General features: G+C 45.1%; 4 protein-coding genes and 1 long non-coding RNA gene across 7 annotated transcripts; 3 read left to right on the top strand and 2 right to left on the bottom strand.

Moving 5' to 3' along the window:
- Nucleotides 1-14,844: 14,844 nt before the first annotated feature.
- On the top strand, nt 14,845-30,313 carry LOC308058134 (uncharacterized protein; the record flags this gene model as incomplete). The annotated part of the gene is made up of 2 exons (XM_080412121.1): nt 14,845-15,209; nt 29,522-30,313. 2 exons carry the CDS (start codon nt 14,845-14,847, stop codon nt 29,523-29,525), a joined length of 369 nt encoding a protein of 122 aa, XP_080268247.1. The 3' UTR covers nt 29,526-30,313.
- A 1,602-nt stretch (nt 30,314-31,915) lies between these two features.
- Nucleotides 31,916-40,764, top strand: LOC308058143 (uncharacterized protein). The gene is made up of 5 exons (XM_080412131.1): nt 31,916-33,375; nt 35,010-35,038; nt 35,145-35,211; nt 35,299-35,343; nt 39,426-40,764. The coding sequence occupies exons 1-5, from the start codon at nt 33,243-33,245 to the stop codon at nt 39,569-39,571; spliced, it is 420 nt and encodes a 139-aa protein (XP_080268257.1). The 5' UTR covers nt 31,916-33,242; the 3' UTR covers nt 39,572-40,764.
- A 16,938-nt stretch (nt 40,765-57,702) lies between these two features.
- On the top strand, nt 57,703-71,157 carry LOC308058133 (ribosome-binding protein 1-like; the record flags this gene model as incomplete). Its single annotated transcript, XM_080412120.1, has 7 exons — nt 57,703-57,786; nt 58,012-58,134; nt 59,147-59,299; nt 59,636-59,754; nt 60,550-60,703; nt 61,129-61,261; nt 70,592-71,157. 6 exons carry the CDS (start codon nt 57,703-57,705, stop codon nt 61,240-61,242), a joined length of 747 nt encoding a protein of 248 aa, XP_080268246.1. The 3' UTR covers nt 61,243-61,261; nt 70,592-71,157.
- Nucleotides 71,158-87,305: 16,148 nt separating this feature from the next.
- LOC308058150 lies at nt 87,306-88,176 on the bottom strand. Its single transcript, XR_013925685.1, has 2 exons — nt 88,123-88,176; nt 87,306-87,640 (listed from the first exon to the last, which is right to left on the bottom strand). It is a non-coding gene; the product is annotated as an uncharacterized lncRNA (long non-coding RNA).
- Nucleotides 88,177-89,252: 1,076 nt separating this feature from the next.
- On the bottom strand, nt 89,253-94,607 carry LOC308058136 (uncharacterized protein). Of its 3 annotated transcripts, none has more exons than XM_080412124.1 (3): nt 92,209-94,607; nt 92,039-92,112; nt 89,253-89,383 (listed from the first exon to the last, which is right to left on the bottom strand). In XM_080412124.1, the coding sequence occupies exon 1, from the start codon at nt 94,588-94,590 to the stop codon at nt 92,551-92,553; it is 2,040 nt and encodes a 679-aa protein (XP_080268250.1). In that variant the 5' UTR covers nt 94,591-94,607; the 3' UTR covers nt 89,253-89,383; nt 92,039-92,112; nt 92,209-92,550. The 3 variants fall into 3 exon arrangements, with proteins under 3 accessions (XP_080268250.1, XP_080268251.1, XP_080268249.1); XM_080412125.1 differs by having other exon boundaries at nt 92,260-94,607; XM_080412123.1 differs by having other exon boundaries at nt 92,039-94,607.
- Between the last annotated feature and the right edge of the window lie 49,051 nt (nt 94,608-143,658).

The raw sequence follows: 143,658 nt of genomic DNA, 5'->3' as shown, positions 1-143,658 counted from the left end.
AAGGCTTAACCCTAAGACTTAACCTTAAGGCTCAACCTTAAGACTTAACATTAAGACTTAACCCTGAGACTTAACCATAAGACTTATCCTCAAGATTGTACTCTAAGACTTAACCCTAAGACTTAAGATGAAGACTTAACCCTAAGACTCAATCTGTGAGATGTAAACTTAAGACTTAATTAACCCTAAGGCTCAATCTATGAGATGTAAACTTAAGACTTAACCTTTAGGAATTAACCCTGACACTTAACCTTAAGGCTTAACCCTAAGACTTAAGCTTAAGGTTTAAACTTAAGACTTATCCCTAAGACATAATCCTGAGACTTAACCCTAAGACTTAACCTCAAGTTTAACTTCAAAACTTAACCCTAAGACTGAATCCTAAGACACAACTTGACCACGTAACCCTGAGACTTAACCTTGAGACTTTACCTTGAAATTTAACCCTGGGATTTAACCCTAAGTCTTAATGCTAAGACTTAACTTTAAGATGTACCATTAAGACTTAACCTTAAAGCGTAACCTTAAGATTTACACTCAATACTTAACCCTAAGACTTAACCCTATGATTTAAACATAAGGTTAAACCTTAAGACAAAACTTGAAGACTTAATTCAAAGACTTATCCCTAAGACTCAACACTGAGACTTAAACCTAAGATTTAAGACTTAACCCTAAGACTTAGCCTCAAGACTTAAGTCTAAGACTTAAACTTATGAATTAAACTTTAGACTTAACCCTAAGACTCAAGCCATAAGACTTCACCTTAAGACTTAACCTGAAGACTTAACCTTAAAATTTAACCCTAAGACTGAACCCTAAAATATAACTTTTAAGACTTAACAATAAGACTGAACATTAAGACACAACCTTACGACTTCTACCCTGAGACCTAACCTTGAGACTTAACACTGAGATTTAACCCTAAGACTTAACTTTAAGATGTAACATTCGGACTTAACCTTAAAACTTAACCCTAAGCCTCAACCTTAAGAAGTAACTTGAAGACTTAACCCTGAGAATGAACTCTAAGACTTCAACTTAATAATTAACGCTCAGATATAACCCTCAGACTTAAACTTAAGAAATAGCCCTAAGACTTAACCTTAATATTTAACTTGAAGATGTAACCTTAAGGCTTAACCCTAAACTTAACCCTAAGAGTTAACCTTAAGTGTTGACCTTACAGATTTAACCCTAAGAGTTAACCTTAGGACTGAAACGTTAAGACTTAACCCTAAGACTTATCCCCAAGACTTAACTCTAAAGAGTTAACCCTAAGACTTCAACTTGTGATTTAAACTTTAGACTGAACGCTAAGACTTAAAATTACGATTTAACATTAAGATTTAACCATAAGACTTAACCCTAAGACTTCAGGTTAAGTTTTAACCTTAAGACTCAACCCTGAGACTTAGTCGTGAAATTTATCCATAAGACTTATCCCTAAAACTGAAAACTGAGACCTAAAGCTAAGATTTAACCTGAAGACTTAACCCTAAAACGTAGCCCTGAGACTTATCCTTGAGCTTGAACCTTGATACTTAATCCTGAGACTTAGCCCTAAGACTTATCCCCAAGACATAACTCTAAGGCTTAACCCTAAGACTTAACCTTAAGGCTCAACCTTAAGACTTAACATTAAGACTTAACCCTGAGACTTAACCATAAGACTTATCCTCAAGATTGTACTCTAAGACTTAACCCTAAGACTTAAGATGAAGACTTAACCCTAAGACTCAATCTATGAGATGTAAACTTAAGACTTAACCTTTAGGAATTAACCCTGACACTTAACCTTAAGGCTTAACCCTAAGACTTAAGCTTAAGGTTTAAACTTAAGACTTATCCCTAAGACATAATCCTGAGACTTAACCCTAAGACTTAACCTCAAGTTTAACTTCAAAACTTAACCCTAAGACTGAATCCTAAGACACAACTTGACCACGTAACCCTGAGACTTAACCTTGAGACTTTACCTTGAAATTTAACCCTGGGATTTAACCCTAAGTCTTAATGCTAAGACTTAACTTTAAGATGTACCATTAAGACTTAACCTTAAAGCGTAACCTTAAGATTTACACTCAATACTTAACCCTAAGACTTAACCCTATGACTTAAACTTAAGGTTAAACCTTAAGACAAAACTTGAAGACTTAATTCAAAGACTTATCCCTAAGACTCAACACTGAGACTTAAACCTAAGATTTAAGACTTAACCCTAAGACTTAGCCCCAAGACTTAAGTCTAAGACTTCAAGTTATGAATTAAACTTTAGACTTAACCCTAAGACTCAAGCCATAAGACTTCACCTTAAGACTTAACCTGAAGACTTAACCTTAAAATTTAACCCTAAGACTGAACCCTAAAATATAACTTTTAAGACTTAACAATAAGACTGAACATTAAGACACAACCTTACGACTTCTACCCTGAGACCTAACCTTGAGACTTAACACTGAGATTTAACCCTAAGACTTAACTTTAAGATGTAACATTCGGACTTAACCTTAAAACTTAACCCTAAGCCTCAACCTTAAGAAGTAACTTGAAGACTTAACCCTGAGAATGAACTCTAAGACTTCAACTTAATAATTAACGCTCAGATATAACCCTCAGACTTAAACTTAAGAAATAGCCCTAAGACTTAACCTTAATATTTAACTTGAAGATGTAACCTTAAGGCTTAACCCTAAACTTAACCCTAAGAGTTAACCTTAAGTGTTGACCTTACAGATTTAACCCTAAGAGTTAACCTTAGGACTGAAACGTTAAGACTTAACCCTAAGACTTATCCCCAAGACTTAACTCTAAAGAGTTAACCCTAAGACTTCAACTTGTGATTTAAACTTTAGACTGAACGCTAAGACTTAAAATTACGATTTAACATTAAGATTTAACCATAAGACTTAACCCTAAGACTTCAGGTTAAGTTTTAACCTTAAGACTCAACCCTGAGACTTAGTCGTGAAATTTATCCATAAGACTTATCCCTAAAACTGAAAACTGAGACTTAAACCTAAGATTTAACCTGAAGACTTAACCCTAAAACGTAGCCCTGAGACTTATCCTTGAGCTTTAACCTTGATACTTAATCCTGAGACTTAGCCCTAAGACTTATCCCCAAGACATAACTCTAAGGCTTAACCCTAAGACTTAACCTTAAGGCTCAACCTTAAGACTTAACATTAAGACTTAACCCTGAGACTTAACCATAAGACTTATCCTCAAGATTGTACTCTAAGACTTAACCCTAAGACTTAAGATGAAGACTTAACCCTAAGACTCAATCTGTGAGATGTAAACTTAAGACTTAATTAACCCTAAGGCTCAATCTATGAGATGTAAACTTAAGACTTAACCTTTAGGAATTAACCCTGACACTTAACCTTAAGGCTTAACCCTAAGACTTAAGCTTAAGGTTTAAACTTAAGACTTATCCCTAAGACATAAGCCTGAGACTTAACCCTAAGACTTAACCTCAAGTTTAACTTCAAAACTTAACCCTAAGACTGAATCCTAAGACACAACTTGACCACGTAACCCTGAGACTTAACCTTGAGACTTTACCTTGAAATTTAACCCTGGGATTTAACCCTAAGTCTTAATGCTAAGACTTAACTTTAAGATGTACCATTAAGACTTAACCTTAAAGCATAACCTTAAGATTTACACTCAATACTTAACCCTAAGACTTAACCCTATGATTTAAACATAAGGTTAAACCTTAAGACAAAACTTGAAGACTTAATTCAAAGACTTATCCCTAAGACTCAACACTGAGACTTAAACCTAAGATTTAAGACTTAACCCTAAGACTTAGCCCCAAGACTTAAGTCTAAGACTTCAAGTTATGAATTAAACTTTAGACTTAACCCTAAGACTCAAGCCATAAGACTTCGCCTTAAGACTTAACTGTTGGGGCTCTTGCTGTGTTGATATTGTTGTTTGTTATTCTTTTGTTACTTTTAGTGCATTGCCTTTTACAATGTTTTCAGAGCTGTGTGGAACGCAGTATTAATGCTGTATTTAAAAAGAAAGGGGGAGGTGTTGGGGCTCTTGCTGTATTGAATGATTATACTGAATTTTGAAGCAAGTGGAAAAATACTGAAGAAATAAGATGAGGCCACGATCAGAACAGTGGAATGAAGAGGGAGGAACAAATTGCAGATGTTTGCACAAAACCAGGGCCAGCAGGACGCGATAAGAGGAGCTGGGAAACGGCAGAAAAGAGCCTACGTGCCAGAATGAGCAGAAACAGAAATCTTGCCAATAAACAATTGTTAACCAATCATATTATTATACGCTTGTAAGATAGCCAATCATATTATCACACGCTTATAGAGTGCCTTATAAAAGTGTACCTGGTTTGTACAATAAACGGATCAGATCTTGAACTCCATGAGTATTTGAATCTGACTCCCGCTCGCCCAGAATGCCCGCAGCATCTGGTGACCCCGACGTGTGGATCGGTCGAAAAGTCAGGAGGATTCGTTAAGGATCGTGTTACAAGCTGCGGAGCCAGCGAGGATCCTGCTGCCAGCGGAGAGAGAGCTGGGCGCCCGAAGAAAGGCGGAACGTGCACGGCTGACCGGTGAGTCAGGAAATTTATGCAGGATGGGAATCACTGCATCAGTGGTGGAAAAAGCAATCGTAGACAGTTTGATGAAACTGGCAGAGAAAACTGAAACGCCAGTCTCACGGCAGGCAGTAATTGATCTGCTATGTTGGAGTCGCCGCCGTGGTTTCCTTGCTTCTACGCAAGATGTATATAATAATGAAACATGGAAGAAAGTGGGAGAGGACTTATGGGAATCTGTGCAAGTCGGGACTAAGGGGGTAAAGACTTTGGCTCGCACGACAGTTTTGAGGAGACGCCTGCCCTTCTTCCTCTAACAAAAGGGGCTATTTAAAAAAAAAAAAAAAAAAAAAAAAAAAAGAATGAGAAAAGGATGAGAGATATTCCAATGCTATCTAGAGGGAGGGAGTGCTAAGTTTCCTTGCTGGAGAAGATCGGATGGTCACAAGAACATGAATCACCTACAAACCTGCAAGACCACCACATTCCAGGAAACGGACTGATAAGCTAATTAACATACGAAGCGGGGTTTAGGTAACGAATATGTATAGCCGTTAATTGAATATTCATTTGTTTCATTGTATAAATGTGGGATGGTTCGTCACTTCGGGTATGCACGCTTGTGGAGGAGCGATCCCCCGTGCATCTGCGCGCAATAAACATACCTACTTTATAACTTTCGAGTTATAGAGTCTAATTCCGCACGTCAGTTTTGGCGAGCCAGGCAGGAGGTTTTCTGCTCGGCTGAGGGACCAGCTGCGGAGCGGACGCTCCTAGGCGCGCCCCGGGAGATTTCCTCGGAGGAGCCTCCTCTTCTCAGCTGTTCACCCGGGAGCAGAAGAGAACCCCTGGATCCGCGGATAAAACGGTATGTTTAGTAAGGGGCGGCTGGTGAGACGCACGGAGACGTCCGGCGCGCAGCGCAGTCCCCAGGAGGAAAGAAAAAAAAAAAAAAAAAAAAAAAAGGGGGGGGAAGCTAAAAACTTCCTTTAGGTTGTCTTAAGAATTGGGGAATTCCTAGAATGTAACAACTGAAATAGCGCTCTGTGTCTTGTTTGTTCTATGTGTTGTCTTGTTACATGTTCATAACTCGGAATTATGAAATGTATGTTGAAAAATAATAATATTCTGGTAATTCGTGGCAAATAGCGGAAAACTTAACACTCTGCTTAAGACCAGGAAAAATGTGGTTTTTGTTTGTTGTTTGTTTTTTGGCAATTGTTCATTGAAATGCATACTTTGTGAACTGTCAGTGTTCCTAAAAGTTGTACATAAGTGCACGGTACCATATAACATATTGCTTGTGTGACTGCGGGCTGCCCGGAGAGTGTGAATGGTGTGATTGAGATGCACATTTTGATTTTCCGTGTATAGCTTAATTATTTTGACTGAGTGTGAGTGCAAGAGTGCTTGAGACATGTGTTTGAGTGCAATATGAGCAAGGAGCTCTATCCGTGTTTCCGACCTTGGGTGGCTAAGGCGACCGGAGAAAAAGTAATTAAAATTGTAAAATGGGAAATGGTAGGAGTAAGCCCTGTGAAAAATCGCCCTTGGGTTGTATATTAAAACATTGGAGTGATATCGTAGGACATGGTGGTACCGAAAATAGAAGGAAATGGATTAAATATTGTAATCAGTGGTGGGCTTTGTATAAATTGGGGAGTGATGCGAAATGGCCTCAGGAGGGAGGAACGTTAGATCATAACACTCTCCTGCAATTAATGTTGTTTCTGAGGAGAGAGGGAAAATGGGACGAAGTATCCACCGACAGCTGCAGGAGTTAAGAGATCGTATACATCAAGTTAAAAAAGGTTCTTCAGGTATAGATGCGTGGTTTGCTTCTTTGGGCATTGGAGGGTGATTGAGGGATTTACTGAAACAAGGTCTGTCTATATTGTTGTTTGTTATTCTTTTGTTACTTTTAGTGCCTTGCCTTTTACAATGTTTTCAGAGCTGTGTGGAACGCAGTACTAATGCTGTATTTAAAAAGAAAGGGGGAGGTGTTGGGGCTCTTGCTGTATTGAATGATTATACTGAACTTTGAAGCAAGTGGAAAAATACTGAAGAAATAAGACGAGGCCACGACCAGAACAGTGGAATGAAGAGGGAGGAACAAATTGCAAATGCTTGCACAAAACCAGGGCCAGCAGGACGCGATAAGAGGAGCTGGGAAACGGCAGAAAAGAGCCTACGTGCCAGAAAAAGTAGAAACAGAAATCTTGCCAATAAACAATTGTTAACCAATCATATTATTATACGCTTGTAAGATAGCCAATCATATTATCACACGCTTATAGAGTGCCTTATAAAAGTGTACCTGGTTTGTACAATAAACGGATCAGATCTTGAACTCCATGAGTATTTGAATCTGACTCCCGCTCGCCCAGAATGCCCGTAGCACTTAACCTAAAGACTTAACCTTAAAATTTAACCCTAAGACTGAACCCTACAATATAACTTTTAAGACTTAACAAAAAGACTGAACATTAAGACACAACCTTACGACTTCTACCCTGAGACCTAACCTTGAGACTTAACACTGAGATTTAATCCTAAGACTTAACTTTAAGATGTAACATTTGGACTTAACCTTAAAACTTAACCCTAAGCCTCAACCTTAAGAAGTAACTTGAAGACTTAACCCTGAGAATGAACTCTAAGACTTCAACTTAATAATTAATGCTCAGATATAACCCTCAGACTTAAACTTAAGAAATAGCCCTAAGACTTAACCTTAATATTTAACTTCGAGATGTAACCTTAAGGCTTAACCCTAAACTTAACCCTAAGAGTTAACCTTAAGTGTTGACCTTACAGATTTAACCCTAAGAGTTAACCTTAGGACTGAAACGTTAAGACTTAACCCTAAGACTTATCCCCAAGACTTAACTCTAAAGAGTTAACACTAAGACTTAACCTTAAGACATATCGTACAACTTAACCTTAAGATTTAACCCTAAGACTTAAATTTAAGACTTAATCTTAGAGACTTAACCCTTAGACTTAACCTTAAGACTTAACGCTAACACTTATAATTAAGACTTGAGCTTAAGACTTAACCTTGTGACTCAACCTTAAAAACCGAACCTGAGACTTAACCCTATAGACTTAACATTAAGACATAACCTTAAGACTTAACCGTAAGAGTTAACTCTTAAGATTAACCTTAATTCTTAACCTTAAAACTTAACCCTAAGACTGAACTCTAAGACTTAAGCCTTACACTTAAACTTAAAACTTTATCTTAAGTCTTTACCCTAAGGCTTAACCCTAAGACTTCATCCTATCTTAATTTAAGACTTAACCTTAAGACTTACCCCTGAGACTTAAACTTAAGACTTAACCCTGAGACTTAAAGATTTTAACACTTAGAATTGACCCTAGGTCTTAAATTTAAGACTTCACATTAAGACTTAACCTTAAAACTTAACCCTGAGACCTAACCCTAAGACTTAACATTAAGACTTAACCTTAAGACTTAACCTAAAGATTTAACCTTAATAATCAACCCTTAGACTCAACCTTAAGACTCAACATTAAGAGTTAACCCTTAAGAAGTAACCCTAGGACTTAACCCTGAAACTTAACCTTAAAACTTTAACACTAAAATTTAAGACTTAACCTTAAGACTTAACCCTGAGATTTAACCTTGTAAGACTTAACCCCAGGACTTAAATTTTAGACTTCACCCGAAGACTTAACCCTAAAAGTTAACCTTAAGACTGAACCCAAAGACACAACCCTGATACTTAATGTTAAGACTTCACCTTAAAACTTACCCCTAAGACTTAACCCTGAGACTTAATCTTAAAGATTTTAACCCTAAGAATTAACACTAGGTCTTAAATTTAAGACTTAACCCTAAGACTTAAACATAAGACTTAACCCTAAGACATAACCCTGAGACTTAACCCTAAGACTGAACCCTAAGACTTAACCTTTAAAGATTTTAACCCTAAGAATTAACCCTGAGATTAACCTTGAGACTTAACCTTAAGACTTATCCCCAAGACTTAAAATTAAGACTTAAACTTATGACTTAACCATAAGACCTAACCCTGAGATTAAATCTTAAGACTTTAACCCTAAGACTTAATAATAATACTTAACCTTAAGACAAAACCCTAAGACTTAACCCTAAGACATAAACCTAAGACGTAAACTTAAAGACGTAACTATAAGTCTTATCCTTAAGACTTAACCCTAAGACATAACTCTAAGACTTAATCTTAAGTCTTAACCCTAAAACTTAACCCTAAGACTTAACCCTAAGATTTAACCATAAGACTTCACCTTAAGACTTAACCTTAAGACTTAACCCTAAGACATAACCCTGAGACTTAACATTGAAACTTAGCCTTGAAACTTAACCCTGAGACTTAACCCTAAGAATTATCCCCAAGACTTAACCCTAAGACTTAAACTACAGACTTAACCTTTAAGACCTAATCCTGACTCAAATTCAACCTTAAGTCTTAACCTTGAGATTAACCTTGAGACTTAAACCTGAGATTAAGCCGTAAGACTTTAACCCTAAGTCTTAAACTTAAGACTTTAACTTAAGACTTAACCCTGAGATTTAATCTTAAAACTTTAACCCTAGGACTTAACCCTAAAACTTAACCCTAAGACTTCACTGTAGGACAAGGCCTCAAGGACAGGAGTCCAAGTACTGATAGCCTGATGAATAGAGACTTGTTAGAACTTGCAGGGCACAAGCCCTGGGAGCCAAGGAACAAGCTAACTGCAGACCCCTGAGCCGTTACAGCTGAGGAGGCAGCCAGGCGGACAGAGAAACAAGTAGCCAGATAAGGGAACGGATGGCGCCGATATGTAACTTTGTTAATCAAGAAAGCCGCCTGGAAAGAAACCTCCTAATTTGGGAATAGAAATTGTTGCTATGTCAAGGTAAACTAATAAGTTCCTATTGTTCTAACGGTGTGCCTTAAATATCAACCAATCCGTGTTTTTTACGCTTAAGATTTAACCAATCGGTGTGTAATATGTAGAAGGTAGACATGTATACAAGTGTGAGAAAATCACTAATAAACCGACAACTTGCTTGCATCAAGCTGCGTCCTGTCTCTTCATTTGCCGCACTTCACCTTAAAATTTAAACCTAAGCCTGAACCCTAAGACTTAACCTTAAGACTTAACCTTAAAACTTTACCTTAAGACTTAACCCTAAGACATAACCTTGAGTCTTAACCCTAAGACTTAACTCTAAGACTGAACCTTAAGACTAAACCTTAAGACATATCCCTGAGGCTTAACATTGAGCCTTATACTTGAGACTTCACCCTAAGACTTAACCCTGAGATTTAATCTTAAGACTTTAACCTTAAGACATAACCCTAAGACTTAACCCTGTCTTAACCTTAAAACTTAACCCTAGGGCTTCACCCTAAAACTTAACCCTAAGACTTAAACCTTAAGATTTAACCTTAAGTCTTAACCCTAAGACATATGCCCTATAGAATAGTTTTTGTATTTGATGGGTTTTATATAAATATTGCACTGATGACATGAATGAGAGTGGTATAAAAACAGGAACGGTCCAATACACGAGGGCTGAGAAATGAAGATGCAGACAAGTGAAGTTGTTGGGGTTGGATTTATATGAAGCTTCTACAGAGAGGAAAAAATAGTTTCTTGTTGGAAGAAGGGTTCGCTGGGGTCAAGAAGACGCTCAATATGAGTTATGCATCTTGCTCAACTTTATTAGTTTCTAACACTACTTATATAGAACCGATACACATGCACATTCGTAAAGCAGAAATATAATTGGTTAGTAGTCTCTAAATGCGCGCGGTTCTCACACCCCTAATTATCATGACTAAAATAAGCATTCTATCCATGTAGCTAATTGTGTTGCTGTGCTTCAGCCTTGTAGTTTGTTACTCCCTATTTTCCCATACCGCTCCCTCTCTTTCTTGGCCCTGCACCTGCTTTCCCAGCAGCTGTAGCTTGTTACAGCCACGGCCTGTTGGCACAACATAATTACTTGGTCTCAGGATTCAAGAATAGCTCAAGGCTACCTTTCTTGTTAACTTCAGCACAGCAACTTCAGCACAGTTCTGATTACAGGCCAATTCTAATACCAGGCCTGGATTGTGCAGATCTTCAGAGATTCTAAGGCCATGCTTCTGCAGCCATTCTTCTACAGTTTCTCTTTTAGTTGCTATCTAGATTGAAGAGTATTAGTAATGTCCAGCTGTTGATTTCTGTATGTGTTTTGAGGGTTCTGAGGGGCCTGCCTGCTCCTCAAAGTTCATGTCAGACGGTGACCTTAAGCTTTCCCTTCTCTTTTATGATATGTAGCCACGCTCCAGCAGTACTGTCAATCATTTTAATCTGTGACTTGCTTTGTATTCTTACTACCAAAATAACAGGCTCCTTTTGAAGATCGTGTGTGTGTGTGTGTGTATATATATATATATATGAGCTATCCAGAATTTTGTAAACCTAATCTATCAGTATAAAGGCAGTTGTTATTCGAAAACGAGCTCAGTAAGAAGACTACAAGAGGATGTGATTCAACATACTCTTAAAGTGTATCTCAAAAGAGCTTTCATATATTTGTATTCATTTAATTGTATTTGTATAGTGAAGAAACAGAACAAAGAACAATCTAATACGAAGTCCTGCCTTCAGTCACCAGAGTAATATTTGCAGTCATACTATGGCTCTTAGATCACAACAGATTTCTTTGGGTTTTGTTAGAAAAAAATACCTGATTGCAGTGTGTGCTTGTGTATTGTTCAAGGAAGAACAATACCTGAGCCTTTTTTATGTGTTAGGAAACAGAAATCCTCATGAACAGCTGCTGATAGTTGAAGGTGCTCAGCTGAGAAAGATGACGAGAGGTTCATCATCTGCGCAGATGCCTGCTGGTGGCAGGCAAAATTTCATACCTTTGGGTTCAATCTAAAGACGGGCCTAATTGTATAATAAAATAAGTTAAAGGCGTATTTCATGTTCTTAGAACTTTCTTCATGCTAATTTAACTGTTTCTTTAGGGCATGGTTGGACAACTGCAGCAGGAGCTTGCTGATGCACCTAAAAAGCAATCTATGCCAGAAGCTTCACTTGAAGTTACTACACGCTACCACAGTGACCTGGAGAGAGACAAGCTGCACTTGCAAAAGGAGTTGGAAAAAAAGTTGAAAACTAATGTCCTTAATGTCTGTAACTATATGAAGAAATCTGACTGTAGCTGCTGAAAGTAGGAGCAAATGTTGTACTTTTGCACGACGTTTTGCAGTGTTCTTACGAAAACTGAAGTATAGAGGGAACCAGAGGAGCTTTGCAGGAAAGCTGTAGGGTGATTTTGTGTGTGTGTGTGCATGTCATCTTATCCCCCAAAGTTGTAACCTCATCCTGTCACTTCTAGAGTATTCCTTCTTCCCACCAGCTCCAGCTGCTGTTCTTGGTTATGGTTCCTAAGGTGTGTTTTACACTCCACATCAACCTTGGCCATAGGTCTTGGATGGGTGGAGGAGAGCTTAGGCCTGTTTCTGTGTGAGTTACTGCATTCTCCTGCGCTCTTGTCTTTTCCGGCCACCTTGCTTTTTCTTCTGCCACTGTTGCTTTCACAGATGCAGAAGCAGAACATGCTGGCTCTGACATCCAAGGACTTGCACAGCAGGTGGGAGGAGCACTTGAAGTCACGATCCCACCTTGGAAGAGCACATTGCTCATCTTGACAAGGAAAAGGCTGAACTGCTGGAACAGGTGAGCCCAGAAAATTCTCTGGGCACCGAGCCAATACCCAGGAGAACCACATGCACCTTCTGGTCAGGTTCTTACATACTCATTGTTTTCTGTTATCCCTGCCATTCAGGCTGCGAGTACCTTATCGTTTGGGGGTCACGGAGGAAGCAAATAAAAGCTAGATGGGTATCTTTGTGTAAGTTCTGGAGTGGCTCTGTTGGGAAGAGTTCCCAGTTACTCCCTCTCGGAAGAGAGGGGAGTAACGCAACCATCACTTGGAACAACTCTATGAAGTTGGCCTTGCCCAAGGTCACCCCCTGAAGCCTGTCTCAGGCTCAGGAGTTGAGCAGGAGGCAGTTGGGGGTTTGCTTTTCGGAATGGTGTCTTTGCTTCCCAGGGCACAATGCAGTGTGAGGTGATGCAGAAAAAATGAATGCAGTAACTAATTGCTTACTAGTAGCTGACTCAGTCCGTCTTTCCTGGTCTTGGAGACCCAGAAGCAGAGTTCCCAGAAGTGCTTTTGAGGTTGCTCTGGGTGATAGATTCTAGTTTTTAGTTTTGCATCCTTTCTGGCTAATAATAAACAAATAGTGCCCATTGTGCCCGTAATACTATATCCACAGGACCCATCAGCACCCTCTTATCTTCAAAGCCTGAAACTGAATTTCAGCCCAGCCAGCTACCAAGTCCCTGCCAACTAAAACTGGGTAATCACGGGGGGGAGGGTAATACCATTCTGAAACATTTAATATTTCACAGGAACTGTAGAGTCTCCTGGTCTTGGCTGTGGAGTGACCTGTAATAAACCCAAGTTTTTGTGGCTGAGCATGCATGCACTTGAAAAAACACTGGAGAAGAAATACTTCCTCCTGGAAAGAGCAGAGATGGATTGTGTTTACTGTGTATTGCCACCTTGTAAATAAAATCCTGCCTTTCTTCTAATGTCTGGAAGAAAACAAATACACTCAATTAAAAAATGCATTTTGCTCTCCATTCCCCCATTAAATGGTCAGACTGATTACAGAGGTACTCTTGAAATGGCTGCTGCTCATAGCCATTTCCCAAAACTCATAGAATTCAGGTTTTGCAACCTGAATTTACTTGGATGTGTTTTCAGCAAAAGTCTTTTTTCAGTCTTTAAAAAAAAAATATTATTATTATAATTATTATAGTTCTTCCTTCTAGAGATCACGTCTGCAATAACGGAATGCTGCTAATACACTGAGGATCAGCTAAAGAAAGTGACTGTACATCAGCCACTTTGGTCGGCGAGAACACTGCCAGAGCGAACAGACTTGATAAAGCTGTGAAGGCTCATTCCAGAAAGGAAAATGAAGGTTCTAGGAGCTGTACCATTATTAGCGATGAAGAAAAAGAAGGTGTTTCAAAGGGCTGAATCTCCTCCCTAAAAAGTGGTACTAGATTCCTGTCCTGTTGTAATCAATATTTTCAGCGCTAATCACAGTGAAGTGTGTCCCTTTCTCTGATTTAGGATTTCTTTCCCATCTCTCTGTTTTTCACAAACTCATTGGCAAGAGACAGTTTCTAAGAGGAAGTAGTGTGCTGGCAAGGTGTTCCATGAGTCAAACCATCTAGGGTATACTGGACTGTGACATCACCCCAAAACCTTATGGTACTTATAATAAGGTTTCACCACGCTGAACTACCTAGCGGCATCACCGCAGCAGTACAAAAGTTGGGAACCATCCTCCTAATCTATACCAAAGGCATGACCTGTCTTTTGATTTCTGGACCACGTTTCCATACCCTCAGTGCGCGTTTGTGTTCTTTTGTGGCAGTGCCAGCTCAGCCACATTTACTGGAAAGTAACTTTCTGACCCTGTCCTGGCAAGGCAGGTAACTAGATGATGCCTACAGCCCCCCCCCCAGCCCCCCTCCCGCTATATTAACCCTTGCTGTTCGTTCCTTTGGCATCCATTTGCCCAGGGCTAACGATGGCACACAAGCAGGACTGCTCAACAAACTAGGAGGCGAATTGCTCGCAGAGCTGTTTTGGCCATAACTCCCTGACGAGATGCCCTTGCCCTGAACGACAAGCGCTTTCCCAGTTTGAGCCATTTTCTTTTAAAACCAACTAGACCGAGCCCCCCAGCGTGCTCGCAGCGCGGGCCCCGCTGGGGCCAGCGGGGAGCTGCTGCTGCCCGGTACGCCGGCACCCCCCCGGGCTTCCCGACAGCTGCCCGAGTGCTCTGCGGGGGGCGCAGCGCCGCCGCCACCCGCCGGGCCTCTCGCTGCCCCCGGCCCCGCTCGGCAGCGCCGCGGCCGAGCACCGCGCGGGAGCCACCGGGCACCGCGGGGCAGGAAGTGACGTCACTCGCGCTGGACTCGCGCTGGACACGCGCCGGAGCAGACCCCGCCCCCGCCAGCAGAGCCCGCGCTGAGGGAGGCGCTGTCCGCCGCTGCCGCGCTGAGGAGCAGCCTGTGCGCTCGGCTTCCCGCCCTCTGGTGGTTCGCTCTGTAGAAAACCGTACCGGGCCGCTGCCCGGGGCCCCGATCCCCCGTCCCTGCCCCGGGGGCCCCCCGATCCCCCGATGCCCAGCCCCGGGACCCCCGATCCCCCTGCCCCGGGGTCCCCCGATCCCCCGATGCCCAGCCCCGGGACCCCCGATCCCCCGGTTCTGCCCGGGGCCTGCCGCAGCCCGCCGCGTGCCTCCCGCCGTCTCTTCCCTGAGGCGGGACCGTGCCGCGGGATGAAGAGGTTTTTCGGGTTCGGGAGGAAGAAGAAGGGGCGGCCGGCAGCGGCCGGCAGCTCCGCCAAGCCCTTCCCCACCGGTGCCTACGAGCTCCGGCTGAAGGACCTGGGCAAGCTGCACCGTGCGGCCGCCCGTGGCGACCTGGGTCAGGTGCGGCAGAGACTGAAGAAATACGGCATCGACGAGCGGGACACGGCGGAGCGGTAAGCGGCGGGGGGCAGCAGCGCCGGGCGGTGCTGGGGCGGGGTGTGGGGGGGTTGCGGGCAGCGCCGGCACCCGCAGGTGCAGCTGCAGCCACCGGCAGCTCAAGGGCGCTGGGAGCCAACGGCAGCGTCGCTGCGGGGAGCCTCAGCCTGGGCGGGGAGCCAGGGCTGTGCTGCCAGGAGCCCTTGGAGTCGGCCGAGCATCCCCCGTCTTGTCCCGGTCTTGCCCCGGCCCCCTCCGTGCCCTCGTTCCCGGGGGTGTTGCCTTGCCTGGGGGCGCAGGAGCGGCAGGGGGCCGGCAGCAGCCTGGCCAGGGCGGGTTGCAGAAGGAGCCTCAGGGCCATTCTCCAGGCACGCTTGGAAGGCAGAGTGCATGCACCTCGGAGGCCTCAGCGTGTGGGGTTAGTAGTTGAGCTGAGCAAGCTGCACTGCCTCAGCTGGGAGTAAAAGAGGGGTAAGCACTGCGTTTAGGAAAGGGTAAATGTGCTGTGTATTGGTGCTGTGTGGACGGTTGCCCGATGTGCCTTTTGTGACTCTGATGTTGCAGCCAAAGCAACATCAGTCTGATTTTAGGTGGCAGTTACTTTGCTGTTTGCTCTGTGGCCTTGGTACAGCTAATTAGTGCCTTGGATTGGAAAATCTGGGCAGTGCCATGCAGAGGAAGCTGCTGCTTCTGGCAGGTGTTAGGATGTGTGCTTTTGAGTCGAGCACAGCAAGTACTTGGCAGTTGTATCTTAAGGAGAAGCCCTGGGCTGCAGCATAGCTCCTCATGATCCACCGTAAGCCTAAGGGAATCAGCTGAAGGTTTTGGGTCTTGTATGTGTTGAGCTGTTAATGCCTTTTCTGAAAAGACTCTGAGTCAAAACATCCATGACATTCAGAGGAGATGCTGGTTTAATCAGAGTACTTCAGTATCCTGGGCTGTCTTTTCTGAAGACTGGACTTTTGCCAGCCAGCTAGCTTATTGCCCTGAAAACACCTGGAACTGTCTAGATTTGTAGGAAAAGCAATGAAGAATGCAGTCCGTCAGCACGTGGGCTGTGTGCCTGAGTGTTGCCAGCCAGTATTAGTTTATGCAGCTGGAGGGTGGGTGATGCTGGCTAAGGTGGCTCGAGTGCACTTTTGTGCATACTTAAGCTGCCAGAGTCAAGGTGCTCGATGGCATTTATGGAAATAGTTCTGAAAGTCTCTCTCTTTTTCTTCTTACTGCCTTCCCATTCACTGTGGCTGATTCAGTCATCAGTCAGTCACCAGCTCTTAGCAGACCCTGGTATGAAATTGAGCTAGTTTTTGTGTTTCAAGCTCATCTTGTCTAGAAAGCTTTGTTTCCTCTGGAAAGGTTTCCTTCTGTGTGCCAGGCTATTGTATTGTCAGTGTTATAACAGGACAAATAAAGTCACAAACTGTAAAAAAACCAAGCCGGGGGGGGGGGGGGGGGGGGGGGGGGGAGGGGAGAAAAGGCAGTGTACTATGATGAGCACTGTGGTGGTTTTGCCATGATAATGCCCAGTGCTGAAAAGCTGCTGAAAAGCGTGGCTGAGAGCAATTCAGTGGACAGAGCCTGCCTGCTTGCTGCAGCCACTGCCCTCTCTACCAGCCATGAGGGTTGCAAGGCCACCTGTGCCCTCTTAGTGCTTGTGGGTGTGATGTTTGTTGTGAGTGACCACTGGATACAGCTGCATTTCAGGGCTTCATAGTGTTGGAAGACTTGGTATCATTGGAAATAGAGGTGTAGAATAGGAAATAATGCAAAGTAACGGCAAAAATGTGTGCATTGGTTGTATGAATATCTCAGGTTTGCTCCTCAGGATTTCCAAAAGCAAAATCCTGCACCAGGAGCATGGCAAGTATCACACATACAAGTTCCTTCCATAAAGTGGGTCCTGTAGCCCATAAGACCTCCCGAAAGTGTGCTTGATGCAGCATCAGTTAGGAGCAGGCAGCTTTCAGAGGTGGTCTAGCAAAACCCTCAGCCTCACTGACAGAGACGGGCAAAAGTCAGCACAGAGTTGGAAGCACTGCAGGCACAATGCCAGCTAGTCATGGATCCTGGGTCAGAGCTCATCGCTAAGGGAGATTTACCCTGTCAGCTGCCTGTCAGACTGAACTCCAGCGCTTTTCATTGCTTGGCTTGTAGCTGCTGGGTTGTCGGCTCAAGGGCCATTCAAAGTGCGTACTGCCAACCTGCTGTTTCCCAGTGGGGTTGTTTCGTGGCTGCTCAGCATCAGCAGTTCTCTTCTACTCTGTAGGTGATCAGCGTAGCAGCAGGAGCAGGAACAGAATCTGGGCAGTGTCCCCAGGGCTGGGTGGCAGAAGAACTTTGGTGTTACTGGAGGCCTCTTGCAGGGACAGGCAACCCTGAACACTGGTGTTCTCTGCCAGCCTGTTCCCTGAGTGGATCTTCTGTGGAGCACAGCAGGCCTTGCTCCAAGCAGAGCCGTCTCCTGTTGACAGACTGAGAGGCTTGGTTGAGGAGGACAGCAACAAGTCCACAAGTTTTCTGAAGGCTTTTCTGTTTGCAGAGCTGATAGTGACTACTTCACGTCTGTCATGCTTCCTAGTGGTTGGTAGTAGCAGCTTTCAGATGATTGTGGACTCCTTCATAACCAGTCCTGGTTAGCTTTCAGATAATCTCAGTCAGTCATTTCTTCAGAGATGAAGAATCCTGCATGTTTACATGGAAATTTCTCAAAAAGTGGTGGTAGTTGCTCTTGAGCTACTCCTCTGTCAATGCTCCAGTCTGTTCCCTGTCTGTAGCAAGACATTACAAATTCTTTGAAGTTTTCTGTATTTCTCTCATCCTCATCTTTGTTGCAGTGGAGGAGGATGTCAGCTGCCCTGTAACAAGTATCTGTGTTACAGATTACTGTGTTTCTGCATCACCTGCCACTGCATTTGTGTACCTCTCCCTTTCCATTCCCACTTAGCCAGGGAGCTGTTGTGCTCCTGTCTCAGCAAGGTACCAAAACAATTGCAAGACTAGTTGAGCTTTCCTAAATACAGAGAAGGACCTACCTGCAGTGATGTGGTTCAGAACCAGTGCTGGTGTTCCCCTCAGTTCTTGAGGAACTGTGGGATTGTTACTGCATCACCTTCAAGGGAGGAAGGTCCCAGCTGTTTTCTAGCTTGTCTTCTGCTCTGTTGGGACAGGTGTCCTGCAGAGCAGCAGGTGCTTTGCTTTTGCACAGAGTGAAGCTTGTGCTGATTTGTGCCTCTGATTTAGGGGGAAACACATGCAAGGACTTTCTGGGCAATTTCTTTCAGTATAAGTAGGCTGGTTAGTTGACATCAGACCTAAGATGTTCCGTAGTTTGAAGGAGTGTTTTGGTTTTTGTTGTTGTTGTTGGTTGTTTTTTTTTTTCCCTCTGGCAAGGCTTTAACTTGAAGAAAAGAGTTTCATTTTCTTATGCTGGTCATGTATTATGGAAACACAGTATTCCCTCCCTGGAGAGGACTTCCTCTGTAGTAGGCTTATTATGACTATTGTAGTTATACATATCTGAAGGATCAGGTATTACTTTCCTGTACTCAGGATTACAGTGTTCTGTCTGGTTTGCTGCATGTTATGGGGGGCACTTTGGTGCAAGTGAGTACTTGGTTTTGTTGCAGTAGTAAGCAAGCTAGAGAAAAAGCAGAAATTCTTGAAGTGCAGGGAAACGCTAATACTCTTTGTATAAAGCCCATCTACATCTCTGATACTTCTGGCACATGAATAATTACAGAACTTAGAGGGTTGCTTGCCATAGTTCTCAGATTCCCAAACTCTGGTCTTTTTTGCTGCACCACAGGTGTAGTCCTGCTGGAGGCAGTGACTAACACCTGGGCACAGGAATCTGTGCAGATTAAGTTCTAGAGTGAAGGAAATGGCACCTTACTAAGCAGATGCTGCGGAGGGGTTTTGCTGGCCAGTCTCGGGTGTTTGGTGCACAACTGCTGTTACTGGTAACGGAATGAGAAATCATTTCTTAAGCTTGCTTTGTGCAAAGTGAAACTTGTGGTCATATCAATTTATCAGAGCCTGAAATTATTTCTCTAGTTGTCTGTTTGTGCTAATTTAATATGTTTAATTTTTAGGACACCTCTGCATCTTGCTTCTGCGAATGGCCATGTGAATGTTGTTACATATCTTGTAGAAAACAAGTGTAAACTAAATCTTTCTGACAGTGATAACAGATCGCCGCTGATGAAGGTATGTGGAATATGTTATGCTCTTTCAAGTGGGGCTTGTCAACTGTGCATTAAATGAGAGGTGGCTGGTAGGATTCTTTACACAGCTCTGCGTAGAAGCATGCATCTGGTAATCAGCGTGGAATAGGCATATGTTAGCTCAGCTTTGAAGGTGCTCTTATTTTCCAGCATTGGGAAGCTGCGGCAATTGTAACAGAGTCCTGGAAGTTCTTCCTTTTCTGTGTGTTGTTCCCAGGCAGTACAGTGCCAGCAAGAAGAATGTGTAGCTATTCTGCTGGAGCACGGTGCCAACCCACACCTGGCAGATGCTGACGGCAACACTGCCCTTCACCTTGCTGTCCGATCTCCTAATACAACTGTAGCGGGGCTGTTACTTGAGCATAATGCCAATATTGATGCTCGGAATAAGGTAAATTTTTGTGTTTGTTGAAGAAGCTCTTTCAAAAAGTTGTATTAGTCTTTCTCTTGTAGGGTTGGTTTTTTTTTTTTACTTTTATTTTTAAATGTATTTATCTGCCCTTTCAGGAGGGAAACACTCCGCTTATTCTTGCTATCTCTGAACATCATGAAGATATAGCAGAGTTTCTTCTGCAGAGAGGAGCTGATGTGCATGCTCGAGATCACTGTGAAAGGTGAGTGGTTTGTCAAAACTCTGCATGGGTCTCTTTAGTATTCTTTAGGTTGGATTAATCAGAGGCATGAGAGTGAGCTCTGAAAAAAACCCGGGGAGCCACATAGCAGCTATTTCTGTGTGACTTGTGAAAGAACATCTGCACTTGGCTGTTGTCATACCTCAGTGGGTGCTTTCCTCGTAGAGGATTACAAGAAGGCATTGTCTGTGGTGGCCCTTCTGGCAGGAAACATGCTGGTAGCTCAGCAGCACTGCCTCAATGTGAAAAAACATCTCCTGCATAGTGGCATAGTTTGTATGTGAGTGTTGTCTATGTGGAAGCTTTGTCTGAAGATTGAAGGTTTGGTTGTTTTGACTCCCTCTTGCATTTTATAGTTGCTCTTAATATTTAATGAAAACTGCTTTTTCTTTTGCTCATTCAGTAAAGAGTAAAGTAGTTTTTGAGAGCAAATAGGAATAAAAATAATTACAGTGTCTGTGTCAAATGATCTACTTCATAACATATTTTTGGTGTTTCAGAACCCCACTTATGACTGCAGCATCTGGTGGACAGCTTAATTTAATAAAAGTTCTTCTTCGATATGGTGCTGATCTTTTCCATAAAGACACTAACGGATGGACAGCTGAGGATTATGCTGTTACTCATGGATATTCTAGGTAAATTTTTGACTTTATTGTTAGAATAGGTTGTCAGCTGTCAGTGTGGCTTTTGAATGTTTTTGGTAATAGCAGCACGGTTTAATGGTGTGTTGAAAGCTGTCCTGAAGCTGTGCTCAGTGACGTCTTCTGATACGTATCGTTCCCTGTGTCTAGTATTAATCTGGATGTTGAAGAAAATTTCCACCCTGAATTGTCTGTAGATTTTAAGTTTTGATGCTAAACTTGCACCTGCCCAGTACAAGCTCTAAAACATGTCTGTATCCTACAGTTACCCAGAGGTAGAACGTGGCAAACTGAAATGCATGTCAGTCCTCTCCTCAGACCAGCACCATTGTCCTTACTGACTTCCACTACAATGAGCAGGAACTACCATCCTTTTGTTTCAGAGATCTAACATATCCCTTTGTTAAAGTCTTAAGCAGTTTCACCCCTCTTATGGATAGCTTTGTACCTGTGCGTATCCCTTCTCTGAGGTGGTTATGTGTGCTTAACAGCTAAGCTGAAAATACTGTGCCGAGCGGGAGCTAATAGCTTCGTAGGTGTGGATATGCACCTCTAGAGTGAACATGACTGTAGTGAATATTGAAGTAGGTAGTAGTCGTGCAGTAAGTTCTGTGTGTATTACTCTCAGTGAATGCATACAAGTATATGAATTCATACGGCTATGAATACGTGTAGGGTGGATAAGTGGCTGTTAACTGTTCTATTAAACTGTATAAGCAAGTATGTGGTTGTTTTTACCAAATATGTTTCTTCTCTTTCCCTATATAGTCTTTGTAAACAACTGGTGGCATACGCATTCCGGGGAGACAGAGACGAAGGTGGTGCACAAGGCGACACAGTACCTGGCATTCCTCACCGGGCCAGAGCTGCTGGCTTGACGTTGGGTGCACCTGCTGTGGACAGAGGAGGTAGGATCTTTAATCACGCAGGAGCTCACGAGGAAAATCACTGTGGCCTTTCCTTTAGGGGGTTTGTGTTGTCAGCGCTCACTGTGTTTGCCGTTGACTTTAGTGGAGGCATCAGGTGGGGTAGCGCAAGAAGCTTTGTGAATATGCTGACTTGTTGCTGGTTGGAGGTGCTTCTTGTCAGGGGTGAAGGCAGCTGCGGTTTGTGTGCTACGGGGCCACTTACCGGGTTGTTGCGTTCTGCCTGCCAGATTGCCCATCTGTACAGGTTTTCATACAGAGAGAGAAGGGGGACAGGGAAGGAACTAGGTGAGAGTGGTTTTGGTTTTGGGGTGTGTACTTGTACCTGTAGATGGCCATTCAGATTGTGAAAACGAATTGCAAAAGCAGTAGGTTCGTCCTGAGTAGTTGTTCATCTTCCTGTAGTTGGGAAGCAACAGATGAGTTAGCAGGACTGTACATGTCTTGTTGATATCCACTGAGTTTGTGCAGTGGTGTTTTAATATTAATAGTTTCACCTGCACTAAGCTGCTTTTAGTGAGTTATCTTATTTCTTAGCATCAGTTACGATTGTTTCTGTGTAGGTGCTGTAGAGACACACTTAGGAAAAATCGTCTTGGAAAAGTCACTTTGTTAGAAACAACAATGCAACTTCTGTGTGTACTGTATCTTCATGGACGTAGTTTGATTTCCAGTAAAAATAAATAACACTTTTACTTCCAGTAATTTTATGAAATAAATGTTAAAAAGTCCACATTAACCTGTGATCCAGAAAAACAATTGAATTGCCTTGTTATCAAAAAATCAGCTCCTTCAGTGAGTTTATTTTAAATTTAAAAGAAAACAACCGCTCCTTAATTTTTAAGATCCAGTCTATGCTTATGAGCTCATATAGCCCTAGAGGAATCTTAGAAAACTAATCTTTTAATATAGAACGAACTGTCTTGTACTTTACATCTCAGGCCCTACAGTGGGAAGTTCTATCCTTTCTGTTTTTTTTAAGGGTGTTACATCAGAACTTTGCGGCAAATGGGCAGCAGACAGTGTTCAAACACAGTTTATTACTCCTTTTATTTAAATATCCCGTGTTTTGCTCATATTTCATGACATATTTTTCCGAATTCACTTTTCCCAGATAGGGGAATTTAATTTAGAGCCAAACTTTGTTCCTTTGACTTAGGACTAGTTATTTTGATCTAGTCAGCGATGTGTAAAGTTTCTTGATAGACTGAAGGAAGATGCAGAGGTTTTTATATTTTATTTTATTTTTGGAAAGGGCTTGGTACAGGTAGTTTAATCAAGAAAATGTTGCTTTTACCCAAACAGCACTCTGTGGCTGCCTCCTGTGCACGTAGATAATTGCTGTGGTACCACATTGTGATGACTGACAGGCCTGGGTTATTTTAAAATATGTGGCTTGAAGAATAATACTGTTGTGTGATTCCAAAATTAATATGCCCTCAGGGAAATATGGGTTCTTGAACCAAGTAATTTTCTCAGTTCCTTGAAGACAGTAATACTACTAGCATAAGTCCACAATGTTATGGGAAATCCTCACTTGAAGAGGCCTAGTAAGTGTGAAGAGCATATTTATGTGGGTTAAGGACTTGGGAGGAGAAAGAGTGTGCTGTGGTCTCAAGCTGTTTATAGTAGGGCTTGTTTTTCTTGAGTAGTATGAATCTTTTTCTTCTTGTGCTCAGTCTCCTAGAAAATGACCCCAGCCTGTTGAGTGAGAGGGATTAGTAGCATGCAGGGAACACTTGGTGGCATTGATTCTGCAGTCTCTTGCTTGCACACACAAAGCACAGGTCCTGCATCCTGAGTCCCTTTGATAGGCTGCAGTAAAAGCTTTGAAGCCCCTGTTAGAGGAGAAGCTAGACTGATCTTGAGACAACGCAGGAATACCCACTTTGAATTCTTTGTTTTAATCTTGCTCTTCATTCCTGTTTTTCTGGGATCTTCAATGTAGTCCTTATTCCTTTTGCACTTGTTGAACATTCTTCAAAATACTCGCTTCTAGTGAGCAAGTCGGTATATTTAAGAGGTTGGCTCATGCTTATTTGAGTGTTTACTTTTTGTCAGAACATGAACCTTTTTGTTGATTGCAGACAGACTTGCAAAAACCTCTAAATGAATGGCTTCCACCTCTAGCATATCAAAAGACAGACTTTTCAGATTTGAAGTTGGAATTTCTTTGGCAAAAAGTAATTACGCATTTTTTCTAAAAGCGAGGGTTCAGATTTCTAGTATGTCTTCAGTGGCAGCTTTTTTTAGCTGCTGCACTGCATATTGGTGTATTGTTCCTACAGAAACCATTGGTTTTTCGTCTTAGAGCTCTTGGAAAAGAAACGAGTGCTTCAGTGTGCTTTATATCTGCTGTATCACCTTTTAAGAAAATTGAGAAATGGAGAAGGAATGAGAAACAATCTTGAGGTCCTTTTTTTAACTCTTACATGTGTGTTTTTGATAGGAGTCCTCTTGCCACATCCATTCCATGTATTTGTGGTAACATCAATATAAGCAGGACTCCCTGTTGCTCTGAGGCAAATGTTATGGCCTTGTCACAAAGACATTTGGTGTTGGGTAGCTGCAATAACAACCACACCATTCATTGATATAAAAAATCAAATTTTACTAAGTAGGATGGGTAGAGCAGGCGGATGGTGATTTATATTCTAAAGCTTCTGTTCCACAACACATAGACACGCGTACACACACAAGCACACATGCATGACACTCACACCAGTCAGTGCACCCGTTCTGGTCCAGTTGTGGCCTGCCCTGTAGCCCTGGGGGAACAGGGTATTCACTCTGACTGCTTGTCAAGCCTGCGTTCTGGCTGGTGGCATAGCTTCTCTATGTGAACAGTTCAGCATGGTCAAATCAATATATGCAGGGCTTTTACCTTCAGACTGAGGTAGGAGGGGGCTGTGTTTGCATCAGGCACCATCTGACACAGCTGGCTAGTGTATCTCCAAAGTTTGTTGGCACCTACAGATTTTTGGGATGCTTAGACGGAGGGATTTTAAGTGTGCCGTACGTATAAAACACTCTACAAATATGAAGGAATTGCATTGGCAGTCAGTGCTGGGCAAGGACTATTCAAGCTGAGAGAAATACAAAGTTGGCAGTACAGTAAACTGCCAAGAATCTGTTTCGGTGTTTCAAAATATTGGAATATAGGTATTCTACAATGGAGCAAGTAAATTAAGTTACATTGTTTGACACTGTCCCTTAAGAGTAGAGTTCTGTAGGTTGTGATAGGTTTGGCTTCTACTTCTTGTAACTGTAGAGTAGGCTGACGGTCACAGTACATTCTCCCATTGCTACAGCTTTGTTAATGTACTGGTTAGGTTTTCCAGATTTCTGGGAATTCACATTTATTCTGGTGTCCTTGTTTGGTCTGTCCTTGACACGCCTTTCCCTAAACGGATATAGGAATGCCACAATCTCCTAGCCAGACATCAAGAACAGGAAAACCAAAGAAAGGTATTCTATACAGTAGCATTTCAACTATGGAACATGTTGTGTGATGTACAAATACTAACACACCTGTGATGTTTATTATCTTGGAGGTCTCTATTCTGATGGTTTTGGTTTTATAAATTAGGTTTGAGAGCAGGCTTTGGGCGCTTTTGTTTGCGTGTTTTGCATGGGTCCTTTATTACTGAATTGAGTGATAGCTTTGTGTCATTAGTGATAGAAGAGCATTTTTTTTTAATATTATTTACTGTTACTCCAAAATGAAAATGGACTTCAATTAAAGTAGAAACAAGTGATCCCTAGATACTACTTTTCTAGATCCCATTTCTACAGTAGGGCATCAAGATCTGTCTGAAAACTATCTCATAAACTTTCTCTCTTGCTTTTTAAAGGAGAATGGGAACTGGTTTTGATCATTGCTTAAAGTTACTATCCATGGAAAGCAAAAGTTCAGATAACTTACTCAACATGATATGCCCTTTGTTTTCTTTTCCTTTTAATGATTTTGTCTAAGACCTCGGTTTGGCTGTCATCATACAACTTTATGGAAGGCCGCCAATCTCCTATTTATAAGCAACTTCATTTTGTGATGATAGTTAACGAGAACTAATTATCGAGGAATTGAGGAATGCTGAAATGGATACGATGTGGAGGTTCTATTTGTTGTTTTTTTTCCTTTCTGTCCTGGGAATTGAAGAGGCCTTTTATTTCATCTTAGTTGTTGGTAATTGAGAGGTTTTCGCACTCTTCAGGCTGGATTCCTAGAGTTCAGGTTTCTTTAGTACGTCAGTGGTGTGCTAGAGTGCGCTGTCGTTGAGTTTGCAACATGTGCATCTGGGCCACGCTGCCATTCAGAGGGATCTTGACAAGCTGGGTAAATGGACTGTCAGGCCTGTCTTAACAGAATTCAACAAGGGCAGATGCCAAGTCCTGCACATGGAAAGGAACAACCGTTTGCTACAGCACGTGCTGGAGCTGCCTGGCTGGAGAGCTGCTTTGCTGGGAATAGCCAGAGGGTCTTGGCAGAAAGTGAGCTGAGAATGAGCCAGCAGGGTGCCCTGCCGGCTGAGAAGGTTAACGGTGTCCTGGGCTGTATGAAGAGCAGCATAGCCAGGGGACTGAGGAAGGGGATTGTACGCTGCTACCTGGCAGTCCCTGGGTTGTGTCCAGCTCCCTGGGTATAATTTTGAGGCCCCAGTGCAAGAGAGAGTGGTCTTTCATCCGTGAGCGAGTTCAGTGGAGGGCCATCAAACTTTGCCAGGAGCAGGACTACTTGCCTTTTGGGGAGAGACTGGGGGAACTGGGCTTGTTCAGTGTAGAGAGGAGATGACTTTGAAGGGGACCCAGTAGCAGCTTCCAGTACGTGTATGGAGAAGACAGAGACAGGTGCCTCCCAGTGGTGCGTCACATGAAGCAAAGGTACAAGAGGCATAAATGGAAACAAGAATTTCTAATGGAATGTGGGCAGCTTCACCATGGTGAGAACAGTAAAACAGAGAGGTTGTGCAGTCTCCCTCCTTGAATGGTTCAAGATCAGAGTGGAAAAAGCCCTATGCAGCCTCATCTGACCTCAGAGCTGAGTCCGCTTTGAGGAGGCGGTTGGCTGAGAGACTTGCCGAGGTCCCTTGTGACCTGATTTATCCTGTGATCCTGTGTGCAAGTTGCTGTCTTAACATGGATGAAAGCTTGGAGCGTAGTATAGATTGCCCTGGTTACGCCTGTCTTGCCTGTTGAATACCCTTTTTGGTACAGCATAGAGAACTGCTGGGGATTTTTCTGCCTGAGGATAGGCATTAGATCTTGGTTATGCTTTTTGATGTTTTTTACCTTTTCAGGATAACCTGTAAGTGGGTAGAGCACCAGCTAGTATAGTATATAAACCAGTAAAATCTCTGTCAACAGTGTGTGCTTGTGTGTGCAGTATGAGTACTTCAGCAGTTCATTTATTTACTGTCTTGCTAAAGCACCAGTATTTTGTTAACTGTTTATTAACACAGCATATTCATGCTATGCTGGGGTTTTTTTTAGTTTAGAGGTAGTTCTTAAACTTTTAGGTATAAAAGTTCAAAGGAGATATAACTCTAGTCTTTTTTGTTTTGTCAATTCAGTGTGACTTGAAAAAGCAGTTGTTTGGAAATGCATGCATTCATTCATGCTGTCTTACGTTAAGTTGACTCCCCAAAGTTTCATTCTGCTATGACATGTAGAGTTGTCCAGGTTAAATGTTTGTATGTGCTGGTTGATTTTTAGCATGCCAAATCTAATTTCAACATGTCAATTCGTGTTTGCACAGCAATAGATGACTTGTCGCAAGGAGACTCAATCAGGTAAGACTTTAAACATACCCAGCACATACCTGAGGAATGATTGGAGAGACACAGTACTCATTTTGCTTTACTTTTTAAGAAGCTTGGAGAAAGAGGGGAGTGATGTCAGTTGGCATACTTCTGAGGAAGAACTCGATTTTTCTCCCAAGGTATGGTGTACTTACAGTAAATGTCCTATAAAAATAAGTGATCTGAAGGCAAGTTTTCTGGGGGATTGAAAGAAACTACAGTTCTAGCCAATATTGTTTTCTCCTTAGAAGCACTCTCTGACCTGCCAGCCTTTCTTCTGCTGTGAGTTTTTCCTAAAAGACCTGTAGCTGTGGCAGATCATGCAGTAGATTTGTGGTTTGAGGCAAAAGAGCCATAGGCGATGAGATAAACCACCACAGTTTTGTTTGTTCTTGGTCATTTGAGTCGGATTTTAAGTTTATAAGTTACTAATATAACCTTTTCTGTTCTTCCCCAAACACTGTTAATGTTTCCTGTAAATTTTGTGATAGAATCCTAACTGATAAAGGGCACTTTTTAATGAAGAGGTACTGAAATCCTTCATCACCTAGTTCTCCTTTCCTCCTCATCAGGTTACTCAAGAGTGCTCAGTGGATGAGTTACTCAAATGGGTCATCTTTTTTTCTTCTATTGAGATGGCATTCTGTGCTTGCATGTAATCTCACACTGCATGTTTTCCCTCTTTTTTTGAATGCTTAGGCAGTATTCTTTTTGTCAGCTACAAGCTCTCAGGCCTGCTTTTTTTGCTAGTGTTCTGAAGAATTATTAACTTCTGCAGTGATGTGTGGAGCATCTGTTCTGTTGCTCTGGGATTCTGCAGCGACGAGGAACCGGTGTTCTAGTTCAACCTACTCTGTAATACCAGAGGTGCAAGCATGTTTAGTTTTAACATGATTTCATTTTCTTGCACTGATTTAAATATAAATTATGCATTTTTTGGGCATGTTTTTGAAATTTCAGGATATTCTGGTAAGTGTACTTGCAGGGACTAATTAATGCATTAAACCTAGGGTTCTTAACAGTTACTTCCCTTGTGCACACTTGCAAGTAAGCATCCAGAAGCTGCGATCTTAAATATAACTGAATTTTACTGAAGTACTACAAATACTAAACCCAGATTTTTAGAACTGCTATGCATGTAACCATAGTTTTGGAAACAATTTTCAGAAGGGTGCCTGCATGGTATTTTGGGGGTGAAATACTCACTGAATTGCATATGTGAGGAGTGTTTTTGTAGTTAGAAGTATAGGATGGAGCCAACACCTGACCACTATCAAAAGGACAGCCTGATTACATTTAGTGTTCAAGATTTGATGTGACCAAAGGATTTGTTGTTGTCGTTAGTGTTCTAAAAAAAAAAAAAATAATTTATTTACAGAAGCTGCAGAAGCCAAATTTGACACTGTTAATGAATGTTTCCCAGCAGTTCAGGAAAAACAGTAAGCTATTTGGAAAAGATTGCATAGTATACTAATATATAAAAGTAGATTTGCTAAGTAGTTTCTTAAACAATTCTTTTCCTTTAGTAAATGAGAAAAGTAGCATTTTGAAAACACAGCACTTGGTCACTTCAGAAAAAATAAGTCATGTTGTTAAAATGAAGGTATTAATCCCCTCCTAAGCCTTTGTCCCTGGCCAAGTCCTTCCTCCATCCTGCCCATCCTTGACTTGGTTCCTTTTCCAGACATTCCCAGATTACTCCATTCATCTGGTAACATGCCTGTTGCCATTTACATAACTCCTTTTGTTGTTTTGACATAACTGCCATGTCTCCAAAGACGGTGAATAATGAAGTATCTTGCAAGTCGGTACCAAAGCAAACTGTCTTTCAAACTCTAAATAATTTGCAAGATAAACAAGAAAGTTGGAACAAGAAAAGCACGATTCAGGCGAAGTTTCACAGAAATGATGACTCCCTTTTTGCAGAATCTAAGATGACAAACTGGAAAAAAGAGACACCTCAGCTTCTCTCAGATAGTTGTGGTCTTAAGGAGAAAAAGTCAAGCTTCAGTAATGGCTTTGAAAGTGATAATAGTTCTTTGTCAGCAGGAAAAAAACCCAAGGCTTGAAAGTCAAAGACAAACTCTGTCTTTCTTGAACATGTAGATGATGAAGATACAGAAGAAGAGCAATGTGAAGTAGATAATAAAGTCTGTGAAGCACTGAAACAAGAAGGTGAACACTTGTGCTTGAATAGGCATGAAGAAAATGTAAGAGCAGCATTTCACTCAGGCACCAAAGTAAGTTATATAAGGATGATTCAATCACAAAGGTATTTTCTAAGGGTAATAAAGGTAAGAACCAAAAGGTAAACTGGATTTCTGTTGATATTTCACGTATATCCATCTTTTGATCATCCTTTTTTTTATATTAGAAAATGCCTTTACTCCTAACCAAAGCAGTTTCTTAGGTATAAGAATAATATTGGGCAGTATTTTCGATATTATTTTATTGGTTGCAGTGGTTTTGCAGGAAAACAAATAGGCAGTATAATTTTTCTGAAATAAATTCATTTTTTCTCAGTTGTATGTACAGTTTTTATCTGTCAAGATTTATTGCCATTTAGTAAAATACCTGGTGTGATGGCTGAAAGTGAGGAACCAAAAAGTTTGAGTAAGATTGAGAGCAGGAAGTTAGTGATTTTCCTGGAGCAAAGTAGAGGAAAAGGAGTGTGTTCCAAAACAATGTAACTGAAATGAAAGCTAGAGTTAGGCTGACATGAAGAATTGCTTCTCCAGAGCTTTGCAGAGCCAGGGCTAATGACTTAGGGCTAATGTCATTGCTGTCTCCTCAGAGATTCCCATGGAAAAACTGAAGGCCTTGTAAAACAAAGCTCAACAAAGTTTCCCTGTTGTCTTACACAGGAAAAGCATTTTTAAAGTTGTCAATGGGTGGCTAAGAAGGTGCTTGCTTCTGCTATTTCCAGCTGTTTGGTCAATCTCTTTTAGGAAAAATCACCTGAACAGGAAGAAGAGGAGAAGGAGCAGGAAAAGGAAGACACAGGTGAAGAGCTACAAAGTGCAGTTGTTGAGGGTGTGAAAAACTCTATTTGTAATGATAGCCATCAAGTCCACAGTGCTTCCAAAGACAACACTGGTGAGAGAAGTGAGTTAGTGAATACTGATCCCAGTTCTTCCTCTATAAATATTAATGCACAGTAAATGAACTGAAATGGTGATTGACTTCTGAAACAGTAAGCTTTTCCCTTGCCTGTGAACCCTAGTGGGCATTGGCAAGGAGGAAAGTAGCTTTTGTTCCTTTTCATTCGTTCCTGAAGAACAAATTGTGGCCTTGGATTCCAAACGATGCTACATGGAGCAGGTGTCATTCTTGGTTTTGTTGCTGTGTTCTCCCTGAAGCGATCAGACCAAAACGCACAGTTGAAAAAGAGGAGGATTAGAGAGTCTTGGGTGTGACAGTAGTATTCCCCTTTCTGGCAGACCGTACTGTCAGACTGAAAAGTTGTGGTTGCTCTTGGCTGAAGCCTGGGAAAGATTTGAGTCAATCTGAGAGAAAGCTGTTCTGTTCCAGTGCCTCACCTTGTCCAGTTTTAAAACGTAGAAAGTCTCTCCAGTGCCACGCTTGAGTGTGCTCGAAAGCATTGCCATGTCAGTCAGGGCTGAGCACTCTGGTACTCACCTCAGGTCTTGGAGCAGGAGGAGAAGGCACACTTTCCACTGTGTGTCTCCAGAGAATAGAGTGGTGTGGTAGATGTTACCAGAGCGTGTGTAGCTGCTGATCAAATGCTACAGAGCGGGCCTGGCAGAACCTGCTGTATTCCAGGTGTTGTGCCTATACATGCTCTTCTGTCTGTGCATTTTGCCATAAGCCTGCATTTGGCACAGTGTGAGTAGTCCTAGCTGAGGCTGGAACCAGCAGTTCCCCTCTGCTAGGACGGGTGCCCTCACTGGTCTCTAGCTCCTTTCCCGTTTTTTGTGTGCATGTCTCCACAAGAGTGAATCCTGAATCAGTTTTACCTAATGGACTAGCTTAAAACAGAGAAATGAAGATAGTTTAATCTGGCCAGGAACCTACTGAGACTGAGCCTTGCGTGTGTCTGGTAGAGAAGAGATTCGGATGTTAGCCCCCTGAGATAGAGACAAGTTGTGTGTTTGGGGTGAGTTTTTGGGCTGTGAGCCTCTCCTCTTTTTAAATGGCAATGCTTAGCTGTCTACCTTCTGGGAAGGTGCAGGGTAAAAACTGCTAGTCAAGGAAGGTCTTTTCTGGTAGTGCTACAAAAGGAGCATTGTTTCTTGGTGATTTTAGCGTGAAGATGTGTCGGGTGGTGTTTCTATGGTACTTCTTGTACAGTGGATGGTGGTAGTCAATGGCAATTTCTGGAGCTGTGGACTGGAGAGCAGGTGACCTAAACTCTGTATGCCACAGGGCTGCAGCGTGCTGGAGCCTTTTCCAGAGTGTGACCCAAACACGTCTTCAGTGCTGCTTGTAGCTGTGTCAGCTGTTGTGCATAGCCATCTTCTGCTGGAGAGGTGGCGATCCAAAGGAGGTACCATGATGTTGTGCGCTGGGTGTGAAGAAACCCTTGAATTCAACACTCACTCCTTAGTTTGTCCTCAGCAACAGAACCGCTGTGCATCTTTTGGGCGCAGGGGTGATGGGGAAAAGCAGAGTGAAATAGAAGGGCTCAGTGTCTCACCTCTTACTGCCTTTGTAGGTGCCCTGACTGCAGTGGGAGCAGAGGAAGAGGAAGATGCTGAATCTCCCTGGGATTCTGAGGTATTTCCCGTGAAGGACACCGGGGTTCCCAGTGGGGCGGGGGTGGGGAGCGAGATCCAGAAGCACTCGGAGCTTGGGCCCTGCCGCGGCTGAGGCTTATTTCCCCTTCTCCTGGTTCTGCTGTATGTTTGTAACTGGGGGCCCTTGAAATACTTGTGCTGTGTGCTAGCTGTTCAGCGAGGCTTGGGATGAAGGTAGGTCGAGCTAATGGTTTGGGTCTCATGGCAACTGGCCCTTGGAGTTGGGTTTCTGGTACAGTATTGCGGCAGTGAAGTTTCTTGCTGCTTAAAATAGTCTGAGCTCCTCACGGGGGCTGGCGGGATTGTTGCTTTTTCACCACACAACTCTATTCCGCTGACGTGTTCAGTGGTTGCCCTTAGGGTCTGCAGCCTAGATGATGAGCTGCTTCGGAAAAGAGCCTTTCTACCGTTTTGGCCCTTTTTGAGAGTAGCGTTCAACAGAAATACCACACGTGCTGGCTGTGTTTGCCCTTTTAGTTCTTCCTGTCTGTGGGAATGGGTTAGAAGAAAGCGGGCAGAGTCTGTAGCTTACCCCCTCTGACTTTTCTTGTGAGGAAGAAGGAACTCTTCCCCATCTCCTTCTTAAAAATACAAGGCTAAAATATTATTGGGGGGGTTTAGGTAGCCTTGGTTTCTGTAAGCTTTGTCTTGCTCGTCTTTGTTCAGCCCAAATAGTCTTTGTTCAACCCTTGCAACTGGGAGTAGCAATGTGTTCGCTCCCCACTGCAGGACGTGTGCCTGGGGAACATCAGCACAAATTTGAGTACCGGGTACCAGTTCAGTCTGAAAGTTGGGTCCCCCCCAGACCTGCAGTTACAACCCACAGCTCGAGTTACCGTGTTAATTCTCTCTTGCAGCTGTGCAGTTTGCCAACGTGACAGACTAGTTTAGATGAGTTGTGAGGTTTTTGCCTAAGATCTGAAAACACACAAGTCTGCTGTGATTTTCCAATATACTGTGTCTTGACGTGCCCTTTCCAAGGGGCTGATCAAAGGCTTTTGTGATTCCGTGCTGTGCAAGTTGGCTTAGCTGGAACATTTTGCATAGAAATGAGTTGAGAATTTGTACCGATGCTCACGCCCGTGTTTTATGCTCTACAGACAGATTCTGAAAGTCCGGAAGAAGGATCACCTGGTGTGTTGCTTCCAGCTGCAGACAGACACGGAGCACGCTCACGGATTGTTTCAGGGGAGCGCCACACTGGTAACTTCGTGGTGGACTAAATGTTTGTCTGTAAACACGTACAGGCTGAAGTGAGCTTTTACCGATGTCTGCCTTAGGAATGCACTTACGGTGTGGGTGCGCGCTATAGCAATGAAGTGCTTAGTATTTGTTAATTAACACCAGCTATCACGGCGCTTGCTGGCAAGTTGTAAAGGAAGTTACCTTGTTTGCGTTACGTGTGCCCTTTGGATGTGTTTGTATCTCTTTGGGTTCGGGTTCTTGTGGCATAGTGCTGAAAGTGTATGTGGTTTAGGGCTGACCTGTCTGAACACCTAAACATTCTTGGATGATAATGTAGCAGGAGAAAGGTATGATCTGGCTAAGCATTTTTCCCCCCCGCCTTAATTTTTTTATACCTTTCTGTTATGCTTTGCCTAGGAGCTAAAATGTGACTAAAAGTTCAGGGTTTCTGCCTGTACTTTGTGACGCTGTCTCTTGAGCATCTGCAGTGTAGAATGGCAGGGAAGTTTTGCTGTTGGGGTAGAACTCTCATCTGAAGGATTTCTTTTTATTAAATGGTCAGTCCTGCTTGTAGTGTAAGTACAATAGAATAGCTGAAGAAGCTAATCCAGTTTTAGTTTAGTAAGCTGGAAGCAAAACTTTAAAAGCTCTTGGGAGTTTGTAAATCTACTTGTCGAGTAGTTGTCATGAAAGTCTGCTTTGTATGAATCTACTAAGATGAGTTTAAAATCAGTGCAAAAATAAAGGGGGATAAAAGGTGACTATGATAATCTTGCTAAGGTATTTCCATACTGCTAGACCACCAAGTTTCCTGAAATCAAATGCTGTTTGTTTTTTAATTATTTTTTTAAATACAAAAGTTTTGCTATGGAGCCATTCTTAATAACATTCCATACGCTTCTTTCATGAAAGGACTCAAACTGTTAAGATGACTAAAGCAGAGGACTTGAGAAATATAGGTGGGCCAGTAGATTGTGTGGGTTTGTAAGTGATTTAATGTTGGAAAAAAATCTTAAAAAAAATGAAACTATTTGGAACTGTGCTATAAATGCAGATTACAACCAATTGTAATTTGGGTTTTTTCTTTCCTTGCAAGCTGAACCAGAACAACCTGATAAGAACTAGTTTGATTCTTCCTCATTGAATGATGTGTATGAGATTTCTATGTCTGCACCCATGTTTTCTCTGTCCTATCGATGGAAAGGAAAATATCCCTCAACATCACGGTCATAGAGCTGTTATTTTATATAATTTGTAGTGTTATTTTATGGTAATTCATTACAGCAGACCAGCTTTGGCTTTTGAAATAATCTTTGTAGAAAGCAGGATTCAGCTCCTCAAAATAAGTATTCTGATCTTGTTTTGTTAACAAGCAAATCCTTATTGCTGCCTATGGATTGTCCTAGTTCTGTGAGTATTATTTCTTAAATCCAAGGTGCATGATGGGAAGCGTGCATTGTCCATTTCTTGTATACTGATACAAATGCTGGATGATGAGGTAAATTGAATGTTAAGTATCGCAGTCTCGATGAAATAATGCTTGCAACTAATACTTAGTTGTAGAAACTACTGATGTTGAATGGAGTAAAAATTTTATGAATTAAATAAAAATTAAATAAAATAACACTTTCTAAAACATTTTTCACTTCCAGGCTTTTTGGAGAAACCCAACAATTCCCAGGTAAGTATTTGTTCATGTCAGACTGACTACTTGTTCTGCTCATTAAATATTATAGAGTTACTTTAAGTGTGATTTTTTTTTTTTGTCATTGGATTGTCTTTCATAGCTGAAGGCCCCTGAATCTGTTTTGGAAAGGAATGAAACCTCTCCTAACAAAAAGCAACAGAAATCAGGTAATGTTCACTTCATGTGGTTCTGGGTTTAGCTTCATAGCCTTTCTAGATAGGAGTATTTATTAAAGCATCTGATTTGTTTTGCAGATCTATTGGAGGAATTTGGCTTAGGAGATGCAGAAGGTGTTGAAGGTATTCATAACAATCTCTTTGTAGCGTTCTTTTATGGACAGACACTTTGTACTTGCCATTTTCTTTCTAATACGAAATGAATGGCTCTAGCAAGGCATCCCGGGAGCAGAAGGTCTACTGAAATATACCTCTGTGTATGTGTTTGCTCCCTCCACTAGTCTGCTGTTCAGCACTGTCCATACCCTTCCGTGATGTACGCTTCCTACACCGTACTTGCTGTCATCTTCCCTTTTCAGGCAGTCCTGAAGTCTGCTTTTCTTTCAGTTTCGCACCCCCCCCCCCTTCCTGATTTTCCTGGTTCTCTGAGCATGTGCTGTGGCTGATTCCAGGCTAGGGATCTGCAGGCTAGGCTGTCCAGGAGCTGCAGGTGAGCCACAAAGGGTAATTCTTGGGCTCGTGCCGTAGCTGTAGTTTTCAGGAATTATTACTTGCCTGGCTTTTCTCTACCTGCCTGGCAGTTGTTTTGAAACATGTACAAACACATTCCTCTGAGGCTTCCCTCTCTTGTATCATGGAAAATGACCAGCAGGCTCAGAGGCAGGGGAAGGAAGTGAGGAAGAGAGACAAGATGGGAGGAAATTAGTGTCAGCGTGTTTCAGGAATTCTCTTTTCTTCGGAAACAAGGCTAAAGTTGAGGCGGCTAGCTGGTCGGCTATGTATTGGAGAGAGGATATGCAACCTTAATGGGTTTTTAATGTCTTTGTTCTGAGGTTTATTGATTTGTATAGTTGATAATTTGTGTTGTATTTTGTATTAATCACACTTGTTAATCAGATGAGAAACAATTTGCCACTCAGGTTTTAGAGTTTCTACAATTGGCTATTGACAATATAAACCAGAGAGAGGTGAACAGATATGTAGACAAGTAAGTGGACTTGTAACTTCTAAGTATAGAATACAAATAGTTCCAAGTTCTTTGGCATCTTCGCTTTAGGGGAAGAAAAAAAAAGTGTTGTTGTTCTTTTGACAATAATAGAGATGCAACTTCTCTCTAGAAGTATCTCCCTCCTTCTCCTCTCGCTCTTCTCCCTTTCATGTGTTTGCAATGGGTAAGCAACAGGTCCCCTTTTGCCCTTTATTTTGCAGTGACAGTGTTCTGGTAAGACACACAGATATTTGTTAGAGGTTGTTCAGTTAAAACATGAGTTTTGGTTATGTCTGTATTCCACAGTAATGTGGAGTGTAGCCCCATAATGGACCAGTACGTTACAATTTTACAAACACAGAAAGGAAAGGTTGCCTTTTCATGGCTCGTTTCATGTCAGCTGTTTTTCCTGTGTGGCTTTATTCATTTGCATCATGCTGGTTTTTACCCATATGTTATCTTGAAGGTCAGGTGCTAAGAAGTAGATGTAAAAATTTCTTTCTTTCAAACATTTTATGTTTGGATTTGGGTTTAAGGAATTTAGGTTGCTTCAGCAAAGCATCGTGATTCCTGCAGCACAAATACTTCTGACTCTAAAGGGGTTGAATGCCATCCTTGACAACTTGATTTCATAAATCTGGAGAACAGGTACAGTATCTTGCATAATTAAATATCCAATGAGAGATGGAATTTCCTATTCTATTTACTTTGTTACTGACTCATAGGAATACATTCTTAAAATTATTTTTGAGTCAAAATAAAATAGCGGTGTTCTCATGTTTTCTGTATAGCAAAGTAGCTGCTGTCCACTGTAATCTGCAAAAAGTCGTTATGTACATTATGTACAATTTATGAGGAGGGAAGTCTCAGAATAGAGTGGAGAGGTAAAGACTAATTGGAAAGAACTACGATGACTAGAAGTCATCTTTCAATGCTAGCTAGAGAGCAGACAGAGTAAAAGGTGGGGGAATGACAGGCAAAAATACTGGATTCTGGTTTACCCTGTGAATTTTTTATATACATTTTTTTGAATGACGGGCTCTTCAGAAGCCTTGGAGTAGGGTTCTTCCAGTGTTTTAACTAAGAATTTCTCCCTGTGCTAAAAGTGAAGAACTCTTGACAATGAGGAGTCATCCTCTTTCACAGTGTTGACAGAAGCCAGTAACACAGAAAATAGACTCATGAATTACTGCTCCAAGAAAAGAAGAAATTTTACTTGCAACAGCTAATGGGAGAAGTCCTTAGCTTTTTAGTTGATGTTTTTTGAGTTATTTTTCCAGTGGTTGGAAAAATAATTACTGACTCGAGTTACCGACGCGATGAGAACTGGAATTTTGCAGGTAGAAGAACACTGTAGCCTTTCATCTTTCCTGCTTCTTCCTTGTTCTGTACCCATCATACAGAAATGTCAAGATTGATTAAACCCTATGGAAAAGGATTCTTAGGGGCTCCAATGTTATTAAAATCTTACCTAAAAAGGGAGACTTCAGACTCAAATAGCTGCTGCGGAAATCTTTCCTGTTGACCGTGAATGGCAAGGCTGAACAGGAGTTAGGGTTGCTTTTCATTCTAGCAGCATGGCACCTAATTTTGAAGTGACTGCACTCTGAAACAGAATCCAAAAGACGAAGACACCTACGTACTCTGAACAGAGAATGTGACTTGCATCCTTAGAAGGGCAGTACAAAACTCTGGGTGCTCGCAGGTCTGCTTTTATCCCGTTTTCAGGCAGATACAGTTGACCAGAAAAGCTTATTCAGTCTGTGTTGTGCAGACAGGAGAGGTGTCACAGCTCTCCTGCATCCACAAAATATCTAAGTCTATCTTCTAAGCAAAATTGTGGTGCCCATGTTACATGATGGGAGTGATGGCGCGTATCAAATTGCATGGTAGGAAGCTGCCTGCATTTTTCTGTTTGTGACCTGAGTGAACATTGGTGAAGTGACAGAAGAAGTCTGGTAAGCGTACCTTCATGGAAGGAGAGTAGGAGCAGCCCCGTCTGTCTGACCGACTGACCACCCGCTGCTGTACGTGGGTGGAGAGGCTTCTAGGAGTAGCACATAGAAAATGAAAGTTTGTAAAAGGAGTCACCTACAGGAGAAAATGCCAAGAGTGAGGTTGGCCTTGTGACTCATAAATAGTGGACCCTTTTGTACTTTTATGATTTTGTCTATGTTCTTCCTGTCTTGCTCGCTTTTCTTGTGGGAAGAATGTTGTGTCCCTCTCCAGCAGCGAAGCTTTGTGTATTGAAAGGCTATTAGGTAGAAGCCGTAGGATTATGGAGCAGGAAAGGAGATGCAGAGTGATTAAGGTGAAAAGAATCCATCTCTGGTTTTAGATGCCATACTTGACCTGCTGGGACTTGTTTCTTTCTGAATACTTGTTCCTTCAAAATGTTCAGTGTGCCTTCCACACAAACAATACAATGAGTTGCTGCTTCTCAGTTGTGTCTGGAACTATCTGGAGTCCAGTTCTCAGATATAACAGAGATTCAAGGTAGGCACCCCATAATGGGGAGCCCAGACTGAGTGAGTGCCTGCTTCCGAGGAGTTTGTGACCTGTCCAGTATTACGTAGAAATTCTGAGAGAGGAAAGGATGGAATCCAGTTTTCAACAGTAAAAACATCCGGATCATGGGTTATTTCTCCACATTTCACAAGCCTGTCTTTCATTCAGTGGCCTGTCCATGTCTTCTGGAACAGATGGGGCAGCAGTTTGACTGAAATACTCTGTCTAGATCCATGTCTAGAGACACATTTGTGTCGTGCAAGGAATAAAGCTGGGGTCTTCAAGATTTCAAGCCTGTGACTTTGTTGTTCATGATTTTCTGTGCACAACACATAGGGAAACTGAAATTGCTGGAGGAATACTGTGTGGCACACAGTGTGTCAGAGATACAGAGGTGTATATCTACGTATGAGAGAGAGACGTTATGCATGTTTAAGAAACAGGAATGGCCTCTTTGTGCCCATATGTAGTGATTTTCAGCAAATTTCCCTTATACATTAAAAAGTAGAATGCCTTGGAAGAAAGGGATTCACCCAGATGCATCTTAAATCTGTATTATGATAATTTTGTCTCGGAGTGCACAAATTTGAGGGGATTTATTTTATGTTAAGATTTTTGTCACAAGTAGGATGATTCAAGATGCACTCTAGGTGTAAATAAGTAGTATTAAGTCATGCTGGTTATAAAAATGTATGGGTTTTCACTGCAGGTGAGAACTCGGGGTCTACTTTTCATATGTCATCATCAGCTGAAAAAGACGATGTGAAGGATGCCATTGAATATTATGGGGTGCAGGTATGTAAGCCCAAATATTTTGGATTACAGTCTGATTCAGTAAGTTGTATTATACACTAAGGTAAAGAAAACGTACCAGTCTGTGAATATTGCTGAAGAGAGAGTCCTGTAGGTGAAGGCTGCGTTACAGTCTGAAGGAGAGTTGGATACAGTCGTCTTATGGTGGGGTAAAATCCTTGTCACTATGTCGGATGCTTGCTGTTACACTGATTTGTTTTCAGTTGGTTTGCTTAATTTTTGAGGGGTGTTTTTCCTCTTGTGCACTGCTGAGAAGCAGTGCAGGCAAATGCGGGTTTTTTTGCCTGTGCAAAACGCATGTTCAAGTGAAGAGGGAGATTTGTCTATAATACGCTGATCTGTTTGATGAAACACGCCGGTCTTCCTCTTTGTAAGACAAAGATCAAAGAGAACGCCTTGAAATGTGGTGACCTTTCTGATGCTTCCCAAGCCTCTGCAAAATGTGCTCTTGTTTGGCCACGTGAAGTGTTTGAAAAGGGTTTTCTCGGAGGGTATCCTAGAGGGGAATAAGGCAGGCGTCCTGCTTGTGTTGGGTGTGCGGGGCAGGGCTGCACAGCGGGGTCTGGCGTCCTCTGGAACACCCGAAGGGACAGCGTAGCAAATGATTTCCACCCCACAGCCGGGCATCACGAGAGAGGGACGTGCCTAATTCTAGCAGGCAAAGCGCAGGACTTAAGCCTGTTGCAAGGTGGTAGTAGTTGGCCAGTGAGCTTGGGAAGGGGGAGGGTGAGACAGGTGGTGTCTGGCTGAGGTGCTCCTTCCCTCTTGTGAGCGGAGGGGTCTTTGCCGCGGGAGAACAGGGCCTGGCTGACGAGAGGAGCGCGAGGAGCATGACGGTCTCAGCCCGCTGGGACACCAAGGCTGCAGGCCCTCTTCAGGAGGCACCACGAGGGGAAGGGGCGTGTGGGCAGGACTGTGACACGGGGCAGAAGCAGTTGGAGCTGTTGAGAAACAGAGCGTGGGGACAGGGACTTGAGGGGGCTGGGTAGGGTTAAGGCGTGGTGCGGTTTTCCTGTGAGCTTGGGTTCCTGATTCCTGGGATGAGGGCAGGAGCAGGCAGGTTTCCCTAATAAATCCTTTCCTTTGCACCTTGGAGTGGAATTCATTATTTCTGAAGCTTGGGTGAAGAAATAATCCTCCCTTAGCCAGTTCTCTGTGTGGTGAACGGTAAGAAGCTTGTCATGTTCATTCCCGTTGGGTTAGCTTAGGTGGCCGGGGACTGTACAATGCCAGACGGCAGAGCACGATGGAGGGAGGAGGGTGGGTGAGAAAAATGTTGGCAGTTTTAATGAAAAACGGTATTAAAGCAATAAAACATGAAAAATAAACATGCTCTGTGACAAGCGCCGGCAGTTACAGAAAGCAAGCAGGCTAAAAGGTAAAAGCAACCCTAATGCCTAGGGTGTCCCTTGATTTTTCTTATAAAAATGGCTTTCAAAATGCCTTATTTCTATTATAGGATGAGTTTGCAACAGAAATTGCATACATCAACTGTAATTTTTTTTTTCTTGATAATCTTTCTGTCTGTACCTGTTTACTTAAGGATAAATGTATTGTAGAAACTATCAACTTGATAGAAAAAACAGCACATGAAAATCACACTGATAAGGCAGAAATTTCACATCAGAAATTTCACAGCAGAAAATGAGGAATTGCACGGCGCTGACAAGCAGTTCTAAGTCCAAAACCTTGGAAAGAAAGAGATGCAAGAATGTGGGTTGAAAATGAGAAGAGGGAATTGAAAACAAGTTTTAAAAACGTTACAGCAGAACTAAAGCAGCTGCTTGGTGAAATTAATGAAACTGGGAAAACTCCTTCCCTTGTGGAAGAAATGTCAGAAGATGGCTTCAGTGCTGAGCTGAAGAGTTCTCATGCTGTTTCATCTCATGCAACAGAATCAAGTAACAGCTTAGAAAGTAAAGGTGAATTTGGAGACATTAAACTTATGCTAGGTGGAAAAGTACCCAAAATGGAAACTGTAATCCAAGTCTTGGTGTCCTTTCTGATCAAGATAAGTGAAATGCAAACACAGAAGATACCTGGAGTACAGGTGAAGGAGATTGCACAAATAATATCAATGATACAAAGGTGCCTCTAGCAAATGCAGAGAGAAAAAAAAAGCCTCCTATGGAAATGGAAGAGAATGAAACTGGAAGTAGTAGTAATGCAGTGGGAGGTTGTGAATACTCCCCGAGATACAGCTTTAAAACAAGTCTTTTGGATGACATTTCTAATATGATTCCTAAAATAAGACCAGTTTCTACACGTGATGAAAATGCACTTTTTGTAACAGAGAGGGAACTTGGAAAAGACTCTGGATTTAGTGATGATTTTCCCAGGGACTGCTTTATCGACAGCAAAATAGGAGAAACAGAAATGGAAAGTCTTTTTGCAAATGCTCAGCAATCATACGTCATGCTGAAAAGGAATCTTGATGAAGAACTAAACCAAGATACGGGAAGATTTAAGGGTAGGGTAGGAATGCTGCAAATAGTATTCCTGGCTTTGGAGAAAGAGAAGGTACAGCTGCTAAAAGAGGTGGTTCACCTGCTACTCTTTAGTCTCCCTCCGGATCAACGGTCCTGTTCACTTTTGCTATTTGTCATGAAGGGGAAGATGCTTCCTACAAATTGGGTTTTGTTCTAATGGAAATAGGTGACTTGTGAATAAAGAGAGCAGTGGAGAGTTGTCTTTTCCCCCATTTTTGGAAAACGGAATGCATTATTGTTCCAGTTTAACAGCAGGTGGCACTCGGTTCCAGTGCAAGTAGTTATCACTTCATTGCCGTAAAAAGAAATCCATATAAATATGTCGGTTCTGATTCTGAATCAAAGAATGAAAATAGCTTCTGAACAGGGTCTTGACTAATAATTCATGTGCTGTGATATCTGCGTGGTGTGTCTTCATTGCCTTTCACTAAAATTCCTCTTTCCTGTGAAACCATTTGTGTTTGTGGGTTTGGGATCTTTTTTTCTTTCCTCCCCTTGTTCAGGAAGCAGTAGCCCAGCACAGTTCCACTTGATTTTTTTCTGGTGGTGTTACAACTAACATTGTGCAGTCCTTCTAACTCTGTCCATCAGTAATGCTTTCACTTTTTTGTTGTTCATGTTTTAAGAGACACTATTGTTTTCTTTCTAAGGGCTGTATTTTTGTTGTCTTTCATGATGAGTGAATTTGAAGAACCCCCAATGACATAATACATTTTGTAGTGTAATTTTGTGAAAATGCTTCTCTATGAATTACAAAAAAGATTTCATTTTATATTATTTCAGAGGTAAACCCTGAATTAATCAATCTTGGATGTGGTGTTTCTGTCTTCTAGAAATACTAAGAAATACATGAAGCTTAACTTTGTTTTTATAGGTTGAGAAGAAAAAAGCAAACAAAGATGTTCAAAAGTGCAGGCGGTGGCAAAACAGGAATGTGTGGATAAATTAAATAACATCACTAATCGGCAAATGAAACAAAAGATTACTGTAAGGAAGTATGACTGAAAATGGAGAATGAAAACACGAAGACAAAAAGAATTTTTCATCTGGGGAGAGCTCAAAATTATTAAAATGCCAATGAAAGGGTAAGCTAAGGAAATAATCTTTAATTCTTATTTGTAGTACTATGTAAGTGTCTTAGGTTTTCTAATATTGTAGTAGTTGAAGTAGTTTCCTCAGTGGTGAAAGCCATAGTGAGTAGTCCACTGCTTCTCAAAAAGTGAAGAAAATTTCTTCTTAGAAAACACTAAGCTCATGATGGAGGTTCAAATTTATTGCCTGCTCTAAAAAAAAGAAAAGGGAAAAAAAAAAAGAAAAAAAAAAAAACATCCAAATTCCTGTGATTTCCTTGTCAATACTGAGGCAAAATGCATCTTCAAAACCAGAAAGAGAAGCAGACTGGAAAAAGCAGTTACTTTTGTAGGAAATGGCCACCTAGAAAAGAAAAGTAGGAACTGGCGGTTTGCTACTACTCCCTTTTCTAGGTGATTTTAGTGATCTCCGTGCAGTTGGTGTTTTCCTTTTCATTAAGTTAATATGCCCTTTGTCAGGAGAGGGTGATTTGAAGAATCAGTCAGCAGTATGCAGGCGAGCGGAGGTTATCTTTATTCGGCAGCGCTGGGTGCATGGGGGATCGCTCCACCAAAGTCATGCACCCTGAGGGGGCTTTTCAGTCCCCCCTTTATACAAGCTACTCAGACCTATTCATTAGTTTTCCAAGAAATTGCTTACATATTCATTACAATTCTGAGAATTCATTTACATATCTCGTGCCTGCGCAATTGTCCTTGAGGAGTTGTCTCTGCCCAGACTCTATTCATCAACGGCCATGTTTAAAGTCTTTGTCTTCGCCACGTTGCATGTACAACAGGAATCTAAGACAGAATGTCCCTTCTTAAGATAACCAACCCAAGGACTTAGCAGTCTGTGCATCCGTCATGTGGCAATAAGGGTCCTCGGACATCTCCCGACTTTTAACTAAACATAGGTGTGTCATCCTTTAGATAAGTGGTACAGCATTCACTGTTCAGAGTTCCTGTTGTTTGTCAGGCAGCACCAGTCCCGCTGTGTCACCACATTTCCTTCTCAACCTGGACTTTGGACAGAGACCGGTCCTGCAGACACCTCGGCAAGGAGGAGCCCTTGATGAGGACGACGACGAGCCGCTTTTGGGTGAGCTCAGAGCTGACTGAAACACAAGCGAAAAGCCCCAGCTCAAACCAGGCCACTTTGCTTTTCTTGAAAGTCACAAAGCTTCGCTCTGGTGGGTCTCTTTGCATCGGAAACCCTTGTGCTCCCAACGCTGTGACCTGTGTGGGTGCCAAGTCAGAGCAGTCCGTCACCGCCTGCCTTTGAATTCAAGGTTTGAACTGTGCAGTGTGGCCAGAGAGGGCACATGCTGCGAGAGGTCACGGACCATCATTTCCCTGGCCCTGCGGCTAAGCCAGCGCAGCCCGCTGCTGTGCCGGGAGCGGTGGGGACAGTGCCGCTCTGTCCCCACACAGCTGCCCAGAGCTCAGGGGAGGGGGCGGCCTGGAAGCGCCTGGGCTCCAGCGGCCGGCCAGAGAAAGCCCCCCCCCCGTTCTCACAGGGGAAGTGACTGACATGTGCAGGGTTTCTCCTGCTCGGACTGCAACAAGTTTCCCAGGAAGCTCCCCAAGGCGTGGACGTTTGGGTCTAAAGCACCCCGGGCCGAGAGCAGGCGCTGCCAGGGAGCTAGAGCCCGCGGCAGGCTGGCTGTCACTCAGCAGGCAGGTGAACCTGCTTCCCCGCGCCCCGCTCCATCCACCTCCACCAGCTCTTACTTCCAGCCTGCTCCCCCCGCCCCGTACCCCCATCCTTTCTCCCGTGCGGCAGCTGCAGCAGGCACTTACCAGCCTCCCGAGCCCCCGGCTGACGCGGGGCACTGGCACGCTCAGCCGGCAGCGCTGGCCCCGCTGCAGGAGGGCTAATCCGCAGGCTGCAGAGGAATCACTCACTGACCCAGGGAAGGGAAAGCCCATTTATTTAGGCTACTTGAATTTGGCACGCACAGAACATATCCCAGTAACGCATGGGAGGCTAAGGGGTTTGTTTTGTTTTTTTCTTTTTTCTTCTTCTCTACAGACATAGAGGAAAACTCTATGCAACTCCCATGTACACACCGCACAAAGGAAACAGCTTTAAGCAACCACCGGTGAAACGTGGAAGCCTTTTAAGATCTCTGGAGCTGGCACAGGAATGTTCTCTACCCCCCATACAAAAGGCATTTCAATTTCAGGTCAGACTGTCTAGGTGATATTTCCATGCATTTCTACAGAAGTAAAGAAGCTAACAGACAAAAAGCCCAGATCAAGCCATATTAGTCAGGCTGATTGGTTCTACCAAGTTAGATCAATAGTGATTATGAACAAATGGACCAAGTGACCAAAGCCTGAGGCTGAGAATACCACTTTTTGAGATGTGGTTTCTTTTCACTGTACTACCCATAGAACTGGAGCACTCTGATAGAAGTATCTGCATTTGTAGAAGCCTCAGAAGCATCTGACCCACTAGTAAGTGTGTATTAGAGAAACGAAGGTAGTTCTAAATTAAACTATGTCAACAGAAAAGTAGTTGATAGAATCCCTCAGGCTGAAGGAGAACTCAAGGCACTTCATAACAAGAACATTGAACCTCTAGAACAAGTGAACCTTTAAATATTATTACTGCACCGTGAGTTTACAAGAGTGGATTAGGACTATTTCTCCAGAAAAATGTGTCTATTTTATGTCTGTTTCACTTCAGGATTAGCCTTTATTAGTACTGCTCTGCAACTGCTAGCACTAAGAATTTAACCCAGTTTTTGTGCCAACAGGTTGTTTTAGCCTAACTTTCACTACAGGTTTTCAGTTTTGTATAAAGTGGTTACAGGGGAAACTGTTTCTGAGTTTGGCCATTTGACCAGCAGCCTCAAAAAGACTGACTGAATTTTGCTTTTTACAACAAAGAAAATTAAGAACAGGAACCAGTTTGTTCTCACCCCCCCACCCCCCACCCCCCCCTTTCATCCCATGATACATTGACACTTTGCAGCTTTGGACCAACATTTTTGGAGACCTTTAGTGTTAATCCATTGGGGACAGTATTGGGCTGCTGGACAACCAATGCAAATACTAATAAACCAAGAGAAATCCTTAGATTTGATTTGTTGAGGGTCATTTGTACATACGAGCTACATCTCCAAAATGTGCTTTATTCTACCAGACAGCTTCCCTGCAGTTAGTGAAACCCTTGCCTAGAGTGGTTGCTTTACATAACTGATCTATTAAAACATGGAATGCCTGTAGAGTTGTGGCACTGCATGACATCTACAAGGGACTTGCTTCAAAAGCTACGACCAGGGAGCCTCCTGGCTTCTCAGCAGTGCAAGCTCGGGGCAGGTCCTCTGGCCCATTTGCTTGGCATTCATGCTTTATGCCTAAAAAAAGAGGCAAAACACTCAATGTGGTATTCCAGCATGCTAGTAATCAATCAAATGTACTTGGTAGTAACATTAGAAGAGGCAATCGGGTCACCAAGCAGGTAAGCCCTGCCTTGGCTTAGGCATTTGGATGGTTTTCTCTGACGTGTGTCAGAGCAGACCTCTGGCTACACGCCAAATAGCAATGCAGAAATACCGGGGAGAACGTTTTCACTACATCCGTGCTCAGACTGTTCCCCTTTTCACTGCAGGCTCTCTCAGGAGCGCATCTCTCCTTTCTAGGGCTACCCTGGGTATGGCGGGTGAGGAAGCTACACGCAGGCAGGCTCCAATGGCTGACTCAGCTCCCGCTGGCTCTGGAGAGGTGGGTGGAAGAATCAGAGTGAGAATCTGGGCTGTAGAGACCAGAAAGGCTTTGCTGCTCCAAGGGATCAACAATGGATTCTTTTTTTGGAGATCAGGGAGCCCAACCCAAGCCCGTCTGATGTGGAGAAAAGCTGAATTTCTTCAGGATTTCTTTTTTTTTTTTTAACTTCCACCTGTGCAGCACAGCCTCCCTGGCTAGTTCGAGTCCACTGGCCAGCTGTCGTGTGAAGGCTGGCACTGCTGCACAACGATCCTGTCTGTCTTGCAGGCTGCGAGATTTTGGCCCAGTGCAGCAGGAGGAACTGAAGGGGGTCAGCGCTCCCTGGCTACAAGCCACGCCGACTGAGCATGAAATCTCTGAATGCTGCAGCAACATGTTTACTCCTTGGTTAACGGTGTCTGACAGGCTGAACAGAACTTTGCTTCTCCACGTGGAGATGCAATGCCCTTTGAAATGAGTAATCACAACCACATCTCTAAATCAAGCGCATTGTTAATTACTACTGTTGCACAGGATGTTTGAGATCATGTCTTTCAACAGACACAGGCTTGAACGTCCTCTGCCACAGCAGCAGCTCTAGAAGGAATCTAATGGTTTCTAGCCTGTATGGTGCAGATGTGCTGCTCTGCATGGTACAGCTATGGTGTCACAGACACTGCAAAACCTGCTCTTGGCCTGCACACAGTTCTAGTGCCTCTAAAATTCAGTCAGACAGTGTAAGTTTTAGCCAGAGCTCATTTGAGCTGCATCACGGGGCATTTCACTTATGAAGTTCTCATCTCTCACTAGTATCTCAAAAAAACCAGCCATCCACAACCAAAAACCAAAGGCCAATCCAGCATCCAGCTGCTTTGGGAGGTGGCGGGAGCAGCTGACGGGGCTGGAGAGCATTTGCCAGCCGTCAGTGACGCCCTTGCCCTAAGCTGGTGTGGTGAATTTTGATCTAAGTCTGACGTGGTGGCAGTGTGAGGTCAGCAGCTCTGTTGGTACCAGCGCATTGTTGGGGTTGCTAGGTGAGGAATGCAGGGCGCTCAGCTCCGCCCCGGTCAGCTCCGGGGCACATTGGTCTGGCCCTAAAGCCAGCAGAAGGACATGGGTACATGTTCTCTGGACCCTCATTTCTGTTTCCTGCCCGGAAGAGGAAATCCATCCCTTTTCACCCTGCAGGTTAGGAATAATCCCTCTGTCCCGATGGGGACCATCCCAAAGTGATGCTGCGTTGTCAGGAGGGAGGGGGCTGGCACCAGCTGTGCTGGGATGGAGCCGGCTGAGGCCGCTGAAATCCCAAAGGACTGGGATGGACCAGGATAGCGATGCCTGTAGTATCAGCTGGGATCTCGCGCGGTGCCCTGGTGTAGAAAGTTGGTCCTGCCGGAGGGAGGCTGGTTCCAGCTGGCGTTGGCAGCCTGCCCGCCTGCCGGCTCTCTGCTGCTTTGTCTGGGATGCTTGGCGAGGCGGGCAGGGAGAGCTGGGCTGCTGATTGAAACAGCCCTCAACAACCCCCCTGGGGGTTGGAGACGACGTTTCCATTGCACTGTCACCCCCTGGCTGCACCAGTGCAGATTCGGCTGTGAGTGAGTTCGCCGCTGTCGGCTGTGAGAAAGGGAAAGGCTCTGAGGTCTCTCCCTGTGAGCACTGAGGTTTTGAAAAGATGCTGATCTCCTTAGTTTTATTCTTATTTTTGCCTCCTCCCTTTCCAGCCACTCCCTCCGTCCCCAGCCCACAACCTCTTAAAGAGGAAATTCAATGATGTTTACAGTTAAGCGCGGGGATGGGAACTTCTGATAGCCGAGGGCTTGATGCATTGATCACAAGAAAGCGCAGCCTGGCACCTCCTGGGGAGTGCCCCTGCGCAGATGAACTGCCTGACTGCAGCATCGGGGGGGGGGGGGGGAGTTGTGAGCCACATGGAGGTGATGCCCATGGGGGAAACGCACGAGTGGGACAGTGGGGAAGAGACTGGCTTCCAGACTCGGGACGGGGTTCGGTTAGCGATTAAGAAGAGTGGAGGCAGCAGTATCTTCCTCCGCGTGGGGTTGCACCCTGCCTGCCAGGTCTCAGACCAGGCAGTACAGTCTCCGTTGTGGCTCCGTGTGTTATGGGTGGAGAACCTGAGCGTGGAGAGGAGGGTGGGAACGGATGCCCGCCAGTTAACAGCAGAGGTGGAAAGAGAAGCACCACATCCAGTGCTCCCTTTGCAAGTCTCGTTTCTTCCTGTGGGCATCTGCTGGGGAGATGAGATGGTTAATGACCATGCTTTTGCTTTTTTTTGGCTTGAACTTAGGCCTTTTCCTGGTGTTTGCATTGCAAGGAGATGGTAGCGTCTTGGTTCTCTGTGTGGCGTCTGTAGCATCATTGCTGGGGTGGTTCTCATCACTGGAGGCTGGGAGCAGCGACCCAGTGGGATGTGGTCACTGTGTGTCCTCCCTGCCAGGCTGGGCAGAGGCCAGCAGTGCTGCAAGCTGCGGGTGGCAAAGGGAGGCGGCCAGGGCTGTTGCAAAGCTGGGGAAAGCTCTCCCGTGCATGCTTTCCCCTTCCAGGGGGGTGTTTTATTCCAAAACTGAGACCCTGGATGCACTATGGGTGCAGAGATAAGGCCAGGTGGCCCAGGGAGAGCCCAGGTCTTGTCCAAACTGTACCAGGCAGTCTGGAAACGGGCTCTCTTACTGCCGCAGGGCTGCAGGTATTGCCCAGGGTTGTGCAAAAGCGTCCCATTGGACATGTCATGGGCACTTTGCTCGTGGCTGTCTCTGATTGCATCCCTGCTTTTTTCTTCCCCCTCTTTGGTTCTTCTGGAGCTTGCTGCAGCCAGTGCAAGCAGCCCCTGCGGTGTGGCTGGAGCACTGTGTGCAGGCAGCGCAGCGGAGGAGCGCAAACCTGGGAGGGGGCGGGGGGTGTCAGCAGGTTGCCCACACAACACAGATGGACATGGGAAACTCGCTGCTCACAGAGAGGCCGTTGCGCCTCTTTGTTTTCCCCACTGTTTGCGGCGAATGAAGAGACGGGACGCAGCTTGATGCAAGCAAATGTCAGTTTATTGTACAGAAACACGAGTTTATAAACACTTTCAAAAGCTGCGCATTTCAAACTAATTGGTTCTTGAAGCTAAGCACTGCATACCAGGCAATCCCTGATTGGTGGTTAACTACCAGCAATCAACAGCAAGGTGTTACCTTTCCTTGGCGCCATCCTTGGCGCCATCCGTCTCCCACTCCCCTGTGCTCTGCAAACATGCCTCATCATGTTAATTGTTGTCTAGACAAGCTCGAGCAAATTCCCCTCAGCTAACTGATTGCCGCGCATGGTCCCAGTTTGCAGACCGCTCCTGCATCTCCCCCTTCCTGTTGCACAAAAAGAACCTTTGAAACCGAACAAGTAAAAACAAGGTATAAGTAATAGAACAAATAAAAAACTGAGACATATTATCAGTGTCAAAATAACCCACTGTCTTTGTTCCATACAATTTTACAATTTCCCCTTTTTGTTTTTGAACAGCTAGTACCAGGTTTGCCATGTTCTGCAGGGCCCTTGCAAACATGACAGCAACCAAGGTAATAGCAAACAAACAATACTGCCAATTGATTGAATGAATGCCAAAAAGGCTGAAATTTTCTCAGATTTTGATAACATGTTGCTGCAATGGGGCGCCTAAAATCCACGCAGCACATACCATCAAAATCCTCACAGCCATGTCCCTGAACCAACAACAAAAAACAGTGGCAATTTTGACTCACATTCTTAACTGCCTACCAAACAAGGTGATTTAACTCTTTAATGCTTTCCCTGCTGTTACTCTGGGTAAGATAAGAACCGCTGCGACACGTTCCCATCATAGCCTCCTACTACTTTAACATCTACAGAAAAACAATTATCGACAAAGTGTAAACAATATCATCTTCTTTTGGATTAATATTATACATAGGTGGAAGGGCACACCAAACAAGAACTGGTTCAGTCAAAAAGTCCGAAACATAGCATGCCTTCTCTGAACATACCTCTGGGGTCATTCCCTTCATTCCCTCTTTTTTATGCAAAGAGAGACACTTTACCATAACAGAGAAGCCCCTATTTACATCTCTGAGCCAGGACACAAACCGCAGCTGTATGCGCCACCAGGCTCAGGGCAGGAATCATTCATGTAGTTACATAGCTATATATCTCTACAACTGTGCAGACACCTATTAAACACTAAATAATCATGTTTATCTTTCCTATTCTCCTTCACAATACCTAGTTGTTCTCTCATTATGAATCCTCCATTCCCCACATCAGTGTCAATGGAATCATTGTCCGAGTTGTCCTGTGAGTTGTCCTGTTCCCATGCTTAGTCCAAGAGTATTACCTTTGTTAAGTGGTTTGATCCAGGGTGATAGTGTTCGTTCTAGGCGCTGTAAAAAGCGAAATCTATATTCTATGTCCTGATTTTGGGTATCTAACATTAATGCAAAACAGTAATCCTCACACAGTTTTTATTTCATTCTGTAGGGTCAGTGTCGCTATCAGTTGTCTGCGGTAAAGGTTCACGGAAAGGTCTTACATTCTTTGCTGGGATCCATCTGGGTCCTTTTTCTGTGGAGACACAAGCATAACCTTTTCCCCATGTAACAAGAGGATATGGTCCCATAATTTTACCTGTTTCTGGATCTCGGACCAATACTGGGGCTTTAACCCGTGCCTCGAAGGAGGCATTTGCAGTGAAATGTCGAACTATCGGTGGGTTGTTATCTATTAAAGAACAATTCAAAAAATTAAAAACATACAATGCTTTCTGTAACCGTTCCTCCGGAATAGCCATTCCCATTCCCCCTTTTTGTTGTTGTAATAAACGTTTTAGAGACTGATGAGACCGTTCAATGAGAGATTGACCGGTGGGGGAATGAGGAATGCCAGTAATATGAGTTATGCCCCATAGGGCAAAAAAGGTTTTTATAGTTGTTGAAACATAAGCTGGACCATTATCTGTCTTTATCTTTAAGGGAATACCCAATGTAGCAAAAGCACGCATTAAATGTCTACGAACATCTCGTGCCTTTTCCCCTGTGTGACAAGAGGCAAACAAGGCACCTGAAAATGTATCAATGGAAGAGTGGATATATTTAAGGTTACCAAATTCAGAATAATGTGTGACATCTGTTTGCCATAATTGTAGGCTTTGTAATCCTCTAGGGTTAACTCCTGCAGCAATTGATGGGAAAGAATGTTTTAGACAATCAGGACAGACAGCAATAATATTTGACGCTTGGTGAGAAGTAAGGTCAAACTGTCGTTTAAGAGCTCCAGCATTTTGATGGAAAAAGGAGTGACTCAGTTTAGCTTGTGCAATACGGTCTGGCAGTACTTGAACTGGTCACGTCAATAGATCAGCTCGTCGGTTACCTTCTGCAAGAAAACCAGGTAGTGAGGTATGAGACCTAATATGCATAACAAAATAAGGTGCAGATCGAGAGTCCAAAAGGAAAATAAGTTCCTGTAACAGGGTAAAAAGTTGTGAATGTGAAACATTTCGCAGCACAGAAGCTTCAGCTCGTGTAACAATACCTGCAACATAAGCAGAATCAGTAACAAGATTGAGTGGTACGTTCCATTTTCGGAAAACACGAACAACTGCATTCAGTTCTACTATTTGAGGTGAACCGGAGACTGTCTCTATGTCCGAATCCCATTGTCTCCGTTGATCATCCCACCATAGAAGAACAGATTTATGTGATTTGCCTGATCCATCTGTAAAGACAGTAAGTGCCTGTAAGGGTTGTTCGCTTCTTCTGGGTTTTAACATCAGACGAAAGTCAATGTTAAACAGTTTGTGTGAAGGTGGATGGGAAGTTATTTGACCTGTATAGTCAGCAAGTGCCATAGCAAAGGTGTCTGATTGCTGATAAAGCCATTGTAAGTATACTGTTGTTATTGGTAGACAAATACAGACAAAATCCTTCCCTGATAAGGTTAACAGGCGTGATCTAGCTTTAACAATCAGAGAGGCAAACATTTCATGTTGTGTCAAAATAGTTTTTGTAGACTGGTTAGGTAAAAAGATCCATTCAATAATTAACAGGGGGTCTGAGTTCTGAAGGTCCCATTGAAATATCAGGGCATGAGGCTGTCGTGCAGGGTTTAAAATAATCAAGTAAAAAGGTAGTTCAGGAGCCCATCGGTGGGCCTGTCGAGAAGCGATAGCTGAGGCAACCTTTTGTAAAGATGTATCTGCTTCAGAGTTAAGACTACGTGGAGAACAAAGATTAGTGTCCCCTTTTAGTAGGTCAAACAAAGGACCCAAGTCTGTATTAGAAATTCCCAATAATGGTCGAACCCAATTTATTGTTCCCAGTAATTTCTGTGCATCATGCAGGTTTCTTACATTGGTATTGATCTGCAATGGTTGAGGAACAATAGTGTGTGCTCTTATTCGCCAGCCCAGATATTTCCAAGGGGGAAACTTCTGGACCTTTTCTGGTGCTATACAGAGACCTGCCGAATTCACGGCATCTGTGACAAGGGCTACAGCTTTCTCCATGACTTCGTGATGTTGTGCTGCCACTAAAAGGTCATCCATATAATGATACAATAACACAGTAGGCATAGCATTTCGGACAGGAGTATTTTTGCAACGTACCATTGACACATTGTAGGGCTATTTTTCATACCTTGTGGCAGTCCAACCCACTGATATCTCTGCAATGGAGCTTGCATGTTGATGCTTGGAATGGAAAAGGCAAATTTTGGGGTATCATCTATATGCAATGGGATACTGAAAAAACAATCTTTAAGATCTATGACAGTTAGATGCCAATCTCGAGGGATCATAGTTGGAGACGGGAGACCAGGTTGGAGGGCTCCCATATCTTCCATAGCATCATTAATTTTTCTGAGATCATGGAGCAAGCGCCACTTGCCAGTTTGTTTTTTAATAACAAAAACTGGTGAATTCAATGGGCTGGTAGAGGGTACAATATGTCCTTTGGACAGTTGTTCTGAGACTAAGTTTTGAAGTGCGCGAAGTTTTTCCAAAGGAAGGGGCCATTGATCCACCCAAATAGGAACATCAGTTTTCCAGGTTATTTTCAGGGTGTTGCACACTTCAATGGCCCCATCTAAAAATGTGTACGGATGGACATTCCCCATTGTGACAATACATCACGTCCCCACAAAACCATAGGGACAGGTAGCACAAAAGGTTTAACAGAAGCCACATGTCCCTCTGGTCCTTGAATTCGAATTAGTTCCAAACTCTGACGACTGTTACCGGTCCCCCCTATCCCAGCCAGTGTCTGAGAGACATTAGTCAGTGGCCATTGCGGAGGCCATTTGGCTTGAGAAATTACTGTGACATCAGCTCCAGTGTCAATGATCCCATTTAGTGCTATTTGTTGGTCATTGTAAATAAGGGTACACTGATACATAGGTCGCTGTGGAGAAATAGATTGTACCCACAAAATGTGAGGCAACCCTGTAGAACCAAAACCTCCTCTCCTCTGCAGAGGGTGATCAGTGGTAAGAGAGCTTACCCCTGCCGGGATCAGAATCAATTGCGCTATTCTACTACCTTGAGGTATCGTACAGGGTGGAAATGGAGTCCATGCCATGATTTTGATTTCGTCCACACTGTCAGAGTCAATAACACCTGGTAAAACAAATAGACCAGACAATGTTGTGGAAGATCTACCAATTAACAGAGCTTGTGTATCAGGGGGTAATGATCCTTTGACATTTGTTGATAATAAATGAACCGAGGAATCGAGCAACGTTACTGTGTGTGAGGTTGCCAGGTCCAATCCTGCGCTGCCTGAGGTTGCTGGACAGAGACTTGAGGTGTCGGTGCTTCTCTCCGAGCTTGTTGAAATGTCAGCTGTGGCACTTGTGTCTGCGCGCGTCGCTGCCCCGCGCTCCGCGGTCGGTTTCCCTGTATCGGTTGTCCCTGGAAATCATACTTAGATCGACATCGATTAGCATAATCACGCCCTTTCTGACATGTCGGACAAACTCCAGGACCAGGAGGTTGTTGTTTATTCCCCGCAGCCCGAGCAAGACAATTTCTCTTTAGATGACCAGGCTTACCACAACCATAGCAATTCCCCACACCACACATCGCTGCAAAAGCAGCAGCCATAGCTTCAAACTTGTGGTCAACCGTACCGATTCGGTTACATGCTTCCACCATTTCCACCAGAGTGGGGTTTGGGTTGGGAAGAGACTTCAGTAGCCTTTTACAATCAGCATTAGCATTTTCAACAGCTAGTTTTGTTAGCAATATATCCCGAGCTTCCGCATTATCTACTTGACGTTCCAAAGCCTGTTTTAGTCTACCAATAAACTGCATATAAGGTTCTCGAGACTCCTGAGTGATGTTAGTAAAGGCTTTTTGTGGCTTTTGTACGTCAGGAACCTGGAAAAAAGCCTTTTTCGCCTCTTCTCTAATTGCCTCGAGAGTCGCACGGGGGCAGTGTTGAGCCCATGTTACCGGATCAACATGTGCACCGGTGCCCGCAAGATGTTCTATTGTCAGTGCAGCTAATACAGGATCATTATGATTAACATACGTGAGCAGGAGTGCTTGCAATCCTCCTTTCCAATGCGACTCCCACAACGTATACTGAGTCGGGGTTAATAGCAATCGTGCTAAGATTTCAAATCATGAGGAGTCATGATATAAGTATCAAACACAGAAGATAACAGACTTATAAAATAGGGAGAAGAAATACCATGTTCTGTGACTGTGCGGCGCAGTTTTTTAACAACCGAAAAAGAAAGAGGCTCCCATCGTGCTCCCCCTGCCCGACCCTGAGAATACAAGACCGGAGCAACTATAGTTTTAGCCATTTCTAAATCCCCCTCCTTTAAGGATTGTTTCTTTATTTTTGTCCACACATCACGTAGATCAGGAGGGTATAAATCAGGTTCTTTTTCACAGTCTATCGGTCCTGCGTCAAAAGGATCTTCTTCTGGCGGATACCCCACTGCATTGACACCCAGGGGTCTAGAGCACTGTGACTTAGAGGCTGATAAGGAAAGAGCTATAGGAGCTTGCGATTCCTCCTCCTCTCCTTCCTCTGCTTTCATAGTCTCAAAAATAACTCTCCATGAAGAAAGCAGACGGTGGGACTCAATATTGCCTTTTGTCGCAGAATCCCATAATTTCACCCCTGTGTCGTCCCAAAGTTCCCGCGTAAAAATTGTAGATGCAGTCACTGCGGGCATATTTACTTGCACCCACTTGAGCATTGTTTTAAGGTCTTGCCCAGAGATATTTTTCTTATGTTTATTAAGAAGACCTTTCATAAGCTCGTAAACGTCTCCTTCTGGGGACGAAGCCTGATTCCCCGTTACGGATTTCCCACAGCTCACCTCTCAACTCCGGAGGGATTTCTGGCCGGCTCCTGCTTCCTTTCAGCAGATCATTCAAAGTTCTGTGGGATTCGCTGCATGTCGCTCAGATAGGCGATTCGAGAGCCCTTCACTATAGATCCTTAAACGGATCACGTCGGGGTCACCAATTTGCGGCGAATGAAGAGACGGGACGCAGCTTGATGCAAGCAAATGTCAGTTTATTGTACAGAAACACGAGTTTATAAACACTTTCAAAAGCTGCGCATTTCAAACTAATTGGTTCTTGAAGCTAAGCACTGCATACCAGGCAATCCCTGATTGGTGGTTAACTACCAGCAATCAACAGCAAGGTGTTACCTTTCCTTGGCGCCATCCTTGGCGCCATCCGTCTCCCACCCCCCTGTGCTCTGCAAACATGCCTCATCATGTTAATTGTTGTCTAGACAAGCTCGAGCAAATTCCCCTCAGCTAACTGATTGCCGCGCATGGTCCCAGTTTGCAGACCGCTCCTGCAACTGTTGTTCTGGTGTCTTGCAGGCACAGAAGAATAAGGCAGGATGGGTGTCTATGACCCTCAGATGCTGAAGGTTGTGCTCTTTGGAGGTTTGATGCTGGTATCGGCCATTGGGATCTTCCTGGTGTTCACCTTCGTGGAGAAGGTCCTCCGTCCTTCTGAGGAAGCCTTGGCCAAGCAAGGCAAAGGGCTTAAGAAGACTCAGCAGAAGGAAAAAGAGAAAAAGAAGAAAGAGGAAGCTGTTGAGAAAAAAGGAAAAGGAAAGAAAAATCAAGAGAAACCTAATGGACAGGTCCCAGAGGCGCACCAAAGTGCTCCAGTGGTCAGCTCTGTCACCATAAAGAAAAGCAATGTTCTTCCAGCCCATGAGGAGCAGAAGCATAATGGACCTGTCAAGAAGGTGGCTGCATCCAAGAAGAAGAGCGAGCCAGGTAAGGCCAAGTTCCTCTGCATATATCCCCGTCGGGTAAGCCGGCAGAGGGATCGGAGAAGGGCTGGAGTCATCTCGTTCCCTTAGCAAAGAGCTGGAACGAACCTACCTGGTGAAAGGCAGGAGATGACCTTGCTGCTCTGCATCACTGGCACCGCTGCATGGAGCGACAGTCCCCCAGCGAGGCTGTGTCACGATGGAGTCCAGCTTCTGATGCCCACCATGTCTCTGCTCCCTGGCATTAGCAAAGCGTGCCCAGCTCCGTCTGGAATCGCTCAGTGTGATGGAGGGTGGTGGCAGGGCGGCAGGAGCAGTAGCAGAGCCAGGCAGAGGTGGCAGCTGGCTCAGGGAACACTTGTCTGTGGTGGGTGCCGTCCCCAGCACTCGTCACGTTGCTTTCAGTTAGAGAGGTATCAAACTTGGCTGTGGAAATCTGGGCGGTTGCTGGCGTGAAATGACAGTTATGGGGTTGAAGTCAACTGAGGTGATGCTACTCAGCCCTGCCGTTGGCTCAAGCGCTCCCAAACCCTCCTCTCTCCTCCCCAGCACCTGCGGACTCGGATGGGCCCCTCTACCTGCCCTACAAGACGCTTGTGTCCACAGTCAGCAGCATGGTGTTCAGTGAGGGGGAGGCCCAGCAGCTCATCGAGATCCTGACGGAGAAAGCGGGCATCGTCCAGGACACCTGGCACGCGGTAGGGCTGCCAGCAGCGTCGTGTCCACCAGGGCTGGGCCAAGCCTCCGGGGGTGCGGAGGGGCGAAGGCAGCCCGTTTTCGGGCAGGCTGTCCCCCGAGGGTCAGCCTTAGAGACGGGAGCTGAATTTTCCCCTGGAGCAGAGGGCAGGACCCTGTGCGTGTGGGGTGGAGGGGTTGGATGCGAAGGTGGTGGTCCCCGCTGATGTGCCACCCTGTGCCGGCAGGCCAAGCAGAAGGGTGACCCTGTCACTGTCCTGAAACGCCAGCTGGAGGAGAAGGAGAAGCAGCTCGCCACTAAGCAGGAGGCTGCAGCCGCTGCCAGAAACAAGGTGGAGGAGCTGAGTCAGGTAAGTGCCGCGCAGCCCTCCCGGCATCCCTGGCACAGGCTCTGCGCCTCACGGCTCGCCATGTGCCTCCCTCTCCCACCGTCTTACCCGCCCTTGGAGGTGAAGCCCAGGGGTTCTCTGGGCCCTTCATCCATTTGCTGTTTTCTCCCCAAAAAGGGGAGGAGATGCCCACCTGAGCTCCTCTCCTGGGCCTGATCCAGCCCGGGGAGGCACGTGCCCTGTTGGCAGCCGCAGCAGGAGCGGGCTAAAGCCGTGCCCGTAAGAGACTGCAGCTTTCTGCTGCTCTATGGAGGACAGTAAAGCCCTTCTCATCTCTTGCCAGAGCCCCTGAGCTGAGAAGGTGTTGAACAGTCGCTTTTTAAGGAGCCTGATCCTATTTACAGCCCCCTTGCCTGACTCAGCCCCTTGCCTCCACCTCTCGTTGGGTGTTGAAGTTAGAAGGGACCCCCGGCGCGTCGTGCTCAGCACCTCCTGCCCCGCAGCCGCCAGGACCCTGCTGCAGCAGGTCCATCTGCCTGCAGGCAGGAGAGGAGAGGGCGAAGCCACCCTGTGCACTGAGTGCTGCGCTAAACCCCGGCCTGTGCAGGCAGCCCAGGGCAGCGGCACGGCATCACCCAGCCGGCCAAGAGAGCACCCCTGCCTTGGCAGGGGGCGGAGGGGGAGTCTGTGTTTCATTTGTGGGGGTGTTTTCTTTTTTTAGGTTTCCTGCTTTGCCGCAAACTTGTTGTGATGATGTTGATCCTGGGGCCGGGGAGGGGAATAAAATTCCAGGCCCTCACTCCTGTCTCTTAGCTGGCCCAATGTGGAACAACAGTGGCATCCAGTGGCCACTGAGCCCAAAGCTTAATGCAGGAGGAAATGTAAGTGCGGACGGTGTAGCTGGGCCTGGGGGCAGCGCCGAAAGGGTTACACTTCTTAAAGTCTTCTGAGCTAGGAGGCCACTTGGTTCGAGTCCCCTTAAAGCAGGGAAGTTCCTACGCTGAAACTGACCGGGTGGCTTCTCTCCTCGAAGGAGCTGGCGGCCGAGCGGGCCAAGGCGACAACCCTGGAGGGCAAGCTGAAGGAGCAGCTGCTGGCCCGCGAGCAGGAGATGGCAGCGGTGCAGGCACGCATGCAGGCCAGCTACCAGGACCATGTCAGCGAAACGCAGCAGCTGCAGGGCAAGGTGAGCCCCACGCGGTGCTCTGCAGCTTCCTCCGCTGGCTGCCGGCTGGCCCTCGGTGGCAGCTGCCTGGTCTTTTGGAGAAGACCAAGGTGGACGAGGGGACCAGAGCCTCGGGGAGGGGCGAGAGCCCCGCAGTGCTCCTGAGCCGTGGTGCTCACGCTAGAAGAGGGATGTGGGAGCATCCTCACGGGATGCAGCAGCCGCAGGGGCTGTCAGCATCAGCAGACACCTCGCTGTGGCTTCCTTGCCAGTCCCTCTTGCCCATGGAGTGGGCTCCTCAGGGGAGAGCTGAGGGGCTGGCAGCGGCGGCATTAACCCCTGTTGGTCTCTCCCTAGATCCGCACCCTGCAGGAGCAGCTGGAGAATGGCCCTAACACGCAGCTGGCTCGCCTGCAGCAGGAGAACTCCATCCTGAGCGATGCCTTCTGCCAGATCAGAAGTCAGATGGAGAGCAAGTAAGACTAGGGGTGGGGGTGGGGGTTGAGCCTGGGGCCGCCCTCTGGCAAGCCCTGGGGGTGGCTGTCCATCATGATTGGCCACCCCCTTTCTTGAGGGTGCTTCTACAGACGCCCCAGCTAGCTGGAGGTAGAGGAGGGAGTGAGGAAGAGATTGCCAAATGGCTTTTGTGGGCCTGGCAGGGGAAACAAGGATGCTTTTCCCAAGTGGAAGGGCAGGGGAAGCCCTCTCTGCTTTGGAGTCACCTGTGCTGATGCTAGCGGAGGGGGCAGAGGGGACCAGAAGGCGCTGCAGCATTTCTCCACACTTCGGAGAGCTTGTGCTCACCAACTTCAGAAGAAATGTCGCTGGCTCTTTGATGGGAGCGGTGCTGCAGAGAACCGAGACCTGCCTGGTGCATACAGAGCAACCAGGAGCTAGGGGGAAGAATTTGGCACTCTGTTTTTGTAGAAAGTCTGAAATGGCTGGTGATTAACAGTGGTCAATTAATTACAGAGCAGACTCCAGCTGCTTAGAGTGCTTCCTCCTGTGTCTGGGAACACAGATCCTTGCGTCTTCTATTTCATGAGAAAGGAATGTCTCCTGTGATGGAAACGGAGCTTTTGAAATTGATGTGTCAGCTCCTTCCACCCCATCCCTGAAGGACCAGGCGTGTCCGAGAAGCAGGCCAACACAACCGTTGAGATGTTTCAAGCCCTGTTATCAGGCCCACAGGAGGATGTGTTCCCCCTGGGTAACGCCAGGGATGCTTGACTGGCCTGCGGGCTGCAATAACGCTGCTTCTGTTGGTGCAGGCAAAACGCTGAGGTGGCCAGGTTACAGGAGTGGTGCGGCAAGCTGATGAACGAGCTCTCTGAGAAGTCAGAGGTGCTGCAGCATGAGAAGCAGCTGAGGAAGAGCTGGAAGATGAAAGTGGCAGCCTTGGAGAGGCAGATGGAGCAGCTGCAGGTCAGGCAAGCGCCTGCAAACCTGCTCCCCCCGGGTGTGAGGGTGGGGGGGGAAGCCTAGGTGGTGCACCGTGCTGGGTGGTAGCCTCAGGTGAGAGAGGAAACCCAGTGGCCCCTGCCAGCGGGTGCTCACGAGGACGTGGGTGCTCCCTCTCGACTCTGAAGCCCTTGGTGCAGGAGGTAGAGCTTGTGGCTTTGTTGTTGTCACCGGGGTGTGGCTGGATTTGGGTTTTTTAGGGGTGTTTAAAGGACACCTCCCAGGTAGAGCCTCTGAGCACACCGCTAGAGCAGTGGTGCATCGCTGGCTTGTGGCTACCGAGGCAGCTCAGTGGAGACCTGAGGTGACCCGAGATGTTTTGGAGGGGGGAGTGTCACCAGACGGCCAAGGGAGACTCAGGCAGATGCCTTCTTTTGACTCCCATGTAGGAAAAACTAGGAAAAAAAAAAGAGAAAGAACCGGGGCCAGGCAGCAAGCGAACTACAGGAGCGACTGAAGGTTACCCAGGACCAACTGGCCAAAGGGAGAATGAAGAAGTGTAAAGAACAGCTTCAGGAAACGGTACTGGTGGTAGCCACAGCCATCCCTCCCCTTGGTGCTGGTGGAGGGCAGGGGGAAGCGCCTGTCAGGCAGCGGTTGAAAACCGGAGACAAGGTGGCACTTGCTGCCAGAAACCATCTGGGTGGCTTTTGGGAAGCTCTGGGAGCACAGGAGATGGTGGTCATGGTTCTCCCTTCTCAAAAGGCAGGACCTGGCCCATCTGTGAAACGCTTTGATGCTTGTGTTACCGAAATCTCGGAATGAAGAACTTATCGACACCAATGTGATGTAGATAAGCAGACACTTCTTTATTGACGAGTCCTCTCACGATCAACGCACACCAGGTCCCACACTCAGATTCCATATATAGAACTTATTCATACATATTCATACATATACATATTCATTAAATATTCATGCATAATCATAACATTTCCCATAAATCATTTACATACTCTCCTCCTATATCCGATTCTGCGCAGTAAAGCTTAGAAAGGTCTAGAAATGGGTCTGGGGTACGATTTGGGTAGGTGGTATATGAGTCGGTGGTCGCGATCTCCCCCTGCCGGAATTACCTTTTACTAAAGTTCACAGTTTCTTGGCAGGCACCTACAAGCTGTTCCAGTCGACTCTCCCCAGTTCCCATTAATCTCATCCTCTGACATTTCAATGCACCTCTACGTAAAGAAGACTGGTTAAGTACAAAGGAACCTTTCAACCCTAAAGTTATTACCTAAGTTTTTCCACAATAGTTCCAGGCCCTTCTTCTAGCCTTGGTACAGGACGTACAAAAGATGTCATAACTACTTCTACTATATAGCTGTAAATTTTCCATAAAAATTTTCTTATTCCTCTATATTTTAATTCTATTAAATGATTTTATAAAATCAATCAATCAATCTAATATAATCAATCAATCTTAACTTATTAACAAATCGATAACATTTCCCCCCTTTGAAAGTGTTGAAAATCATCATTTCAATACTTTCACATTATTCATACATCTTTTGTTTCAACATATTTTGGTGATGGATCATATCTTGGTGAAATGGTTGGTACTTCTCTCATAATCATACGATTCACTGCAATTCTATTAGTAAACTGTTTCTTCAGACATGCTTATACTAGCATGCTCATCAAAAAGACAACTAGCAACAGAAACAAAGTTTTAATTATAGATTGTATCCAAGAGCTCAAATTCCATCCCAGTTTGTTAAAAATTTTTCCAAACCAATCTTCTGACATATCCTTTTGAATTGTTTCAGTTTCTTTTTCATTTTTTTTTTCCCAATAGGTCTAGATCATGTTCCACATCCTGAGTGACATTTGGAATGTGGACACAACAGTGGTCCAGTTTATCTTTGAGATATCCACACACTCCATGTTCTTTAAGCAGGAGCCTATCTAGTGCCATTCTATTTGTAAAGTCATTCTGGAGGTCGCCTGTAATTATATATTCAATTCCTTAAACCCCTTTTTGTTAACGTTTGCTAATTTTTCCACTTGACCAGCTAACTGATAGAGCCATGCTCTGTTTCTATATGAAGCTGTAGGATTTAAAAGTGATTCAAGTGCCCAACCAGTTTTCACTCCTATAAATGGTTCATTCCAAATATCATCATTTATCTCAGATCTCTTTATTCGTTTAGATTCTAAATTCTCTAAGGATCCTTTAAATGGTGATTTCTTCCAGATTGGACACAATGTTGGCATGCCTAACGTGATTTGTTTCACCTTACCATCTAATGGTAGGTGTGTTGTCCAGGTTCCATCACTTAATGCCCAAACTAAATGTCCTGGACTTCGAATAGTAGATTTTCTACAACTAAACAAAGTTCCTCTTCTGACTGTAAAAGCGCTGGTTAAATTTAGAGTATTCTTAAGACCTCGACAAAAACAACCAAATTTTAAAACAGTGGCCTACAGAGGAATTCTTTGGATTACTAAGTCTGCATTACTGCAATCATACACTTTTTCACATTTCCACCATGGCACTATTTTATTTTCTTTCTCTCCCAATGTAGTTGACCTATCATCTACCCAGGGTAATACTGAAAAAACTTTTCCATCCCATGTAAAACACCAAGGAGTTCTTGATATATATTGAAAATGGGAAAATATGGACATAGACCATATAGAGTCCCACTGGTCTACTAATTGGGTGCTTTGGCCAGTTTCGTTACACTTCCATTCCATAACACTTTTGCTCACATTGGTTTTAAATTGTTCATCATAAGAACACCATCCTACATTCTTAAATCTCCCTATTTTGGTAAAAACATGATTTAACAATTTTTCACAATCTGCCAGACTACCTGGAGTTTTCCATTGTTTTCTAGTGACTTTCACTTGTTCATACCATTGAGTCACTGGCCTCTGTTCACAATAATTGGTCTCATTTTTATGTTCCAGGTTAGTCAAATTCATGGTTAAAATTCCCCATGGAATAGATTCACCTACTGCTCTTGGTATAGGTAAACAAGCAGTGATCTGCGTGATGTTTTGTAAATTGGCAAATTCTTTAATTAATCCTACCATCAAATTTTCCTCAGCCATTTGTTTGGGAATGTCAATCACTTGTTCTGTTTCTATTTGTCTTTTGTTCCTATTCACCAAGTCATCCCATGATCCCACCAACACTATCAACCAAAAGAAAATCCAAAAACCAATCATAACTTGATCTGCAAAATTAGACATGTTCCAAAGTCAATTTTTAAGTCTCTGGGTCACGTTCCACAGTCCTCCACGGAGTAGATGCCTTCTTTATGGTGCTTTCTTCACTCGAGTATAATGTATCCAAGCATCCGATTCTGCAATTTTGATAGCTGTAAAAGTGGTTAGCAGTATCTGGAAAGGTCCTCTCCAGTGCTCCTGCAAAGGTTCAGAGGTCCAAGTGTTCACATAGACATAGTCTCCTGGTTGGAAATCATGCACTGAATTTTCCAGGGATAAAGGTCTATTCCAAATTACTGCACTTCAAATCACAGCCAAAGTTTTCCTTGGAAAAAACAAATAGTTATACACATCTTGTTTTCCTTTTACATATATGTTTGGATTTGGTTCTGGAGACTCATATGGTTTTCCATATAATAATTCATAAGGACTGACTGAGGTTCCACTCTTTGGTTGTACTCTGATTCGTAATAATGCCAATGGAAGTGCCTGAGGCCACTTTAAACTAGTTTCTTGACAAATTTTACTTATTTGTCGTTTTAACGTTTGATTCATCATTTCCACTTTCCCACTAGATTGTGGCCTCCAAGATGAATGTAAATCCCAATTAATACCCAATGCTTTGCTAACACTTTGGACTACTTCAGCCACAAAGTGTGGACCTCTGTCAGAGGAAATTCCAATAGGAACTCCAAATCTTGGAATTATTTCTTGTAATAACCACTTCACAGCCTCTTTTTGCTTTTGTGGTGCGACAGGGAAGGGCTTCTGGCCATCCTGTAAAAGTATCAACCCTTACCAGGATGTACCGGTACCCATTTTGTCTAGGTAACTCTGAAAAATCTACTTGCCAATAATCTCCAGGTTCTGTACCAGATTTCAGTCTACCCATTTGAACCTTTTTCTTAATCACTGGATTATTTTTCAAACATACTTCACACTTTGCAGTTACCATTTTAGCTATTCCCAACATCTTAACTGATATTATTTGCTTTCGTAAAGATGTTACTAAGGCTTCTGCTCCCCAGTGACATTCTTGATGTCTTGTTTGAATTATCTCTCTCATCCCAAGAGGTGGAATTACTACTTGTCCATTAGGAGTTATCCACCATCCAGCTAAGTTTTTCTTAGCACTTAATAACTGACCCAATTTGTCATCTTCCTCTGAATATCTCGTTTTTTCCCTAGGAAGGGTTACTGTTTTAGAAGGAATTATTGCCATTTGCAATGCTTGTTTCTTTGCTACCTTTTTTTTGCTGTTTTATCAGCTAAATTATTTCCAATTATTATTTTTATATTTCCAATGTGATGTGCCTTACAGTGCATGATTGCTACTTGATCTGGCTTTTGAACTGCTTGTAATAATCGTAATATTTCTGTTTGATGCTTAATGTTTGATCCTTGAGAGGACAATAGCCCCCTCTCTTTCCACAAAGCTCCATGGACGTGCACTACCCCAAAGGCATATTTTGAATCAGTCCAGATATTTACTCTCTTGTCTTTGCTTAATTCTAAGGCTCGAATTAAAGTAATGAGTTCTGCCTTTTGGGCTGATGTGGTACTCGCCGATGCTCCTGCTTCTATAACTGTAGTCTCTGTTGTTACCGCATATCCGGCGTATCGGACTCCTTGTTCCATAAAGCTGCTTCCATCATTATACAATTCCCAGTCTGGTCGCTCCAATGTCACATCCTTCAGATCTTCACGACTGGAATAAACATACTCGATGGTAGCCAAGCAGTCATGTTCCAGTCGTCCTTCTTCCTGTATGGAACTTAAAAACACTGCAAGATTTACCAGGTTAGTTGTCTTTAGAATCACATCATCCTGTTCAGTCAATACCACCTGGTACTTCATCATTCGGCTGGGGGACAGCCAGTGTCCCCCCTTCTGTTCTAGGACAGTTATCACCATGTGTGGAACATAGACTGTTATTGTTCTTCCCAAAGTCAATTTCCGAGCTTCTTGTATGAGCATCACTGTTGCGGCCACTGCTCGAAGGCAGTTTGGCCACCCTTTACTCACTGTGTCCAGTTGTTTAGAGAAATATCTGACTGGTCGTTTCCAGCTTCCTATCCTCTGGGTTAACACGCCCAGTGCAAGGTGTTGTCTTTCATGTACGAACAACTGGAAATCTTTGGTTAGATCCGGCAGTCCCAAGGCAGGTGCAGACATTAAGGCACGTTTCAATTCTACAAAAGCCTTTTGCTGTTGTGGGCCCCAGACAAAGGGAGAGTTCTTTTGGGCCTCGTACAGCGGTTTAGCTATTAGCCCATAGTTCATGATCCAAGGCGACACCACCCAGTCATTCCCAAAAATGCTCTGAGTTCATGAATATTTCTCGGCTCAGGTATACCACAAATAGCTTCTTTGTGATTTTTTTCCTAATTGTCGTTGTCCTTTTAAAATCTCAAAGCCGAGATATATCACAGTCTGGCAGGCTATTTGGGCTTTCTTCCTGGATACCTTATACCCATTTAGTCCCAGGAAATTCAAAAGGTCAATAGTCACCTGTATACAAATAAATCTTTCTTTTGTAACAATCAATATATCATCCACATATTGTAAAAATAAATGTCCAGGTCTTGGTTTGTCCTGTTTCCAGATTTCAAATTCCTTAGCTAAATGATTTCCAAAAATAGTTGGACTGTTTTTAAATCCTTGGGGTAATCTAGTCCATGTCAGCTGCATCTTTTGGTTTGAGGATTTTCCCATTCAAAAGCAAACAGTTTTCTGGTTTCCTTTTCCAAAGGTACACAAAAGAAAGCATCTTTTAAATCAAGCACTGTGAACCACTGATAAGTCTCCCTTAACGCTGTTAACAGTGTATAAGGGTTTGCTACTACAGGATAAATATCCTTAACTATTTGATATACTGCTCTCAAGTCTTTCACCAGCCTATATTCACCCGAGGGTTTGGTTTTTGGTTTTTTTTTTTGGTTTTTTTTTTTTGTTTGTTTGTTTTTGGTGGGGTTTTTTTGTTTTTTTTGGGGGGGGCTGGTAAAATAGGAGTATTATACTCAGATTCACATTATTCCAAAATTGTATACTCCAAAAATTTATCAATCAATTTCTTCAATTCCTGTCTCACTTCTGATTTGATTAGATATTGTTTAATTCTCGCTGTTCCTGCGCCTTCCTTCAAATCTATTTTAACAGGTTCTGCTAGTTTCGATTTACCAGTAATATTTGTTTCCCATACAGTAGGGATCACTGCCAAATCCACCTCCGGTGGAATTTCTTGTTCCTTTACCTTTTTTTGTATCATCAAGATTTCTCCCGTTTTTGACTCAGGTATTTTCAAGAGAAGTTCTCCTTCATCAAAAACAATCTGTGCATTTAATTTGGATAACAAATCTCTTCCTAAGAAGGGTATCGGACATTCTGATACATACAAAAATTCATGTGTAATTATTTTATTTCCAAATTTCAAATCTATGGGTTGTAGGAATGGCCTGTTTTCTTCTTTCCCTGTTGCTCCTTTTATATTGGCTGTCTTTGTTCCAATTTTTCCTTTACAAGTATCTAATACTGAAAGTGTCGCCCCTGTATCTACTAAAAATTTAACTTCTTTATCTCCCAGCTTAATTTTAACCAGAGGTTCAGCTGGGCTCCCCTCCGGTCCCCTTCAGTCATCTAAAACCATTATTTTGGCAAGGTCGTGAAAAGCACTCCTGTTTCTGGGGCAGTCCTTTTTCCAGTGTCCTTCCTCTTTACACAAGGCACACTGATTTATTCCTAAGAGGGTATTAAATTTCCGATCACCACAATTCATATACCCTCCATGCCACTTCCAACATTGCATTTAAACTTCTTGAATTCTCTCCCTCCAGTTTCTGGAGGTTTTTTTTTTGTTTTGTTTTTGTTTTTTTTCTTATATCTGGTGCCGATTGCCCCATAAAAATCAAAGCCAATTGTATCTGTGCTGCCTCTGTTTCCACTCTCAAATCAGTGTATTTTCTAGCAGCTTCCTTTAATCTTTCCAAAAATGCTGAGGGAGATTCATTTTTATCTTGTCTTACTTCATATAATTTAGACCAATTCAAAGATTTAGGCATGGCATGTCTAATCCCATACAAAACCCACTTTTGATACCGCTTCAATCTTTCTCTATGTGCCACATTATTTGGATCCCACTGCGGATCCCCAGATGGAAAATTCTGTTCTATTGTTCCACCTGTTATTCCACTCATCACATCCAACTCTGCCTGTGTTTTGCCAGCTTTTAATACCATTTGTTTCTCTGTATCATCTAACAAATTATCCAAAATCACCTGTAAATCACTCCAGTCTGGATTCTGTGTTCTAATTATATAATCTACCACCTTGCCCACTTTTTCAGGATCTTCTCTATAGTTTCCTGCTGCCTGTTTCCAAGTCATCAAATCCGTAGCTGTAAAAGGTATTTTCACATAGACTGGTCCGTCGCTGCCAATTCCCTGTCGCAGGGGAGCTATTGTATGGGTCTGTTGCCGAGTTCTCCGTGAAACAGGAGTATGAATTACAATCTCCGATAATCTCTCTCCCACATCTCCTGTTCCACTGCTATCTGGTTCAGTCACCGGTTCTTGTATCCTTAATTCTCGACCCTGATTCATTTCTCTCCTAGGAGGGGATATATCTAACTCTGGTCCATCGTCATTCTCAATAACAGTGCTTTTCTTCAAACAACCTTTCCCAATCTCACAAGTTGTACAACACTTTTTCACTTTCTTATTATCAGCGGTTACAGCCATTACTAAATTATCTCCAGTAGTTAACTTACATTCCTCCTGCCAATCCTTTCTTTGTCTCAAGTAAAAGAACAAATCCACATATGGCATTTCACTCCATTTCCCTTCTCTTTTACAATACAACATTAACTGCAAAATAGTGTTATAATTCAGTGTCCCGTTCATGGGCCACTTTTCCTGATCTTCTAGTATATATAGTGGCCACCAATTATTACAATACTCAATCATCTGGCTTTTTGGCAAATCCTCATATAAATCTCCCCAATGCGCTAACAAACATCCCAATGGAGAATTTTTCGGGATTTTATCAGTTAACACAAGATTACCCAAGCTTCTACTTTTAAACGACCGAGTTAACTTAGTTGCCATGGTGTAATTACCCACAGTACAATACATAATTATTCAACTCTGTCACTCCGATCCGCGGATCCACACTCCACACTCGCTTTCGTTTTCAATTATACGTCTCACCCTTACAACCACACTCACACTTTCCCACAGTTGCTTTAAACAAGCATATAACACAATTTTATACCTCTTAATTTTCTTCTTAATACACAGACTCACAAAACAACAGAAAGACAAAAATATAACACAATATTATACCTCTTAATTTTCTTCTTAATACACAGACTCACAAAACAACAAAAAAAGCACTAAAACTTCTAACTTCTTGTTAGAGGCACTACCTTAGAGAACACTATAGCATATAGTTTCTCTTGTCTACACTTTTGTCCAACCCTGCAATAGCTTTTGCTTATGTCTTACGGGCAGACGCCTAGGCTTCCACTTCCACAAGGATCCTTTTAGTCCAACCCTGCAATAGCTTTCGCTTATGTCTTACGGGCAGACTCCTAGTCCTACCCTGCGCAGGTCTTTCACTGCGTCTGACAGGTAGACTTACTCAGTGGGACTCCAACCCACTGGTGGGACTCCATCCCACTCTTTCCCATACACTTATTATAGTGGGACTCCTGCCCACTTCCTCTAGTGCACTTACTTACTACAATTAAAAGAAGAAGTGTCTTACCAAAAAAAATCCAGGGAACGTCGCGAAGAGCCTTACGGATCGGGGATCGATGGGTATCCCCGAGAAATCCTCGGTGCCGGCTGGAACCGATCAGGTCCCCGACTCCTCCGGTCTCCTTCAGCGAGGTCCCATCTGGGTCGCCAAAACTGTTACCGAAATCTTGGAATGAAGAACTTATCGACACCAATGTGGTGTAGATAAGCAGACACTTCTTTATTGACGGCCGGGTGCGTGAGCGAGTCCTCTCACGATCAACGCACACCAGGTCCCACACTCAGATTCCATATATAGAACTTATTCATACATATTCATTAAATATTCATGCATAATCATAACATTTCCCATAAATCATTTACATACTCTCCTCCTATATCCGATTCTGCGCAGTAAAGCTTAGAAAGGTCTAGAAATGGGTCTGGGGTACGATTTGGGTAGGTGGTATATGAGTCGGTGGTCGCGATCTCCCCCTTCCAGAATTACCTTTTACTAAAGTTCACAGTTTCTTGGCAGGCACCTACAAGCTGTTCCAGTCGACTCTCCCCAGTTCCCATTAATCTCATCCTCTGACATTTCAATGCACCTCTACGTAAAGAAGACTGGTTAAGTACAAAGGAACCTTTCAACCCTAAAGTTATTACCTAAGTTTTTCCACAATAGTTCCAGGCCCTTCTTCTAGCCTTGGTACAGGACGTACAAAAGATGTCATAACTACTTCTACTATATAGCTGTAAATTTTCCATAAAAATTTTCTTATTCCTCTATATTTTAATTCTATTAAATAATTTTATAAAATCAATCAATCAATCTAATATAATCAATCAATCTTAACTTATTAACAAATCGATAACACTTGAGCTGCCATGAGAATAAGGTTGAGACCCAGTTGAGTAACCCACCTCTCTTTTCCTTCTCCAGGGGGAAGAGGACAGTTTGAAGGAAGGGACTTCAGCTTGATGAGTCTGTGACCTAGACCTTACTGTCAGCTTACCAAAATGCCTTACACATTCCTAAAACTAAAACTAAAAATATATGCCTGATTTACTGTAGAAAAAAGTTGCAAGCCATTTGTGACCTAAAACCTAGTTTTGAAACTTAAAAAAAACCCCAAACACAAAAACCCAACCAGTAAACACTGGAGGCATATGTTTGTAAGAAAATCTTCATACTGTTTTGTACAACTACCGTTTGTTCCCAAGGGCACCGCACCGACCACATCGGGGCAGGCAGAACCCACAGATCTGTGAAAAGGGAAGACTCTGTTTGTACATCAACTGGTGAAATTATTTTTTTTCTTTCTTTTTTACTTTTTTTGGTTTGTTTTGGGTTTTTTTGTTTGTTGGAGTGCAAGAAGTGTGAAAGTGAGACCCAGCATGGAAGGAAGCCTCTCTTTGATGGGTGGCTCTTGGCACGTATCTTTTTGTGTATTTCTGGGTGTCGATGCATTTACAATGATGTAGTGAAAAGAGCTTATCCTTGCTTCATTTTCCCGTTATTATTTACTAATTTTTTATTAAGTTTGCAAGCCAGCCAGGTGTTTGGGGTCACTGAAGAAGGACCCTGCTGTGGCCGGGAGCAGATCCTTTATTCCCCGCCTTGCTTGCTGTGCTGCAAACAGCCATCCCCTCTGTTTTTTCTCCAAGATACGCAAAGGAGAGAAGCCTTCCCTTCCAGCCACGAGTGTCCTCACACTGGCTGCACCCCGAGGTCCCCTGCCATGGGGTCAGGCTGAGCGTGGGGACAGGGCACAGCAGCGTGAGCGTGGGGACAGGGCACAGCAGCACAGCCTCGCCAGCCCAGCGCAGGCTGCTCCTGCTCTCTTAAGCCTCAGCGCACCCCTGAAATTCTGTCCCTGCGGGTGCTGTGTGGTGGAGGTCCTTGGGCACTGCCTTCTCTCTCCCCTTCTTGTGGCTTTCCTTTTGAAACTCCACACAAAACCACCCTTTTTTCCCCAGGTTTTCTTCTTTTTAAATAATTTTTCTTTTTTTTTTTTTTTTTTATTTCAAGTTGGTTTATTGGGAAATGGCAGAGACCACGTCACAGCTTGGTGCCTGCCTCCTCACAATAAAGCTGCTGAGCCTGGCGCTGACATCAGTGGGATTTGAGGAGCTGGTGGGGGGAAAAGGCCCCCAGAGTACTTGGTACCTCTGGGGTGTGTGAAGAACCAAGGCCAGGAAGGGGGATGAAGGCCAGACCCGCCTCCATTTTGTTCCCAGAGAAGTCTGCGTGTGCTCAGCCTCTATATTAGACACACCAGAGATTCCACGCAGGCAGGACTGGGTAGACACGTGTCCTGTCCCCCCAGCACTGCAGCTTTGGGGGTCATGATGGAGAAGGGACGTGCAAATCACACTTGGGCTGTGCGGTATGTGCATGACCTGTCTCTGGTCAGGCAAGAAAAAGGGGTCCTGCTGAATTCTGGCTGAGGGAATGGCAAGCTGAGAGCCCACCACCCACCACCACCCCTACTGCCTGGTGATTAACAGTGGTCAATTAATTACGGAGCAGACTCCAGCTGCTTAGAGTGCTTTCTCCTGTGTCTGGGAACACAGATCCTTGCGTCTTCTATTTCATGAGAAAGGAATGTCTCCTGTGATGGAGGAGCTTTTGAAATTGATGTGTCAGCTCCTTCCACCCCATCCCTGAAGGACCAGGCGTGTCCGAGAAGCAGGCCAACACAACCGTTGAGATGTTTCAAGCCCTGTTATCAGGCCCACAGGAGGATGTGTTCCCCCTGGGTAACGCCAGGGATGCTTGACTGGCCTGCGGGCTGCAATAACGCTGCTTCTGTTGGTGCAGGCAAAACGCTGAGGTGGCCAGGTTACAGGAGTGGTGCGGCAAGCTGATGAACGAGCTCTCTGAGAAGTCAGAGGTGCTGCAGCATGAGAAGCAGCTGAGGAAGAGCTGGAAGATGAAAGTGGCAGCCTTGGAGAGGCAGATGGAGCAGCTGCAGGTCAGGCAAGCGCCTGCAAACCTGCTCCCCTCAGGGAGATGGGGCGGGTGGCTGAATTGTGTGGGATCCGTGGGGCTGGCCATGGGGAGAACTCGGGGGGAGATGAGCGTCCGCATTTGGATAGCGAGCTGCCTGGCGGACCTCTTCATTGCCTCCTGCCCCCTGTCAGTTTGTCACATGCAATGAACTCTATTGCACATCCCCGGCAAAGCCCAGGGGGCACGCTGCCCTGGTGGGAGCCGTTCTTGCTCACCTGTGAAGCTCCCCAGCCGGCTGTGAGGGTGGGGGGGGAAGCCTAGATGGTGCACCGTGCTGGGTGGTAGCCTCAGGTGAGAGAGGAAACCCAGTGGCCCCTGCCAGCGGGTGCTCACGAGGACGTGGGTGCTCCCTCTCGACTCTGAAGCCCTTGGTGCAGGAGGTAGAGCTTGTGGCTTTGTTGTTGTCACCGGGGTGTGGCTGGATTTGGGTTTTTTAGGGGTGTTTAAAGGACACCTCCCAGGTAGAGCCTCTGAGCACGCCGCTGGAGCAGTGGCGCATCGCTGGCTTGTGGCCACCGAGGCTGGTAAGATGCATGGAGACGTCAGGTGAGCAGCGTAGTCCCCAGGAGGAAAAGGTACCTTGGGAAGGGGGTTTGCTGACCAAGGGGTGGTCGCTAGTGATCTTGAGGGCAGATTGAGCAAACCAAGGTTACTGCCAAATCCTATTAAAAGCCCGGAGGCCTCGCAATGGAAAGCGGGGGTCAGGACGGAATAAGGCAGAATCTCACAGTAATAAGTTAAAAAAAGGGGGACCTCATAGCAGAAAGTAAGGGAAACTTTGCGTCGGGAAAAAGGAAAACAGGGGAGTAACAAAATCTTAAATAATTCATTACCAATAATCGTTTTTATTATCTGTTACATATTCTGCACAAGGCACTCCAGAAGCAGCCATGGCCCTCACGGAGCCTCCTGGCCAAAAGGCTTCAGTGTTGAGGGCAAAGGCTGAAGAGTGCATGAAAGTGAGAGAGACACAGGGGCAAGCACTTGTCCCACCTTGTAACATCACTTGTCGGCATCTTCTCATCTGACCCCAGGCTGCAAAGGGTTGCAGCTCCGCTTGTAAATGACTGGGTACCATTACAGCGGTATTATCAATCAAGGAACAACGTTAGAGTAGCAAAAAGACACTTCTTTGCCCTCGGCTGGGGAGGCACACTGGGACAGCCTCCAGCGCCAGACCATTTTTAGCAAAACAATCACAAATACAATTAACTTCTTAGCTGACTTGTCTACAAAGAGGGAAAGGCTCCATACGATAAGCAGCACTCACTATTACTCTGCTGCAGAATTTAGTTCTTCCAGAGGTAATACACTCTGTTTTGCCAGCATCTAACAGCAAACCATGTAACACGAAGATGCAGAGTTAAGGTACCTGTAAATGCACTGGTTTTGTTTCCTGGCTTTTGTGCTTCCCAGGGCTGTCCTGTGTTGTGCAGCTCTGATATTTTCCAATGTTTTTATATTTGGATATAGTAATTGCTAACACAGAGCCTAAGGCTAGCAATCATAACATCTATTTACAACATGCACACTGGCTGTGTGCACCTGTTCCACCAGCCTCCCATTTGCTTCAAACATGTCAGTCTCCCTGAGGACACGTTCAATGAGAAACCACCCCCCTACCCTGCAGAGCCCTGCTTTACTTGCTGCCAAGCCTCCTGCATCCCCCTGGGCAGATTACTTTTGGAAGGCTGGCCAGGGAATATTTACCAGCTATTGAATCAACAGAGTTCAGCCACATGCCAACATTTCATGCTGTTACCTAAACGGTGTCGGAACTCTCAGAACTCCATCAAAACAGAAGTGGTTTGCACTTTGGTATTAAAAGTTATGTCCAGGCCTGAACACCTCGTTGGGAGCTGGGCCACACAGCAGGCTCCTCTGGGCAAAGATTTCTTTTCTAAGCAGCCGTTATGCAAGTACCAATCTGTGAAAAAATTTTGAAACTCAAAGAGAGAGAACCTTGATTTGACATAGTGCTCTTGCTGCACGTTCCGTAGAAGGGAAGTCACCCACATCTCTAGATCTAATGGAAAGTAGGAAAGAGGCACCAAGTGCCAGGTTCTGCGTGTGGGCTGGGGCAATACCAAGCACAGGCACAGGCTGGGCAGAGAATGGATGGAGAGCAGCCCTGAGGAGAAGGACTGTGGGGTGTTGGTGGATGAGAAGCTCAACTTGGCCCAGCAACGTGTGCTTGCAGCACAGAAAGCCAACCATGCCGTGGGCTACATCCCCAGCAGGGCGAGGGAGGGGATTCTCCCCCTCTGCTCTGCTCTGCTCTGCTCTCGTGAGACCCTCCCCGTGCAGTGCTGTGTCTTCTCTGAGGCCCTCAACATAAGAAAGACATGAAGCTGTTGGAGCAAGTCCAGAGGAGACCGTGGAGATGCTCAGAGGGCTGGAGCCCCTCTGCTGTGCAGACAGGCTGAGGGAGTTGGGGTTGTTCAGCCTGGAGAAGAAATGGCTCCAGGGAGACCTTAGAGCAGCTCCCAGTACCTGAAGGGACTGACAGGAAAGCTGGAGGGGTGTAGAGGGATTTTTAAAGGACCGAGGACATATGTTACCGTTGTCCAGGTTGGACAACCAAGGCCTGTTAGTTGAAGCTGCAGAGCAACTTTAAATTGTCCTTGGAACAAGCAGTGTGAGAAATAAAACAAGCTATGCACGAACAAGAAGCCAGGTGAAGAGCAAGTCCTGGGAACCGCAGAATCGACACAGTCATTGGCACACTCTGATCAGGTGCCTGCAGCATGTGACACGGGTGCCCGCATGGCCAGAGTCTTTTATCCAATCACCTGTGTGCAAAGTCGGGTGGACGGCCGGTTTAAGTTATAAATACGACCTGTTTGTTTAATAAAGTGAGCACGGCACGTAGCCATATTGGTGTGATTGTCGTGAATTGGCTGACTTTCCACGGGGGACCTTCTTCGCCTGGTGTCACCCGTCTGGAGATGCACCAGGATCCCTGGAGCTCCTGACCCCCCCCAACCCTCCCATCTGTTGCCCTCATCCCCACTCCCAAGCAGTGCAAGTATGTCTCAAAAGGCGTTGCCTCCAGTTAATGGCGAGAGGAGAAAAGAGACCGCTATAAACTTGTAGGATGTGTCAGGGCAGCGACTGTTACAGGCAGGTTTAAAGAAACACGCATGGAGGGGCCCTTGGTACTCTGGAGGCAGAGGGGACTGCACATGCAGGTGGGGAGGCCGGGGGAAAATGCTAATGAGTGAGAGGTGGTTAGCAGCAGTCAGAAGCTGCTGATTATCCCACGCTCCAGCTTGTTCTCAGGAGAGCTGGGAAACTCTCTCTTTGATCCTCCTGCATTTCAGCTGATAATTGGATGGGGGTTCCAGATGTTACTGCTGAGCATTTCAGAGAGCTGATGGAAAGACATATCTTGAATCAAGGGGCCTTGGACAATCCCAGAGGTATTTTCAGTGCTTTGCTAAAGGAGTGGGACACCATTCACCTTCTTGTCCCTGTTGAGTTATTGCTAGGGTTCATTTGTATTGTCCCCTGAATGGCCTTTTCTTTACCATATACATCCATAAGCTTCCACCCTTTTTTACTCAAGTTTCACAGAGAACAGAGCTGAATCTTTATTTCCTTCTGCTTAGAAGAGCTTTGAATTGGATTGAGTTTGTGTGTCATTGCTGCAGCTCTGTATGACTATTTCAATAAATGGATTTACTGATTTAGTGGCATTTAGTGGTAGCGACTGCAGCAGCAAGTCTGAAGATGCCTCCAAGAACATCAATGGAAAGGGAATTTTGAATTTGTCATTGCAAATATGCATGTTGAAAGCCTGATTCTGGCACCTAGATCTTTTCATGAACAGTACATCCAACCAAAGCAAAACACCTTGAAATACAAAGATGTAGGTTTTGTAATAAGTTGCTCATTGATGGGCCACAGATCAAGGTTTTAGCAGAAATCAGCTGGGGAAGATTTTTCCTGTCTATTCCAGGAGGAGACAAATCCAATCCCAAAACGCCTGGTCTCACAGAAGCTCAGATTACAGACTGTCATTGCAGGTTTCTTTGGATTTCCAGAATTTCTCCTGTGGCACAGTACTGGATGAATGGAGAATGACAGAGACTGAGAAAGGTCTGTTGGCTTGAAAAAAAGTTACAACAGTTATCAGCGTAGTTAAAGTACTGTAGGTGTAACAGCATGATCTCTATTATTATTCCAAAGAATAATGCCTTTCCCCAGTTGAGTAACACAAATAAGATCAGAAAAGTGCCTCTTTTGGAAAAGCATCCCGAGTGGGAGTTATGCAGTATGAAATGGCTGTATAATTTTAATGGTAAATTTCTTAGTGCAGACAAGCCCCGCTCTTGTAACAGTCCCGGGGCATGTCACAAAAGAGGGCATTAGTGTTACTAAAGGGCCAACAGTCTTCTAGGGAAATGTTTTCCATAATCAGCTATAATGTGAAATTATACAGTGCCTAGATACCATAGTGACATAGATAGATAGATAGATGGGATGTGTCAGCTACTCCCTGTAACAACGTCTTGAAGATCTCTTTATGGATGAAAACACCCAGTCACACACTTATCGTCAAGGCTTGTAGCTCCAGATGGAAGAAAAAGCTGCATTCACCCAGGCATGCCCATTCTTGTCTGTTTTACTTGGCGGTTGACCACGGGCACTGCATGGAGCCGTGTCCACTTCCAGGACTGCTGATAAGCAGGAGACTGGGACCCATCATCCCTGTGTTCTCATGAGGCAGAACAAGAGCACAGAGGGGAGAGAGTGTCTCTGTCCTCTGTAAAATGTTGTGTTTGCCTCCTGAGATAAAGGTTAAAATGCACAGAAGAATCCTCAGCAAGGGGTACCAAAGGTAACATCTCTGGTGGTGCTGAGACACCCAGGGAACAGGGATGGGAACCTCTCAGCCCTGAGCCACTCTGGAGTTACAGTTGAGGAGGCAAGTGGTGGAATCTAAAACTGGTTCACACTGCAGAGTCTGTGAACGCACTATGGGTACCACAGTCCTTGACTTCTTGAATACGAGCTCTGCTCTGCAAAGAATGTGACAGGAAGCAAATACTGAGGAATTTTCAGTATGGATGGCTGGAAGTTAAACAGACTTCTGTGCTGATCTCCATAATCAAGGGCAGGCTGTCTTGCTCCTGCAGCTGAGATTTGGGGCTGGTTTTATGCATTTTTTTGGGAATCTTTTTTTCTTAGATGATGTGAATCTTCATGTCTGGGCACTGGAGCACAAGCTGTTTCTAGTAGGTCATGCAGATCTCTTTCCCTGCTTTGTCTTGATACAGGTGTTCCAGCTGCTGAAGCCATTTTGGGGCTTTCATGCAGCAGGGGCTGCCATCAGCTCAAAGTGAAGATAAAACTGCACTGCTGAACGGGTCTAAAATGTGCAAAAAGGTGTGGGGCATGCACAAAACTGTATCTTAGTTTGAACGATGTGCTTGCTTGCTTATTTTCCTGCCACCACAATAAGCAGGATGGGGCCTATGCCTGTGCTTGATGAGACTTCTCCAAAGAAACCCCCTTGGTGATTCATTTAGTTTAAACCCCTTTTTCTCTCAGTAGAATTAAGGATCTGGGCAGATGTCAGCCGTTTTGGAAAGGACTCCTGAGTTGCTGTCCCAGAGTTGGCCTTACGACTTCTAGTATCTAGAACCTCCTCCTAGTGTACCACACCAGACATCCTGACAGCAACAGCATAGGGTTTTTCTCTTTTTCTCCTGCTGTGAACAAAATAGTTATTTCTAAGTATTTTCCAAAGAGTTTAGATGAACAATTTTAGGCATCAGGCATCAGGGTGTTTCTTCTGTGAGGATGGAAGCAAACGGTAGGGGCATATGCAGACTATGAGCATTAGCCATGGGGACCAGGAAACTAAGGGAGTGAAGGGAGGAGAAAGAATGGAGGCTCAGCCCAGAATAAAGTGGATATAACATCCCTAACCAAGCCCATTTACCTGGATTTGCACTGTGTCCTGGACTTCTCAAGGTTGACGCTAATAGGGTCACATTCATGTTACAGAGAGAAATGAGTGGCCTGGTTTGCATTACTGTATTTCATGAAGCAAACTACAAATCTGATCAGAATGAGGTATAAAATTGCAGATGTATATAGCCTCTGTGTGTGTGTGTGTTTATGTGCACGTGTGTACAAACACACAGATTACTTCCAAGAAGCACAATGTATTTGTGGTAGTCTGAAGGTTAATCCAGACTGGGACTTGATTTCCATATTCATTCACTGAGAACCCATACAATCTTTGTAGTAAACAACAAAACCCCCAAATATATTGGAACAATGAGCATTCCTGCAGTCAAATACAGCAAATTCCCTGATGAGTTATGCTAGGTCTACTCTCTCAGGTATTAGCAGGAGAGAGAGGGAGAATCTTGCACTCAAAAACTTAAAGATCCATAAAGATGTTCTTTTTTTTAGCAAGTAATAATTCTTTGGAAATTAAGGCTATTTAAAAGCAATACCATCCCAATAAATGCATTCAGTTACTTTGTCAAGACAATTTTATATTTGTTTCCTATGATGTTGCCATGTGCATCCTAATCAGTGTTTTGCTGTAATTGTAATTAGAGACCATACCTCAGAGGCAGACTCCTTAAAAACTGAATGAAAGTAACAAGCAGTGGGTGGTAACAGAACTGAGTGTCTTCTGCATATTTACAATGGATTAGGCTTTTTTATTTGAGGGTCAGTGCAGCCTTAACCTATATGCAGTGGTTTATGGCTAATGCCAGCATTGCTTCTGGGTGCAAAGCATGTGTGAGAAATTTCTGCATGCTTGATGTACTTAAAAGGGAAGACAGGAACTTAAGAAGATCTCTTTCCTGCCCTACTCATTTTCCATAATTGGCCCCAACTTCCTCCTAAGTCTTTTCCAGGTAGTGAAAAATGAAATGTGTGTTGGAACCCAGCTTTTTGCCCCTTCAGCTGTTGGCACATCTGTTCATCTGCTGAGGATGAGATGCACGTTACCATATGGCTGAAATGTTAGCGACTGAATTTCTGATGACTGCTTCCATAAAGCCAAACTAATGTTTCAGCAGCATGTCTCTTACCAATTGATATGCACAGAACCTCAGGTTTGATATTTTAGCTCTTCCTCTCTTTTTCAGGGCACAAAAAAAGAGAAAAATTAGCCTTCTTGTTTACCCAGAATCTATTGTCTGAGTGCACATGCCCGTGCATCTCTGTGTGTCTGTGTCTAACACGGGATGGCCCTTGGTGCCAGGCTGTCACTACTACTGCGTGTGTCAAGTGCTACAGGACTGTAGCTGTTCCCCTCATTTTATCCGCAGCTATGGCTAACTCTGTGCTACAGACAACAGACGAAAGGAATAGTTTTTGCAAACAGCACAATGTTCAAAATGCCTTTTTATCCTTTTCTTTTGGTGCAAAACTTTAAAGTTTTTGACTATGTACAGAGTAGTTTTCTAAGTGTGTGCTGACAACGTATTTATTTGCATGTGTGCCTTTTGAGTGTGAAGAGTGAGTGAAAATGCTTTGTGCCATGTCTGGATGCAGATTAGTTTTGGCTAGGAAAAGGAAGATGTATGACAAACAAAATCTTTTTCTCCTGCTGTGAACAAAATAGTTATTTCTAAGTATTTTCCAAAGAGTTTAGATGAACAATTTTAGGCATCAGGCATGAAAATTATGCGCAAACTGCATGCTCTGACATTTCTGCATTTGCTGCTTGTGGTGCATTGTGGCTCATAATTACTTGGTTTTGCTCAGTGACTGAGCTATTGAACTTGAGAGAAACAGAGCTATAGAAATCTATAGTATGAGATGGAGATGAATGAAGAGTGTGAGCACCTGAAGAGCAGTACTTCCGCGCTCTGCTTTACAGAGATGTTTTCTCTCTGTTTCATGAGTGAAGAACCTGAGTCTGGAGTCACTAGGTGAATTGCTGCCGTCACACAGTGATGCAAAATAGGCAGAAATAGAAATGGGAATGCCTGACTCCGCATGTAGAAAAGTTCAGGTTTGGAAGTCTGACAAACAAATAAAAGTTGGTGCTAACTAGTTGCAGCAGGCAGCTTCTCTTGTCCACAAGCATGCTGCATTTGCTATGAAGCAATGCAAAGGAAGGAGCAGGAAAGTTGCTCATCTTCCAAGGAACTCAAATCCCCATGAGAAGATTCAAACGTGTAAATGCCTGCTTACATATTTTTTTTTGAAATTCCCTTTACTTAGTTTTTGTTATTCTTTTCTTAATCTCATCTAAGTTTTTGTTTGATTTAAGCACTCTGTTGCAGTGTAGTCACAGCAACAAGTTTACTTCATTGAGTCTCTTTTTTAGGAATGTAAGATTTAAAAGAAAAGAAAAACAAATTCAGACAAGATAAGCCTTCATGTGGTCCTGACCCAGCATTTATTCATAGTCATGGAGGAGGTGTGAGTGAGGAGTGAGCGCAAAGTTGTTCATGTGCATTTGTCTCCTTGAGTTCACTGGAGGCTCTGCTTGTGCCTGTGACTGTTTGTAGGTATGCCTTTGAGTATGTTGTGTCCAAATACGATGTACATGGTAGAAGAGACCATGTAAGAGTTCTGGTCACAGTGACGCTGAAGTTACAGTTGCCTGCCTGTACCGGCGTTGATCTAGGTAGTCCATGAAACAATCACAGAGAAAGCACAGCAGCACAAACTTCAGTGAGAATTCCCTACACAAACGTAGGTCCGCGTTGATGGAGCTCCTATGTGATGTCTTCTCAGAGTACCAGTGTTAATTTAGGAACATTGAACTACGGCAGACGGGCACTTGCAGTCATATCTGAAACTGCAGTATAGACACAGCTCTGACTAGGGCCTATCTGTACACAGTTTCACATTGCTGTAACAGTAATTGTTCAGAAACATTCCTAGCGGCATTTGCACAGCTCTCTCCTGGGGTGCAGTTTTACTAGTGAAGAGGTGATGCATGCTCATCCCACCATTAGTAGGGCAGTGACTACACTACATCAGTTTCTAGAAGAGGAGAATAAGAACAATACAAAACCTGTCTGCAGAGATGCCCAGTGAACGATTGAAAGACTTTTGAACGTGTCAGCTCTAATTAATGTGTTTGACAGCTGTAAGCCAGCTCAGGTGGTGTGTACTTTAGCACCCCCTAAATTGGTCAAGGCATGTTCCACCTAGTGTTTAATTTGATCTTTCTAGCATGTATTAAAAGCAGTCACACCTTGATTGCACTAGACTCTTCTGAAACACTACTTCCAAAGGAGTAGCTAACAAGGTTCACCTGCCTATCCTAAAAAAAGTGCTGTTTGTCCACATTTGTATATGCATGTGAATTAAGGGAGAGACCCATGGCTTATTTGTCTGTGGCACTGTTTGATGTTGGGATGGCATGCCTAATGTTATCATCTTTCCAACGGTCACAATTTTTTAATTGTTTTAACCCAGCAACAGATTCCAACCATACCCAGATTCTTGGATAACCAGTTTTTCAGTGTATCTTTTTGTTACTGTGATTGTAGGAGGGAAGGCAGGCAGGAAGTTAGGGAAGTGGAGTAGCACAGAGTATATACACAAGTGTTGGGACACAGCCAAGCTTTAGATTAATACGTGACTGTCGTTTCACCATCTTTTGATACACGGAGTTTTTCTGAGCAGTGGTGCAGAGTGGAGTAGCACAAACAAAGGCTTTAAGGGAAAGAGAGAATCTGATGGAGGCTTTCTTCTGCATTACATCTCTGGTATCTCAAGTCTTTCACAACAGTTATGAATTAGCAATAAATAACCTCTGAGGACAGAGGAATAGAGAAGGATGCATTTTTAATTGCAGGATGCACAAAGAAGTATAGTAAATAAGTACAGGGAAGCTGTCCAGCAACTGGGACTCCAAAGGTGGCAGCTCTTGCCTTACAATGGTCAGAGAGAACAGTTACTATAACAGCAGCTTTGATACTTAAAGCCTTATTCCATTAGTGATTTCTGTAAATGTGTTTTTTACATCATAGAGACATCACTTGAGTGTAGCTAAACTTGTTGTTTCCCAAAACCTTTGCAGAGAAGGGCAATCTCTTGCTCTGTTGTGGAGGACTAGAACACTGGAGTGTCACGTCAGTAAAAACTTGCTGTTGGTTTTAAGAGAAATCGGATTGTGCCCTTTAAACTTCTTGTACAGATCTCAAGGTTGATTCTGATCTACATAACCCCAAGACAGCTGAACTTCAACCAGTAAGGAAGAGCGGCGCATCAGTCCTCCTACCATCTCATAGGTTTTCCAGTGCCATGTCCTTTGACAGCACATCACAAAGCAAAATGGTCACTTGGTGCACAGCCAGCCTCCCAGGGCAGTTGCAGGGTGATTCTTGCTGTGCAGTATGTGCAGCAGCGTACAAAGGTCTCTGAGCTGTGGGCCAGGTGACTGTTTACAGTGTAACCAGTATACCAAGTCAGAGAGAGAACAGAAAACGCGTTCCCTGCATGTGAAGTTATTCATGATTTAGAAGAATGGAGCAGCTAGTTTAGAGTTAGTCCTTGTCTCCCAGATAAAACTTCCTTCACTTCTCCCCGACATTTAATTCCTCTAGGGTTAGAGTACTGATCTACTGAGACTGGTCACAGAGCTATACAGGGCACTTGTAGGGAAGGTGGTTTGGAGAAGACATTTTGTGAAAATAGTTTGATGAGGAGAGAGTTCCTTAAAGCACCATTGACCACCCCCAACCCTGACCACGCCCAACGTCTGACCCTAAACCCGACCCCGACGTCTAACCCTAACCGGCGCCTAACCCTAACCAAGCGCTCCAAGCGCGCGGCTGCAGTACCCAATTCCTGGCCGCCAGGTGGCAGCAGCGCCCCACCAGCCCCGTGCTGAGCAGGGGCCGCGCGAGCACTGGGCGGGGTCTCAGCCCAGTTTACGCCACCGGAGCCCGGGAGTGCCCGCTGCGGCTGCGGGGTGCCCTGCGCTCTGCCCTTCGCCCACTCGCAGCCCAGCCGCTATTACCCCTTGCCTCCGTACTAAAAAGCACCCGCGTGGTTCGAGTGGCTAAATCCTTTGCATCTGACAGCTTTACAGTTGGGTGGCTCTTTCTGCCCGTGCCCCCGGCCCACCAGGAGGGAGCAGCAGCAGCATGGGGAACCCCTGGCACAAGGTGCAGGGGGGGCGGTGCATGGTGGGGTCCTACGGATAAGCCCCGGCGATTGCTGTTGTTCCAGGAGAAATTTAAACAGATGCGGGTACCACTGGGCTTGCTTTAGTCACAACTCAGAGCCGGGCTGCCACCCCAGCGAGTGGCAGGAGCAAAGGGATACAGCACGGCTTAGATATGCTTCTCAAACCGTTGGGATACAGCACGGCTTAGATATGCTTCTCAAACCGTTGGGATACAGCACGGCTTAGATATGCTTCTCAAACCGTTGGGATACAGCACGGCTTAGATATGCTTCTCAAACCGTTGGGATACAGCACGGCTTAGATATGCTTCTCAAACCGTTGGGATACAGCACGGCTTAGATATGCTTCTCAAACCGTTGGGATACAGCACGGCTTAGATATGCTTCTCAAACCGTTGGGATACAGCACGGCTTAGATATGCTTCTCAAACCGTTGGGATACAGCACGGCTTAGATATGCTTCTCAAACCGTTGGGATACAGCACGGCTTAGATATGCTTCTCAAACCGTTGGGATACAGCACGGCTTAGATATGCTTCTCAAACCGTTGGGATACAGCACGGCTTAGATATGCTTCTCAAACCGTTGGGATACAGCACGGCTTAGATATGCTTCTCAAACCGTTGGTCAACGTCTGAAGTTTTTAGGAGTTTCCTTTGGTCCTGTCAGTTCTGCAAATCCATCACCTGACTGTCCCAGGTGATTCATCTCCTCAGTTCCAGGCTGCTCCTCAGATCTTGATCTTCTTTCTGCCTGCTTTAACTCACACACTCCTTCGAGTACACTTAAGTCTTTGAACAAGCAATTACTATTCCAGTAGACAAATTTTTCCAAAAACACCTGAATTTGAGAACACCTGTGTACACAACTTGATCATCTGTTGTTTCTCTGCTCTCCCACTGATTAACTGGACTGGGCTTTAAACCAGCCTTGGATTAGGGCTACACTAGGGACAAGGCGTGGTTCTGCCACTTAGCTGCTTCAGCACTTCACATTTCCTAATTCAAAATACTTTTTCTCTAACAGACAACACAGAACAAAATGCCAAGACTCCAGGTGTTACAACAAACAAAAAAGCCCCAAACCCTAAACAGTGCCTCTGAACTGTTTCCCTTTCCATCCAACGAGTGGAAACTTCCTCAGTAAATGACAAGTGTCCATGACCACCCAAGTGACCTGTGCTTACTGAGCAGGAAAGCAAACAATACCTTTTCAGCTGGCACATGTATCCAAATATATACCCAAAGAAACTCCGTCAGCGTAACTTGCAAAGAGCCCTGCGATCTTACAGCCTTACCTGTAGTGAGTGCCCCTCTAGGGAACTGCAGAGCTGTGGACTCTCAGACGTACTGGAGCACATCTCTTGCCTGCCTGAAACGTTCAGGAGGCTCTCGGATATCCAGGCAGCAGCAGAAAGCGTTCTGATTTTACAGCAAGGCTGACCACACTGGCGAGTTTTCTTTTGCATGCTCACACCTGGAAGCCAAACCAGAACAGCTGCACACACAGCAGAGCAATTACTCAGCACACCTACACCAACAGAGCTCTCCTAAAGCACACCTGGAGCCATTCATACCCCAAGTCAACATCTACAGCGGAACTTGGCCACAAGCTTTGACACAATGTCATTTTGCGGTCAAACTGGTGCACATCAAAAAATTAGTAAAACGCACCTCCTCCTCTGCCACGTCAGGTATCGTGCTCCTTCAGTTCAGCTGTAACTGTTACATTATTTCCCAAATGCAAAGCCAAACAGAGCAAATATAACCACAGCATGCTCCTTAAAAAGCAACTCTGCGCAGGCAACCGTTCATTGTGTGTGACCAAGGGAAGATGTGACCACGGCCCTTCAAACTTTCGGGAAGCCTAGGCAGGACTAAACGGTGCTTGCAAACAAAGAACATGCCTGCTCGTTAAGACAGGCTGGTCAAGTTTACCACCAAAACTCTACATCAGCATTTGCCACCCCTGTCCAGCTTTGGGTAGCCAGAGCTGCACTCGGATCACTTGAAAGCATCTCCCAGTAGCGGCCAGTACTAAGCTCAGAACTGTACCTCCCTGACACCTGCATGGCGGAAAACTCAGACTGTGCCCCCTTCTCCTTAAGGTGCCTTAGAGCTTGTGACAGGAATTTCATCCACTGCTTGGAAAAGCTCCAAGGTTGCAGCTTAAGGGAACCAGAGTTCCCTGGGTCTCAGAGTAATTCCAGAGCTAAAGCGGTGACAGACATCAGCTCTAGGTCAGATGATACATGCCAGCACTCACCACTGACCCAGGGTGGCAACCTGCTCCCATCCGCTACCTCCTGACCTAGGAAGCCCCTTAGGGAATTACAGCAGCAGTTTGCCAATGGAAAAACCACAACAGCACGACACGGTGACTCAAAGATCTAAAATAGACCCCTTGCGCCTACAGAAGCTGGTGCTAAAAACACAACAGGTGAACGAGAGAACATTAACTGCCATGACTGATACTAGAGCAAACCTCACTGGGCACTTAAGGAGAACAGCAAAACCAGAATAGTAGCAAAAGCCTGCGTGCCCAGGACTGTAATAAAAGAAAAAACCCTGCCTGGAGATTGTTATGAGCACAAATAATACACATCCTCTTCAGTTGCGATCTGAGTTAAGACAGAAAACAAATATCACAACACACCCATATTGATTAGTTGCAACAGCTCGCCTCTCACCGTGTCTGTTATGGGTCACAGGTTCTCCCGCTTGTCTCAGCTACGTTGGGCACCAGTTGCTGTAGCTGGAGCCCAACTCAGGCAGCCTCACACAGGGCACCCACTGCTGCAGCACAAGCAAGCTATCAGGCTGCAATAAGGCTTTTACCATCAGTCAGATTCTACTGTCTGTGCTGTTTCTCCTTCCTCCAGGGATGGGATGGGATGGGATGGGATGGGATGGGATGGGATGGGATCAGATCCCCTCTCCCACACTCCTCAGGGCTATTTAACTACTTAGCGGGAACGAGCTACAGCTGCTCATCATCCATGTCCCTCAACCCACTGCCTTGGAGGCAAGGTCACAGCTGCATGTTATCAATACTCATCAACCCTCTGCCTTCACTCCTCTGCACTCCAAGAAATTGCAGGAAAGACAGTGACAGAAACCTGTGTTGGAACTAAGTGCCTGGTCAATGCCTCCAAGTAACAGCAGCTGTGACATCCAGCCAGACTGTGAAGGGACAGATGGATCCAAGAATTAAATTAGGGAATGAGGTAAGTAAAAGGCACAGAGAAACAGAGACCTCTGAGTTCTGGAGAGTATATTTTGATGTACCCAATTTCTGGTTTTGTGGCTCAGAAAGAACAGAGCCCAGGTTTTGTCGCAGCAGTTATATGGCTGCAAAGGGAAGGCGAGAGCCAGCAGCAGAACTCCTTCCTGGCACCTTCTGTGTAGGAGCAGCGGCCAGACGTTTTCGGTTTCGGAGCAGGGCTCCGTGGGAGTGACAAAGTGAGGGGACTGTTTTGTGGCCGAGAAGGAAAACCATGACACCACCATACAGGAAGCAATTCCATTTTAATAGTCTCCAAAGTGTCACGGTTCGAAAGGAAGAACAATAGGGTAAGAGCACGAATATGCAGCCAATACCGACAGAAGCAGCGTTGGTAAGCTTCTCAATATTGCTTTTTGGTATTTCACAGGGAAAAACATTGAGCCTAATATTTCTCATCTGTAGAGTTCTTGGGGGCTTTGGGGAGAAGGAAACTGACACTCTTACTAGGTTGTCTGAGAATCACAGTTTACGGTTACTCAATGTCTTCTGGTCTCACAGGATGAGGCAGAGGTATAATTGATTTCTTCTCTGTAACTCTGCAAAGAGCTTTCCTCGTACCTATGGCAAAAGAAAATAATGCTATTATGAAAGACAGTCATTGCACAAAGCCACGTTAAATGACTTCTCTATTACGTTAAGATCATTTTTCAAGAAGATTTCCTAGAATATCTTGAGTTGCAAGTGACCCATAAGGATTCATCAAGTCCAACTCCATGCTCCTTGCGGGACTACCTGAAACTAAACCATATGACTAAAAACATCATCCAGATGCTCCCTAAGCTCTTGACAGGTTTGGTGCCCTGACTGAACGCCCTTTCAGTGGATAAGATTTTCCTAATGTCCAACCTGAACTTCCCCTGACGCAGCTTCATTCCGTTTCCTGCAATCAAGTTTCCTAACTGATGTACTCTTCAGTAGGAAAAGCTATCTAAAGCAGAATACAGAATCCCATTCATCAACAACTATCTGAACTTGTACAGGCCCAGGAACCCTCAACACAAGAACCTTTCCATTCAACTTAAGGCACAACAACCACTTACCGTAAGCATCTTCATCTGGCTCTCCACTGCTAGCAGAGTAGCGCTCCGATAGTGTCCGGTGCTGCGGGCATTCTGGGCGAGCGGGAGTCAGATTCAAATACTCATGGAGTTCAAGATCTGATCCGTTTATTGTACAAACCAGGTACACTTTTATAAGGCACTCTATAAGCGTGTGATAATATGATTGGCTATTTTACAAGCGTATAATAATATGATTGGTTAACAATTGTTTATTGGCAAGATTTCTGTTTCTACTTTTTCAGGCACGTAGGCTCTTTTCTGTTGTTTCCCAGCTCCTCTTATCGCGTCCTGCTGGCCCTGTTTTTGTGCAAGCACCTGCAATTTGTTCCTCCCTCTTCATTCCACTGTTCTGATTGTGCCCTCGTCTTATTTCTTCAGTATTTTTCCACTTGCTTCAAAGTTCAGTATAATCATTCAATACAGCAAAAGCCCCAACACCTCCCCCTTTCTTTTTAAATACAGCATTAATACAGCTTTGGAAACATTGTAAAAGACAAGGCACTAAAAGTAACAAAAGAATAACAAACAACAATATATTATGCAAAGCAGAAGCAAAAGCAATATTCATTAGGCCTATTCCTAAAAATAATGCCATCGTTCACATTTACAATAATGTTGTATTATATGAGATTCAAAACTTTTTCTGATAATGCGAACCCAGAAGATGAGTTCGTTTCGATGTTCTGCTAAAAATATCTGTCCGAAGGCTTCATAAGATTGTAAGGCCTCATTTACACCTGAAAAGTAGGGGCATGTGTCCCAGTAAGAAGGGAAAAACCGCCGGAACTGAAACGTAGGAAAACCTTCCGCCTATATGCTCCAACCCTTTTACAATATCCACAATATAGAGTAACTGTTGAATTACAAGAAGTAGCACATATAGGACAAGAATTTTCTGTTTCTATCGGTCCTTGCCCAAAAAGATCCTGCAACGCACGCACGATACGGTCACAGTGTAACAAAGACAATTCACCGGAGGGTAATTGACATTGTATCTCCCGAGGTGACTGCTGCAAGATGGGCAGAATAATGTATGTTAACTTATCTACAAGCCGCTTTTCTTCATTTGGTCGTGGCGGTCGGAATAACCTTTCTCGATGCTGTGCCCACTGAGCCCACTGATCCCTCCTGTTCATTTAGGAGTCAATCCTGTCGTAGTCACCCTGCTTTTTCTTTTCAGTGGGTCGGTTTTCAATCCACGGGCGAACCCATTTTGCCGGAATCCACTTGGTCACTGCCCCTGTGGAGATACATGCATAACCCCGACCCCACGTTAATAAATTATGAGGTCCTGACCAACAATTTGAGACAGGGTCAAATACCTGGACAGCTATGTCACGATTCGAAAAATCGTTGGGATTGTTAGAAAAGTGATAGAAAATCGGCTGTTCAGTACATTCCGTTCTGGGATTCAACCAGTTCAGTACATAGCATGCTTTTGCCACTATTACATGAGGACTCCTCTCCCCCTCTTTTCGAAAAACAGACAGGTAATGTTTCAATGATTGATGGGCACGTTCAATAATTGCCTGACCACCAGAATTATTCGGAATTCCGGTAACGTGCTTCACCTGCCATTGCAGCAAAAAGGTCTTTATTCTGGCACTAAGATATGCAGGGGCATTATCTGTTTTTACCATATCTGGGCGGCCCAGCACAGCCATGGCTGACATCCAATGCTGAATACAGGCAACAGCATTGGTAGATTTATGAGCAGTCGCCCAAATAGCTTTCGAGCAGGTATCAATTGTGACATGGACATATTTAAGTACTCCAAATGGGGTGAATTCTGTAACATCAGTTTGCCAGATTTGTCGAGGTTGTAACCCTCTAGGATTTGTACCTTCCTGTTGAAGAGGTGTTAACCTGGCACAATCAGGACAGGCCGCTATGACAGTCCTAGCGTCTTGACGACACAGACCAAACTGTTTTTGGAGAGACCGGGCAGATTGGTGAAAAAAGGCATGTGACTCTGTTGCTTGTTTTAGAGGAGAATTTTGTAATACTGGGGATGCCACCTGAGTGTCTATATAAGCATTACCTTCTGATAAGACACCAGGTAAATCCAGATGACTTCTGATATGCGTGATCCACCAAGGAAATTGTCTAAAATTTATTTCATTCCACATCTGAATAACTAGGGCCATAAGTCTGTCATTCGTAAAAGACCCTAAAAGGGAACGCGAAAGACGCGAAACTATTCCAACAACATATTTAGAATCACTCACAACATTAAGAGGGACATTGCGAAATTCCTGAAACACCATTAACACTGCTCTTAATTCCAAAACTTGAACTGAACCTTCCATTTGTTCTATATGAGAAATCCAATTGTTCCTGTCATCCCTATAGGCATAGCCACACTTTTGAGTTTTGCTACTAGCGTCGGTAAAAACCGTAAGTGCATTTTTTATAGGATTTTGTTGCTGTAAAGATTTTTCCTCCAATACTAAGGAAGTTTTAAATAAGGGATGATTGGGATAATGATTATCTAATTGAATACCTAGGGTTGCCACTGCAAAACACTCAGAAATCTGAATCCACCAGTCAGCCAAGGACAAAATTTTCACAGGTAAAATAATTTTTTCAGGGTCGCAGCCTGCGAGAGTACGCAAACGTTCTCGTGCCTTCAGCAATAACTGTCCTACTGCATCCACTCTAGTAGTAACTGTGGCTTTTAAGGTGTTACTGTGGAAAACCCATTCTAACCGAATCATAGATCGATCAACGGGCAATTGTGCTATTATAGCCACAATTTCTGTGTCTCGGTTATACACGAGTAGGGTAAATGGACAATTCAATAGTCGCCTGTCCACTCCAACATTTTGAATTTTCTGTGTAATTTTCTCTAGGGCTTTTTCAGCTTCAGGTGAAAGAGATCTGGGATCAGCGGGTGACGAGCCACCCTTCAATAATGCCAATAAAGGAGCCAAATCCATATTGGTAATTCCACAGAAAGTTCTTAACCATTGAATGTCTCCGACTAGTTTCTGGACATCGTTGACGTTTTTTATATTTGGGACACTAATAATTTTTTGTGGCTGGATTCTTGTTTCTGAGATGCGCAGACCAAGATAATTCCAGGGCGCTAGTTTTTGTACCTTTTCTTTTGCTATAACCAATCCAAAGGTCTGCAGACTCTGTATAAGTTCCTGTTCTTTTTCAGGGGCTAGTGTGTGAGGGCTGGCTATTAAGAGATCATCCATATAATGATAGGTAATAAGGTTAGGATTATTCTCTCTCCAAGATTGTAGAGCTAAATCCACAAACCACTGACATATTGTTGGGGAGTTTTTCATACCCTGAGGTAGTACTACCCACTCATACCTTTTTGCTGGAGCGGCACGGTTTATAGCTGGTACTGTAAATGCAAATTTTTCACAATCATCCTCATGCAGAGGAATAGTGAAAAAACAATCTTTTAAATCAATAATTAATAGGTCCCAATTTTGTGGTAACATAGTGGGAGAAGGCAGTCCAGGCTGAAGGGCACCCATGTCAACCATTTTTTCATTTATTGCTCTTAAATCATGTAATAATCTCCATTTTCCTGATTTCTTTTGAATTGTAAAAATGGGTGTATTCCATGGGCTAACAGAAGGTCTGATGTGGCCTAAATCCAATTGTTCTTGGACTAATTCTTGAATGTGTTGCAGCTTCTCTTGAGGTAAGGGCCATTGATCAACCCATACGGGAGTTTCTGATTTCCATTTTAATTTTAAGGTTGGGCGAGAGCTGCTATCAATGGCCCCAATCAAAAATCTGTAGAGATTCTCATTCCCCATTGGGAAAGTACATCTCTACCTAACAAGGACAAGGATGTGTGTAGGACATAAGGTTTTACCCATGCTTGATGTCCTTCTTGATCCATGAAAAGAATGAAGTTTTTACTGACCTGTGTCAGACGACTTCCCCCAATGCCTGAAATGGTTGAACCCGCACTATCTAATTCCCACATGGTAGGCCAAACTGAAAAAGGAAGAACAGTAACATCAGCACCAGTATCAATCATCATTGAAACATTAGGAAGATTTAGACCTTGTGGACCAGATATCTTAACATTACATTTTGGCCGCTCGGCACCAATAAGTTGACAAAAGGCAATGTTAGGCATACCCGTTGAGCCAAATGCACCTTGACCCCTGTCCTTTTCTCCTTTTTGAGGGACAGTAGCTTGGAATGGAATGAGCTGTGCAATAGTGCTTCCTGCTGGAATATGAACAGGTGGAGAAAAAACTTTTACCATAATTCCAATAGGTCCGGTATAATCGGCATCAATACAACCAGGAAGAACAAAAATCCCCTTTTTTGACGCAGAAGAGCGTCCTATAAGGAGTGCAGATAAACCATAACCCAAAGGACCACTAACTGTAGAAGGAAGTACATGTACCTTTTCATCAGTGATATTTACAGGTTCTGCCACGGCCAAATCGACTCCTGCGCTTCCTCTGGTGGCTGAATACAGCTTGCCGAGGCAGCCATGAATTTTGTTGGGTTCTGGGGATATTTCTTGGCCGCGTCCCTCAGAACGCGGCTGTCCCTGTTTCCCGGAACAAAGAGGGGTGTGCCATCTTTTCTAAATTTTGAGCGACAATCGGCCGCTTTATGACCAAATTTTTGACAACGCAAACAATTTCCATTCAACAGAGACTTTCCTCCTAGATTCTTTTTGCAGTCACGTTTAAAGTGACCTTCCTGTCCACATTGATAACATTTTGGCTTAGGACCCTGGTCCCCTCGGCCTTGTACCTTGTTGTTGTTTAGAGCTACTGCTAGAGCATTGGCATGTATTTTTGCCTTTTCCTCTTCCTCAACCAAAGGAGCCCTTGCGCATGCCTCTATCATTTGAGCGATGGATGCCCCAGGGGGTAAGGATGCTATAAGTTGCTTACAAGGGACATTTGCATTTTGTACAGCGATCTCTTTAGTCAACATAATCTTGAGATCTGGAGTGACATTAGGAGCATTATCAATGGCGTCTCTTAACCTGTCAACAAAACTAAAAAAAGATTCATTAGGTTTCTGCAAGATTTTGGTATATGGTAAGGTTGGTGTATGCAATTGAGGTAACGCCAAGAAAGCTGCTAACCCAGCTTGTTTCGATTGTTGTAACACCCTGGTATGTAACGCTGCTTGTGCAGGTCCATCACGATAAGGACCTGTACCCATTAAGGCATCTAACGGCGCTACTCGTAAGGGATCTCCTTGTGGCAATTGAATGTTTTCTATAAGTTTCACCTCTAGATACTCCTGCCACTTTGCTAACCAAAGCATGAATGTTGTTGGAGACAGGATAAGCTCCATAACTGCTCTTAGGTCGGCCGGCACCAACTCAGTATACTTAATTAAGGCTGTTACTTGATTTCTCACTAATTTATTATTATGGCCATACTGCATTATGGCTTTTTGAATGCCCTGCACCAATTTCCAATCCAGGGGTTCCCATGTCGGCTGACCCTGTCGCAACACTACAGGAGCAGCTAATGGGGTAAACGAAAAATCCCCTTCTATGGTACAATTCTCTACCAGGCCCCTGTATCGCCTTCGAGGGTCAAAATTAGGGTCTATAGGTACCGCGCGCGCATCTTGTTCAATTTTATCCCCCAGAGCCTCTAACCCCTCAATTATAGCCTTATGGGCACTTTTATACGCCTTTTTAACATCTTTCTTTTTAGAGTCCTTGTCGAGCCTCTCCATATGATGTAGTAGGTTGGACATCTTCTTTTCCTGCTGTCGCAGCTCTCTCCGTAGTGCCGAATAAGGCGTCGGTGCTGCCTCTTCATCACTACTGCAAAGACTGCCACTTTCGGGAGGTAAAGGAGGCAGATTGCCAAACAGTTCAGGCTCAGTCTCCATTTCCTCCCCTGGTGGAGCTGTGGGCTGTGTTATTCCCATCCCAGCAGTCTTACATCCAGTACTCGTAACTGCCGGTATTAATGTCTGTCTGCCGCTTGCCGTTTGTTCCTTTTCAGGACACCAGGGTGGCAATTCATCATCTAATCCCCACGCTATTCGTTCAGCAGTAGTCATTACTGGATAAGCTTTAGATGTATGATCGGGGGGGGTTTTGCACGGAGGCTGCCCCTCTGGCTCTTCCTCCGGCTGAGCGGTAGGATCGCCGGGAGACCGCACTGCAGCTTTAACAGCTGCAGCGACTTGTGCCTCGCCGTGTAACTGCGCGACCATACCCCGTACAGCCCGATACGTGCGAGCCAAAGTCTTTACCCCCTTAGTCCCGACTTGCACAGATTCCCATAAGTCCTCTCCCACTTTCTTCCATGTTTCAGTACTATATACATCTTGCGTAGAAGCAAGGTAACCACGGCGGCGACTCCAACATAGCAGATCAATTACTGCCTGCCGTGAGACTGGCGTTTCAGTTTTCTCTGCCAGTTTCATCAAACTGTCTACGATTGCTTTTTCCACCACTGATGCAGTGATTCCCATCCTGCATAAATTTCCTGACTCACCGGTCAGCCGTGCACGTTCCGCCTTTCTTCGGGCGCCCAGCTCTCTCTCCGCTGGCAGCAGGATCCTTGCCGGCTCCGCAGCTTGTAACACGATCCTTAACGAATCCTCCTGACTTTTCGACCGATCCACACGTCGGGGTCACCAGATGCTGCGGGCATTCTGGGCGAGCGGGAGTCAGATTCAAATACTCATGGAGTTCAAGATCTGATCCGTTTATTGTACAAACCAGGTACACTTTTATAAGGCACTCTATAAGCGTGTGATAATATGATTGGCTATCTTACAAGCATATAATAATATGATTGGTTAACAATTGTTTATTGGCAAGATTTCTGTTTCTGCTCATTCTGGCACGTGGGCTCTTTTCTGCCGTTTCCCAGCTCCTCTTATCGCGTCCTGCTGGCCCTGTTTTTGTGCAAGCACCTGCAATTTGTTCCTCCCTCTTCATTCCACTGTTCTGATTGTGCCCTCGTCTTATTTCTTCAGTATTTTTCCACTTGCTTCAAAGTTCAGTATAATCATTCAATACAGCAAAAGCCCCAACAGTCCGGTACACACGGTAGCCGAGCTGCTTATACATATTTACTGCAACCCGATTTGATACTCTCACAAAGAGATCGACGAAAAATCCACCCTTTCTTTGGAAACATAAAACCAAAGAAAAACCACAGTAAGGAACAGCAGGTGAATGTATTGCTAAATAACCCATAACTTGTAATCTGACCAAGAGCAGGTCTGACGATGTCATATGCTAATCAAACACCTTTCACACTGCAGTAACAGATGCACTCCTTTCCCAAGGGACAAATCCGGTATAAGTTCAGATTTTATTCTATTTTTGTCATATAACCATTCTTTTATACCAGCCTGTAGGTTCAAAGTTATGAACAGAAAGAACAGGGCAAGCTAAGCACTTGCACAGGTCTCATACACATAAGAAATCTTTCATTTTAAAAAAAAATAATCTAAAAATCCACATTTTCAATTGCATTGGCTTAGGGACTGCCTCCTTCAATGTGTGTGGCAGGGGGCAGTGGCGGAACGGGTCACAAAGTTCAGTCACCTAACACAAGGCAGCCCTTCTCCTCACAAGGCAGATTCCTCAGTGTGCAATTTTCCCATTTTACCGATTACAATGGGGTTGCCCTACCACCATGAGTTCAGGACATTTCCCTGTGGGTTCATTTGATGCTCAATTAAATCTTCAGCAAGTACAAGCAGCCAAGCATGACAAAAAGTAAGCTAAGGTACTGTCTGCCATACAGAATTGGTTCCAAGGCTGCCTGCAGGAACTGCAAAAATCTCATGATCACTGAACAAGCACGCTGGAGACCCTACGGGAAAGTGTTGACCCTCCATGAAACTCTCTTGCTGTCAAGACAAGGACCTTTTTCTATACAGTATCTCTATTAGAATTCAGGCTACACCCTACTCATTCTGGCAAGTTAGCTTTCATAGAAACCCTGAGATCTTACACCGCCACATGACAGTTTTAGTCTTGTTCTCTAATTACAGGGAATCCTCAGCGAATCAGAACACTACTTAAAGCAAAATTCCGGGTCTCTTTCATGCAAGTCAAATACCTAAGCCATGTCAGTTGAGAGGTTACTTTTAGAAGATTAAAGATAAGCATGGTACTCACACTTCTGAAATTTCTCCCAGTAGTTCCATCAATTTAGCAGCCAAACCCAGCTGTTGAAATTCCGGTGCGACAGAGAGAGCAGTAACATGTCCGTGCCACTCTTCCCCAGCCCCAAAGCCTTCCGCTTTACCCAGTACTGCGAATGTACAGAGCATCAGAGCAGTAAGGAGCACCTTGGGAATAATGCACCACACGCAGCCACACGACTTTACAAAAAACCAAGCAGTCTACAAACAAACATTGCGATGATTGTGGTAAAGGCTTAAGCAGCGATTCTATGCTATTACTCAGTGATTCAGCAGCCACTAAGTTTCATTTTGATGCAGTATTACAGTTTTTTCTTTGTTAGTGTAAATAAATAAATGGATCTCCACAAATTCATTGTTTGAGGCGTGACTTCCAAATGCAAGTTTTAAGCAATTCTCTTGAGTCTTTAACTGAGCGGAATTCACGACTGAAGGAACGGAGGGCTAGAAGCCCAAAACTCACTCACCATCCCAGCAATTACTGAAGACTTTTTTTGACTATGGGGCAATAGAGCTTGGGACGCTTTGCCAATGTGGCAAGAGAAAGCAAAGGCCCTGGAAACACTGGACGTTTAAGGAAAAATAAAAAATAAAAGCAGGGATGGGTGTGTGTTCTTCATAGTTCCTCTCCTTTCTACACAGAGCCAAGCTACTGTTAGCTCGTTAATGAATATGCAGACTTCCACAGGGCACTGCTAAATAAGCAACTGATGTGGTGGGTACAGAGAAACCTTCCGTACAGCAAACGCTTTAAGCTTTACTGTTAAACACTTCATTTCCTGGGTCCCTACAAAGACTCCCATTCTGTGCCCACCTTCTCAAACCCCCCAAAAGAAGGGGAATAAAAACAACTGGAAGGAACAAATACATATATATATATACACACACACGTAAAAACACGGCGAATCTCTGTAATTAAAAAAATTAGGAAAGGATGCAATCATCCAAGTAATGAGGAGTTAACTGATGCGCTGCATCGGACAGTCTTGTCAAACTCATGCTGGTGAAACTAAGCTCATACCAGTTGGTTTACTGAAACACTTGTCATTTTGATTCAAGTATATGTATGCTAAGACATTCGGCTATAGAGTGAGTGCAAGAAAATACATTTTTGCACACTACAGCAAGAGACCTGCAAAGGGCCACGGTATAATATGCTTCAAAAGAGTCTGTGGTACAAGAAATTCAGCCTCATGGGCTGCTGGCTCAAACACACTGGTGGAACACTGTATAACTGGCCATACGCACGGTTTACACGGAGTGTTGTATGCAATGCACATGTTTAACTAGGTATTTATGGTTTAAGACCTTTTTTAGCTCCTAAGGCAGGCAGCCAGCAAAGATGTTTTCAAGAGTTAACAAGGAACAGAAATTAAAGGAGTTGCTGGTTTTAAGAAGCTGACTCATCATTGTTTTGAAAAATGGCACCATATGGATCACTGTTAATGCGCTTGTAGACAAAGCAAAAGACCTTGGGTTGCGGGCGGCTGTGCAGCTCTGTCTTAATCTTCTGAGGGTAGGTATCTTCTGCCAGTTGCTGCCGGGTGTCATCAACAAAAAGAAACAGGCTATAGTCTTCTGGATTCTCCACTCTAAACTTTTCAGCACAAAGCTGACATACATCTGCGGTAGTGATGTAGGGTCTTACTAGTAAGGTCTTTCCTGTACACGCACTGTTAACTTCCTGGAATGCAACACGAAGGTAGTTCTGTAGAATGAGAAAACAGACATCAGAAACAAAACCTCCAAACCTCATCCTCTGAAAACAGGAAGCTCAGCAACAAACAGCAATCCTCTCTATGTTCTAGTTGTGAAACGCACACCAGTGATTCCTGTACATTACAGCCACCTTGTGAATTGACGTTGGTGATAAGACTGTGGCAGGCATAACAAATTCATAAGTTGACATCCTCCTTTCCTTGGCTCACATTCTAACCCTGCAATTACAAACGAACAGATAGCAGTCTTAAAGCCCCATTGAAAACATCAGTGGTTTTAACGGGACTGGGTGTTTGGCCTTACTAGGAAACTAAATGCTGTGAAGCAAAATAAACATCAGAGGCTGTAGGACAAGGCCTCAAGAACAAGAGTCCAAGTACTGTTAGCTTGATGAATAAGACTTGTAGGGCACAAGCCCTGGGAACCAAGGAACAAGCTAACTGCAGACCCCTGAGCCGCTACAGCTGAGGAGGCAGCAAGACGGACAGAGAAACAAGTAGCCGGATAAGGGAACGGATGGCGCCGATATGTAACTTTGTTAATCAAGAAAGCCGCCTAGAAAGAAACTCCCTAACTTTGGAATAGAAATTGTTGCTATGATAAGGTAAACTTCCTATTGTTTAAACGGTGTGTCTTAAATGTCAACCAATTGGTGTGTAATATGTAGAAGGTAGAAACGTATATAATTGTAAGAAAATCACTAATAAACTGACATCTTGCTTGCATCAAGCTGTGTCCCGTCTCCTCATTCGCCACAAATTGGTGACCCTGACATGATCCAGTGAAGGATCCGACGTGGAGGGGCTCTTGAATCGCCTGAGCGACTTGCAGCAAATCCCACAGAACTCTGAATGAACCGCTGAAGTGGGAGCCGGCCGGCCTGAAATCCCTCCGGAGTTGAGAGGTGAGCTGTGGGAAATGCGTAATGGCGAATCAGGCTTCGTCCCCAGAAAGAGACGTTTATGAGCTTATGAAAAGTCTCCCTAACAAACATGAGAAAAGTATTTCTGGGCATGACCTTAAAGCAATGCTCAAGTGGGTGCAAGTAGATATGCCCGCAGTGACTGCATCTACAATTTTTGCACGGGAACTTCAGAACAACACAGGGGTGAAATTGTGGGATTCTGTGACAAAAGGCAATACTGAGTCCCACCGTCTGCTCTCTTCATGGAGAGTTATTTTTGAAACTATGAAAGCACAAGAAGAAAAGGCAGAGGAAGGAGAGGAAGAGGAGTCGCATGCTCTTTACCAGCCTCTAAGTCACAGTGCTCTAAACCCCTGGGTGTCAATGCAGTTGAGTATCCGTCAGAGGAAGATCCCTTTGACCCAGGACTGGCAGACCCTGAAAAAGGACCTGATTTATACTCTCCTGATCCACGCGATCTGTGGGCAAAAATAAAGAAACAAGCTTTAAGGGAGGTGGATTTAGAAATGGCTAAGACTATAGTTGCTCCGGTCTTGTACACTCAGGGTCGGGCAGGGGGACCACCTCTTTCTTTTTCGGTTGTTAGGGAACTGCGCCGCAAGAGGCAGCATGCCCAAGAGATGATGCTGCAACTGCTGGTCAATACTATTGAAGAGAAGCTTCACACAATATGTTCATCATAAGGAAAAAGAAAAAAACCCAACCCTCTGCCAGCAACACACAAGGGTGTTGATCCAGAGGTTGCTGCACGATAAACCATTCACACTCTTTATGCTGCAGCATGCAAAAGGCAATCCATTTTCATGCAGGACATTTTCATCACATTAACCGATGGCAACTTAGTGTCTGAGCCTGATGTAACCAAATTTCATCTAACAGGCTTAGAGGGAGGCAGAAAGAAAATTTACTCTGCAACATTAAAGTAAAACCGTATGATCACGAGGCAAAAGCTGGATCTTTTTTCTCTGCTGAAATTCACACATGTGCACAACTGATAACATAGATTAATTCTAAACAAGTCCTACAAGGAAACGCAGTTCTACCTTTCAAAAAGTATTTAAAAAGTAAAATAAAAAGCAACTGGAAAAAAACACACCCAACCACAAAACACTTTTGGACACATGAGCAAAGCAGCCTGCCATCACGTGCTTTTTTGCAAAAAACTAACTGCAATTAGAAACTAAAAGCAGTAAAATGAAAGGAGATGGGAAAAATGACAGTAAGAAAGACCTGTTTATTTACTGAGCTGATACTTACGTTTGTACGCTGAATAAATTAAGCATGCTAAATCACAATAGCAAAAATTCACGTTTCCTAAGAACAAGCTGTTAAAAGCTAAGACTGAGAAGAATGCTCATATGACTTCAGTTCCAAAGAGCACTCTGGGTTTTTAATAAACTTTTGATAGCTTGCAGACTGAAACACTGGAACTTTGCAACAGCTTTTAAACCATTAGGACTGAGCAGAACTAATCCATTTTTGTTAGCCGGTGTGAAGAAAAAAATAAATAAAAAAAATCAAATCAGCTCTAAATAAGGCAAAGCACACTACAGTTTCAATTTCTAACGTAGCTAACACACAGAAGACCTGTTTTTCGATGCTTCTAGATGGACAGGATTGCTTCAAGGAGAGGCTGAGGTTTGTGCAAATGCCTGTAACTCATATAGTAAGTATCAAAATTCTTTATGCAGTATCAGCAAGTTGTATTTCATCATCATCAAAATACCGGATTTTTTGCTTTTCCATCCTTTTGAGGGAGGGAGGATGAAGGCCTTTCCAGGACCCAAAAGCTGGTGGTAAGGCTGTGAGACAGCACCACAGACATGTAGTGACCACATCCTGGTTCAATGTGGGAAAGATGAGTTGAGCTGAAGCTGTGTTACACATACCTTGTAGGGAAGGTGCTTCATGTCAGGACTGCAGATGTGGAGAAGGGAGATGGAAAACTGGCATTCTGGGCAGGCAGCAAAGTGCTTGAATTTGTGCCAAGCATAGCCTGGAAGCGGAGCGACCTTACTGATTTGAGGCTCTCTTTCAAAGAGTCAAAGGAGCAGCCCTGGACACAGCTGGTGCCAGCTCTTCCTGTGCTCCCCTGCATCTTCCAGCATCCAGCACGGCGTCCAGCTGTACAGGTAGCTTGGCTGAAATTCAGTTGCTGAGGAAGAGAAGGTGAAACTGAATACAAGATCCTGCTGAAAAAAATCTTCTGTCATTTAGTCATCCAGCAGAAATACAAAGTTGATTAATTTTCCTATTAAGCGTAATATTTTGCTAGAAAGAACAAAGACTCAAGGTACTTGAATGTGACACCTAACTACAGGTAAGCAGAATATAAAATGGATCCCAGTAAGATGTACTAGCTTTGTGCACTTGCCACTGTGGATAACTGGCTAGCTGAAAAGGGTCACATAGCCATAGTCCAGCTGGCTGGACAAAAATGCACATGGCTCTCAGCTTATCTGAAGTAAAGCAAAATACACTGTCTTTGGCTGTTTTTGTTACACAATAACAGGAAGATTTCGGTGGGAAAAGAATGTTGCAGGTGGGAACAGATAACTACAGAAGAGAAACTAGGGGCGGACTTGGTATTTAGGCAACTAACCAATAATGAGCTTAACTTTTGTAATATGTATGAGCTAATTATAACAAGGCATAAAAGGTGACTGTAAGAGACAATAAACGAAGTCTGCTGATCACTCATATTGAGTGACTGTGTCTTCCCTCTGTCGCGACATGCCACAGTTTGGAATTTCTGTTTGTCAGTTCTCCTCTTCCTAAGAGAGGCATATTGTGGGAGACTGCTGCTTTTCCCAGCTCCTTCCTGTTCAGTGATGTGCTGTGGTTGTTTGCATGGACACTGATAAAGCAGAAGGAGCCGCAAGTGAAAGGTTTAATTACTTCCTGTTGACCCCATACCTTCATTTATCAAGCTCTTAGCTACATCATAACTCATTGACGGTTGTTGTTAGCCTCTCCAGCAGCTTTGCACTGTGGTATGGGCTGTAAACAACCAGACACAAAGGAGTAAATCCTTTCTTCTCGATTCCAACATCCTCCTTGCTTCAGTTCGCAAACTGATGCATCTGGACAGACAGCAGCACGCCTATCTACGTAACAATCTTTTCCTATATGAAAGGCATGCAGACTTGGTTTTAAAAGATAAAGTAATCCCGACTGTTTTGTTATTCTTCAGTTGGAGTTACTGCCCTACTCTGAAAGAGCAGTAAGAAATGGGAGGGGGGAGAAAAAAAACCCACAAAACAAACTACAAACATGAAGACATCCACAATACAGAACTCTACTCCTTGCTTAAACTTTCAAATTGTAGGCAAGCTTTTCTGCCAAGTCTCCTCTCTATTACCCACGGTAAGCCACCAATCGCTACTGGGGAGTTGTGATGATTTATACCACTGGAAATCTGGGTTTGTTCTTTTTAACAGCAAAGCGTACAAAGAAGCTGAATCGAAAATACAATTTGGTCTGTCCTCGCTCTGCACGACTTAAATACAAAGGACAGTGGGAAAGCTCCATTATTTAGTGTTTCCTTTATACCATCATAACCACACTCTGTTATGAAGTGGAAAGACTTTGAAACAGAGGCAAATTTGCCAGCCATCTTCTCAGCACTGCTTCACACCACTTGTGGCCCCAAGGAAATCATTATGAATCGTACTTCTCAAATGGAGATTTCCAACAAAACAACCATCCCCTGGGCTTTTTTTCTCTTCAGCCTAAAGCTCTACCTGAAAATCATCAACTGAAGGCATTGTTCTGTTAGTTGTCCTCCTCTTGTGCCATTGCCGGAGAGTATCTCTAGCTTCTGGGCAGCCTGGTCTTCCTGGAAGTTCTTGATCAGCAAAAGTGCTCCATAAGCATATGCCAAGGAATATCCTCCTGTGAAGGACAGCAGGGGAAGAACAATTCAGAGTGGTCGCAAACACCACGCCAGTTCCAACGGGTCACAGGCAAAAGTACAAACGATTTCTGTTTTGTTTTTTTTAATAAACAGACGCACACATACACGAAAGTCACTGCATTCTATGGCCAAAATATTTATACGTAAAGAAAAACAGCTTACTTGCCTGCAAAATACTGGACAGTGTGTTCTCAGCTGCTAAGAGCTGTGCAGTGGTTGCCTGGGCTCCATATTATCAAAGTGGTGCAACAGTATCCATCTCTGGGTCTGCTAGCGCTGGGGGTGGCCGGTTATTTAAATGACCAGTGTCGCTCCTTTACTCCTGAGTGTTTTTACAAAGGTGGAACATGAGTTTTCTTCTAAACAGTTTCCAAACAGCGATTTTTTTTCTTCCTGAGCTTCAAGTGGGGATCAAACAAACACAGCTGTTTAAATGACATAAAAGACCATCTACCACTGTTCAGGAACTTAAAAGTGACCCCCTTAGTGGCAACAAAGCAATGACCGAGCGTGTGATTTGTACCTGGAAGCATCCCAAAGGTTTTGCTTTTGTTTTTAAAAGGCAGGCTGTGTTTGTTCACCTATGTCCAACACTACATCCAACTAGTTCAGGAGGCAGCGTGTACAGCTCTCCAGACTTCACCTTTATTACATGAGTGGAGAACAAAGTACAGCCACAACAGAGTTGCCGATGTACAAAAGGAGCTGCAGGTCACAAAGGAAAAGGACTCTCAGCAGGAGGCAACAGTCCTCAGCAACCAGGAGAAACAGAAGACAAGCTATCATATATTTCTCTTGCTCTTTAAGTAAACTATTTGAGTGGGAGCGTTCAATTAAGAGGCAGCGCGGTCTATTTGTGGAGTCATTCAGAGATGCAGTGTATGCTCACAGTAGTGCTTTCTGTATTACCGACAGCATCCTCTCGCTTTCAGCTCTGTGACGAGTTCAATACGTGGAAGACACGCAAGACCCACCAGACAAACTGGAAAATACATTTACATTTGAACCGCACAACCCCAAAGCACTAAACAATTTTTCCTGCACCGTACAGTTTAACTAGTGCACAGACAGGGCCAGCCAATAGATGAATGACTTTTGCTACATTAAAAACGACACGACTTAACAGCCCAGTAAATATTTCTGCCTTTCAAGCATGTTAATGATCTCCAGCTTCACATCTCAAGTATTTTCTGTCCTAAGATTCCTGAACAATGCACCCTGCACACAAAGCAGGGAACAGACTAGTACTGAACCGGAGGAAACCCAACACAGTTCTGTCATGCATATCGGCATGTAAAAGGATACAGCAATTTCAGCAACCCAAGAGACAGCAGAAATGGGACGTATACACATATACTTAACTCACAGCTGAGCTTGGTCACAAGAACCTTTGAAACTTCCTCATAAACTGATAGATTCTGGGGCCTACCAAGGGCTGGCAGAATACCTCTTTGTTAAAACCACCACCGTGAAAACAAAGGAGGGAGATTTCCTTGCCTCTAGCAGACTTCAGCCATTGTTCAAGAGTGCCTTAAGAAACATATTCCTAGGCCTCATAAAAATACTCTGTGAGAAGCAAGTATCGGGCATAAACCAGGATCATTAAGGGGGGCAACATTCTCAAAAGCACTCTCCCCAGAGGGGCAGAGAATTCCCCCAAAGATTTTACAAAGCACCTAACCCGGGTCCCATTCCAGGTCTCACAACTCAATTGAATGCTGCAGACCCAGACATACTCTCGGGACATTTTCAGGCACAGAAGGATAACCACAGTTGGCACCCGCACAGCCTATGTTTGCTTGCTAAGTCAGGACGCCTCCTCCTTCTTGGCAGAAAACAACATACTCCCTCCTAAGACGTCGGTAGATTCCCAGGTCACTTGGGGCTGTAACTCTGCAAGCTAACCAGCCTTCTCTTATTTTAAGGTGGAAATAATTACGAGGTTCTCTTGTTACACTACTGCCATCACCGACTACATGACTCCGTCAAAAGGGTTTCTACTCAAACGAGGTGAGGAAGAATCCCCCTTCCCCAGCCCTCCACTCAGTTCTAATAGCAGTTGATTACCTTCTCCATGCAGCAAAGATGGGTCCAGCAATTCCACCATGTATTCAGTTTCAGTATCCAGCTCCAGCGTATCACCCTGGGCCAGCACATATGCCAACACAGGCAAGAAGTCATCAGCTCCAAACAGCCTCCCTGGGTCAAAGAGAACACAGGCAGCGATAGACAAATCACACCCTTTTGCCAGTTTCGGTGTTTGAAAGGAAAGTGTTATTTTGCTGCCTTTACTGACCGGGTTTGTATTACTCTAGAGCCTCTCGTTACGGATGTGCAGCAAAGAGAACATCATCGGACACTTGGTGGGCAGCGTCCAGCTTCATCTTGTACTTCTAACAAGCACAAACTGGATGACGCAGACCTTGAAGCACGCAAGGGAATTTAAAGACTGGGCTCACCTTGGTGTCAGCTCAACCGGTGAACTCACAAGAGGTAGCCATGCCAGTCTGGCCTGACCTCCACCCGCACTTCTGTCAGTGGCTAAAAGAAAATCAATGGGCATTTTCTTTATACGTGCACGGACGACGTCCCCTTTCTGGAAGGATCCAGCCACAAGTATCAGTTCCTGAGTCCGAAACCCAGCAGAGAAGCCTGTATATAAAAGCCTATTAGATTTTACATGAAAACTCTGCACATTTCCTTGATGGATCATGGTTAAAAACACCAGTGAGCAAAGCCTCACGTAACTCCCAACTAGCTGGTGAAGCATCATCAGTAACAACAGCACGCAACACACAGAGGCTCTGCTGTACCTAGGTCTGTATGTGTTCCTCTTACCGCATTTAAACTTTCTCTTTAGAAAACGCTATGTGGCTAGATCTCTGGGTCTGGCCAAACTGTGCTCATTGCAGAAGCGGTGTGATGGTCACTTGAAACATCAAGATCGGGAGCCAGTTTAAACTATGGCGAAACTCCAGAGGACTGAAGGGCTGATATTGAAAGTCAGACCAGCTAAGACATACCCTCCAGGTATTACACTATTATATGGCTGAGATTACAGGACAAAGCAGGTACTGGAAACAGGTGCTGGCTCGATGCCACATTTTAAAACTTTACATGACAAAGCAAGACAACCCCAAGGAGCATTTGCTGCATCTTAGCCCAAGCCCCTCAGTACAATGGTTCACCAGAAGCCTCTCAGTACTTTTCTTTTGCATGTTGGGAATACCTTACTCAATGTGATAATACAGTATGGAGAAAAAACCAAAGTTTACATCACTTTGGGCAAAGATTCCTATATACATTTTAAAATGCAGGATTTTGCACAGAAATAACCCAGGTCTAAGCTCCTGCCCAAATCTTGCCAAAGTGCCTGGGGGTCTTTTACAGCCTCAAGCTTTCACCATTCACCTCAAGTCTCAAAAGAAAGCAAGCATCCTGATCGGCACAGAGCCCAGCTGCAGATTCAGCGCTCGAAAGAAAACTGCCAACCACCTGCAGCAGCTTATACTTTCTTAAGAGAAAAAAATCTTCCACTACCACCAGCATTGCTTCACCTTAGCTCGTGACCTACCACGGCAGCGTATGATAAGATGTCAGACAATAGAGCTGCACCTATGAATTCATGCTGTCCAGCACAGCGTTTTAACTGTGCCACTGACTAATCAAGCGGGTCTTAACTGGTCTGTGGTTCCATTTCACCATCTAGGTTTCAAGTCACTTTGGGACTCCTGCTACAGCGTAAAAATAGATGTTATTTCTCTTGCAAAAACACAAAGAAATTGTCCAAATGAGAACATTCAGAGGCACAGCAAACCCAAAACACTGGATCAGGGGCTGCTTTCCTCCAGCCATTAACACAGAGCCCTTGTAATTGTCATATTGCATACACACTGCTGAATTACTACAGCTAGATACTGGGTGCATCCTTTATTACGATTTCCAGGAAAATACTAATTTAGAACCAGTGTCAAATTCTAGGCTTACAGGACAGCCTTTCTGACAGCCAAATTCAAATGCCTACAGTCAAGCAAAGCTGGTGGTTGGGTTTTTTTTTGAAGCTGCTTCACAACTCTGCTTCACACTGAATTTGTAAGAATTGCTGCCAGATGCAGAGAGATCAGGAAGGAAGCAGAGAGGAAGAATCCCTCTCAAAAGGGCAAGGAGATGCTACAAGAGCTCCAGGAGGAGGAGACAAAGCTGCAGAATCAGGTGGTCTCATCTCCTCCACCAAAACACAACCCCAGGTTTAGAAAAACAATGACCTTGAACCACAAGAAGCACCATACCTGAGTTATTCTCCATAACAGTATAAATCAATTTGCAAACTCTCAGCAGCAGCATGACTTTCTTTTCAGGTGAATACATCTTCTGCGTGGTCACAGACTTTCAACATCCACATAGTCTGGTGTTGGAACAAACACGCCCAGTTCCTGAGGATTCCTCTGCCGCACCACCTGAAAGTTTTCCTTCAGTTGTTTCCAAAAACCATCTGCAGTATGAAACACTTTCAACATTGCTTCATTATGGCTCTTCAACGGCTTCAGAATGCGCTTATGCATGGCCTTCTCCAGGACAACATCTGCAACGGGAAAACACAAGTTGAGCTGTCTTCCTCCTCTAGAGCAGAGCCAGTAGTAACAACCACTCCCAAGAGACACTGTAGAGCAAGACCTACTTGCTAAGGCTTAGTTATTACAGAAGCTGAGTCTCCAGATGTTTGTCAACAAGAAAATAAAAGGCAGAACAGAATCTGTATTCCATTTTCATTTCTGACAACGTGGGAAGTACAAAAAAAACCACAAAGGCAGACTACAGATTGTCACAACAACAAAAAAAAAAAAAAAACCCAACAAAAAAAGAAATAAACCCCAAAACAAAGCAGCAAGCAAGCAGCAGCTCCAGTTAACTTTTTCTTTTGTTGGCCAGAAGTGTCCCGGTTTTATTTTACTTTGAGCTTAGACTTTAATTCTGAAACTTGAAGCATAACACAGTCAAAACCCTAACTTTTGTCTGCTTTGGCATGAAAGCCCATCTTTCTTTGAATGGTTTCCATCAGAAACTATAACTCACCCAGGGTCTCCTAAAACTTGGCTCAGCTTTAAGATCTTTATGATGCTGGACAGATGACGGGCACTAAACTATAAATGAAAACCAAGCTGCGTTTATCCAGCTTCAGATTTCATCATGCAAGCTTATATACAGCTTTGTCATCAAGTCTGAAGTTCTTTGTTTGGCAATAGTGTGCACATGGCACAGTAACCTCTCAGTTATTTTTCTTTTATTCTTGTTTTACTCAAGGTTTTCTTTAACAGTCAGTCTCCATTTCCAAGGTACAGAACACATCAACAGGGAAAGCTCTTTGGTAAATATTTTCTTTGAAAACCTTTACTTTGTAAGTGAATTTTCTCTCCCACTCAGCCTCCCGATGACAACATAGCTTACATTAATAATTAGCTTATATCCATTATTTGTACTATAGTGAACCGCCACAAGCACAATAGAAACTAAGGACCCTTCAGCCTGGCCACAGCACAAACACCCTGGCGATGGGGCAGGACCAGAGCCCAGACTAGGCAGATGTATTAGGGGAGCACAGGGACCGAGAAGAGAAAGAGGAGAGGCCGTGTCACCACTAGATCACACATTTATACAGGCTAACAGTGGACATCCCTGCTGCTAGTGGCAACTCAAATGTTTCGTTAAACCTCATGCCCTTTCCAGGTTCTTTCCCTGTTCTTACATGTTTCTCCTAGACCAGTCTCTTTTTTTCTCCCCCCGGCCTGCCCTTTTTGGGGGTGGGTTTTTTTTTAGAAATTGCAGGCTATTCCTAAGGCTTGGGATTTACACACACACACACTCCCCTCCAAATAAACATTACCTACTACTTTCGTTTTCTTGCTTTTGCTTTATGTTTTCATTTATTTTATCTTTGTGTTCAACCAATTTTCCTTTTGTGCCTTCAGACTGCTCTTTCTCATACAAACACACCCTTCACACACTCCTCACCTTACGGTGTCTTTGCTTCACATGTAGCATTTATTCTGTACTTGTCTGGCACACAATTCCCAAATGTCCAACCCTACTGGGAGCTCCCATCTCCCCTGTCCCAATTCTGCTGGGGCTTTGGTAGCTTCTCTTACTATTTTCCCCTTCCGAGATCCTGATGGAGGTGGCAAAGCCATGTCTGCTTCATTCCCAGACTCTTCAAACACATCTAGGTGCTCTCTCACGGAGCCTGCAAAAAGGCGGAAAGAGTGAATGTGAGGAGCAGCACTTGCCCTCTGATTTTCTATAGCCACCAGTAAAGGCATAACCAGTCTGACACATGGTCTTGATGGCCTGTCACACAGCGTGAAGGGCAGATCTAGCTTCCCACCAGACCAAAGCCACCAATTATACATAACAAGCGGCAACATTTCAAATGACTGATCTGGTAGAGCCACACAATCACCATTGACAGCACTACCAAACCCAGCCAGGAAAGCAGAAGCATCACCCTTCTGCACAGTGATAGAAACTGCCTCTCCCTGCTATCAGAGCCATCCTCAGGGCTCACAGGGCAGAAATATTTTTCCACCAAGAAAAATGCACAAATCTCACCCACTGGTATGTTAGCTAGCTGAATTTCTAGAGCAGGAGTCCTCAAACTACGGCCCGCAGGCCAGATACAGCCCCCCAGGGTCCTCAATCCGGCCCCCAGTATCTACAGACCCCCCCTGCCCCTGCCATGGGTTGGGGGGGGAGGGGGCGGGGAAGGGAACCAAGCAACTGCAGATGACTGCCTGCCACTTCATCTGCACGCCGCCCCCCTGTTTAAAAAGTTTCAGGACCCCTGTTCTAGAGGGTACACATAGTTCCTTGATAGCTTCACTGATTTTTATTTTATTTTTTTTACAGTTCAGCTTGCTTCCTTTATTTATACTGCCTGTTCAGTTTTCTAAAAAAAGTGAAACGGTCAAATGCTTTGCTTGTAAGTGGAACATCTCTGCAGTTTGCATTCCAAGTGCCTATCTTATTTAAGTCAAAATTAAAGCAGTCTGTGCCACCAAGCACTGGATTAAAGAACTCTCTATGCCCACGTTAACTCCCACAGGCTTCCACTGGACATGACTAGTTAACATCAGACATCCTTCCCCTCAACAAAGCGGGGTCATCACCACATCTGGTCACAGGAGGCTCAATAAACTGTAAAGAGTTCAGCACAGATCCCCAGAGCCCTTGGTCCAAAAACAAGGGAGCACCTAGCTTAGGATGGGACATCGGAAAACTCAGTACACTTCTCCGATCCTCTTTATAGGCTCCAGCCCGGCTGGTTCAGCTGCTGCCTGCAGCATCAGCACAGAGGGAGCTGCAGAAACCGTCCCTCCCCAGAGGCTACGGGAACTGGACGTGGCAGGCAGGGAAAACTCCTCCATAGAGCCCCAGTCCCTGGTCGGGGCCAGGCTTGTTACCTGTAGGCAAGAAGTAGAAGCCTCAAGCCTTCTGCCCTCAACCCTCGCTTAGTGCTGCTCCCACAGCTTCCCGTGCAGATGAGCGTCGCAGGAGGCGTTATTTCACATTGGCAGTTTGTCACGGGCTCCAAAAGCAGTGCCTGCAAATTGCTCCGAACTGTACTTGATCACACTCCACATTTACTCTAAAAACTTAAATCTGAAGCAGCACAGAGAAACAGAGCAGATAACTCACATGGCTGTGCTCAAAGCTCTGAACAGGGTCTAAATACTTATTGCTGAAGGCTGTTCCTAATGGTTTCTGTGCCGTTAAGGCAATCGGGTAAACAAAAACAGGACAGAACATTGAGTAAAGCATCCTTCAGTGCTGTCCAGTGACTCTGTTACAGCTAATAGGAATCAAATGAAATAAAGGACATAGCCTCTCTTTGGAATCGCAGCCGTAACTGCCTTGGCTCCGTAAGGGCAGACCGAGAGAGACTGTCATTTTAATGCAGCACGTTTGCACAGAACTAGAAAATGAGGAGGTGACTAAGACATGGCAGTGTGTCTGAGGCGGTTGTTGTTCTAAAAAACAAAACAAAAAATCACAACCAAAAAAGCCCACCAAACCAAACAAAAAACCCCACCCCAAAACAACACACAGCCTTTTATTCTCCCTCGTGAATTCTTGGAATAGGCATAAGAACCACAGAGTTCTGCCCTCAAATTAAAAGTGGCAAATTCCAGCAAGTTGAAGCGGCCAACAACACAGCAAGATTGATAAACACTGGAATTATTTCTCAATGGTCAGTAAACACCCCTACGTATCCTAATTAATAGAAAACCTATAGAAACGTTTAGATTATTACTAAAGCCTGGAAGGACAGCATTTCTAGTAATCTGGGTCCTAGACCAATATTCAGTGTCAGAAGACACCTATAAGCTGTTTATCCTTTCTACTGAACCGCTGTTACTGCTGCCTTTCAGAGAAAGGTGTTTCTGGATCCGATCCCCCAAATCAATTCCCAGCTAGCAGTTTTCACTGATTAAATAAAAAAAAGTATAGGAGGGTCATCCCCCCCCAGGCAAATGAGCATCTAAGTTCTGAACTGGGGACTGATTCGTTGCATATGAACATCTCTGTATACTCCCCAAATCCAAACTGGCAACAAAAATTCTTGTTTGCTTCGGCATATGCAAAGTGTTTTCAGCTGTCCTCCCAGGTTGCTTAATACTCTTCAAGCCAAAACAGACACTCTTCGGGTTTTGTGGGGGTGGGGTTTTTTTGTTTGTTTTGCTTTTTAACTGAACATCATTTGAGCTGAGCACCATGTAGTGTTCCTGAAGTGATACTTATCAATCATTAGCCTCTAGCCTCAAAATGGGAACAGGAAGTGATCTGATAAATGAATTGTAAAGGCAAACCAGCTCGTTTCGTCATGACTTGTGGATGCATCTGTATCCTGTGCTGACGTGCTATTTTGTTTTGCCACAAACCCCACAAGTCTGCATCTGGAAAGGACAACGTATTAGTCATCACCGCTGTCCTTACACAGCCTCTTTACAGCCTCACTGCCTGAAACTGCAGGCGTGCTCTTGCCTTTTCCTGGCTTCAGTTTACCTGTTACCCACTACTGTTGCTCCACGGAGATTACCTGTCAAACTTCAGATTTACATACAAGCCCTGATCATCACCTACGACAGAAAAACCATCCATCCATAAAAGAAGGCTCAGTAAGAGACTGAACGAGCCTGGGAACCACCACAAAAAGGCACAGTCCTGTAAAGTAACGTTGCCTGGGAGGCTGAAAGCAGAAGGCTGCTTTAGAACACCACGGTGTGTGGTGTGTATGTGCAGAATACACGACTACGCTGCATTTGCTTTCTTATAGCTCTTCCTAATGTCTTGCACATGTATAGACTGGCATGACTGATACAGATCTATTTCAAGACACCTCATGTCAGGATGGCCAGGTGTCCAGCTCTTGGTGGACATCTACAGTGACACATGCCTCACCCCTTGTGCAGACAAGGGCATCTCCTCCAAAGAAGCAAGGCTCGAAAATCAAGACCTCACACAACCTATATGCCTTGATAATCTGCACAACCCTGAAAAGAAAGGTAGGACTGAGGCAGGTGATGGATAGGTGGTGGTGCCAGGAGCTAAACAACTAGGGAAGACAGGTCTCCGGGTAAACCTCCTCCCATTTTACCCGCCTAAAGCATGCCAATGAATGACAGAACTATCTGTGCTAGGTCTGGTTTGCTTTGTTCAGCTGTGGGTTAATTAAAACTCACGTTATGGCAGTGTGGTAAATACCTATCTTTTCTTAAAGAAGAGGTAATAAAGGACCATGGAATAAGTCACAAAGCAAATCAAAGGGATGCCTGGGAAAGGGAGAACCAAATCCTCTGCTCGGCACTTTTACCGCTTGTTTCTTACTTGCCCTATCTGCCTGCTCCTATAGCGAAAGGAGCAGTGGTGAGGGACACAGTGGTTGGCCTCGACTCAATATGAAAAGATACTAGGATGAACCACAGGGTAAGGGAATGGGACACCAAAACAAATGTACAAGCACCTAAAAAGTAACGCAGCACTAGAAAACAGTCACAATTTTTTTTTCCCCAAGAGCCAGTAGTGTCATACCATTCTAATTCCTTTAAGAGGATAACTGGATCAGCGAAGTAGAGGGAAGTAGGGGATGGGCTGTATCCTAACCTTTTTAAAGCCTAAAACCCTATTCCATGCAAATGTCCTATAAGCAAACAAGGGAAATCCTGTCATGCTGTAATTACCATAAGGTGGGTGGCTTGAACGGGTGTATAAAATACTGCACTTGGAGCCCAAGACAGGTATTTGCACAGGGGTCAGCCATGATGTCAGAGCAGAGACTTTACATACAAAATCTGCACATGACATCACAGCACGGGTGGAAGAAGGGCAGCCCCAGTCCTTCGCAGACCAGGTTTAATTAATAAGTGAGAAACGGGCCTAAAGCTAACGTGATAAAATCTCATGAGAACAAAAGTAAAACATTGCCTCTCAGCAAGAGGAATACAAAAGCAAAAGCGCTGCTCAAAGCAGCCTCCCCGGAGCAGCTGGCAGAGTGACTCAGCGGGGGACGGGCTGCGCCCCTGCACACCGCAGCTCTGCCCGCCCGCAGACCCCAGCCCCTGCCACAGGGCATGGCCTGCCAGCCAGGGACCAGCACAGCCTCTCCAAGCCTCCTGCAACACCCAGCGTTTAAGAATCCATTACAGATGAGACATACCAAAGCAAAGAACAGACAGTATTGTTTAGGCACCTTCCCACACAACCAGTTAATACCTTATGGCCAAATTATTGAAGCAGCCAGTCGTTTCTTGGGCTGGGCCCAGGCTTGGGCATTGAGACCGAAGCTGTTCAGGTGTCCACCCTGCCTGGTAGAACAGCGACAGTCGGCTTGATTCCCTTCTCTTCACAGACAAGATGATGCAGTATTACCGTTAGATTGCAACACTACCAGAATCATTCCCGGTTTGTGTTGAAGTACAACAGTAAGTGTTATGACACACAACATGTTAAAAAAGCAGAGGAGAGGTTTACGTATAGCCAAGGACCACTTACTCCAACTTGTAACTAAACTGATAAATCAACTGAAATATATTTATCAGGTAAGCATTAACACACACAAAGTAAACGCAGTAAGGTGATAGTTTAGGCTTAAAGTTCAAGTCAGTGGAGCTTTCCCTGGAAAGAGGCTCATTCCTCTAACCAGCTTGTCCCATTTGTCAGCCTACCAGGATTTAAAGATTGGGCAGCAAACTCAAAAACAGATAAGCCAGCATTGTAGCCAATTACAATTAATTTAATACAATGACTACTGCAAACAATTTAATCTAACACAGTCTGTTGCCTTCACAGGCACGCGGTGACCTGGTTCAGGAACGGCACGGCAGCCGACCCCTGGCCGCGCGGTCCATCAGCTCACAGACACCAATGTGGTGGATGGCAAATGGTGTTTATTGCTGAACGACGCGACACTATATAGCCTAGGTTTACAATGTCACTTCCGTCTGCTTACATCATAAACTAAAAGCTGTTGGCTACCTGGAGGGGGGCCCTGTGTTTCCATACAGCACGAGATCTTCCGGCCGCCAGGCCCTACCTAGCAACATTTCCACCCCCCCCCCCCCCCCCACCCCCCACCCCCCCCGCTTAACCCAACAGGCTAAAATAGTAAAAATATTTCTAAAAAAGAGTACAAAGATAAGGCACACTGAGCAATTGGCACTTGGGAAGCGACTGGGGGTAATGGAGTGTAGCTTGGGATATTTGGGGAGAGCCAGGGAGAATCGGGGGAAATACTGATCAAGTACATTTTTAAAGCAGTTGTTGGTGTTCTACAAACATGATGTTGACCCTTTCTAGCCGGCTCTGGACAAAGGACACAAGCCTGTTTAATATACAGGGTCCGAAGATCAGTGTCAGCAGGATTATTGCAATCGGACCTACCAAGGTGGATATCAGGGTGGCTAGCCACAGAGATTGGTTAAACCATGATTCAAACCACCCTTGTTGGGCTCCCCTGTCTCTTTTTCTTTGAGCCAATCTCTCTCTCAATTTGGCCACCGAGTCCCTAACTACTCCGGTGTGGTCCGCATAGAAGCAACATTCCTCTTTCAAGGCGGCACAGTGGCCTCCTTGTTGCATAAACAGGAGGTCTAATCCCCGTCTATTCTGCAAAACAACCTCTGATAGCGAGGAGAGGGATTACTCCAAAAAGGTAATGGATTTCTCGATTTTTTGTAGGTCTTCATCGATGGCAGCTTGCAGTTGAGGCAGGCCTCGTCACTGGGTCACTAGGGAGGTCACTCCCGTGGCCGTGCCAGCTGCTCCCAAACCAAGCAGCTTTGCTATTGTTACAGCTGTCAGTACTTCTCTTTTTTGAAGCCTGCTATTGGCTTCTCCCCAGTAGCGGTACATTTCTTCTTCTGGATGGTATAGGATCCTAGGAACAATCAGAATTTGTACACAAAAGTCAGCAGAATCGTCAAAAATTTTGAGGGACACACGGGGAGTTACTCCTGATCGATGGCAGATCCACATTCCGGGTGCGGATGGGATCACCCATTTACGGGTCTTGTCAACCACAATGGTTCTTGCGCAGACAGCATTATCCCAGCTTGCTAGGGCAACATTACCAATACATACGCCCAGGCCCCTGACTTGGTTCAAGGTAACTCCTTTCCATGGTGTATCCCACCTACACTGGGTTGGATTGCTGTCTGATGAATAATCAAAGGAAGCATCAAGGGCAATGCCCTCATAGAAGGGGGGATACACGTCATAACAAAACCAACAGGAATTCATGAGATCCGGGTTTGACTGATTCAGCGACCAAAAGGTGGCATCTAACACGCTAAAAAATGGCTTGTCGGGTAAATGGTGAAGGTTCATGTTAGGTTGGCTTGAGGGAACTATCTGCTTGGTTAGTAAGGGATCAGCTGGGGCGGGCATGGCAGTCTGCAAGTTTTCTTTTCTTTGCTGGTTATCACTTTTGATCACGACGTTGGGGCCAATCGCTGTTCTGCTTTTTACTTCCTGTTTTTTAATAAAAAACAGTCCCCCCCTATCTGTGCCGGGTTGCCAGTATCTAACGCCCCAAGTTTTGCCGATGGTCCATCCTAGGTCGTTTTCATTGGTTACGTTTAAGAAAATATGTTGGCAGTCACATTTCCCTCGGCATACTGTCCTTCCCATCCCACTTGGTCTCCTAGGGGTGCAGCCTATTGGTCCCCAACTGGTTTTAAGAAACGGGTCTGGTTTCGCTACCTTCCAGCCAGATGCGATGGTTTCACAGCCCCAGCGAGAACAGTAATACTGATTAGGGACGTTACCGTAAGATTTGCCGGGGTTAGAGCTGGGACACATATAATACATTATAGTGTTCGAACAGGGGGTTGAGAGGATTAGATCACAGAGATACACTTGAAAACTAGGGGATCCCGCGGTAACTATCCTTTGCAGTATCTTTTGGTCTTCCCATCTTGCCAGTACCCATTCCCACGGCTGATGTTCATACAAGCCGCTAGACGGCGTTATGAACCCCAAAATTGAGATCACACAAAAACATCGCAGCCCCGCCTTGCGGGAGCTGTTTCGCCGTTGTCTGGACTCCGCCGGTGCAGAGCTCTCAGATGCGGACAGGCCGCTTGCCGACTCGTCGTCTTCTCTTGTCACCAGGGTATACTGGTTACGGGGGTGTCCGATGATCTGGTCCTGCAGATAAAAACTCACAGTTTTCATTAGTTTTATTTTGATGGTCTGGCTTGATAGACTTAAGTGGACACCATTTGATTCTGCTATCTTTTCTGACCGCAGCATACCCTTGCCCTGTCAGAACTAATTTCCACCCTTGTTCCCACTCTCCTAGCTCATTTCTGATCATGACGTACGGACCTTCTTCTAGCGCTCGAGTGGCCCAGTGCTTCTGGGCAGGGCTATTCACCTCGTCTCCCCTGGGGAACTGGTTTAAAGCTAACAGGGCTGTTGCTAATAAGTGTGCCTGGTCCCTTGAGGGAATGACGTTGGTAAAACCTTCTGTTTTTGCTGATACCTCTAATTTAGATTTCAGAGTTTGATTTGCCCATTCGACTATGGCTTGTCCTGTACTATTATATGGGATACCGTGTATCAGAGTAATACCCCATTTCAGAGCGAACGCCTGGACTGATTTAGACACAAAATTTGGGCTGTTGTCCATTTTGATCTGATTAAGGATGCCAAGCCACGCCATGGCTGTTAGCCAATGTTGGATGGTTGCCTTTGCGTCGGTCTTAAGGTGTTGTGTCGCTACGATCACCCCGCTATATGTGTCTACAGTTACTGCTAGCCATGCTCGAGGTTTTAGCAATTGGCAGAGCGTAAAATCTGTCTGCCACACCTCAGAGGCTTTAAGACCTCTGGGGTTGACTCTGCTAGACCACAATGGTGCTTTTTGACAGTGGGGACATGTAGCTACTATATGTTTCGCGTCAGTGGCCGAGATCCCACATCTCTTTGCTAACACTTTAGCTCCAATGTGGAGGGACTCATGTAATTGGCGGGCATCTTTCAGTGTCCACAACCCTTTTGCAGCGGCATCTGCTTTGTCGTTGCCGATTTGGAAGAACCCTTTGATTGGGTTATGGCTGTTGACATGGATAACCGATATAGTGCCCTTTCGGGAAAAAAGTGCTTCTTCTAGCATCAGAGCTATTGTGGATGTTGACACGCCGGGCCCTGACATGGCTAAGCAAAGCTTGGCCACAAACATTGAATCAGTTACTATGTTGAGATGTTCTGTTGGGAACAGACCGCATGCCAGCACTACAGCTGCTGCTTCCAGCTGTTGGACGGAGATCGCACGATCGGTCATTTTGACACAGTGCCATTCTCCTCCCGACTGCCATACTGCTGCCGCGGTTGAGGTCGCTGAGGATGCGTCTGTGAAGACCATTGGTCCCTGTTGGGGCCGGTCCATGATTTTCTGCGGGAGGTCGACGTCGACAATAGCTAGCATTTGAGTCCAGGGGGGCTTTGTGGCATACCGGACTTCCCCCCCAAATCCGGCGAGGGCTATAGCTAGATATTCTGACATTGCCACTGATTGTGTTGGGAGCTGTTTGCGAAAGGGTAGGTATATTCTGGCTGGCTCAATGCCCAGATGCCTTAGGGCGAGTTTCCTGCCTTTCATGATGAGGTTACCGAGGCACTCGACTCCTGGAGAGAAAGCGCGTGACGTTTTTCCCAGGACTATCCATTGTATTGGCTGAGCTTTTTCAGGAGGGCCTTGGGCCAGCGCTCCTACCCTCCCCCCTTCCGTGAAATGCACATACAGGTCGAGTGGCATAGCTGGGTTCCACCTGGCGAGCGTGTTTGATGACACCTGTTGTTCGATAAAGTCGAGACAGTTTACTGCCTCTGTCGTCAGAGTTTTTTGTTCCCATGGGTGTTTCCCTTTCAAAGGATCGTACAGGGGGGCCATGATTTCGGGAGGGATCAGGACAACATTGTGGAGCCATTGCAAAGACCCCACTAACTGTTGCATATCATGGAGTGTTTTAACGGCTCGACGGATTTTTATTTGAGGAGGTGTTATATAAGAACTTGTGATTCCCATTCCCAAGAAACTGACACAGGGTCCTCTTTTAATTTTTGCACTCGCGATTTCAAACCCGTTTGTCTTGAGGGTTTCTGAAATGATTGTCACCAGGTGGTCTACCTGATTGCCTGATGGTGCGGCAATCAGGATATCATCCATATATTGAATGATAGTCGCAGTCGGGTCACTGCGCCGAACCGGTGCCAGTGCTCGATCCACTGTGATTTGACAGATAGTGGGTGAATTGATCATTCCTTGGGGCAGCACTTTCCACTGGAAGCGCAAGTTAGGGCGTTGGCTGTTTGGAAACACTACAGAAAAAGCAAACCGCTCTTTGTCCGCCTCATGCAGAGGTATTGAGAAAAAACAATCTTTAATATCAAGGACAGCACAAGGTTGTCCCTCCGGAACCATGGAGTTCATGGGCAACAGTGTTTGAACGGGACCCATTGGTTGGATTTTTTTGTTTACCTCACGCAGGTCGTGGAGGAGACGAAACCCCTCGCCTGCTCGTTTGGGTATTACAAAGACTGGGGTGTTCCATGGACTAGTGGAAGGCTCTATATGACCTTGTTGCAGTTCGCGGTCAACTAACTCAAGAAGGGCATCCATTCGAGGCTTTGACAGGGGCCACTGCTCGACCCAGACTGGGTCAGACGATTTCCATGTCAGTCTGATCGGTGGGAGTGGGTGTACGGCAGTGGCCCTTACTGTAAATTTGTCACTCTGGCTTTTAATAAGGCTAGGGTGTCCCTTCCCAACAGGGGTGGAACTCCTGACATGACGTATGGGAAGAGGGTAATGGTCTTTTCTGGTCCCTTTTCTGTGTGGAGCGTGATTGCTACCAAGTGAGCACTTTTCCGAGCTCAGGTTAATCCCCCGACTCCACCCACCATGGAGGCGTCTTCCAATTTCCAAGGTGGGGGCCAGCTCGTTTCAGGAATGACTGTAACATCTGCTCCGGTATCAAACAAAAAGGGGATACTGATGGTGGTACCATTTAGGGAATTATGGAGGGAACAAATCCTCCACACCACTGGCGGGTTGTCACACCTTACTGCCAGGGCCACCCAGGGGTCTCGCCCCCACCGGGCGGTCCCTGCTGTCCCTGGGACGGAGGCCAGGTTTGTGGGGTCATTGGCTGGGCCATAAAGTTGGTTGCTTCCTGCAGGGGCAACGGGTTCGGGAGTGACCCCCCCTGTCTGGGGTTGGTGTAATGGGGCCGCCTGACATCCCAAGTGGGAGAGGGCTGTGTGCGGCCCAGGGGCCCCCTCCCCTTCCCGTTTCCCTGCTTTTTAAGTCTGCATTCCTTCGCGAGGTGCCCTCTCTTTCCACAGGCCCAACATGGTCCTTTAGATCGGTTTTGCGGGGGGAGTGCTGTTGGCGGGTCTCCTGATTGGGGGCAATTAATCATCGCATGGCCTGGTTGGCCACATTTGGGGCATATCATCACATTAGCCAGTGCACGAACGGCCACTTGGATTGGGGCTAGGTGTTCCTCGCTCACTACATGTTTAATCATGTCTGCGAGACTTGACCCAGGTGGCAGCGATCGCAGGATTTCCTTGGGGTTTAGATTAGACTGTTGCCGCAAACAGTCTGCGACAACCGGGCCTTTTGCCTCTGGGGGCAGGGTCGAGGAATCGACTGCTGCTTGGAGGCGATCTACAAACTGTGTGAAACTCTCGCTTTCTTTTTGTTTTATTGTGGACCATGGCGATGGCTTGGCAATAACTCTAGAGGTTGTGCGAATAGCCTCTCTAGCTGCACGGGTGGTTGCCATAACTTCATGGGCCCGCAGGCCCTGGGCTTGTGCTTGGGGGGTAATCATTGTTGGGTCTGTACCCATCAACCGCTGTAGGCTGGAGCCGTGTAGCGGATGATCCGCTCCGGTTACTCAGGCTAACTGCCTCGCACAGTTCTCCTCCCATTCTTGTTTAAACACAATCATCCCTGCCCCGTCAAAAATCAACCTACAGGTCTGTTTTATATTGAACGGGAGCAAATCATCTCCCCCAAAAACTCCATCTATGAGGGTGGAGACCATGGCCGAATTGAGTCCTTTGCCCGCGATTGCTTTAACAATCGCTTGTATATCCTTAGGGTTTAAGGGCGAGTGAACCCTCTGTCCCCCGTCCGTCACTCGGACCGGGAATGCTAGTGCGTCCGATGGGGCCCAATCGGCACATGCAATTTGTATTTTTCTCCAATCAGTGAGAGTAATTTCTGTCCCCTTAGGTTTTTCTTTCCCCGTGAGTGGTGATATTTTGGTCTTTGTATTTGCAAGCCAAGTCTCCCACGCAGAGTCTGAGTCGGAGTCAGAGTCCGACTGACTGCTCTCTTCCGGGTGTTGGTGGTATGTGGTCGGGCTTCGGCCCCTCCCCTTTCTTGTGTAATTGGACGGTTCTTTCCCTTTTTGCCCGCCCTGCCTTCCGCTTGGGGAGGCGCCTGCCTTATAAGGACGGTTTTGGGGAGGGTCATTCTGATTAGCTTTCTGCCCCTCGCTCGTGATCTTTTCCCTTTTTTGGTCATGCCAATCACTCTTTTCCTTCCCATTCTCCTCCCCCTCCCCTCTGTGTGCGCCTGTTAACTCTAGCGCTCCCTCCCTGCTCCCGCCGGGGGTGGTCTCGCCCCGCCCTTCTTCTTGCTGCTCGGCGACATCTTGGGGCACATATGGTGGTGGTTCAATCCGTGTATTTTCAGCCTCGGCTTTCGCCTCAGCACCCCTGGCCTCTGCCGCCAGTTTGCCCCAAAAGGAGTTCGCCGAGGAGTCTGTGGGTGAGCTGAAGATGTTAGAGTCTTTCGGACGCTGAGTGGGCGCGTCACTTTTCTGTCGGCTTTGAGGGTCGACGGAACCCTCCTCAGCCGGGGGGCGTGAGGTTTGCGTAGCCGCCCCAATTCCCACCCGCGGGGTGGTTAACAGACAATCCCTGGCAGCTTTCCAGGTCTCCTGCTCGTGTCTAGCTTTTTGGAGAGCCTGGACGACTTTCCCCCACGCTTTCAGATTTTTCCCACTACCAGTAGACATCGTTTCATCGCATAAAGCGCGGGAACATTTGTCCCACACATCTGGGTGGAGTATATCCACCGGCTGGTCAATGGCCCCCAGCTCCAAAAGTCTCACGACTGCGAGAGTAAAATCTTTGGGCTTACAGTCAATACCCCACTGTATTACGACTATAAGCTGTAATACGACCTTCGCAAGAGCTTCCATCCTCTTGGCTGGTCCGGGAGCGTCCTCCCCGCCGGGCTGGTCCTGCCGCTCCGGCCGCCGTTCACCCAACTCCAGGTGATTGTTCCCGGGTTTCGGCACCACTTGTTGCCTTCACAGGCACGCGGTGACCTGGTTCAGGAACGGCACGGCGGCCGACCCCTGGCCGCGCGGTCCATCAGCTCACAGACACCAATGTGGTGGATGGCAAATGGCGTTTATTGCTGAACGACGTGACACTATATAGCCTAGGTTTACAATGTCACTTCCGTCTGCTTACATCATAAACCAAAAGCTGTTGGCTACCTGGAGGGGGGCCCTGTGTTTCCGTACAGCGCGAGATCTTCCGGCCGCCAGGCCCTACCTAGCAACAAGGCTCTTAGCCCTTGGTGCCTGTTTTCTAGTGGAAACATAGAAAGCACCCCAGATTTATCGCCTGTTGCAGTGGCTCTATGGTTTCAGGCCTCACAAAATTAAAAAGTCTCCCTACCACAAACCCTAGGAAAAAAAGGGTGGGCAGGGAATGCAAACAGTAGCAATGCCTGAACTACCATACAAAACTGCAGCTAAAATTTTCTTAGGAGGTATCTAGGACCTAATCTCCCTGGCCTTTTTGAGTCAAAAGGGCCAGCTCAATGGGCCAGCATACATAAAAATGTGCAGTCCCTCCAGACTACACCTTTGTAAAATGACTGCAGCAAGGACACTCCCAGTAAGTTGAACAATCGTTTACATTTTAGCGCTGTTTATGCTCTGAACAGTCAGAAATGTTCAGAATTCAGGCAGGAGCTCACTAGGTTCCTTCTCAGTCAAAGGAAAGATTGGACGAGATATATATATATATCTTGTCTAATCACACACACATGAAGTCTGAAAGTCAGAGCACTGGTAATTCACTGTCCTTCCAGCCAAATCCATCAGGCACAGGTCACCTACTATCCTATCCTGCTACTCCAGGATAGGAATAAAATAGCAAACTTAAGTTCTAACTATGACCCAAGAATCTTTCTTTCTGTTCTTTCTAGACAGCAGGCCATGAAAACACTTGGCCCAATCCAAAAAAATGCAACAAATCAGCAAAAGGTAGTTAGAAGCAAATAAAAATCATGCCCATCTCTTTAGAGAAATAGCCTGCCAGAGGAAGAAGCTTTAAATATACTTAACAGTTGTCCAGCAGAACAATAGAGATGTGAACTGAAAATACATTCCAGTAGGCACATCTTCCTTTCTGCTTCCAGTGTAATCCCACTAGAATACAGATTATTCCCCACTGCAGCATCTAACACAGTTTATCAAAGGAACATTTGAATTCAGCCTCTCAGAGATACCAGCTTAGTGTTAATGAGAGCCCATTTAGATAAAGAGCAGCAATACTGGGTGAGACAAGAGGTCTCTTCAATACTTCAAACCACATAAATTCCCTCTGTCACTGGCGGAGTTATCTCTCCCCACAGGGACACCAGCTGTCACAGGCTTTACCCAAGCCAAGAGACAATATGCCACTCAGGCAGAGGGGTTATTAACTGCTGATGTGGTCAGATCTGTTGTGAGGATGTAACAGCTCTGGTACACTTACATCTACCACTGTAAGCATTTAGACTTGCTTAAGAAGGGAACTAAGTACAACAGTTAGTAAAGGATACAATTCCTTTACAGATTTGCAGGAGCTCCTCACAAGCATACCAAACTCCATAGTAACCTGCATCCTGTCACCTCAGCATTTCCCAGACTACTCAAGGCTGCCTTCCCTTTCATTGCATCTGTCGATTCTTCTACCTTTACCTTGTGGGATATCACGCTCCAGAGAGTCTAGAAAGTCAGTGGATGGGTCGAGGTCAGCCTTTTCCAGCAGAGTTTTATTCTTCAGCTTAACAGGCTCAGTGAAATGGAAATAGGAACTTAACTTTTTTGCCTCCATCAAAGAAAGACCTGCAAACAGCCACTGATGACCATTAACAGAGTGAGCTAGGCTAACGTTCGTCACACCATAGAGTATCATATCGTTTCTCTAATGCCCACAACATAGGAAAGAATCACAATCTTTCTTCAGTGGACTCCACAGAAGACCAAAGACTTGCCGGAAATGGGTGACATCAGTCATCAATGATGTGCATTGCACGCCATGCTAACTGCAGTCCTAGATGAGCAATGGGCACTGAGTTGAGACCAACCCTCTGTGCCCATTTGGTTACATCCTATATCTAGAGAACTCGCTGCAGCTATAAGTGCTAACCGCTGACATAAACTATGCACGGCAATGGCGGGTCCCACCTTCCCGGTGGCGCCGGCGGGCGCAGGCGGCCGGTGTGCCGGGGCTGAGGGCCCGGGCGCGCCGGGAGCCGCGCGGGGCCGGTGTACCTCAGTGCCTGGCGCGAGGCGGCGGCCGTTCCCGTGCGGTGCGGGGCTGAGGGGAGCGGGGTGGCCGCGGCCCGGAGGCCGTGCGCAGGCCTGGGGCACCGCGGGCTTCGGGGCAACGGCGGAGAAAGCAGGGCCCTGGAGAGCCTGGGCAGGCAGGGCAGGCTGTGCCGGGCCTGTGGGGAGCCAGCCCCGGCCCTGAGGGGCAGCAGCCCGCTCGGAATGCGGTTAGGGGTGGCTGCCCTGCCTAGGTCAATGGCCTCCATTTCAAGAGGCCCAAATCCAAATGTACGTCCAAAAGCAGGAGGGCATACAATTACACCACAAAGGATACCACAAAGGGCTCCACCTTCCTCATTTGTTACATGAACGGCAGCAAAAAAAAAAAAAAATATTAAAAAAATCCAAACCTCTGAATCTCATTACTTGCAGTGTCTTTTTTACAGTTCTTACCTAGCTCGTGTACATCTATAATCAATTGGCTCGTTTATAAACGACAGCACTCTTTGTGCTTTCACTCTTTGTGCAAGTCACTCTTTGGGAGCTCATTTGCTGAATCCCATACAGACAGCCATGAAACAGTCCCTGCCCTTGCAACCTGACTTAGTACAAAATGCAATAAATAATGAGATTGTGTGGCTGTTTAAACAAACAGAATTTGTTTGACATCTTCAGGAAGTTGAAGCTTTTATATGTGTGCATTATATAAATAAATATATGTGTATGCACTTACATTTAAATCCATTGTCACATCATAAATTCTTGGGTTTCTTTTTCATGTTTCCTGTTCATTTCTAAGGAAAACAGTGATCCTGGAACTGCTGCCTGTAACAATTGTCACCTGCTGATCTGTCACGTGAAATCTTTAAGGAGCTGTGCAGCACACAATCTGACCCATTAGTTTTATGTACGCCACACAAAAAGCGACTCAGATTCCTGAAGATTAACCACCTCTCCTAGACACGAATCAGGCAGAACATGTAGGAGTGACTGCAAACTTTCTGTCCATGCTGTCACCTACCACTGTGCCATAGTCTGATTCTCTCTATGGGAATAGGCATTTTCAGGCTTTGTGAGCTCATTTAATCACTGATGTCTCTAGAATCACATGTTAATATGCTATGGCTCTCTGGCTAGTAAACAGAACTGCAAACCAGTCAGAGTCAACCTGAGATCTGAAGTGAATTTCTGCCACTGTCAACCACAGCTGGATTCAAACCAGATGCTAACAGCTGAGAGGCTCTTTAGCCTGTTATGGATCTTCTAAGCCACCCAGTGTCTAGCTTTTGCCAGTCCTGATTGAAGATTATCAAAAAGGAAATCTATAGCTTAAGGAAATTCTTCCTGGTTCAGTGAAGTCTGGTGGGTAACTGTACTCTGCTTTGCTTTGTCTTGACCCCAATTACTGAACACTGATAAGGATCGGGAAGTAAGTGGTTGCATTATTTAACAAATGAAAGGTCAAAAGCGCTGCTATTCACTAAGGTCAGAGGTTACCATCACTGCTATTAAACAGTTTGAAAGCAGTTTCTCCCATCCGTTGCCATCCCAGGCTGGAGCAGCACTCGGGCAGCCAGGAGGGGAGAGAGGCACCAGGCATCATTCAGCCGGCTGCTGGCTAGGCGGCTTTGCGTGGACACCTGCTTCAGGGAGGGAAGGTGCCATGCTCCAGCAATGCCCAGCAGCTCCAGTCAGAGGACTGAGCTCTCCTGCCTTTGCACAGAACGTGTGTGTACCTGTGTGCCAAACAGCTTTAGCTCCTCCCAGCTCCACTCATTTAGAGCTGGCATAATTTTGGGTGAGAAATCAAACTCGGGTTCCCTTCCGCTCATCTTGAGCAAGGTACTGAATGAAGCTCACAGAACTGTTTACAGCATCAGAGTTAAAAATCCTGAAGTACCTGTAAGTTAATGCTGAGTGCACAGTGACTCCTGTATGCTTGCACAGCTTTATAAAACATTTGAAAAAACTTTCAGTGATTTAGGAGGAAGCTAGCTCACCTTCCTTTGCATTCTGTAGTATACTGATCTCAAGAGAAAGAAAAATAGTTATTAATCCATGTCAGCATTTCTGCTGGTACAGATTAAGAAGGCTACCCTCAAAATACTCTTGCAGGACAAACTGTTTCACTGTCCTGGGCACCCATTAGACTGACACTGCTCACGAGTTATACTGGTATCCATCATCCAGGTCACTTCAGTGTGGTGGGGACAGGCTGCAGTTGGTTCTGATGCACCAAGAAATAGATTGGGGTTATTCCTCCCAGGTGTGTTGAATATAAGGTCTGGTTTTCCTTCCACTTATCTCAAAAGTTCAGACTGTCTGGCTTCAGAAACAGTGTGGTTTTGAATCATTTTCCTGCGTGTAAGTCATTACTGTGTAAGGATAGTAAAAGATAGGAAACAAGAAAGAAAAGTACAGTTTTTCTCAATAAGGAAGGCATGATAGGTGGCTGCTTGACAGAAGGGGAGGAGGTTGTGGGTGACGAACAGTTGGACAAACTTCAAGAGCTGCAAAATGAAGCCTTGAGCTGTGCTGAGCATGAAGTAAGGAACTGCAGCCAAGTAACAGTTTAACAGGAATGGAAGGGACCAGGGGTGTCCCGACCTGGTATAATATAGACGCTTTCCTCTGGTTTGGAGATCGTACTGAATACAGAAAAACTCTGGGAATACTTTGACTGCAAGCTGTCCAAAGAATGTGGGTCTTTTGGCTTGTCTGGGACCAGTGCCATTGTCTCCATTACTGAGACCGGAGCTAGCTGTGTGCAGTCACTGGGAGACTCGGAAAGGAAGGGGTGAAGGTACAATGTGTGCTGTGGGCTGGGTTCCTCCACATCTGGAATCGAATCCCTGCAGTAGCATTCTCAGTAAGAAGGCAGCAAGAAATCAGGCTAGTAGGTCAGGATGGGAACAGCTGTGCTGAGATAAAAGAGGAATCTGTGGGATGACTGTGACAAGTCTTCCCTGGAGATTCTCTTTGGCGTAATCCGGGGCAGACATTATGTGTTATACTGCCCTACTCAGGAAGAAGGCACAAGAGCCAAAGAGCTTTGTCATTTTGTGACATGAAGTTTTCTATGTCTTTAAGGTTCATTTCGTATTTTTCATCACTCCCCTAATAGCCTCTGTCTTCCTGACTGCTCTTGGCACAGGGGACAGGTAGAGTTTACTGGGGTAAGAAGTACTAATGTGCTGATTATATCATCTTGCCCAGGCATCACATGAGCAGCTGTGATTCTTCCAGCTGGCAGCTGAACACACACGTCTGTCTTTGTGTTTTTCAGGTACCCAGAGGGGTGAGATGCAGCCCTCTGACCTTGCAGCCACCATACTGCCAGTCAAACTGCCAGCAGTCTGAGTAGGAGGATGCTGTTGAGGAACCCTGGGAAAGACAAAACAGGACGGTGAGAAACTGCTACGTAAGTGTAGTCCTGGCTGTGATTAGGCTTCAGGAGGATTTAATGCATTGGTATAGGTATTAGCCGCATTTCAGGCTGCCCATCATCCTAGTGTCTTGGCACTAGCAGTTAATATATACACAAATATATACTCCAATATAATAAAGGGGTTCTTAGACATCCTAAGCAAGGACAGGCACTGCATGAAATACTGCCAAATTGTTTTAGTGATTCCCTGGAAGCAGCTTGCTGACAATGATCCCTGGTCTTTGCAAGTTCAGTTTTTATGGCTGACACTCATCTTGTCTCTACAAGCTGAAGTTGCTACAGCAAAGTGGTGGAAGAGCATGTCTTATAGTGGCAGGGACCTGAACGATTTAGGTTTTTCAGAGCCATGACCAAGATTACATATGACAGAGAGGAATGAATCGGCAGCCATCAGTAAGCACAGTCTTGGTATAACAAGGTTTAGTCAACTTGCCCTTGGAAGAAAGCCCAACAAGTTTGCAGCTTGCAGATGGCTCCAGGCAGAACCTCTGTAAACCATTTAAGCACAGGGGCAAGGAAGACCTGGGTGATGCATGAGAAAAGCATGCAGCAAGCTGATGATGGGATAAGTGTTTCTGGCCTACTGCCTGAGAGCCCAGAGCAGAAGTAAGGAAGCGAATCCAGGGGAGCTCTGGGATCAGAGTAATCAACAAGGCAGATCTCATTAATTAAAGATGACGTTTTCAGAAAACATGCTCCTTCTAGTTAGCTTTGCTTTTATCTAGGCAGAGGTTATTCCCGTTGGAGATATCTGCATCCCTCCCTTTGCCAGATAGTCAGAGACCACTGGCCTTTTTTCATGTCACTTTCTATAGCAATTGCCATTTCCAACACCTTTTTTTTTTTTCCTCCTCAGGAAAATAGTTCCCAGTCTGAAATTTCTGCTCAGTCTCAGGCACCTGCTTAGAACTATTAATCTTTAAAAATGTGCAGGAGCCAGACACCAGCTGAGGTGGGGTGGGTGGCTTCAGATGTCTGTCTGCACCCTCCAAGCATCAAACACGCAGAGACCTCTCTGCTGTGTTTGCATCCCTGTCTCTGAGGCACTGACTTTTGTCAGCGGAGCTCACTCATCTCCTCAGCAAGCCTTTTGCCTTTGTGTGGATTCACTCCTCCAATCTGCTGCTGAATTGCTTTGTTTGAGCAACCCAGCTGCATCATGCTGATACTTTCATCTGGTTTCTTTTCCCAGTAATGGAGTGGAACCAGGTAAATTATATCTGAAAAGGGGAGGAAAAGAGGGCTCCCTGCACAGCATCTGCTGCAGAGTCTGTCCCTCCACATGCACTGTATGGCCCTCACCCTGCCAGCCTTGGAGTTGCTTAGCGCTAATAAAGGAGGGGTTTCCTCCTTTTTACCGCAAGACTGAAAAATATGTTCTGTCTAGTTCTGGAGAAAATGTTACTCCTCTGAAATTTCCAGCCTTTCTTTGCTGCCTGTACTCAGTTCTGGGCAGAGATTGAGGACATCTGAGATGACCCAGGAGAGAGAACAGCAGAGACCTCTGCCTAAACTGTTTGAATAGCTAATACCCTTTCCAAATACTGGCACCTGGGAATCCTTTAATGACTCGGATGGTGCTTTGGGTAGACTGAATATCTCCTTTCAGAAACAAAGACTTACTATTATCATGTATTTGTCTGACTTAAATCTTACAAGCAGTTAGAAAGTAACCCTTTCTTGTATTATATTCCTGGCCCTGTGCTAGGTATCACGAGGCCAAAGTGTCCTCTCATTTACTCTGATTTAACGACAAGTGTAAGTCTATATTAGGGCAGATACTTCAGATTTACATCAAATTTTCAAAGAGCAGAATTTGTCCCTATTCCTTTAGTAAAATCTTAAACACACACTGATCATTCAGAAGGGAATTATATGTGAAAAATTCCAAATACTAAATGGATGCGTGCCTCCAACATAGCTAATGAAAAGCTAAGTAATTATTTGTAACTGAGAGGAGAAGGGTTGTCACTGAAAGAAGTAATAGACCACCCTGTCAAATTTATTTTATCCTCTGTGTTGGGCAATTGTTTTAATCAGCTGAACCTTTATTGACATTTCTTTATTGACAGAGCTCCGGTAGGAGAAATTTTTCTTTCTTGTCTGCTTAGAGACTCCTACTTGATCTAAAGAGAGAATGCAGTCTGTGGTTTCATGGGCATGCATGAAGACTTCTCTTAATAAGTTACGATCTTTTGACATTTATTTCCTACCTCTCTCCTTCTTGCCTTGATTTGTTTATAATTGTCTGCATCACTCCCAAAACCAGATTAACTCTATAAAATCATAATTTGTAGGCTTGAGCCACACAGCTCCTTGCAGACTCCAGCCTTTCTTGGTTTGATCTCTTTTCAAGTTTTCTGGTCTTTAAGTAAGTGAAAGTATTCAGAGCAAAGAAAGCGAGCAAGTAAATGCTGCAACTTTAGAAATTTTCCTTTACATAAGCCTGGTTTACACCTGTAAACTGCAAGGGTGGAGGGTCACTCTGGGTTTGTTCAGCACCTAGGAGAATTAATCCTCCCCCCAGTCTCACTTGTGGCCTTTAGTCTGTATGAGAATACAAGTGGTGTCACACATCATAATGACTACCAGCTTGCTTTCCTGCTGTTAGATGTGCCTTTAGTTCTGCTGGCCTCTACCTCTGGATTTCCTGCAACACAGTAACCTTGAGCTTGGCCAGCAAGGGCTGGAGGTCATTGTAGGTCTGAACTAGGAAAGTTTCCTCAACAACAATAGGAGAAATCACATGCCCAAGCCCCCACCGTGAGTTTGTCAATGCAGCAGCACAGCACTATGCCAATGGAAAATGGGGTGGGTCTCACACAGTCAGTTGTTCGGGCTTTATAGCCAGCCACAGGGCAATTCCATGCTCACAGCAACCTTTGAGGCACAGAGGCACACCGGAACTGTGAGTCGTGGGACCGTTTTCCAGCTCAGAGGCCCAGATGCGCACTGCAGTCACATCCTGGTTGCTTGACAGGATGCAGCCTGGATGTGTAATGGTCTGCCTTCTCTTCCCTGCCATGCTTCCAGCTTTCCATTCAAAAGAAAACTGGGACTGAGGGCAGGGGAGTGGGTGTTGTGGTGGACTACTGGTTTAGACAGCCATAGTGTGTCTTACGGTTCACCTCAGACTAATAACAACACATTGCAAAGCTTGGCCTGGCACAGTAGAATCGCTGTGGGATGGGCTGTTGCCAACTTCTGAGCACCTGGGACATGCAGACTTGGACTACGGTGGTGCTTGTGAACCAAATTTCCTTTCCCAGAGAACCACCATGAGGCAACTTCAAGCACCATTTGTTTTACAGCTACTTTTACACTACCAGCAGGGATGAGTTAAGGTGTAATTATTTTGGGAGAGAGAGAGCTGTTTGGGCCAGTACTGACTGATCTGGATGCCTAGTTCTAGGACTTAAGTGGGTCTCTCTGTACAAAAGCCTAATCAGTTTCAAAATACGAAACAACTTAATGTTTCCTTCTCATTTGGCCATAGCTTTATTTTTGCCCCTGTTAACCCAGAATCACATCTTGGCAGCTTGAGTTCATTTATCTTTGAACTGATGGGCCACAGCTGTATGAACTTGGCTGAGGGTAGGTGAAAGCTGCAGCCTATTTCAAAACATTATCTACTTGATGTAAGCAGAAATAGGAGCTCAAGTGGGCTGTTAGATGTGTGTATTGCTGAATGGTTAGAAGAATTGTGCTGTGAAAATATCTGAAATCAGAAACAGTATCTGGGTTAAGATACAGGTTTTGTGACAGCCAGAGGCTACCAGTTGAAAGCTAGGTCTGGCAGAAGTCAGTAGCAAAGCTTTCATTGATTTTGCTGGAACAGGATTTCATCTGTGGAGTGCAAATGAGGAGCCAATGGGACGGCAGTAGCAGAAATGGCAGTAAAAGAGTTGTGGTGAAGTTGGGTATGATGCTGGATGTTTTGTGTGGAGAAACAAAATTATAAATCTACAATATGAACTTGATGAGAAAGATAAAGTGGTCAAGAGGTGGCTACATGCTTTGTTGAAAAGCTGTGAGATAACATCATGGGAGTTGATGAGAGTATGACCTAGGTTCTGGCCATTGGGACTACCTCTCTCCCACAGAGAGCTCACAGCTGCTTCACGTTACTGACTAATACGGACTCCTAAGGGGAGAGATGCCTCACAAATTACTTGTTGTGAGAGCACAACAGCATGGTTCAAACTCCCAGAGGACTTCAGGTTACAGTTCTATAACAGTGCTAAAGTCCATTGAACTGATTGCTTAAGCCAGAAGTAACCTTGGCTGATGACTAGCTCCCTTGTATGCTGTAGAAATCCTACCTTGTAAACATCCGTAGACTTCGTACCCACCAAGGCAGCCCCTCTGGTCCCTCAGTAGTAAGAACATCAAGGCACACATTCCTACCCTGTAAGAACTGGTTCGGGAGAAGGCAGCACGCAAGAAATCTTTTTTCTGTTTAAACAGCACATCCTTGGGTGCTATGAACAACTCGTGAATCGTAACATTATCATTTCTCCTCTCCTCCACTGTTCTTAAATGGAGATCTTCAATGCTAATAGAACTTGAAAGTAGCAAGGGAAGCTTTTGTTTGCACATTTAATAAGTACTTCTCTTTTTGAAGATCGTATTTTATAAGGATTCTTTCTGTGCATTTTTCTTATGACTCTAGAGAAGGCCTGGGTGGATAAAGAAATCTATCTCCCTTTTAGGTGCTGGGTTCCAGAAACAGATGTGAATTGTGTTCTGTGGCCAATTCATGTTGATTTTTTTATTGTTACAGCAGTTGGGTCAAAAAATAATGGGACTAATGAAGGCAGTTGAGACAGCAAGCCTGTGGAAGTAGGGAGCATGCAAGCAGCAAACGTGAATTTCACTGAACTGAACTGATTTTATACAGCAAAAGCTTGGTAGATAGTACCCTCTTTGTTCCACAAAGAATAATGCACCCCTCTGAGCCTTGCTGTTGCAAGAAGTAAGCAAAATTTGAAGAGATGCCAGCCGTTTAGCCTGGCCTGCTTAATCTTTGTGTGTTTGGAAATCCTGTGGAAGTCAGGGCTCCTTCAGCCCAAGTGGAGACCACAACAAGTATCTGAGCATCTTTTGTGTCCCTGCAGGGAGATCTAGCAGATATGGACACACAAGCCTTTGCGAGCAGAGACAAAGAAGGGCTTTGACCCTCTGTAGAAGCACTAGAACTGTGTCCACTTTAAATGCTGTTTCTGCTGAAAGACTCTTGGAATTTGGAGCCTTTTGCAGGACCTAAATGCAGGAATCCAGTGAGGCCCTCGCTCTTTTTATTCCCTCTGCCTCTACTGGAGTTCGTCCAGGCTTGTCACAAGCTGGAACTGTCTCTCCTAATTTTGGCAGCAAGAAGGTGGAACTTTTTGGGTAGCCCTCTTGATCTAAAGAAACACAAAATGCAGAGGTGCCTAGGGCTAAGAACAGAGTTTTCATGCTCAAGGAAAATACAAAGTTTCTGGTCTTAGGAACAAACCTGCATGGGAAGGATCTGGAAGTAGCCTGTTGCCCAGTGGTGTGGAAATGTGTGTGGTGGACAGGCTGCACTGAGCATCGGGGGATGCGGCAGCTGCTGTGCCTGGCATGCACACACAGGTGCTATAGAGGCTCCTCTGTGCTCCTCACAGTTCCAGGAACTGGAGGAAAAGCAGCCAGGAGGAGCAAAGAGAACACAGACTGAATAATCAGGAAAAGAAGATAAACTGTTCTGAGTGGCATCTGGTTTTTAGAGAACAGGCTGTGTAAATACCCCAAGGGCCTTGTGCATCATCCCTGGGAATCTAGTCCCCAGAGAGGGTCTCAGCTGGGTCACCGTGCCACTCCACACTGGAGGTATGTTTACTTCTGCACAGCCTTCAGTGTTTCCTGTGAGAACATTCCTGTGCTCATAACCAATATATGCCGACCTTCTAACAAGCAGTGTTTCCTTTCTGTGTCTATACACATCTGTCCGTGCCAGAAAAAGCTTCCAGATACATTATTTACTGCTCATGCTCTTCTAAGCATGGAAGGCAGAGGTGCAGTCCAATCCAGCTTTTCCCAGCATTGAGTGGGGAGACCAGCCACAAATAACAGGATTCTTCATTTTGTCTTCCATGCATAGGTGACATACAGTGTAGTTTCTCCACCTGTATGTTCTTATACTGGAAGGAGTTTGTAGGAAAAACTTGCCTGAGAAAATTTCCGGCATCGCATGTACTGACAGCCCTACACTGATAGTGTTGCAGTGGTCGGAATGAGTGACTTCTGGAAGAGGAATGCAGCTTGCCAGCACAGTGAAGTTTCGCTGCCTGCTGTTAATGTTGCTTCTGGCTGTAATTGTGCAAACCATTCAATGAATATTTAACAAAAGGTATCACTAGTTTGCCTTTCGCATTTACCCTTAGGTCCATTTTGTGTCTGCTATGTCCCTTCTTTTTCTTTTCATCCTTTGCCATGTTTCCCTCCCCTCTCTCTGTCCCTCCCCTGGATCTCCATCGACGTGTCTTGTTACGTTCATTCCCTGTAATTCATTTGTACTGGTAGACTTGCCAGTGCTGGAGGCCCACAGCAGTTTTGGCACTGGCTTTGGCATGATCTCCAGTGATCTTGACAAAAGAGCTGACCCCATCCCGGAGCTGTGGGTTTCCTTATGGGGCTTTGCAGAGGCCCCACAGAGCAGGGATGGCCGAAGGGGAGGAACAGCTGAAACGATTTACTATCAAACAGTTGCTTTGTACAAGCTGAGGTTTGGATCAGATGACCAGTGCTGTTGAAGCAGTGCCTAGGTGCTTTCTGGCCCTGCATGGCGCTTGGGCTGTAGTTGTAGCAGAGACATTTGGTCTTGCACCAACCAAATCCTTGGTCGCTCTTCCACTGTCCCTAGGCTGCAGTTCCGCCATCCTCTTTCACACTTCTGGTACCTGTCATCACCCAACACCTGGTTCAGCAAAGGAGCTGTCTGACAGAAAACTCCCAGTGACTGATTTACTCTAGGAAATTAATACATAAGAAACCCTTCCTAGCACGGTCTACACCAACAGCCTCTCAAGCATACTGCAGTGCGTTAGGCATGCTGTGCTTACTCCCTGACACAGACAATGTCCCTGCTCTAAGAAACTGTCAGTCTGATTTAGAAATGAAAAATGGCAATAGAGAGTAAGGAAGAAGAGAGATGTCCTTCATGGCAGGGATCTGCCCTGTCTCCAAAGCACGCACATTACTTAGTGTTTATTTCACGCAGGGGAAAGGAAATGGAGATTAACTGTTGTCTTCACTCTGCAAGTGAGAGGCAGGTAGTAGAAACAAACCAGAGAGTGGAAAACAAATGTAAAGAAACAGCTTGGACATTCAGAAAAGGAAGCGAAAGGGACTAGGGACTAACAGCATGGTGACTCGTGGGATCTACTGCTGAAATTACTGTCCCACTCCTTAGTTCTCTATCTAAGACCCACACAGTGTCAGTTAAGGACCTGAGTCATCCTCTTGTTTATTGGCTGTTGATGGTGCCCACAGGCTCTAAATGAGAACAGATAATTACTTGCATTTACTGCAGTACCGGGGAACTTCTGCAGCGGATCAGAATCTAACTGTTCTAGGAATAATACAAACAGAAAACACTGAAGCACAGAAAAAGCAAAGTCCCTTTCAGTCTAAGTAGATGAAAGAAAGAGCTGGAAAGCATTATCACCTCCTTTTCATGGATAGGAACTAGAGCATTAAGAGATCAAATAACCTGCCCAAAGTCATAGGAAGGGTGAGCCAGGAAGTGAACCCAATCCGTCATGAGCCCTCGCTTGCAATCCCATCTCTTTGCATAAGAACTCTGCTCCACCTGTGTAGGGAATGTGGTCACTTAGCTAACAGGCAATAGTCTGAAAGGGGCATAGATCTCCCATTTTAGGATGCAAGTTAGTTTTAATAAGGTATAAGAACTAAACTTTGGGATTTCTGTAAGAACTGATGCTGCTAATGACTGGCTACTCAATTCCATGGACCCATAAGAAGGACTCAATCAGATTATCTCTATGTTTATACTCACTTGCATTTGTGACTTGCCTAAATCTAACAACTTACAGGAGGTGCAATAACCACCTAAATGCTAAGGACATTGTTTTGGAACAGGAAAACCAGAGAACTAAAGACTTGGAACAAAAATCTGGTTTGTGCTATCCTATCTATTTTCAATGGAGATTGTCCTGAATATCCTCTTGAAGAAATCCCATCTGGAAGCTGCTGGGGAATGAAAAAGACAGCTTGTTTTTCCACGGGCTGAAGTGGTTGCAGCCACTTCTTGTGTTGCAGGTGGGCAGCGGGCACGCAGCTGGTGGCTCCTGTGAGCCCATCAATTTGCCACTGTCATCACAGCTGCTGGAGATCCATTCCTGTATCCTGCCCTCTGTAAACAGCAGCTCATAACCACAGAGCACCAAGTGTCTCTTGTCCAGCATCAGCTCAGGGAGCCAGAGAGCTGCTTGCTGAAAGCTGCCTTCTGTTTGCTTGCAGACGTGTCAATATTTACTGAGTGAGGCTCCACTTTTGCCCAGCTGGAGCATGACAGCTTTGCCACTCTTGCACTCAGTGGCCCTATCTCCCAGCATTAACATCAGGAGGTGATGAGTGACCAGGCTGGCCTGACAAATGAGAAGAGATCTGCAAACAGAGAAGAGCAAACACTTCCTGGGGGGCTCAGGACATCTGCTGAGAAAGATGTTCTTTTTTGCAAGGATCAGGTAGCATATGCTGTTGTATCAGGGGAGACACAGAAAGGTGCTGTTGGTGGTGTTGGGTGCTGGGGAAGTCCCATCCGTGAGCAGGGGTATGCAGTGAGCTATTAAGGTGGCCCTGCAGGGAAGGCACGGTGCACTCTCAGAGCTGTAGCCGTGTCGCTGGGCTTTCAGCATAGCCCTGTGAGCGCAGAAGCCTGGAGCATGCAGCAAGGAGAGGGGACAGACAGTCCAAGAGGTACACCGGCAAGGTTGACCCCCTCTCCTGTTTCTGACTATATAGGAGATGGGGAAGGCAGGACACGGGACACACTTGCAGGAAAAGCTGCAAGGCAGTTTAAGGAAAAAAAAAAAATAATGCTGGAAGGCAATGAGCTCCACTGCACGGTTACAGCTGCAGTTCCTCAGTTACCAAACATGTATGAGTGAGCCATTACATGCAAATAAAAATCAAGAGGCCAGTTTCACCCATTAAGTCTTCAAGCTTAATTCTCTGGGATTTCACAGCTATTTGCAGATACTGTAGTGGTGGGCACATTACAATTAATTGTTTGAATTTGGCTGGAGCTTACTGGCATGTTCTGCTCTGCATTAGGCGGACAATAGCTCCCAGTGGTAGGCACTGGCAGAAGTAAGGGATCACTAAACAGTGAAAAGGGCTTAGAAATATTGAGGGAGAATATTTAAAAAGAGAATAAACTGTTCAATTTGGGCTGTTTCTTCTTGGTTAGTGGTTTTTTTCATCCCTCTAGAGAAAGAAATTTAAATGACTGAAGACTGGGCCTTTTTGTACTAAGTGACACAGGAGCACAAGTTCCTCAGAAGTTGGCTGACGTACCTTTAAACATCTATTAGAGATGTCAGTGTGAGTGGCAGCATTTCTGTGCAGATTCAGAAAAAAAGAGAGGCTGGGCAAGGAGGATATGAGGAGAGGGAGTCCAGCCATTATATGAGTAAGTGGTGGCTTGATACAGCAGAGTGCAGAGTAAGGGAGGCAGGGATAGAGAGAGTATTGAAAGGAAGGCTACGGACAATGAAAGGAAGGCAGGAAAAAGATACAAAAATGGGGAATAATGTGGCTTATGCACTAAGTGAAAAAAATGAGTTTTAGCAGCTGAACTGTGTATAGAATCAGGCAGTGTCAGTAACCCATTCTGGCTTTTCTGATGGGCAAGCTTTGCACCACGGGAGGTTTAACCTGGTTTGGGACTAATGATCCAGTGGTTCAGATCTCCTTTCTCATTATGGATTGGATGGTTCACCTCAGCGGGGCCCAGCATTCCACAGTTAAATGCTCATGCCTTATGATGACAAGGATTCATTTAAATGAATTTTTACAGAAAGGGCACCCCATGAAACAAGCTGCCACAGCAGAAAAGGGTACCCGCAGTGCCATACTTGGTACTGTCCTCTGAAGAGCAATGCAAGACTGCAAAGATCCCAGCCTTGCTACCCCTGAGCTAGCAGAGCCTGAGTCAGACAGCAGCTGCCCAGGGCTGCCTCCCAGCAGTAGGGTGGGCAAGATCAGCCAACATCTGTTCCCCTTTAATCTCTTGTTCCTTTACGTTTTGCTGTAGCACTTTTGTGTGTAATGAAATGAATTGCATGCTCTGGCACATCCCCAGCCACTCTCCTGGACAGTGGTTCCTCCGGCACGCAGTGCTGCTGGGAGTGAAGAGCTCTCGGAGGCTGGGATGCGTCAGGAGACAGCGCAGGCTACAGACTCAAGTGTGTTCATGATGGCCCAGCTCCTCCTGCCCCACCAGATCCAGCAGGAGTCCTAGGGCTTACCAGACCCCGTGAGGAAGAGGCTGAACTGTGTAAGTCAGCTCCCCTTCATGTCACGGCTTCCAGCTGTTTTGATTACAAGGGGTTTGTGTCAGGACAACCTCCAGGGCTTCCTTTCACTCACACCCCATTATGCAGTTAGTGTCTGCGCCTGCAGGGTCTGCTCGCCTGGAGCTACTGACACTTTTAACCTCAGGCTTATGCATTGAACTGAACATACTCAGTTGTGTTAGGAGAAATGGAAAGAGGGGAATAATATACTAACAGTCTTCCACAAAGGTCTTGCTTCCACCGCTACCTCCAGAAGTTCACTGTGACCCTGGGAAGGGAGCCAAAGACATTCTCCCGCTGAGAAAAGCAGTCACGGATACTCTGTGGTGTCTTTCTCCATTTAACCCCCTGCTGAAGGAACTCACAAAGCAGCATCCAGGGCAGCAGCCTGGAGTGTGAAGGCTTGTGATACAAAGGATTTAGACAGACTTCAGGAGGGGAGGTGCTTTTCTCTGCAAAGAATGCATGAAACTCTAGATAACTTCCTTCTGCCTTGGTGGTTGATGGTGTCCTGCAACTCCTGCAGGTCAGGAAGCATAGGAGGATAGTATTAACTGTCTTCCACCTCTGGGCCTTTCAAAACATGAGGGCCAGGATCCATGCAAATGCCTGTCATCCAGGAAATCACCAGCCAGAGGAACGCACACAGAACTGAACTTAGCTGAAGCAGTGAGGCACCAGCTTCTGCACGACAGCGTGCCGCACTCAGAAGCAGTAATAATGGCAATATTGCGCATGGAAGAGCAGTTCAGATGGAAAAGGGATGTCAGGAATACACAATGGGACAGATAATGGAGGCTAGCAACCCCAGAGCAGCTCCAAAGGATTGTGAAATGACCCTTTTCCATGTCCAGCTGTAAGACAAACTGGCTGGATCTATATTCCCAAAACTCAGAGCAAGGGAGGATGAATGAAGCATGAGGCCTCCAAGCCTAAGAGGAAATCTGCTCTTTCAGATTTCCTAGACCAACATAATTTCACACTGGCAAGTGTCTTTGCTTTGGTGGACGCATTCTCCTCCTCTTGAAGTCAAAAAGGGGTAGTGTGGGACAACAGCACTCTGCAGCTAAAGTAAAAGAGTGAAAAAACACCTGGAAAGCTGTGCTGCTGCCCTCCTGTGCTGATTCTGGCTGGGATAGGGTTAATTTTCTTCATAGTAGCTAGCATGGGCTATGTTTTGTATTTGTGCTGAAAACGGTGTTGACAATACAGAGGTGTGTTCGTTTATGCTGAGCAGGGCGTACACAGCGTCGGGGGCTGTTCCGCTCCTCACACTGCTCCACCAGCGAGCAGGCTGGGAGTGCACAAGAAGCTGGGGGGGGACGCAGGCAGGACAGTTGACCCCAACTGGCCAAAGGGATACTCCATACCGTGTGACATCATGCTCAGCATGTAAAGCTGGGGGAAGAAGAAGGAAGGGGGGATGTTTGGAGTTATGGCATTTATCTTCCTGAGTACCCGTTACGGGTGATGGAGCCCAGCTTTCCTGGGGATGGCCGAACACCTGCCTGCGATGGGAACTGGTGAATGAATTCCTTGGTTTGCTTTGCCTGCGTGTGTGGCTTTTGCTTCACCTGTTAAGCTGTCTTTATATCAGGCCACGAGTTTTCTCACTTTTACTCTTCCAGTTCTCTCTCCCATCCTGATGCCGGGAGAGTGAGCGAGCAGCTGTGTGGGGCTGAGCTGCCAGCAGAGGTTAAACCACGGCACCTGCTCATGCGTCCAAGAGGCAGGAGCCAGCAATGGCCGTGACCTGTTGGTGATGCACCAGTGGATATTTGGACACCTTTTCCTGTCCCCATCTCTGTGCTAGAGGGAGGATTCTGGACTTTCTCACACCTCCTCCCTCAGGGTCTGTGCAGCGGGGGGGGTTGTTATGGCTGGGGAGCACATACAGGTGTGGAAGCTATTGCTGTTCCACAGGTCGTTGTTCAAGGACGCGATCCTTTTTTTTCTTTCAGCCTCACAACAGCTTTATTTTCCAGAAGCCAGTGAAAACAGGATATGATGAAATCAAACGAACCTCACTGACTGCTTCTCCCAGGAAAACAGCCTATGGGCAAGGACCCTACAAAGCCAGGAAGGAACTGCCAGGAAAAAACAAAACAGTCTCCTAGCAGTGACTTCCCCTCCAGCTAGGGAAGCCTCTGCCATGCCTTCCATAACAAAATAGTTTGTATCTCCCTCTTCATGTCACTGCACAGGTCAGGTACTTGAATGCATTGCCAGATACCCTTTGTATGTTGCTTTGCAACAGTGGAACCTATGAGTAGAAGATACTAGAAACCAACACGGAGCCATAAGCACTTCAGTACTGGTCTCCTTTCCCCTTCTCATCCCCAACTCAGACATACCCCGTTTGGGAGCCTGCAGAGGGTGCTGGTAAAGAACAGATAGGGCTTTATGTTGCCACAAAAGCCATGAGTTAGTGCCCTCTATTGGAAAATCACTTTTTTTTTTTTCCTAACATCTTCTCACTTTGCAGGATAGGGACCTGTCTTACGGGTTTATGTGCTCCGCCGGCTCCCAGCTGCTGTGCCATGGAGGCAGGAAAGCCTTTGAGGCACAGAGCTGCCCGCACCAACTACCCAGAAGACAGAAAGAGAAATTTGTCCTCTTTCCTGGGAACCAGTGGTTCTCAAAACAAATGAACACTCGCTTGGTTTGCTTTTGCTTAAACAGAGATCCAGGCTTGAATCAGAATTAGTCAAAGCAAAAGCTGTTTGCTCTTTGATCATTAATCTTTAACAGGAACCTGAAAACAGTGGATGGTAGAGATAATGCTCTAGCAGAGATGGTGCATTAGTCTGCCTCCAGGGTCTGAGATAGGCTGATGTATTTGAGTGTTAACTCCTCGATCTCAGGGAAAAATATTGCTGCAGACTGTAGGAAAAGGATCTGGTTAGCCATATTTACAAATAAGCCTTCTAAGAGGAGACAATAGATTTGCCAATCTTTTTTTTTTTTTTTTTAAAGGCCTGTCATCATTGGTGCAGTTCAGTCCTATAATGGGACTGTTAGAAGAATTAGGATTTTCTTTCTTAAGTAGGGGATCTGTGAAGGGAAGGAGGAGTTGCTGTCTTTTATTGCTTTCCGTTTGGAGTAGTTACTTGAGCTTGGTTTGCTTCCCAAATTTTCAGGCTCCATCACACTTAGGGCATGCCTACCACAGCATCAGCGTTTAACTGCAGCGTAGCAACTGTATTTAAACTCTTAACAAGGATGAAGTAACAGCAAGACAGACTTCAGGAAGGCCAGTCAAGTCTAGTCAGGGGCTTGAGCAAGCTTGTTAGACCACGCTGCAGCTGGCATCCCAATGACTTGGAGCTCGATGAGTCTGCTGGTGTAGCATTCCCTTCTCCAATTGCATTTTAAATAAGAAACATCTTGTGGATCCTTCTGCAAAGTCCTGATGTATAACAGGGCACTCCACATGCTGGACAGGTCCAGAACTGCTCCTTTTCCAGGGCTCTCCAGTGGCCCCAGATCACCCTGAAGTTTTTGGCTCTGTGCTTTTTAAGCAAATGAAACCCAAACCCACGCAGGGAGCTCTGCACAAAAAGCTCATTTTCATGCTGGCATGTTCCAGGGCCTGGTGTGGTCCCATCACTGGCTAAAGGAGGTAGATGGAGGGACAGAAAGGGAAGAAAAGGAGAGCCTGATATGGGGAGGTTTGAATTTGAGTGCCAGGTGGGTGATTGACAGCTGGCAGAGGGAAAAGTAGGGGAAGAGATGTCTCTCAGCTATACCAGTGTCCCTCAGACCTCACCAGCAAGGGATACTGAGAGGGGAACAGAGCAGGAAAGCTGGTGCGGTAAGAGTTAGTAACTGCAAAACCTGCACAAAAACACCCACTTGGTGCCACAAGGGAGAAGGATATGGCAGAAGTACGGGCTGGGCTTGGACGAGCAGACAGGAGGTGCCACCCCTGTACTGCCCTGGTTTGTCACACTTGCTTTACTGAGCACTGCTAACCTGGGCAGGCTGGCACCTCCTACCAAATGATGGGTCATGCCTCTGTCTTAGCACCATTTCCTCGCGTTGTGCTTACAGGAACACCCAGAGCCTCCCCTCCCCCTGAACACCGCGTTAAGCTTTTCCCTTCCCGAGCAAAGAACGGATACTAACCTATGCCCAAGTGCCACAGCTTTAGCTCTGCAGCTTAGCTCTGCCTTCAGCCCTGGCACAGCATGATCCTGCCGACTATGTATGTTCTCAGGTTGCTAAAGCCGCTCTTTGAAGAGGCTCAGGCAGCACCAGGGCTTGCAGTGTCACAGCTCTGCTAGCTTGCCCAGTGCATCCAGCTCACCCTGCCTTATCCCTCTCAGCCCCTTGCTGTGACTCCTTGTGCCTCCCTCCCACCTGGTCAGGCAGCTGGGGAGGGCTGCTTGCCCCGAGGAGGGACCAGGCTGGACGACTTCCATCATGGCCATCCTGTGGACCATTGGAGGTGCTCAGCTGTGTGCACGCTGCACAGTGCCCAGTTCCCAGTCCCCTTGGGTCCCTCCAGCAAAGCCCTTCCAGCCCACAGCTTGCTCCTGGTTCACCTGGACACCTCATCAGCCACTGCCATGAGGCTCTGCCAGTGTTGTGCTATGGTACACAAACCCATGCAGTGAAGAAGCCAAACCTGGACTGCAGGGCAGGCAGGACTTCTCTGTCTCCTCTCTAGACCTCTCTGCACACGTAGGTGGCATTTCACATCGATACTATAAATTCAGCGCTCCCTTCCACTCCGTCTTCTAAGCACCAGCTCAGCGTTTGCACAGGGCAGGATGCCTCCACTACCCTCTCCACCAGAAAAATAATTGTCCAGAATCAGAGCATATGGTGATGTGTCCCACTGGCTGCCTCCAACCACTGTCATGCCTGATCAAGGGCCCCAACACCTGCCTCCTTGGAAAGGCATGAGAAGGTGAAGTATCCCTGTCCTGAAATCAGTATTGCTCTAGAGCACCCCCACAAATACGTCGCAGGCTGGCAAAGAAGAAAGATCCTTCTTGGGGCCATATGTATTTTGAAAATTGTGGATGGGGGAGAACAGCTTGGATTTCTTGGGACTTTCTTGAAGGAATGACTTCTCTTTTGTAAATCATTTCTTACTTCGTGGTATCCCTATCTTTCTGCCCACCCAACAGTGGTCTGCTTTACTCACTAGTCATCTCCTGACTGTCACGTAGGCTGTGAGCTGATCTCCATGAGCAAGGGTCTGTGCTCCTGGCCCGCACTGTCCTCACCCTGATCTTTCATTAGAGAGTCAGAATATGAATACTTCCAATTCACAACCCAGTATCTCACCCGTAGGAAAAATGTAAGAGGAAGAGCAGGCACATTTTCCTTGCCTCATTTCCACCAGTTACTGGTATTTCTATCTCCCTTTATTACGCTACATAATTTCTCTTCACTCTTCAAACATTTGAAGGCCAGGATCCTGCTCCTAGTCAGTCATCCCTTAGGCAAACTAGATTTTGCTTTTGTAACGTTTTTTCTGCATAGTAGCTCCAGCCTCCTAATCATCTTTGTTGCTGTTCTTTGAGCTGTTTCCCAGTCATCACAATTTTTCTGGTAATGGGGTCACTCAAAGTGAGCGCAATATTCCAGGCACAGGAACCCTGTGTGTCCCGTTGCGTCTGTGATGTTGCCCTCAGGTGGTTACTCCAGAGAGAAGATGCAGC

This window comes from Falco punctatus, assembly GCF_963210335.1.
Source record: "Falco punctatus genome assembly, contig: scaffold_25, whole genome shotgun sequence".
NCBI lineage: Eukaryota > Metazoa > Chordata > Aves > Falconiformes > Falconidae > Falco > Falco punctatus.
This window is presented reverse-complemented; position numbering and strand designations above follow the sequence as displayed.

What these genes read in the sequence shown, in the direction of transcription:
- LOC308058136 (XM_080412123.1), bottom strand. Translation starts at nt 94,590, where the DNA reads ATGGGAATCACTGCATCAGTGGTGGAAAAAGCAATCGTAGACAGTTTG.
- LOC308058143 (XM_080412131.1), top strand. Translation starts at nt 33,243, where the DNA reads ATGCTCACGCCCGTGTTTTATGCTCTACAGACAGATTCTGAAAGTCCG. An exon ending in CAAAAAGCAACAGAAATCAG is followed by an intron (nt 35,212 to 35,298) that starts GTAATGTTCACT and finishes TTTGTTTTGCAG; the next exon opens with ATCTATTGGAGGAATTTGGC. An exon ending in AGATGCAGAAGGTGTTGAAG is followed by an intron (nt 35,344 to 39,425) that starts GTATTCATAACA and finishes TTTTCACTGCAG; the next exon opens with GTGAGAACTCGGGGTCTACT.